The sequence below is a fragment of the Hibiscus syriacus genome, unplaced genomic scaffold, assembly GCF_006381635.1.
Source record: "Hibiscus syriacus cultivar Baekdansim isolate YM2019G1 unplaced genomic scaffold, ASM638163v2 tig00111105_pilon, whole genome shotgun sequence".
NCBI classification, from domain to species: domain Eukaryota; kingdom Viridiplantae; phylum Streptophyta; class Magnoliopsida; order Malvales; family Malvaceae; genus Hibiscus; species Hibiscus syriacus.
Window position 1 is genome coordinate 1,013,852 of NW_024062987.1, and position 131,024 is coordinate 1,144,875.

Below are 131,024 nucleotides of genomic sequence, written 5' to 3' on the forward strand. Positions count from 1 at the left end.
ATCACTAATATTTAAATAAATTTTGTTTTTTCATTAAAATTTAAAAAATAATAAATTAATCATTAATATTATCGATTTATAATAAATTAATAATCTATATTAATTGTGTGACTAAAAATTGACGTCGCTTGTTAAATGCTAATCTTATACATTTTGACGGTTATTTTGACTAATCTTTCTCTTCCATTTACATACCAGGATTTTCTTGCAGAAGACACCATTTTTCACTGGTTCCGCAAAGGAACAAACCCGAAGGGCAGGTATGCATTCAAATTATATTTGTTGTGTTATTGAAAAGTATTTTGAGGTTTGGCCTAAGCCACAAGCTAGGCAAAGGGAAGCTACTTGCTGGCGGAGAGAGCGTAAAGATAGAACTTGAAAGCCTGTCCAAATTTTTACCAACCTTAGGGGTATCATTCGGAACCGTTCCTGATACCTTAGTTGTGGCCATCACAAAGGGCTTATTTCAGCTGGTGCTTTCGTTGTCACTGTCGGCTTCAGTTGAAGTTTCTTCGACTCTTATACCGATTTCCCAATGAGTTGTTTTGATTTTGATCTCTTTGGATCTTTGTTCTTGTTGTTTTTCACGTTAGATGGAGATGAAAGGCTTCGAGTTCGAGAAGGGAACGAAGTATGAAGAGGCTTAATAGGGACCGAAAGAGGAAGCTATGACGGTTGCTGCTGTTAATTTTGATAGAATAATGAAATAAGAAGAGAAGCTGAAGGGTTATAAGAGAAGGAAAAAGACGGTGGAGGAGCAAACATCAGCCCTCCGCCTTCATGGATGATGCTCATGTTGTGAACTAGGTTTTCATTTTGTTTCGAAATAAAATTAGATCTGCTGCTATATCTCTTTAGAATATTATTCTTGTTTCGAGAAATATATTTATCAGCTGAAGATGACATGAAAATCTCATCCATAAAACAAAAAGGAGGCGATGATCCTTGAAATAATACGATCAAAACCATAAAACCCAAAACTTTGAAAATCAATAAATCACAGAAAGGAATATAAAAAGAGGGAATGCATACTTTCCCTTCGGGTTTGTTCCTTTGCGGAACCAATGAAGAATGTTGTCTTCTGCAAGAAGATCCTAGTATGGCGATGGAAGAGAATAGAGATGGATGAGAAAGATCGGTCAAAATGCTGGTCAAATGGTACCAAATCAACATTTAACAAGCTACGCCTGTTTTTCGTCACCTACATTAACAACTATTAACATAGAGTTACCAATTTATTACAAATTGATAATGTTGGTGATCAACTAATTAATTTTAAAAATTCAATGAAAAAATATTATTTAAATATTAGTGACTATTTATGTAATTTACCCTAATAATAATGGAGCATTATCTACTTTTCCTTTTCCGTTTCTTTTTTCCCCGTGTATGTACGGGGAAGGAAACCGAAGCCTTTGGCTTCATATTACGACATCAATAAATAGACTCCTATACTTTAGAATACCCTTTTTTGTATCGGTTTCATGTTCTCCTTTCCTTTGTAATTGAAAAAAAAGCATATGAATTCATAGCTTTAGGGTTTCTTGAAGTTTGTTTTCTATTTGTTTCTTTAGTGGGAAAATTAGCTTTTTTTTGGGGGTGGGGGGAAATGGGGAGAGGTAGGGTTCAGCTGAGGCGGATCGAGAACAATATTAGAAGGCAAGTAACATTTTCAAAGAGAAGAACTGGTTTGCTGAAGAAAGCTCATGAGATCTCAGTGTTATGTGATGCTGAGGTTGCTTTGATTGTTTTCTCTAACAGAGGCAAACTGTTTGAGTACTCATCCGATTCCAGGTTTTTTTTTTTTACAAATATTTCTTTCTTTCAACTAGTTTAATTTTACTCTTTTCATCTCTTGGTTTAGCTCACTGTATACTGCATGCTTTCATACACACACACACACACACATGTATATATATTCATATTTCCATTTCTAACTTTTTTTAAGTTCTGTGTCTTTGTTATTTTCCCTCTCTGTCCATTTTACGGTACTATTTATGGCTTTGCATTACACCAAAATCTTCAGCTTTCTGACATATTTGACTCGTCACTGTCTCATATAAATACAATAAAAATCTAAGGGAAAACGAAAAAAGCATAAAAATGAAAAAATAGGAATAATAGCATATGATTTTCTTTCGATGAGCCATTTCAGATGTCATTTTCTTCTTTCTGACGCATTTTCCATTTAGCAGAATATTGTTTTCTTCTTTAGTTAAACAAGACGACCATTTGTTGTGTATCTTCTTATTTGTTTCCTCCCCTTGTTTGAGGATTCCAGGAAACTTTCTGCGTAATTGATTTGTCAGATCAGAAGTGAAATATAACCCCTCTGATAATCTTCGTTAAGTCTTAATTTAGTTTTACTTTTAGTAATTAATATTTGATATGTAGTATTTGAACATTCACATAAAAGTTAAACAGGAAATTATTTGAACTGCAGATACATAATCAAATTAATGGCAGAACCCTGACCAAAAACTTATTTCAAGCAGATTAATTCAACTTTAAAGAATCAAGTTTAGTGTACATGTCTCTTCATTTAATTAAAGAAACCTCTTTCCATATTTAATTATTTGTCAAATCAGCAAAATATATGGTTGCTTAATCTTAGATCTATGGTATTTACTTTCTGTATTTATCAAAAAATAATTTACAGTCTAATATCATTATGATTATAAGGTATGGTATATGTTTACATTTTTTTAATCATTAATAATGCACATACTCTTAGATGTATTTGTTTGAACCCAAGACTTATAAGAAAAATAATACTCTCCTTAACCATTAAGATAAGTTCTACTATGTTTGTCTCTTGTATGTTCATATGTTCATAAAAGTTAACCAAGAAATAATTTAAGTGGAAGATTATGGAAAAATGTTTCTGCTGTAAGTTAAATCAAAGGACAGTAGCGTTTGGATTTTTTGGGTGGTTAAGCAATATATATATATTGTCAAAACAAGATTAATTTAGGTTTGAAGAGACACTCCCTAGAGCTTTGTGTCATTTTTAGGGCATGGTGTTATTGCACCCCTCTCTCTCTCTCATTGTTTTATTTTTCATGTCTTTTGCATTTAATTTTTAACCTAGGATATTGGAATTTGTTTTTGATTCACCAAGGAGATTGCCTCCTAATGATATTAGCTACGTCCATAGGCATTATATTTATATATGGAAAGTGAGGAAAGCAATGTAACTTTGTCGTTCACAATTTCCATGTTGATCTTTTTATAGTAGTATATATCAGCCACTGAATTAAATGTTGTTCTATAATTACAACACCATTTTGGAGTTTATATATATACTAGTATATATGTTATGTTAGTGTAGTTGTTTTGAGGTAATTCTATGGCTCAATTGTAATTAAGAAAAATATTTCAGTAGACAGTTTAGATCGATCATCGATATTATTTTTGTAATCTAGTTTTGAGATAATTAAATTCGTTAATGTTCTTAGTTAATGTTCTTAGTATAAAAGACATGAGCCCTCAATCTAATTACACACACTAGTTGTTGGCACTAGTCTCTTATAAAATGTTCCTGGCTATTATCTCCTCAAATAATTCCCACTAATTACTTAATACATGGTGTAAATACAACCTTCAAAACTCTCACTTACAAAGTTTCTCAAATAAAGTGATTTATGTGAAACAATAAAGCTCTCTCTCTCACATAATACAATGAGAGCTCTAGCTGAAACTAGACACTAGTAATCTTTAAATAGACATCATGCATTTTTTGTAGGGATTGGGGTATAATTCTTTTTTAATTTTGTTTCTTTAATTCTTGTAAAATGTCCCATGAAGTAGGTGATCAAGTATTCCTTCTCGAATAAAAAAAATTTCATACTTTTTTTACTTATCAATCAAGTAAACTTCAAAAGACACATCTGACATTATTGAACAAGTTTTCTTGGAAAATAAAGTCTTTCCATCAACAATGTTGGTGCAAAAATTATTTATGAAGACAATATCATTTTGTTTTGAATTAATCATTAGTATCTGATCTATTGATTGATTAATCTATATCGAATTTTACGTAAGTTCATTATGGAAATGACTCTCCCAATTTAGATACCAACTTAGATAATATCATATCCTTTAAGTTATCTAAATAAATGAAATTCATCCTCAATTATATAAGTAAATAACGCCAACGAGTGTTGACACAAGTGGTTAATAGTCAAGAATTTAAGTTTGTAAAGCCAAGTTTGAATCCTAGTGAGATCACTCTTGGTGAAAAATTTGTAAATTTTTATGTAAACCCCAATTGGGTCTTAGATATACTTGATCTTAGACTAGGAGAGCCACCCGGAACCTAAACTTTTTTGTATAAAAAAATACGTCAATAACATATTTTTACTAAGTGAGCGTGTTACATAAAGCAAAGGTGTGCACACTCAACACTCAAATATACTTTTACTGGTTAAAATGGAAGGTGTAACTGATGAAGCACACTTTTCAGGTTTTTTTTTTTAAATAATATTTTGAAGTTTGTGCTTTTACTTAATTTTTCTAGTTCAGCATTTTAAATTGGAAAGTTTGGTTTTAATCCCGAGCATCTATCACATTTTTAGAATAGTTACTCCTTTAGTAACAAGCGCATAAATTATAAAACCCTATTCCAACTTAGTTCGAATTTAATGAACTTGAATACTACAGAGAATCATTGAAGGGACAAATCATCTTTTTCTTTTAAAAACATTTAACAAATCATAAAGATATAACAATTAGTCCAAATAAACAGTACAATTTAAGTTTACATAAATATGAAGCTCCAAAATAATAATACAAACCAAGTATCAAATATAAGTTTTACAAAATGAAGTTACGTATGGAATATAACATAAGGTCTATGGAATACATACTCTCCAAATAAATCAAAGATGTACTCTAAAAAATCAACAATTGAAAATTTGATTTGGCGATGGTGCTCCTCAAACTACTCCTAGATGCATGTGAATGGTAACACATTTTGAACACTGAGTTACGAGCTAGTGTCACAAAAATAACTCTAATAAACTATATACATTCATAATATAAGCATACCTAATTGTATAGCCAAAGAAGCAATATTGTCAATGCCATGGTTATCTACAATCACAATATAACATCAAGGAAGAGGTTTGTATCACGTAACTTGAAGACTCATTTACAACACACAAGCAAGCATTGTTGATGTAGTTTGGGGTCACATGTGTATCACGAGACTCACACCCCCGAGTTATTCTCACGTTAAGAATGTATATTCAATGGCATTTCAATGGCCAAATACCTCGGAATAGACCTAAATCACTTATGCATTAGGAACAAACACCTGACTAGCCTACTCTTCTAGAGTATACGGATTAATCTAGGTCACAAGAGCGTTAGATCAACACCTGGCTAACACACTTTAAATGCCTCATCACGAATCTCATGATATTTGGATAACTCATTAAACACAATAGAAGATCTTCAAACACAAATAACTTGGGTGCCCTCATCGTTTCCCGAATTTCAAACAAAGACATAAGTTTTATGGAATCTTACATCATAACATTCTTATGCTTTTCACACACATAGCATTAACCATTCACATTATTACTCATTCATATATTATCGAGTTCTCATTATTAAGCTATTAGACTCTCCACTTTCCAGTCCTATTCAATATCTCAAATCTACTATCCCATTACTATTGATGATATCGATACATATACTTGGGTATTGAAACAAACCCATGGATATCAGTACTCCCCTTAAATATCGATATAAAAAATAGCCTTGAAGTCCTATTAACCTTTTGTATTAATACCATACATTGAGTATCGATGCCAACCTAAGTATATCAATACTTCCCTTGAATACAAGTACCAATTTAAGCCTCGAAGTCTCCTAAAAAAACCCTGGTATTAATATCAGACCCTCTATATCAATACCAAAGAAACATTATCAGTACCTCATGAATATGGTATTATACTTCACTTGTAAAATGCCTAGAATTTATTCTATGAAGAACAATATCGATACCAATTTATTGCATAAAGATTAGAAAGGTCATCCAACATCGAGTAGAATTCACAATGATATATCAAAGAAAAAAGACATCCTAAATGATGTACATATTGTAGAAATCTAGGTTACAACAAAAAGAATGTCCAACTCTATTAACATCATTCAACCCAAAGACCATAATATTTTCTTTGTACTTGAATGATGTATTTATACACGAGTCATATGTGCTATCAATCCTTGCATTTGCAGTAAATATTCTTCAGGTTGTGTAAATTTCCTAGTTATATGTGGAGTTCATTTCGTTGTACGTTCATGTTCATGTATGTAGGTATTTTCCTTGATTAACTTCGTGTATTGTAATTACAGCATGGAGATCATCCTAGAACGATATGAACGAAAATCATACGCAGAGAGACAGCTAGCTTCATCAGGTTCTGAATCACAGGTATGTCTTGCATCAAATCATGAAATTTATTCAAAATGCACTTTTGTCTGAGTAAATCATGTATTCTATAATACTTAATTTGTACTCCATTTGACATTTATATTTGATGAATACCTGGATATACATATACAATACAACAATAAACCTTAATAATATATTTTTAAAAAATAGGAATATTAATCAAACGTGCTCATATTCAATATCATCCTTGAATTTGGATAACTTGACAACAATAATTTTATTATTAGTTTTTTTTTATTTAAAGGAAAATGGGATCATTAAACTCTTTAACCGTTATGGAAATGCTGCACAGGCAAACTTGTCTTTGGAATGTTCCAAACTTACGTCTACTGTTGAAGCAATACAAAGGAACTTGAGGTACAAATGTAACTTTATATGTTTGAAAGCTGCAGGCATATATAATTTTGCGTAATGATAAAAAATGTTACTAACATTTAACTAAATAATTATTTTTAATTTTTAGAGTATTTTAGCTTAAAACGTTTTATTTTGAGATAAAAAGATTCTTTGTTAATAGAAATCATTAGTAATCAAACGGTCAACGCTCCAAAATAAGAGTCCTTTTGCCCTAAAATAAAATGATGGGGTTAAAATGCTCTACAAAAAATTAAAGCCTAATGTGATTATTTAATCAAATGGAATGAGGTTTTTTGCTTTAAAATAAAAGGTTAAAGGTTAAAATACTCCCAAAAAAAAACTAAAATGACTATTTAATCAAATATTAAAGATATATTTTGGTATTATGGTGATGATATTTTACACCCATGTCGAACAAATACTTGTATTAAACATTCAATACACGAGACTAAACAACATCAGCTTGGTTCTGTTAAGTGGCCTTATATATTACGTGCTTCAAGGGTTGGATTAGATATTATATTAATCAATGCAGGCAGTTCCGAGGAGAAGAGCTTGATACCTTGAGTCTGAGGAACCTGCAACTTTTGGAACAACAAATTGCTAATTCTCTGAAACGAATACGGACTAGAAAGGTAAAATGAGCTTGTTCAATCATTTCTTTGAAAATTTATTTTCGAATTCTAGTCATTCGAATGCTTTAAGTCTACTTAACCATGATTTGCTCTGACATGCAGAATAAACTCATGCACGAGTCCTTTTCATTGCTGCAGAAGAGAGTAAGATTTTGTCATATGATGAACTTTTTTTCCAGTGACTTGGGTTATATTTAGTAATCTAAAAGTAAATACGAAAAAAAAGACAAATATTTTGACATGGAATCTTATGACAGGAAAGGACATTGCAAGACCAGAACAACATGCTGGCAAAAAAGGTAAAAAAGTAACTTAATACATGCCTTTTACCATTCAACTATATATATGAAGTTTCTTGTTTCATTCTTTGACTTTGATCAACACTTTTGCCATGGATGAAGCTGAAAGAAAAGGAGCAGACGCCAACTGAACATGTACCACAAGAACTGCGAAACCTTGCCTCCTCCTCCTCTTCCTCCTCCCCCCCATCCATACAACCACCAGCAACAGTACAATTTCCTTCCTTGACCATTGGGTATATTCTCTTACAAAATTGCAATGCGATTTACTTGTAACACTCGGGCAATGACACTGATTCTCGAGCTTTTTTTTAAAAAATTAATCATGCAGAGGGAGTTACGACGAGGCCATGGAAGGAACAAACAGGAAGGCTCAGTTCAATCTCAACCTAGTACCAATACCGTGATAGCTTCCTGGATGCTTATAAACAGATCGAAAGCTGAGCCTAACACTTAACACGAGCTGTTCAAATGTCGAAAGTTTCAAACAATGTTCTATAGAGGGAGAACTTCCTGTAATAATTTAAAATGCGATGAGAGAACTTTATGTAAGTTGTTTATTTGAAAACTCGTTACTGTTTTCCAGACCGCGGTATCCTAGTAGAAAATGCTAAAGGAGGTAAAGCGCATTGCTTTACAATTATGTGAACAGGAATACATAAGCGCAAAAGAATTAGATGATATAATCAATAGGACAATGATTTGCCTATAATAATTGGAAAAATCAAATATAAAGGATATGATTAGAGGAATATTGAACAAGACAATGGAGGTTTTTTTTTTGCCCAATACCCCATGCGGGTATTATCTAGGGTATTGGACCTACTTATAAATTATTTTGAAAAATACGACATTATCTACAGAGAATATCGATATTATTTTTAAATGGTCCTCGCATTGTAGGCCCCATGTGGTCTATTATTTTATTAGATTTTAGTGACTCGTCACGTTGAGGTGACGAGTCTATTAAAAAAATATTTTTTTAAAATTTTAAAATAAAGAATTATAATTTTAAAAAAAATAGGGGAACTTATCACGTCGAGGTGACGAGTTCCTTCAAATTCAAAAATACTAGTCGTTGGCCAACGAGAAGTCGGACAACAACGGGCAACAACGGTCACCTGGAACTCGTCACCTCAAGGTCAGGAGTTCGGCTGGATATTTCAAATTTCTAGTTGTTTGAAAGTAAGGTTATAAATAGGGTTTGGGATTTTGATTTTTCACCAAACCCTAAATTCAAAAAAAATTACAAAAATTCATATGTTCTCAAAAAAAATTACAAAAATTCATATGTTCTGTCAAAATCTCAAAAAATGACAACCCGAAAATATATGTTGTGGCTGGATAACTCCCATTTTTCGTTGATCCAACGCGGGCCAGACAACGATGAATGGAGTATTCGTAGTCAGGGGATGACAACCAAAGAGCCGTATCTACGGATGATGACATATCTACATCAATCTAGTCTATTTTCGACCTTATTTTTACGTGGCTTCAATGTGTACCCGGTGTTGATCGAGACTCTGATCGAACATTGGCGGCCCGAGACGCACACGTTCCATTTCTTGAGTGGAGAAGTGACGATTACTCTGGAAGATTTCGTTTACCAACTCGGTGTTCCGGTGAATGGAGCCCCCGTCGTGAGCCAAAACATTTACAACCCCGCGATGTTGATCTACCAAGTTTTGGGGAAATGACCATAATCCGACGTTATCGAGGGTTATTGGGGTACTGATTATGTGGTTGGAATCCGAATTTCAAGTCACGGACGACTCTACCAAGGCAAAGGTTGTTTTTACGTCCCGAGTATTTCTTCTCCAAGTGATCGGAGGAATATTATTACCGGACAAATCTAGTAATTTTGTGTACATGCAGTATCTACGATATTTGGAAGACTTTGTTGTGTGTCGTAATACCAATTGGGGCTCAGCGATTTTGGCATTTTTTTACCGGGAGCTTTGCAAGGCCGCACTTGTCCAACCGAGTCGAAAATCATTTGCATACTCGTGACTAGAGAGACTTGTACGGTAGTTTTGATTTATGTTAGATGCATCAATTCCTCGTTTTTTTTCCTTTTCTTCTTTTGCTTTATGGATGTAATACCTCTGTTTTATTCACATGATTTTTTTTGGGGGGTGGGGGTGGGGGATGGAGATAAGAAAAAGCGTAAAACCAGAAGGTTTATTTAGCCGCAGTAATGTCGTGAGAAGTCAGTAGCATATATTCTCTGAGAACTTTGAGCGTAAGGGTCTCCAATTCATGATTCAATCCAGTTTTCATGTTTGAAGTTTAGTCACTGGCAGTAGTAGAATTCTCGATCTATTTTATATTCTTGATCTATTTCAGCACTAAATGAAATGCTACTATTATTAGCACTCTATTATGGCATTTCATGTTATCTTAATGGGATACATGCTTAGGTGGAGGAAAGTGAATATAGACAGGGGCGGACCTTATAGTTGCCCTCAAAATTGGGATAGGCAATTGACAACAGATTAGATTGAAGATTTGAAGGCTATGAAAACTAAAAACCTCGATTGAAGATTAAAAGGGTAACCCCAAATTTTATATGCAACCCCTTAATTTTTGTATTGGGTACGCCTCTGAATATAGATTTACCATTTGGCAGCTGTTGATCTGGCACAAGTTCTTATTTTTTATGTCATATTTTGAGATGTATTTCTGAACTAAAAGCCTGCTGTACTTGTAGCAACAATTCTTACTTTACTTTCAATGATGACTTCTACTTCTAAGGTTTGTATTTGGTCACTTTCTCTCAGGAAAATCATTTGGGATGGAGATTGCTACTACAAGGTAGGATTTCGTGATTATTATATTAGTCGTGAGGATAAATGCTTTGTCTCAAAGTTACTCTGCAAGTTTAGCTAATATCTTCTCAGTTAAAGACGGTACTGGTTGATATGCTTTTCATGCCACAGTGAAAGCAGTATTGCAAATTGTCTCTGATTTTTTACCTACCCAGGGTTTTTTGTGTCCGTTTTTTTGTTGAGAACTGTTATGCTTAGCAACATTACTACTACTTTATTTCTGAATTCCTCCATTCTATATATGATCCTTAACAATTTATCCCTTCTCATTATCATGCCTGCCTTGGGTTGTGATTTTTTCAGGTGTTGTCTTGACAAGCAAGTCTCATGGTTTTCGTCGAACCTGAGAGCATTGAACGGGGGAAATGCCCCAGGATTTCCTTATAATTTGACTGACTGGAAATTAAAGACTAATAATAAAAGGCTGGCTTATTTGACTATAGATTCTGCTAGAAAGTGACGCCAAATAGAATAGTGATTATCCTGTAGGCTAGCTCCGACAGACGATTCACAAGAGAAAATTCGCCCAAAAACCAGAGAAAAAAAGTCTCTAGGGTTTAATAAAATATTATAAAATCAATAATCTCCAAAGAACAGTCCACAAGCCGGACTGTTATAGCAAAAAAATCGTCTTTATTCGAATTTTGCCAAAATAGCAAAATCCCGAAAATTACTCTAAATTGAAATTCGAAATAAAATAAGCAATCTCCCAAAAATCCGGCCTAAATCGGATTTAAATTAACTTCCTAATTAACAATAGAAATATTACCATAAATAGTAAAAAATAACTAAATCTAGTGATTTGGAGGGGAAAACGGCAGAATTTGAGGTTGAAAAAAGGCCACATGGAGCGTAGCTCACTGTAGAGAGCGTGCGCGTCGAAAAGAGCTTTCCGGATTGGGGCCTTATGCGCGATTCTGACACCTGTAGCCAAAGTTATGGCCAAAAGACTGAAACATACTCAAAACGACCCCAATGAGGAACATGTTACAATCAATTCCCGCCTTTACGCTGATCTGCCAACTCATGGTATCTCAGCGCGTGCAATTTGACAGCTCAGCATAATCTGTCTCGGATCCCCTGCATCAGAAAGAAACATAAAAGCCCTATTGTCTGCAAGACACATACCATGCCCGTTGGTTTGGAGGAATCCTCATCTCTACAGTCAGATCCTTTTAGTGAAGATGAGCATGCTTCTGAAGATTCACCTGAGCAAACTCTTGCTAAACCACTAAGCAATGACGAGGTGAACTTACATGAAATAAGTTTCTTTTTTTATTTGTAAATACACCATTTTTTCTGTTCTGAAACAATGAACACATTCCAATTTTGGACTGGGTGGCTGAATAATTGAGCAAAACGGAAAGGAGAAATAAAATGCAAGTTACGGGCGCAGAAGATATTAACTTTGTTTCCATAATCTACAGACTGGCAAATCACCCTAAAAACGACAGGGTTTTTTGACCTATTTGTTTGCATTTGCTGATATTATTTTGGGCTCTGTTGATCCGGAGGGGGCCACTGTAGAAATCTGTTGGAGATCACGATGCTTGCTGCTTTGCTAGATGAAAGAAACTTCTAGAAGCTTCTTGCGTGGAGGAAATGCTTTCTCCTGGTAGGAGACCATTCTTGTGTTACTGTTGAAGAGACGCATCTAACACCAAAAGGGCGGCGACTGAAGGTTTCTCACAGAAACAACATGGGTTATTGGGTTGTTAGCTAAGTGGACTTGTATCAGTTAATAGTTTGGGTCAATTTGTGTCTCGTTTTGTTGGGTTTAGGTATTGTAATTAGTTTAGGTAAATGTGTCTTTTGGTATATGGGAGTGTAAATGGATTATGGCATTTTGTTTGGATCAGGAATGAACGTCCTAAGGATTTTGGACTTTTTAATGGATCAAAAAAAAACTGTTAATGGGGAGATTAAGTTATTATCAGATATGGCAACGGATTAGAGAAGAAACCAGGGACAGTGCTTATTTGTTCTCTCAATGGTAAAAAACGTTTATGTTACTGTCTTGAAGAGAGTTCTGCTCATTTAAATGTAAATAGGAAGAGATGAATTCAGCAATAAATGTTACGAAGGAAATTGCTAAAGGATAAATTGATGCCATAATCTACAGCCTGCAACCCAGGTTTTTGTCTTTCTAAACAAGGAGGTCAGGCCTAGAAATTCATAGTTTACACGAAATTGGTTTTAAAGTGTAAACTACTAGCATTAACAGAGTCAACTTTACCTCTCTAAATGAACTGTCTGTACCCTCTACAGTTACATGAAACGGAAGATGCGCTACTGAATTTCAAAAGTGAACTTGCAGTCATGGAACTGGAAATTCAGGTTAATATTCACTTCGGTTACTTTTTTTTTTATAATATATATATGTCAATTGCTAAAACAAACTTATTGAAAGACTATTGTTTCCGGGGCTGGTTTTAAATGTATTTTTATATGCTTTCCAGCAAACCAAATCATCCCATACTTTGAAAATTGGTCCTTTACAAAATTCCTTATGCAAAAGGTATCCCTTTACTGGAGTGGTGATGCTTTAGATTGAGCTTCTTTTTTCCTTTTTGTATACCACCCCTTTGGTAATATGGAGAACAATTTCCCTTGGCTCTGACATAGACACACATCCAACTGGTAAAGTCATCTAATTACTTTTCTAGGCCAAAACCCCTTAAAGTTAAAGCTTCTCTAATTATTTTTCATTTACAGGCGTTAGTCTCATTGGCAGAAGAAATATCTAAAGCTGGCGTTCCAGAAGGTTCTAGAAAAATCAGTGGGAGATACATTCAGTCTCATCTTCATGCTCGCTTAGAAGGTAATGATTCTCTTCTGAGTTTTGGCCGACAAAGTTGTTCTTTCTCATCTAAATTGAGATGTTTTAACAAATGGGCAAATGTTCATGGCCCAAGGTAACTTTCAATTTCTAGTTTTATTCCCCTGCTAAAACGAAAATTTTGACAAGTTTGGCAATAATGCACTATCGAGATTCGGGCTTCACTGTGTTAGCTTGAAAACTTGATTTCCCATTACAGTAATAGAGAGAGAATTGGCTTTTGCATGTATCTAATGACCCGTAAGAATTTTCAAGTTTGTGACAGCCTATGAGTTCCTTTTCTAAAGAATCTCTTCTTTTTCTTTCGTGTATAGCTGTACTCGAGAAATTGAAGGAACAAATAAAGGATGTAGATGCTGCACGGTAGAAGGAAGTTCCATTGTTCTGGTGTGGCATGGCAGAAAGTGTACAAGTTATGCGGTCATTTGATGGTTGGAGTCAAGGGGAACACTTATCACCAGAATACACCGGTTCATTCACCAAGTTCTCCACCACATTATTACCGAGACCTGGAAGGTATGATTGATCCCCGCGGACTTTCTATGCATCGGCCGGCCGTTAAATGTTGTTCTGACATTCAGTTTTGACATTTGACGAAGGTCTGAAATCAAGTTCTTGGTGGACGGAGAGTGGCACCTATCACCAGAATACCCAACCATTGGTGAGGGATTAATGGAAAATAACTTGCTCGTTGCTATGATACCTGGACTCAAGACTTGTGTGTGTTGAATGTGGGTATGTTTCAGTCCGCTATTTAGAAAATAAAAGCTTTTTTCATATGGTCTGATGTTCGTATTTTTCCTACTCGTATGGTTCAAATATGTGTTGAATAAAAGTACCAAATGGCCGACATTTTCTAGGGAAATGAAGGGAAAAGATATTATAGTCTGCAGCAACAAATTTTTAATTGTAATGATTATGAGCTTTACAATTTGTAAAAGATTTTAGAATCTTAAAGGGATCCTTTTCATTTTTCTAATAAATAAATGGAAAGAAAGAGAGGAGGATATTGGTTTGAAGATGAGTGCAAGAATGGGTTATACTCGACTCATTGAGAAGGGATATATTTTAAGTAGTGATTGTTGAAAAGCAGTAGCACTTATTTTTGTGAACTCAAAAGAAGCTTAAAGGGCCCCAAATGTTCCTCCAAAGAGATTAATGGTGACTTGATCATTCAATGGTTAAGATTCGAGGGATGAAAGTGTATTTATAATAATCATGTTCCTTTTCATTCGTTTTACAAAAGAAAAGTTATAGATGCGTATAAGGTGTCGGTGTAATCCATCAAAAATAAATGGAACCACAATTCTAGCCCCCAACACCATACAAGTGTTGGCTGAGATTATTAATTAAGATGATAATGAAGGGACTGTCTCTGTTAAATCAGATTCATTAATAAGATGTTTCAGGGGAAAAAAAGATTAATTAATAAAAATAACCGGAAAACAGAGATTATGAAAATGAGAGCATAGTGTAAAAGCTTTAAATTGCATATGCTTTGCCATGTCAACCTCCATAACTCAGCTGTCTCCATTTAGATTTAGAGGATGAATGTCCATTCCAATCATATTAAGTGTAGAATTAAAAGCTTATAAGATTGTCGGCTCCTACAGCACTAATATCCCACTAACAATAGGGTGCAAGATTTCATTATTCCAGCTGCCAAGACTGTTCAACTCTCTGTTGCTCACCTCTTTATTGATATGAGATGATTACAAATTAACATCTGATTAAAAAGATTTAACCAATTAATAATGTTACAAAATGAATGTAAATACGTTTGCAGGCGTAATTATTTAAAAAATTTAAAGAAAATAATTTTCTCTTTGTCATTGTCAAACACTTGGGAAGTTCATGCATAATTTTTTAAAAAAAGACCAGTAACAAAGGCCTACGACCCTACGTACAAGTGTGCTATGGTTGTTAAAGTTTTGATGACATTATATTAGCAAGAGAAGCTTATTTTATATAGGCAACTAATATCAACATGAATCAAGAATTGACGCATTCGACACTATAAATTAATTGCTCATTTAAACGTTTGGTTAATCAATAATAAATGCCCCACAGATAAAGAAAAGGTTAACCCTTTTGAATTAACTTTTTCAAGATTTGGTGGCTCTCCCACTTCCTTTATAGTAATGAAACTAAATTGACAAATATATATATGTTAAAAATGTTAATTAAAATACATAAAAAAAAGTGTATAATACGATACAAAATGTACGTAGCATACAATAATATATATATATATATATATATATATATATATAATATATATATAATAGGGTGAATTCACGAGATAATGTTCTCGATTTTTTTTTTCACGATATGGTGCACATCCCAGATTAATTGCTGGGATGGGGGTGAATTCTACAGTGATGCCATAGGACGCCATGCAATCCAGGCGATCTTGTAGGACGCCATGCAATCCAGGCGACATACGGGAACGTACGAGCCAATGCCAATGGTTCTGGTTCTCCCCATGCATACGAGCCATACGAGTGCGAGCCATGCGAGGTGGCCATGCAGTGGAATAGAGAGGTCGTTTCCCCATGCGAGGTCCCCATGCTACGAGCCATACGAGTGCGAGCCATGCGAGGTGGCCATGCAGTGGAATAGATGCATACGAGCCATACGAGTGCGAGCCATGCGAGGTGGCCATGCAGTGGAATAGAGAGGTCGTTCTCCCATGCGAGTCCCATGCATACGAGCCATACGAGTGCGAGCCATGCGAGGTGGCATGCAGTGGATGTGGCCATGCAGTGGAATAGGAGAGAGGTCGCCATGCAGCCTAGGCGACCTTGTAGGTCGAAAAGTAAAGAATTCGAAAGGGAGATAAGGTAAATTTTTGTATTTAAATTAGTTATTATTATAATGTTTAATTTGTTAGTTTAGGGTTTAGGGTAAAACAAAAGGCAGCTAATAGTTTGTTAGTTAGGGTTATGATTGTTAGTTTAAGTTATAGTATACATAAATTAAAAAATATTTAATTAGTATATGTTTGATAGTTATATAGTTAAAAAATAATTAATAGTTTGTATTGTTAATAGTTAGTTATATAAAAAAATTATTTAATTAGTGTGTTAGTTAAATAGTTAAGTTATATTTGTTTGTTGAATTTATATTATATAAAAAATTAGGTAGTAAGTTTTAGTAGATATTATAATGAAAAAATAGTTTATTAGTTAGTTTAGTTATATAGAAGAATATTTTATAGTTTAAGGTTTAGCGTTTACGTTTAACTTATATTTTAAAAAGTTTAGTTTGTTAGTTATTAGTTATATTATAAGCTATTATATTAAAGTTTAGTGTTGTAAATTAGTTAGTTAGTTTATATTAGATTATATTAAATGATTTTTTTAAATATTGTTGTTTAATTTTTTTTTACAGATTCATTCCAATGGCTGACCAAATTCCACTGTTGAGGCTTGACAATGAACATATTTCAAGTCATTTGGGAATAATGGTGAATAAAATATTTGTTTAATAAAACATTTGACAATGAACAAACTAATAATTTATACTAACAAACTAATTAACTAGATTTTAGTTTTAAGTTGCACCCGAAACTAACAAACTAATAATTTCATATAATAAACTAAATTAACAAAAAAATTACTCAACTATGTTTGAGCCTTTATCTTCTTTTCTTCTTCTTCCTTTTATTTCTCTCGGCAAAATTTATATGTGCTGGTTCTGCTTGTGCTTCTACCCTATACCCCATATCCTTTATATAAAACAACTGAGCGTTAACTATTGAGCATTGAAAGGCTCACAGCTAAATTAACGCTGCAATAACGTAATTATAGATGCAACACATACAGGTACGGGTGCAGGAATCTCTGAGCTATGAGCTATGATGCAACGCATGCATGCAAGCTATGAGCTATGATGCAACGCATGCATGCAGCAGGACCTTGGTCGCCGAGACTCCATGGCGACCACCGTGACCATCCTCCCATTCCCACCCCATGCATTCCCACGCCAATGCACCATCCCCTCCCCCCCATGCATTCCCACCCATGCATTCCCACGTCCCATGCATCCCCTCCCCATGCATTCCCATCCCATGTTGATCCTCCCCCATGCATTCCACCCCATGCATCCCCTCCCCCATGCATTCCCACGTCCCATGTTGATTGCTGCATCCCCTCCCCCATGCACGTCCCCATGTTGATTGCATGTCCATGTTGATTGCATGGCCCTATTCTGTAATACACACAGGTCGCCCGGATGCCATGGCGACCTCCAAGGTCGCCCGGATGCCATGGCGACCTCCAAGGTCGCCCGGATGCCATGGCGACCTCCAAGACCACTGTAGAATTCACCCCATCCCAGCAATTAATCTGGGATGTGCACCATATCGTGAAAAAAAAAATCGAGAACATTATCTCGTGAATTCACCCTATATAATAAAGGAAAAAGGAAAGAAGAATAGTTTGATCTTCCTGTACAGTAACTTTGCACATCTGAAACAGTGAAAACCGATAGGCTAGAGGCTAAATGTTTAAAAGTTGGTGATGGGATGGATAAACCTTATCCTTTTTGGTGTGGTGTATGTGTCCCCATGGCCATGGCCATCTTCATTATTGAATCAAACATAATAACCTTAACACTAACTTTTCACTTTTTTTTTTCCAACCTATCTAATAATATCTATCTGTGTAGGACTAGGTTCAATGTTTTTTCTTTTGGGACAAATCTTCCCAATTTCATTTATTTTCATGCTTTTATTGCCAATCCTACTAAATTTTGCGTTGTGTTAATCCATCTACTCGCTCTCGCTTGCCTCTAATCAATAATTCACTTCCCCAACATTGTATACCTCAGATCTTAATTAATGTCTCCTTTTCATTCCAACCCAACTTCTCTTGAGTTGCTTATAAGATAAACCCTAAACTGGTTTTCTACAAAGAAAAATTGTTACAAGGAAAGAGATTGGGATAGAATGCAGTTCCAAGATGTATTGAGAAGTAAACATTTTCACCAACAACAAATAAAAGCATGCATATAATATTAGCTTAAAAGCCAGCTATCTGCCAATGATTGCGTCTAACCTACTAAATCACTAATATAACACTGATTTATCTTGTATGAGTTATTGTTCATAAAGGTTTAAAATTCAAATCTGAATTATTAAAATGAATTATCATCAAATATTTTATTATTATTTTTCAATTTTATAGTTGTGTATGTCATAGAATATCAAGTTCTGATTTCCCTGGGGAACATGGGGCATACAAATCCAAAATATGCAGAGGGCAGAGCAAATTCAGAAAATGTGCAACTGTTTCATGTTGAGAATCATGCCATTGATATGCTGTACCCAAACCAATAATAAACAACAAAGGATATCTGCCTTCCCATTAGATCCAACCTTGAAAATTACAAAACGATGGAGGAAAAAAATTACACCCTATTTTCAAAAAAAAAAAAAAGAGTAGTAGAATTGCACACTTGGACTTCTTTTTAATTTACCCTCATCTTTCATTCACTCGTACACTCTCTGCAACTCGGTTAAAATACACACCCCACTTCTCCTTTCAACGATTCCTGAGTCGACTCATTTCCCTGACTCCGTTGTGGCGAGTCGCCAAGCCGAGGTGGCGATAAGTGGCTTTGTATGCCACCCAAGCATTAGGCACCCGTTGCTCTCCTCCACTCTATACCCATCACCGCCGGCAAAGAGGGCCAACAACATGCTAGCTTGTTTATATGCATTAGAACCCAAGTGAACGGGGCTGAACCCGGCCGTTTCCATCCGAGTCCTCCACTGACTCAACGTCTCGTGTCGTTCAACTCGGTCCATCCCTTCACAAGCTACCACGTTGCAAATCTGTCTTCCCAGATACAACTCGGACATAGCCAGGTCTTGACTCGGTGGCGCCACCCCTGAGCCTTCCAACGAGTCAAAAAGACTTGAGTAATAATGTAGAGCCTCCGAAAACCTGTCTAAGAAAAACGGACCGTTGTGATTAGCTTCTTGTTCTACAACCGTAAAAATTTTGGGCTTCATTGTTTTGATGAAGAATTAACCGCCACTACCTCCACCTCAGGAGGGCGTAAATGGAGCATTTCAGGCTCGAGATCTGCCAAACTATTGGCCACAAAACCCCTAAACTCGAATTCGATACCAATAGTTTCCGCCAATTGAGCTAATTTCCAGCCTACTTGCTGCAAAGCATCGGTGTTATCCGGCTGAGGCGGGCCGATTCCGGTCAATCGAAAAGCCGGAGGCCCACCGGGCCTTAGTGCAAGTGCTTGCATTAGAGCCGGCCATTGCATCCCCTGTTTTAACCCGAAATCGATAACGTGAACCCTGTTAGCCGTGGCGAAAGCTTCCAGGATAGCTTGATTGGCTGTAAAATGAGCGAATTTCAAATATGGGCAAGTTTCATAGAAATGCATCTGCAGAATATCAGTGTACGATGGATCGAGAGAATCTTGCGGGTGCGAGCTAAGCTTCAGCAAAATAAGTAGCAACTTTCTCATCGCACCAGTTTGAGAAGCGGCTAGTAAGCCTATGCTTCACTAGTGCACGGCGAGCTTGAGATTATCTTGCTGGACAGCTTCCGCACAAGCCATCAAGGTGTGAACGAGTCGAACCCCGGTTTCCTGCGAGTCAACCAAGACGACGGGACGAGTTGACGACTCGGTTACAGCACCGGGAATTCCATTGTCTTGAGGTGACGAAAAAGATGAGCCTGACCCATATCCATCGGATCCAGATGATCTCATCGAAGTTTTGACCCGTTTCCGGGTACTTTCGGATCCGGGTCTGATTTCGGAGGTGGATAAGCAGCAACCCCCGGGATTGCCCTGAGATCGTACTCGGAATCATCGTTGAAAACCCGAAATTGATTAGGTTGATGGTGCTGTGGGTTTGAAGAATTGGAATCGGAATTCGCCAAAACGGGATTGAGATTCGATTTGGTGGACCGTTTAACTCAGTCAACATGCTTTGAACCCAACCAGAAAGATCTGACGGATTGTAGTGAACGTTGTCGGAAGAAAGATGAGAAACCCCATCTTCTTGAGCGGTTCCCATAACCATCTCCAACATTTCCAATTTCTGAGCCACATCGGCCATGTCGGAAGACCGAACTTTGTAACCCAAAACCGCCAACAGCTCGTCCATTCCGCCGGCGTCTTGATCTTCTTCCCATAATTTTCCTTTGACGGAATTACCAATGCTTGAACTGTCGACCCTAGAGCCACTCCCACTGCTATAGTCAGTGGCTCCGGAGATTTCCCGGTGATCTCTCTTCATTTTGTGTGTGCTGGCGGTGAAGGCGAATGATAAGGAATCGAAACCAAGGTTAGAAATTGGTCATGGAAGGAAGCAAAGTGATTAGGGAATTGGGGTTTGGTTTTTGATGGAATTTAGAGTCAAAGTTTTTTTTTTTTAAAAAAAAAGAGGTGGAAGGAGAGAGAAGGAAGCGGGGATATTGGTGGGAGGTCTAATGGAGGAAACAGAAGTGCTAGGATTGAAGAAGAGATAAGGAATAACGGAGGCCATAATAATGAGATTGTTTTTGTTTTTTCATTAATATTTTTTTATTAATTTAATGTAAATATAATGTAATATTTGTTTAAATATTATAATTAATTATTTGATATTAAACATTCACATTCTTAGTATTTTTAGTGTTTGAACTTAGGAATTTGATAAATAATAATAATTCTTTTACCACTATGGTCACTCGATTCGTATTATATACATTTTTTTTATTTTTTAAGAAATATTTATTCTTAATATTTTTGGTATACATATAAGTGATTGTTTTATGATTTTGTAAAAAAAATTATAATTTATAAAAAATATTTTTAATGTTATTATTTTAAAATTTGAGTTTAGTTTATACTACCTCCATCCCATTAAATTCTTTTATTGATATTTTAAAAGTTAAATTTTTTAAATTTTAACCACAATCATTTTAAATATTTTAAAAAGATAAATTTTGTTAAATATATACTTCGAAATTATATGATTAAGATATTTCTAAAATATATTTTTCATATTTTTATCAAAAATAAATTTTAAATAATAATAAGTCAAAATTAAAAAAATTTGACTTAAAAAAGTCAATAAAGGACATTTTAAATGGGTTTAAACTTTAATCACGATATTTTAAATATTTTCAAAGATAAATTTTATTAAATATATATTTTGAAACTATATGATTAAAGATTTCTAAAATAATATTTTTTTCATATTATTTATGATAAAAATATCAAAGACTTACTTGTATCTTTGTAAATTATTTTTTCATTAAGTTTTTTTGTCCTTGTATTTTCAAAGCTTTGTCTTAATCAATCCAAACCGATTCACGTCACATATCTAATTTTAATAGGTGAGTCTCTCGATGGATTTTCTGCATACAAAAGAACTCGAACTCGTGATCTTACTTAAACGATATCATTGTTTACCACTTGAATCAGCTCCATTAATTTTTTCATTAATTTTTTATTTAACGTGTCAAATATTTGAAAGAAAAATATTTTTAACATATTATTGTGATTTAGTTCTTCTTTCAAATCTAAATTAACTAAGAAAAATAATAAACTGATTAATAAATAACTTACAGAAAAATATCTATAAGTTATTTTATAGATATGTTTTTTTTTTACATTAATCAATGTATTTTACTTGAATCTAACATCAAAAAGTAAAAAAAATATTTTACCTAAAACAAACGCACCCCAAAATTTTAACAACTATTTAAAATGTTTATTAGTAAAAGTTGGTAAAATGACTGAGATAATGTAAGTGGATTTTTTTAAATTCTCAATATATTTTATTTTGGGAATTATTTCTTAATTAGGGTAAATTGAACAGTACAATCTAAAGACGTCAGGTAATCTATACGTCTTCAAGTTAATATAAAGACTTCACGATTGCATAATGTCTTCAGACAAATGAAAAAGACTCAACGAATACATAACATCTTCAAACCAATTGAATAGACCCCAAGAGTGTACGCATATTTAGACTAATAATAAATCCTAATTTAATAAATAAAACGATGGATACCTTATATAAAAATATTATTTTTTCTACAACTCACCCGCCGGTAAAAGTAAGTTACGATTCGGCCGTCCTTAAAAGAACAAGAAAGATTCCACTCGTTTGTTCCCCAACTCACCCTTTCTTCGCCGTCTTATACACGCTCTCCCCCCCCCCCCCCCCCAAAAAAAGTTATTTTCTTCGAAATAATTAAAAATAAGATATAATAATTAAAAATTGTCAAAAGAGTATAATAATAATTTTTAAGTTTTAAAATCAGACCAAAACTCTAGAAGATTAAAACCATAAAATTGTATACGAATATGAAAATGTATTGAGATTTAATATGGCATCAAATTGAAAATTGTACATATGCATGATTTTTTTATATATAAAAATATATTGAGGTTTATAGAGGTTGATTAAGTGGTAAACAATTTGATATCGCTTAAGCAATGTCTCGAGTTTGAGTCCTTGTATATATATAAAATATATGCTGGGAGACTCACCCGTTAAAGTCAGATGTGCGACGCGAGTTAATCCGAATTAGTCAAGACAAAACCTTAAAACCGAAATGGCAACAAAAAAAATGTCACAAGTAAACTTACAAACACAACCTTACATTAATAAGAAAACTCTATTTGATTATTTAAAATGAATAATCAAATTCTGAATATTTATAATTATATTAATTTGATCATGATCAAAAAAATTGTATATAATATCTATATGTATTCAAAATGAAGAATCAAATTATTGATTATTTATTTTAAGATAATTTCACTCTATTAAAAACTCTCAAACTCTTGGTAGTAAAGAGGATATACTTTTTAATAAATTTAAAATAATTAAAATACGTAGATTAAAATAAGTTTATTGAAAAAAAATTAAAATAATAATACATTTAATTCTAAATATTTATAATTATATATAAACATTGATGTGCAGTTTGATACATAAGAGTAATATAAGAAAAAGTTATTTATTATGCACATTTTAAGATAATTTGTGAATATTATTCAACATAAGGAAAATGGCAAGACTCGGCTATTTTAATTTTTAAAGATGATAATCAAAAATAATATTTTTAGGGTAAACTACGCCAATGATCACTCATGTTTGGGGTAGTATTTGTTTTCACCGCTGATGTTTAAAAAGTCACAAACCGATCACTAACGTTATTGTTTGTTACAAAATGATCAGTTGACGTTAACAACCGTTAATAGCATACGAAAAACAGCTGGACCGTTATATGCAGACATGGATTGTTGACTGCCACAGCTAGACCATTTTAATTGGAAATTCTTCTTCCTCTGCCCAAACCCATCTTCTTCTTATTTCTTTCTCTTCACTTTTCTCTTCCCAATCAAACAAATTTACAATTAACCCAAGATGACAGCACTAAAATCAATTAAGATATGCTAAAAGTTGCTCACTGTCCATAAGATAGAAACTATTTTTATCAAACACTACCCCAAACTTAAGTGACTATTGGCGTAGTTTACCTTAATTTTTAACGATGACGGGATGGTGCAGTGCACGCTCGCTTCGCTGGAGTGAGCAACTAATTTGAACTCACCGCTAGCTCACATGAAAGAAAAGTGTCAACTTTTGCTCCAAAAACATAAACTGCGAGTGTATTACACGCCCCCAATAAACGATGCATTAGCGTTCTTGAAGCGAATTACTTTAGCGCGTGACGAAACTACACTAAGAGAAGGTGTTGTGGGTCCCATCTAAACGGAGAAAGAGATCAATGGAGAAGGGATTCAGATGTCAACATCGATTTTTGGACCATCCACTCATAGGGACCCACTTCAACACATCATCGTTATTTTAACGGCGTTTAAGTGCCATTTATGGGGTTTTTTATTTTTTATTTTTTGAGAAGCCATTTATGGTTTTTCCTTCATTCTTAATATATGTTTTGTTCATTGTATTATAATGAAAATTTCACATTTGGTCGTGTTATTATTTTCTTCATAACGTGATTCATTTATTTTTCTTATCCTTAATATTTGTTTTGTCCCATTACTCTAAATTTTTTGCTTTTATTATCTTTGTATAATTTAATTCAATTCAATTATTTTCATATTTGTTGACGATAAACTGAGACTGTGACGATTTTAAGTGGTTTATCTTTTTTAATTTAGACAAAGAGTCATTACTAGTGATTCAAATGAGCTAAATAAGATGATTTACGATCTAAGATCATAATAGTTATCCGTAAGATGACAAAACAAATATATGATTGACGAATAGTAAATTTGATTTCTAATAAATCATGTGTGCTCAGTGATCATGTTGAGAGGTCGTGATTTTTCGAAGAATATAGAACTCCAAAGATATCCAAAAACAATAGAAGAGTTCACTCCAGATACTCCAATAAACGGAGGACTGATAATGACGGTGTGGTTTAAGCAAAATATCAAGAAAAAATATAACCATTTATAAAATTGTAAAAAAAAAGCGCACACACCTCTTAAAACTCTTAGAAAACTTTGAAAAAGTATTTCACATTTCATTTTCAGAATTTTCTAATTTGTACATATTTTTTTCGCATTTTAAATGATTTAATAGTCTTTTGATTTTAAAAATAAATTAAACGTAACTATAATTTTTAAAAATACAACTTCTAATTTTTTTAAAATATATTTTTAGGATAAATCACGTGTTTAATACCTAAACGAATTAATTGATCATAATATAACACCTTTTTAGTAAAGATGTGTTATGTAGGTCACTCTTTTAAAGAGATACGCTTTTGTTGACGTAGATATGTTTATATTTTTCAAGATTAAAATGGAAGAAATAAGAAAATGGGGTTAAAATGTTAAAAATTTGTACGAATTTTATTCAAAAAGAATAAATGTGCACAATATATATAGAGACACTTTGGATACGAGATTCCTTGAATCTCATATTGTTTAGATATGAGATTTTTTAAATGTTTTAATATAACATTTTAAACATGTACTTATTGAGTGATTGAAGATAATATTTATATACAAATATCGTTATTGTTGTTGTTCGACTCGGGTCATACTCGTGCAAATATGTGTTGGAACTGTGTCCATTTCTTTTCTTTCTTTTTAATAAAACCTGTAAACTTTTCTCTTTTCTTTAATTTTTGGTATTAAGTAGTGCGAACATAGGAAATTCCATTTGAATTCTCAACCACATCAACAAAGCGTGTCATATCATATAAAAATAAGAGTCTAAAGTATGCATCGAAAAACTTAATTTATTTACAAAAATAACCCAATTTTTTTATTGAAATTATAAAAACCCTTAAAAACTATAATTTCTCATTTCATCCCATTATCAACCATCACAAACTATTTCATGTCATCATCGTCATTGCTAAACGATTGAGTTTTGATCGAAATTGTACGGTGGTTCGAATGGTGGCGGCGGTGTGGCTTATGAACGTCAAAATCGATCAGAATCGACGAATAACAATGGCAGTGGCTTAAAATTCGATGAACCTTTGAACGCTTCTACACGGCAAACGATGGCAGATTACGATGAAAGACTATCAGGGTTTGATCAGTGGTTGAAGTTAGTACTGATGACAACGGCGGTGACAATAACGACTGGCTAACTGACGGCGACTGGAAGGGGAAGAGGGGGGAGGGAGAAGGGAGGAAACACGCTACTGTTTTAAAAAAATATTGTTTTAAATTTTTTTTAAATAAATTCTCAAAATTACCAAAACTTGACACATGTCACTTGACAGCGATTTTTAACAGCTGTTAACGTCCAAGCACCTAAAAGTGTAACGTTGAAAATATTAGACACCTATTTTTAACAAAAAAAAATTAGGCACTAAAATATTTTTCGAAGCTTAGTTTGGACACTTATTTTGTATTAAGCCAATAATCATTCTCAGATGTTATTTACGTAAATAATTGATATAATTTGTTATTCATGTAAAAAAATTATCTTCATCTGCCTTTTAAAATTTTCTCTTTTTATAAGTTTAAATAGACTTAAACTAAAAAAAATTCCTAAATTATGTCACTAAACTATTTTTTAACCAAAATAAGTCCTTAAACTATTTTTTGCTCGACAAATTTATTTTAATAAAGACTTGAAGAGAAAACCCAAGACCAAAGTTATGTGCCTCATTAAAAACCTCCCTACAACCAATTGGAGGAAAAAAACACAACACAACTAGGAAATAAATATGTAACACCCTAATCAAGTTTTACTCAAAGATCCATGGATTATAATGTTACACGAGACTACCGAAATAATGACCAAAAAATTTTCTTTTAAAACTGTTTATAATCACTGAAAAAGATCCATCCATAGTGATAAAAATAAAACTTGATAATCCGGGTTTACAAAATAATAGGTAGCTCCCAAAATACATCCAAAAGTAATACAAATATTGAGTATCAAATAGAGTTATGACTGAATACATAAATGGTCCATAATAGTACATGCCCTCTAAAGATGACTCAAGACGTACTCTGATGGTCTCTGCTGGTTTGAACTGCTGTACTGGAATGGCTGGCGACGATAACTCCCTAAGATCTGCCCCTAAGAACCTGCGCACGAAAACATATTCCAAACGATGAGCTTACGAGCTCAGTGCCTTACTAATAACTATATTATACTACATGCATGCATTAAATGAAATGGATAGTGGCACAGGTCTGAACCTATTGAATATTGAACTACTAGTTTATGGCAAGCATCATGGTGCAACTGAGGGGCTACATCTCGGAGCTCACGCACCCCTCTAGCCTACCAGAGTCCTCGGGTGCCTAAGTGAGACCTGGAGTTGCATTAGAATCATACATCGACCCCTTGGATAAAATGGAGTGAGATACAGAGCTGCATCAGAAACGTACATTCCACAGACTTACTCCGTCGAGTCTTGGGGCATCTGCGCCCAGTCGGTTGATGTAGTGCCTTGGATATCCATTGACTGTCGTATTTCTGCGAAGAGGAACTCGAGTGTCCTGGCTGTTTCTCGAGCGTCAAATAGGGCTAGTTTTATGTAATCCTAGTTGTTACTGTTTCTACTGTTATGATATTAATTATTGTTATCACTTGAAGTCTTATTTATGGTTATTCAGAGTATGTGGGGTACCTCGGGTCAAATCCATTAACCCTTGGATTATTTATCCAAATCTGCTAGTGGGTTCCGATACTAACCCTTCAGTATCGGTACCAGACCTTCGGTATCAATACCCTCAAACTGACGTGATTATTTGATTAAAGCAGTAATGATATCCTAGAAGGAGTATCAATACTATGACTCTGGGGTATCGATACTTGACTGAGTATCAATAACAAATTTTGGTTCGATGTTAAAAACACCCTAGTATCGATACCCCTATGGAGTGTATCGATACTCCTGCCCTGGTATCGATGCTCAATGAAGGAGTATCGATACTACCCTTATAAAACTACTTAATTTGTGTCTGACTGAAGCACAATATCGATATTGTTCTTACATTATCGATACTGTCGCTACTGTTCTTACATTATCGATACTGTCGCTACTGGGTGCCTTGTTTTTGGCATGAAAATCTTATATTTCTACCCCTAAATACCCTATTGGGGTCCCCAACTGATGTTTAAATGCTTTATTTGATATTAAAGGTCATAAATAGGTCTTAGAACATACTGAAACACCCACGTTATGAATCTACCATGAAAAATGCTTCAAGCTCATGCAACCTATCAATTTCATCTAAATGACCTACACATGGTATAGATGAGTTAGAAATGAGTTACCTGATGATGCAAAGCTGCTAAGGGTGCCCAAAGGTCAACCCAAGGTGAGTTTCTCTTTCCCCTTACTTGAGAGTTTTCCCCAACTTCTCTCTCACTGGACAAAATCAAGCATATAAATTACTAACGTTGTTGGGATGATTAGAGGAGAATTTAAAATGTTCCAAGAGGCCTAATTCTTCCCAAAATAAACTAGAAATACTTGGGTTTTCAAAAAACCCACTAAACTCGTTTTTGGCGAACTTGGTAGAATGGAGAGGTTGAGGGATTAATTTGAAGCTGGGGTGATGAGGATTATGAATCTTACCTTAGTTTCCTTGGACAATTCTTAGAAATCTTAAAGCCTGTACCTTTTTTCTTTCAAGAGGAATGAAGATTGAGTTGAGGAGAAGAGAAGAAGACAATAGATATATGGAAAAGAGGGACATATGTTCAGACGTGAGATCATTATTCTTAATTGGTTTTCAGGCTTTATTTTGAACAATGGTAAAATCACTTCCTTGGTCCCTCTAATTCTGGTTATAAACTGAAAACATCCCTTTTATATCTTGTTGGGCCTAAACAAGCCCAAATCTTCCTATGCTTGTGCCAAGGTTTCCTAAAAGTTAAAGAATTAATTCAAGGCCCATCTCGAGTTAGCCCAAAACTCCTAACCCGGGATCTAGGGCGTTACAAGATACAACTCGACAACAGAATTAACATACTGTTACTAATTAACAAACGCCTATACGATACCAAAAAAATTCAGCATATCGCAATTACAACCACGAATTTCGCTTATGAAAATCCCTTACAACCGTGCTTTAAAAGCTCACTCCTACCCACCCCTTTTAAGTCCTTAAACTATTATATGTAACCATTTTATGTTCTACAACTTTTTTAGTTATAAAATTTTATATGTTCTACATATAATAGTCTAAAGACTTATTTTAACTAAAATAATCTATGGACTTGAAGAAAAAAAGAAACATAGTATACGATTTTTTTTAATTTAAGCAAATTAAATATATATGTTGAATGGAAGAAGGGGCAAGGAAAGGCCACACTCCAAAGTTGACACATCAAGTTTGATATTGGTCCAATTCCGACCACCCTATGATTTTGCCAAGTTGCCCTAATGTCGCCCTCGTGATAGCCTTACATTTTTATTTTGTGGAATTTTATTTAATTTTATGTGAGAATTTTCATACCTAATACAATAACGAATTTGAGTTTTTTTCTTTAAATAATACATTTGAATTTGAGTTATTCGACCTCAACCTCGTCTGATCGTATAATTTTGAGTGTGTTTAATGTCAAGTTGACAGTGCAGAAGTATATGAACTGATTACGTCTCCTTCAGAAAACTCTTACTCCCTTTCGTTCGTTCGCGCAATTGCTCGATTTAACTCGAAGCCTTAGATTGTAGACTTTGTTCTTATCAGATATGAAACAAAATCCGCCAACGATTCTCTTGCCAAACTGCCAGCAAACTCCAATGGCTTAACTCGCATCTTTCCCGGAAGCTATTCTCTTATTTGTTATCACACTCTCTAGAGATCTTGGGTGGCCATTTGAGATAACTTATCCCTGTAATGTAAAGGCCTAGCCTCTTTCCTACTTAAAAAAATTAAATTACATGTCTTGAATTATGGTTTAATTAAAAAAATAAATTACATGTCTTGAATTATGGTTTAATTAAAAAAGTACTAGATGAATATTTGATATTTCCCCAACCCCCAAGAAATCTTTTTGCAATTTATATGTGTATTGAACACTCATATGTTGGTGATTTCTAATAATAATTATTAATTTAATGGTTACTGAACTTTCATTATTTTTAAATTCCTCTAACATTGAAAATGCTATGTCTACTCGGAAACAATGTTCAACGTACGTTATTATTTTTTAAAAGAATTACTAATAATCTGAAAAAAAGTTGTGTTGAAGGAGTCAAATTGCAACTCACGCAAGATCTTTTTCTTGATCCTCATTGTCGTCCTATTAAATTTAATAACTTATTATATGATATGGAATATGATAAAGTGTTATATATATAATAAAGAAGAAAATAATATATATGATAAACGCAATAAAATTATGAACTCAATACATGTATTAAACGTTATATATTTATATGAATACATTAAAATTAGCAAATATATATCCAATAAAACTTGAGATGAATGCAACACTGATCACATAGCAACACCCTAGGCCTAAGTTAATATTAATTTTGTCACTTTGCATGTTCATGCAGAAAAGCATTCCTCGTGGAAATAACAAGTCAATAAGATTCCTTAAATTGAAAATTAAACATCCTACTTGTAAACCATGTTGGCTCATTGCGTAAATCCCCACAAATTATTTGAAAATGATTTCTGCATTTGATTATTAATCTCGGTGCTTAGAGCCCTTAATTATTAATTAATCGCCAATGATTTATTAGATTATTGCCTTTTAAAGTATCCATGCCGGCGATAAACGATACAAACAAAGTACATACAGACAGTTGATTAATGATTAAATAATCGGTTCTTTAAATCTAAGCTTTCTTTCTTTCGTTTTTAATTAGGTCTAGTCGGTAGTTAGACATTGACATAATTGATTTTTAAATAATGGTTATAAAATAATTATAAAGAGATTGATGAGATCGCTTTCAAAATTAAAAAAGAAGAAAAGAAAAAGAGAGTCACCCTCAACCTCCGAGACTTAAAAAAGTGGAGTTAGAGAGTAATGAAAGGTTACTTTTTTATGCACTAGTCTTATTAATTAATTAACTTCAACTGATTAATGAAATGAATTTTTAAAATTAGATATGTTTTTGTAACTATTACTAAAATGGAGTTGTATATATATATATATATATATATGAGTAACAAAGGTGATCTTTTATGAAAGAAGTATACAATTTACATAATTAAGTTATTAGGATAAAATTAAGTTTTGAAATCTGAAAATTAATTGATCAAGTGAAGAAATTTGGTAAATGATTTTTATGTCATTTATCTTAGGTGTCATAATTAAAGCACTTTGTTAAATAATTTTGTATGTGCCATTTACCTTGTGTGTTTATAGATATAAATATTCTTATAAGCAATGCCTATCAGGTAAATATGCACATATGGAAAAGCAATGTGAAAATTGAATATGATAATAATAAGAAACAAAATCAAAAGTGCCCGAAAAAATGGAAAGCAACAAATTATGAAGAAGAAGAAGAAAAACCATAGGCTTCTTTATAGCCAAGGACTTCTTCACATGCACTGATGCGTTTCCATGGATCTACTTGGCTACTAAGAAAAACAAAGTAAAAGCGAAAAAGTGAAATTCTATCACTAGTCCATGTAATACATATAAGTTCTTGATCTGGTCCCTATATTCTAATGCATTCAATTGTAGTCCATGTACTTTTCGATTTAAAACTTCAGTCTTGACCCAAATAGTATGAGGGCAATATAACTTAATTACTTGATCAAACTGGAGAAAATAAACTAGACATACAACTTATGCACAAGAACTAATATAGCATAATTTAGTTTAACATATTTCGATGATTACTATTTATGCAATGACCGAAATTTTAAAAATTAAAGAGTGTGAAGATTAAAAAGCGTCAAATTAAAACATAAGGACTAAATTTGTAACTTAAATATACTATAAGGATTGATAGCAAAAATCTACCCAAAAAAAGGAAAAAAAAATCTAATCTATTCTCTGAGTTAACATCTCTCCCTTCCTTCTAAACCTGTTATTGTACACTTTCATAATTATTGTTTCCGTTATTTTACAATGCCTAACAAGACATAATAGTTAGGATAAAACATTAAAAAATAACCAAAGAAGATTAATACTATCATTTTTAAGATTCGAACTTGATTTTCTCTTTAAAAATACGATAAATCTTATTATTATAACTCATACTTTTTAATTAAAAGTATAATGAGTTAATATATTGATAATAAATTGAAATCGCCTATGAAGGAAAAACTCAAAAATCATGTGATTATTTAGTTAATATTAATCCAAATTCATCGGAAATAGTCTGTAGATGTAATGGAAATCCAAATCTAAAAATGGTCCCAATGGTTTAGGAGCCCCTCATCATGGGGCACAGCGCAGAGGGTGTGGGGCAGCCATGCATGTGATCATCAGCTTCTGTTGCCATGCATAAAAAAACATTACCCCAAGAATGGACATTATTGTTTTTTTCTTTCTTTTTTTCCCCTTTGTGGTTGATTCTTCATTTTTATATCTATCTAACTATCTAAGAATAGTGGGAATCCAATGCACCCATTTTTTATTTTTTTATTTTTTAAAAATTTAAATGAAATAGTTGATATTTGCATTTCTAGCCTTTTAGGTTTCCATGCATTTCTGATTTATTCGTTTTTTTAATATTTCTTTTAATAACATCATTAACATTTAATTTATTGATCAATCAGTTCGAAACGATTTTTTCACATATGTATTATAAATTAATAATTTCAATAGAAGATTTTTCTCCTTCCTATAATAAAATGCATTAAGTTATGTGCACCAAACATGGACTGAAATGTCATCCATCTCCCAAACATGGACTAGTCCCATTTGTAATTGTACAATGTTTTTGGTAGGACCCTTGGGGGAGACATCCAACATTATCTCTCCCGTGTGCACTATGTTTCATCAAATACATTGTCTAATTATAGGCATCTCTTCAAATTGCAAAATATCATTGCCCCCATAACCCCCATTTCTCTTTCGATTTGACATGTCATATTTTTCTTTTCGAGATTTAAACCCTAGACTTTCAAGATAAAATTTTTGATTTTATTGATTGTGATACCCTTAGCTAGGTTTAAACTCGAACTTTTTTTTAAATGACTTTATTGGGTCATTTGGGGTTCCTACATTTGGAGGCCATCCACCATCTTGTAGAGAAAGGGGAAACTAAGGGCGATTTTGTTGCTTATCCCCAAAACAGCTGCCCGCATGGAGTTCCTGTGGGATTTTGGGCATTTGAGGTCCCAAGTTTTAGGGGGTTGGACATAATGGAACTATGGGCCATTCAATTTAAACTTTGAAATAGTTGAACTCTACGACTTCACCTCGAGAAGGAAAAAACATTACTTACCCCCCCCCCCCCCCCCACAAATGGTCCCCTTATGAAAGTTCAATGAACCCAAGTGGGGTTTGCTCTGCATATGAATTTATTGGTTTGATATTCAAATGCATGCAGGAAAGAGCGAAATCTTTGTTTGAAAACCTCGTACAAAAGTTGACATTCAATGTGCACTACTTATCCAAGGTTACATAATTATGAACCGTTATTAATTAATTACTATAATTATGGTAAGTGATGACGATATGCTTGCTTTATATGAATTATTTGAAATAAAACTTTCTCCCTTGAATGATCCCAAAACAGCAATGTTTAGGGATGGCAAACGGGTACGGTTTCGTGGATTCCGCACCGTATCCGTTCCAATTGGAGCGGGGATGGGTATAATTTTAGTGGGTAGTGGGCGGGTGTGGATTTATAAAGTGGTACCCGTCGTGGGTGGTGGGCGGGTAATGGGTTTGAGACATTACCCGCCCCGCATCCGCCCGCCCCGCATCCGCCCACCCAGCTAAATATCTATTAAATTTTGGACCATTATGAATTTAGGTGTAATTTTAGAGACTAATTTATAAATTTTAATATTATATAATATATAACATATAATTTAACTAAATATTAAGGATATTTAGTCTTTAATCTGGTATTTAATTAGGAAAATATTCGGCTCTTTGATTAAACCCATAATCCCACTAACCACGTCACTTTCCATGTTCTTTAGCCCATGCTGCCCATCCAAACACAAATTAGCCGTACTATAAGTATTAACATCAAAAGCAGCAGTTTTCATGTTCTTTAGCCCCTCAAAACCCATATTAGGCGCACTATGAGCATTAACATCGAAAGCAACACAACAATCCAGCTTTGCGACTACATGCTCCCTATAATCTGTCTCCATAACATTCGTAGAGCCACTCCTCTGACAAATTGAAGCATGTGCTGCTACCCTATCACGAACTGTCTGGGAACTAACTCCAACATCTCATTAGTTTGTTGTCAGGCGGGTCTAGATGGGTATGTCGCTAGTGGGTAGTGGGTGTGGGGATGGATTTAAAAATGTACTCTCGTGGGCGGGTGTGGATTTGAAAATTTGTACCCATCATGGGTGGTGGGCGGGTGGTGGATTGAAAAATAGTAGGTGGGTATGGGGATGGGGGATGGGGTATCCGCACCCGACCCGCTCGTTTGCCATCCCTAGCAATGTTGGGTTTTTAATCTATTACTAACTTACATTCAATTACTCGATCAATAAAGCAGATATTGGTGATACTACAAAATATAAATACACTAAATAATTGGTCAGAGATTAGTGTATTTTAACTTTAATATGGGTTATATATATGTGTGTGTATATATAAAAATAGAAAATGCACTAAAATAAATACAGAAGTGTATAGATGGGCCAAGTATAGATGATGTATGCTAGGGAAAAAGGGCAAGAAAGCCTGATTTAAACCCATGTATTTGGGCTTTAGCAGCTTGATCTAAAAGATCGATATTGTACATACATGAAAACTTAGTAATATTTAATTTTAGGGTAAACTACACAAATGACCTCCCAACTATGGGTTTGGTCTTGAAATGAATACCATTTTTAAATTTACATCAATTTTACCACTGAACTATTTAAATGGTTTCAATATAACTAGGGGTGTTTAAAAATACCCGACCCGACGAGCCAAAATAAAAAACCCGAGTTTTTTTTAAAAAAAATTGAAGTTACAGGTCGGGTACCCGGCCCGACATTTCTCAGGTTGGGCCCGGGTCACAAAATTAGATTTTTCCGGGTACTTTTTTATATATATATTTATCGATTTGAATTATGTATTTGTTTTTGTTTTTGGTTCTCTCCATTTACAACAGAAAATAATATACAAGTAAACAAATAAAGGTAATCTAAAATGGAATTATCATTGATTTGAATGGCTGTTATAAGCTCTTATTGTCATAGAAAAATGGCAAGGGCACCGATTTGAATGCTCTGTATTTTCCCACATTGTTTAAATGCTCATTCTCCAACCTGTTCAGTTAATTAAACCCCAAATAAGAAACTCTGATTTGTTCGAATCCCATGTTTCGGTATTCGAATTCGAACACATACGACACTCGAACTCGTACCCATTACCTGAAGAAATTCCAAATGCCTCGACGAATGATCTCCAAGCTAGCCACTACTGCAACCAAGGCTGTCTTACGCAGGAGCGATACTGTTTGAATGCCCAACACTTGCTGCATCCAAACCAGTCTCAATACACAGTTCAATACCTGCAAATGTACACCCGAACTCGGTATAAAACAGAATCGGAGTTTGTGAATAAACCAAGGATTGCAGATTCAAGACTCGAATTCCGAACCGAATGCCAAGTCCTAAGTGTGACTGCATGAACCAACTAGTTCAGGGGTATGCATGGATGACCCTAAACGAATGTATTTCGAACTTTTAAATTCTCTGTTTGGATGTTGGACTACGTAATTTGAACATTTAAATTTGTGTATGTTTTTTTTTAAATTAATATTTTCAAAATTGAAAAAAAGAACCGGGTACCCGTAAAATTCGAGTACCCGCAACATCCAAATCGGGACACGGGCCGAAAACGAGCTGAAAAATCTAATACTCGAAGACCTGGGTACCCAAATTTGAACACTCCTAAATATAGCCAACTGTCGTTAACATATAACGGAGGTGTTTACGTAGCAGTTAACAAAATTAGTATAATTAGGGCTTAAGTCCTTGTAAAGTTACCTATTTGCGGCACTGTATTTTTTTTTCATTTTGCCCACTACTTGTATATGATTTGTTTCCTTAGATTTTCATTTAATGCAATTTGATCCTAATTCTGTTTTTAATTTATCTAATGCCTTCATTTGAGCATTAACTTTAAAATATTTTATTCTTTTAATTAATTTGAACACCGAGATTAACTTTCATTCTTAATTTTTAATTAAGTCATAATTTCAATTTAATTTAATAAATTTATTTCTCCAATCAAGTTGTGACACATGTTACATTTCTTCATTTTTAATTAGGTCTTAACTTTTGGTGATGTGTAATACCTCGAATCACGAGTCAGTAGTTTCGGTTAACCCGAAACCCGTTAGTTGAGCCTATTAGACCGTCCAAGTCATTTTAGACCAATTCTTAAGAGTATTGGACCTAAGGTCGGTCCAAGAGTTTAGTTAGTGATGGTTTTAAGTTAGGGTAATAAGGAGGGACCAAGTTAATAATTTACTCATAGCTAGTTTTAATAGATAAAACCCCACTTTATCTTCTAGAATTTACATGAAATCAACCCCCCAAAATATCTTCTCCTACTTCTTCCTTTTCTCTCCCAAAGCCAAGCCAAAATTAGAAGCTTTTGAGATTTTCAAACTTAGTTCGAAGAAACTAAAGTAAGAAATCTAACCTCTATTCCTTAAGCTTCCATTAGCTTTTAATTTTAAGCTTTTTTTAAAAAAATCAAAAATGAATTTTTAAAGGAATCAAGGGTTTAAGTTAATTTTAGTGAATTTCAGTTATTTAGAGTGTTCTTATCTATATTTTAATCCTTAGATAAGTTAATAAACTCTTTTTCTTCCTTTTGATTAGTTAAAGAAGTTGAGAAAGTTCAAAAATAAGAGAGAAGAAAAAGGTGACCCCAAGCTAAATTTGAAAAAGATTTTAGCAACTCAACCAAGAAGGTAACACAGTTATAACTTTCTCATACCAGTTGTAGAATCATTAGAAAGAAATTTAGCTAGAAATTTTAGTTTAAGCATGTTTAGTAGATTTTCATAGTAGATTTTATGTTTAATGTTTTTAGCATGTTTCTAAGCCTTGTGTAACCTCCCTTAATTTCTTATAAGACTTAATAACAAGTGGAAAATATCATAGTAGAGAATTTGGGAGGTTTGAGTGTCATTTTCGAGTCTAAATAGGGTATTTTCGAGCAGGGTATCGATACTGTATGAGTCAATATCGATATTGTTCTTCAGCAGAATAGAAAATTTACTTAAGTATCAGGAGAGTATCGATACTCATATAGGAGTATTGATACTACAGGGTCCAAGTACTAATACTCCCCATCAGAGTACCAATAATGGAATTACTTTCAAAATATCGAAGTCAAATTTAATATTGATACCTGATTTAGTATCGATATCCTAGCTTAAAAGTATCGATACTACAAGGTGAGTATCCAACCCATCTTAATACCAATATTGATACCCAATGGTCAATACTGATACTGAAATGTTAGTATAGGTACCAGTGTATATTTTCAATTAGTGAATTTCAGGGGATTTTAAGATGAGTCTAGGTTTTCCACAAGCTTCTAATTTCATGTAATGAATATCAAAATTTTCTTTTATCCTTTATATTTGTATACTTTTATTCATCAAATTAAAAAAAAACTTAAGTTTTGATTACTTATATTATTATTTTATTAAATTTTAGCCACTTACACGTTAAATGACATTAGTTTGATGAAATAACACGTTAATGAAAATGTTTTATTTTTATTTTATCCCTCAAACTTTAGATAAAATGTTAATTATGAATCTTTATATAAACTCAAAATAGTTTAGAAAGAAAATTAATTAACCTATCTTTTGAATATATTTTCTTCCCAACCCGAGCTTTCCCTCTTATCTCGATGTGCTCTAGCCATGTCGATAGGCAATCCTACAAAAGATGTTGTGAAACCAACTTCATTTACGGACAACCATTTACAATTATTTTCTGTATAAACCAAGTTCTGAAAATAAGCTTCCGATTCCAATTACAGCTAATCAAGCCTCTTAGATTACAGTAATGGGTTAATATTTGGTATACGGCGGCCCGTTGGCATCGTTCATTCTAAAACCAAAAAAGAAAAACTCCGAACAATTGATGTAAGATCTGTACTCGGTCATGGATTTCGATACTCCAATAACCGATCACCTCAACCATCTGACATGAAACGAGAACATTGTGCTCTGAAAACAGTGAACTTCAGACAACAACCAAATCAAGGTGATCCAGTCACGCCGGGAAAGAGTTCTGATATTTTGTTGAATACATCCATAACCTGAAATGCAAATATATATATATATATAATGAATCATATCAACAATACGTCGTATCAAGAAATCAACTTTAAAATTCATATAAGCTATGATCAAGAGCAAGGAAGTGGAAGCAAAGATGAAATCTTCAACAATTATTTGCAGCGCTCATTGAAACAGTAAAAGCAACACATTTGCATGTAAGTAAACATGTAGGTTAAAAGGGTAGATATAGTGATGATATTGGCAAATGAATAAAAATTTAAATATTAAACATTAAATGTGGACGGAAGGCCTACATTACCTCCTTGTCATTTTGGTATTTTGCAATGCTCAGTGGATTTTGTGAACACTGCAAAATCAGCAAATAGAACAGAAAACCAATGCTAATTATTTAGTTTTTGTGCATGACATCAAGAGAGAAAATTAACAGTTCATAAATAAACCAGATAAAACATACATCCATGATAGCTGCTTGAACTCTTGGGTTTTGGAATGCCATGGCAACTTCAGGATTGGCCATTATTTTGGATATCACTTCTTCAGGTGTAAGCCCAATCTGGTCTGCAAATGGGAAAGGAAGATATTAAAACCCTATTCAGGCAATAAACTATATTCAACCATGAGAGAATTTGACCATCTAATAACTACGTATATCACATATAGAGTGTAAAAAAAGTTATAATATGCAAGCAATCGATATCTTATTCCAAGCATTTGAAAACCTCAAATAGAAGGTTTGAACTTACCGAATTGCTGCTTTACCTCAGGACTGTTGAGATCAAAATTTTTCAAGGAATCCATCATCCTATTGTCCCATTCAGAACTTCCACCCATATTATTTCTGAAAATAATTATCAACGCGTACATATAAGTATTTGAATTGACCATAACTCAATTAATTCTAAATAACAAGAAAATTAATAGTAACCTTAACTCGTTTAATAGGAGAAAATAAAGAGAACCATCAATTCACATCAAGTTAATAAGTTTCATTCCTAGATCTTACTCTTCAAGCACATTATAGGCATTTGGGGAAAAATTAATGAGAACTCTATGATTGTCATTCCTAATTCTTACTCTTCAAGCACATTATAGGCATTTTGGAAAAAAATTAATGAGAACTCGATAACATTTTAAAATTGTACCAAAACAGTATCATTCCGGCTCTACCTATCTGAACTTATAATTTTTACAAACATGAACAGGAATAATGCTGCTTAAAACTCATCAAAAGAAAGACAGGCTCAGAAAAAGCTTACAGCATGTCTTGTAGTTGTTGGCGGTATTGAGGATTTTGTAGCATCCCTGTAACAAATATGTGCAAAAGGAAGACCATTGATATATATTAAAAGCCATCCATAAAGTTTAAGCAAGCTTATATATTAAATGAAAAAATCACCTTTTTAGAAAAACAAATAACTCTTTATTCAGGGAAATAAAACAAGTATTCCGGGATTCGGAAACCTGGGGAAATTATTTAGAACCGACTCTAGGCATAACAAGTATACTGGCACCAAATCCCTTGGCATAAAAAAATACGGTTTGGCAAAAACTGGAAAACCTGATATCAAATTAATCAGACAAGAGACAGAACACGAATCTGTGCTCTGTTCCCACCCACCCACCCATCCTCCTCGTCCAGAAAGAAAATGAACAGAGAAATGAAGAAGGAAAGTGGTTAAGCATGGACTCACATTTAAATGTCTCGGGGTTCCTCATTTCCTCAGGCAAATACCTTTATGAATAAATAAAAGATTAAATTTCATTTGAGCAATAAATAGGTTAATTCAGTTAGAAAAAGAACTACTTGTGCAACAGGATGAAGTATATGCATAAAGACTTATCAAAACACGGAGAAAGATTTTAATTGGAGGAATTATACTTTAGAGGTGCGGTAGTAAAGTGGAATATATCATTTCCCATCCACACACACCCTCCCTACCCCTTCCCTCTCTTCATGGTTATATCCACCTTAAAAAACAACCAGACAGACAGCTTCTAATACTTGGGGTTAAATTTTCTCCAGAAGTAGAGTGGCAAATGACTTTCAGACATGAAAATCAATCAAGGAAGCAAAGGAAAAGTTAGGTTTGCTTATCTTCTACGTTTTAGATCTTACAAGCTTTTGAGAGATTTTTCGGTAGACTTATTACTATATCTTATCAAGGTCGGTCCAAGTACTCAAAATGTTAATGAAAGTCTACTACCTTTAAAATACTGACAATTTAAAGCTGTAGCTTAGCTCCATGTTCATTCATCACAACATTTGAGATACCAAGCCTAAAAATTTTATATGTAGGAACGACATAACATTGACCAAGTTTTTTTTTTACTTCTGTAATTAATCCAAAGAATAGGAATGAAAGAATGGGCATTGGACAAGCGTAAACTTACACTACACCTCAGGTACACCAAGATGACATCAATAAGAAAATAAGAAAAAATAAAACGATCGAGGAAAAGGATTTTTATTACGGATAAACCATCTGCTGCACTGTTGGATCATCCATCATTTTCTCCAAAGCATCCACAGATAAGCCAGTACCTGCTTTTCCTGCAAATGTAATAGAATGCTTTATTAAATGTTACAGAGAGAGCAAAAAGAAACTAAAAGCATGCCCAAATGCATACATGCAAGATTAAATTGTTGGCCATACAGGGGTACAACAGTACAAGTATAGCTTTGGAAAAGAAGCACAATGTATAATTCAATCATAACGAAAACAAAGGGCCACATAAGAGAGCAGCAGAAATGCATCTGTATCAATTAGGTAATAGAACCATCCATTTAATCACCATTTCGCTATGTCAATAGATGCGTCAGAAAATGTCTTTAAAAAGAGCTAACATTGAACTAAATAGCATTAATTACTACGAAAATTATATGCATATTGACATGAAAAATATATAATTTTAAGCACTTCCTTATTCTTACTCCACTTAGTGCCTCCTATTAGTGTTCCTTTATTTTAACATATGTAGCATAACTCAATTTATTAAATCCCTCATTGTCATGAGGTTTATCGATCTCTAACATGTTTGAAAAAACACATTCCTTTTCTTTAGGTTTTAGACATCAAGTAATTACCTCCTGTAGTCTAGTAAACTTTAAACCAATGGGAAAACAATCGAGTTTGCAGTTAACACAAAACTCTCAATGATTTCTTATCCTTTTCTTCAAACAGTTATTACAGCGAATACAGACCAAAATGCACCACACATTCATTTCAAATAATCATTAATGTCGGTTACAACTGGCTCTTTACATACCAGCTGACTGATAACTGCCAAAAGCACCGGCGTCCTGCTTTGATGCAGCTCCATTATCAGAAACCTTCAGACATCATTCAAAATTTTAATTTTCCAGAATAGATGTATTGAAATTACAGAACTCAGTCCATACAACCAGCCTCCAAGAAAAAGCTTAAACAACTCACATCCTTGTGGATCCGAGCATTATCTGATGAACTTAGCTCTGCCACATCTTCAAAAGCACTCTTCGACACACTTTCTTCTGGAGAAACATCCACAAAAGCTGCAAATAGAACTTTGAATCAGTCTTAAAGAAACAATCTTAAGAACAACCCCTGCAACTGGAATGGATTTAGTTGTTTAAAGAATCTAAAACCATCATTCAAAGTAGAAAATTCCGTTGATACTAGACCTCAGTTTTATACTTCCATTAAGCACACACATTATTCTAGGGAAAGAAAGAAAAGAGATTTGTTAGTTTTACCAATGTTTCATGTACTTGAATGGGAGCCATATAATGTTATATTTTACCTCAGAAAAGGAAGAGTTGCACATTATACATCACATGGCAGCAGTAAAAGTTATATTTTACCATATTTCTTTGATTTTGCAGTTTCTGTTTCACTTTTTCCTTTGGTTGCTGGATCAGTCACAGGGGCTGCTTCGACTTTCGTTGCAGGTACATCAATTGTAACTCTGTTTTGAGGGGGAGCTGGAGAAGGGGATGTGACAGGCCCTTGTGACGGGGGTGTTGGGAAAGGAAATGGGGATCCCGAAGGAAAAGCAGCATTGCCAAATTGGTTATTTTGAGTGTTCATCTGGCCCATCATGGTTTTGAAAGCTTGCTGCATTGCATGTTTCTGAATAATGGAAAGGAGGATATCATAAATCAATGAAATAACAGAGCTATTCAGCGACCTCCACCTATTGTCAATTTAAGCCATATGCATTATCTTAAGCACATGAAGGAAGTTAATCATGCAATGAAAAAATGTAGATACTAAGGCACAACTCTAACAACTCAAAGGCTATGAAAGAGAGATATATATCTAATAAACCACAACAGGGTTCTGATATGACAACCAAGAAACTTACTGTAGCACAAAATATATCATACCATTTTTATCTTTATACAAGTACTTGTGCCATAACACAGAAGGGCATAGAGTCATGCCATTGTAAAGATTATGTCAAGGCAAGCTGCCACCATGAGGTCAGCTTCCCACCACATTCAATTGAGATACGACGGATATTTAGAAGGCACAGATTATACAACTAGCTCTTACTTACTGGAGTGGATTCTACATCTTGGATTATAAATTCCACTAGAAACAACTTTATTGACAACAAGAACCATCTGGCCCCGGCCCATGGCTCCCAGGCAGGGGTCATACTTTGAGGATGCGTGAAGTGAAAGTTTTACAAATATCAAAATACAATTTTGCAGGATAAATTGGGGCCCTCTAAGCAAAATATATCTTGTTGTGAACTATCACTATCTATTATAGCCTTGATTATTGGATTTCAACGAATGTACAGTAATTAGAGTCAATTCCACAACCAAATAATTCGTTCAAATCTGGACTGCTGCATATCCATCCCAACAACAACAAATCTTCATTGAAGGCACCTTCAAAAAGAAGTGTAATCTAGACTTTCAATTTGCAGAGACCATCCAAACCAGGCAGACTAAATAAATTTTTACCCATTACTAATTTCATTGCTTCACTGAAGCGCCCAATTCTACTTCCAAAACTACTACATAAGATTCAATTATACAACTTACAGGTGAAACAATACAACCATACCTCATAGGAAAGAAACCCTCACCTTTAAGCTCGAAGATACCTGTCATTCCAATCAACTTCATTAAGATATATACAGAAAAAGAAACAATTACCAATCAATAGAAATATCATTAAATATCACTCAAAAAGACACAAGAAAAATAGATGCTTTGTGCTCTCACCCATGTAAAAAGTGCTGAGAGCCCAACACCTACTCCAATCCAGAAAAGCGGCGACCCTCTGGGAAATATAAACAGGTAAACAACTAAAAGAATAAATAACTGTTCACAAAATATACGCACACCAGAAAAATATAAAATCGGAACATCCGTCTAGTCATTACTTTCTCTCTAGTTTATCTTTCACTAACCCACAACTGCAATAAAGTAAAAGTAAACAAATAAAAACTACCATTATATCATTAAAAATTGGGTAAATTACTAAAGTTAGATATCAATTCATATATGGTTGTTTCATATACAACAAAAATAAAACAGCGTTTCATTATATATGAAAAACATGGCTCTGTTTGATAACCGCGCTTGCTTTTTGCTCATTACAAAGTAATCAAGAAGAAGAAGAAAGAGTAAGACTAGATAAATGACTAAAATGCAACATTAGTTCTAATATAGACTATTACTTTCTAATTCAGCGTTAAAGTAACATCAAATGATTTGTTAAAAAAAGTTAGTTCATTTTCCTCCAAATCCAAAAGCAGAAATTAGAAACCAAAGATAATAGAAGGAAAACAATGGATTGAATTACATTTGAGAGGACGGCGGTGGCACAGTTGGATAAGGGTTGACTCCAACGGAAGAAGTTTGTTGATTACTTGAAGAAGAAATGCTGGCAAACCTTTCATCTCCAGATTTTCCGAAAACTACACTAACAAGAACAACAAAAGATCAAATTATGAACTTTTAAAATAAGAAACGAGAGAGAGAAATAGAGAGAGAGAGAGCGAGAGAGAGAGAGAGAGAGAGAGAGAGAGAAAATACCAATTTGGGAGAGACGTCGTGGACGAGTAGGGTGGGCGGAGCAGGAGACTCTGGAACGACGAGGGGCACTATTGGGTGTCGGAAAAGTTAAGATTTCGGTGGGGGTTTTCAGAGTATAAATAGGATTATTTGTGTGTCCTAAGAGATAAAACTTTGGGGGCGGGGAAGAAGATGAAACCAACGCCATATTCATATTTTCCATGGAATTTTACAATCCCTCAGCCGAAGTGAGGAGGAAGAGTGTGAGCTATAGTGAGTCTGAGAGAAATGAAGAACACAATGGGAATGGGATCAACGACGCGGTATTGGTATATTTTTTTATAATTGATACTCATATTAATACCTAAACTAAATTGCGTGTTACTTTTGGAGGTGTTTGTTTCTTTGTATAGTTGTATTCCAATTGTGGGTTCTTCTTAACGTGATAAGCCTTCTTAATGGATTATTATTATTATTATTATTATTTAGAATATTATATTCAAGATTCAGGAATTCTTTTTATTAATTATTTAAGATTAAATAGTTATAGAAATTATTTTGTATCCAAGATTTGAACAGCATTATTCAAAACACTATCATTTTGTTCAGGTTTGTGCCAAGCCAACAGGGCTATAAATTATAACCCCTCATGCAGCTCAACCAGCATTTCACCGTATCTTCTAGTTCCATGTTCAACAAAAATTCTATGTATTCCTTCCTTCAAATACGAAGTTCTAAAATTAAAAAAAAAATAGACCGCAAATATGTCACTAACTAAGCAACTACTGATCCTCAATTTCTGTAAGAAAAGTAAGTAAATGAAAGCCATTAAACATCAAAATACGGTTTCATCCCTACCATATGATTCAGCCCTATGACAAAAATTCTGAAAGACAAGCTCTCTCTCCAACTGTTTTGTTTTAAGAACTCTTCCACGAAATCCTTCGAAATCTAGACCCGCAAATGACTACCAGAAAAAAATTAAAGCTCATATGTTGTAACCATCGTTGATTGATTAGATTAAAATCCCAAATTCCAACATCGTTGCCACTTGCCAGAACTTTGTCCTCTCAGTCGCGTTTTTTCTGATTGGTTTTTAAACCTGTATGCTGTCTAAGTACTGTAGCGTAGTTATGGTGCCGGATAAGCAGGATCAATATGAAAACATTAGCAGCCAGGAAAAGTAGGCCTGCCACCCAGAGCTGTAGGAAGACATTCATGCCTTTAAACTCGAGCAAGTAACCCCACAACAACCATTGGGTTTGAGCTCCAATCCAAAAAAGAATGCAACAAAGGCCTTTCCATTTAAGCTTCATATTGGTCCATGGCAAAATAAGAGGCAAGAGGCAAAAGAACCATACAAAGTACTGTGCTGTTATTACCTGTCCAAGAAGTAAATCAAGAATAAATACAAAATCGTAGATTTTTATGTTTACCATAATATGTCAAGGCGAATAAAGTGAGGCTACGAATGTTAAATCTGCATACCTTATTGAATGCTACAAATGCCACTGTCTGTACAAAGAAGCAGAACACAAGATCCTTTGCAAAGCAGAAAATAAGAACCAGCTGCACTATAAATTGAGGCAAAAACGAGATGAGCTTTTCCAGAACTGAAAGATCTCGTTCATAGTTAAGATAGATATGGTAGAAATAGATGGAAAAATTATGTCTTGGATCCGTGCGTGTAAGATGATAGAGCAATGCCTCGTGTAGGAATTCCCATCCATATACTCGGAAGAAAAAACCAGTACAAAGGAGGAAAACACTGCCTGAAATGAGACCAAACAAAATTCTTGACCTTGTTAATATGTTTTTAATTGCAGTCCATGCATCAAACTGATCAGTCACTTGCGAATTAATTTGATGAGTCTTCCGTTGATCAGAGGTCCAATCACATACTAATGGCTTCACACCAGATTGAAAAATGCGTGGATCAAGAAAAATGATGATGGGAAGGGCATAGATTATAGGATAAATTCTGAAGTGAACAATAAGACCATACCAACATGCAGCTTGTATAACATTACCTATCAAGAAGAAAGAAGGAAATCAAAAGAGCCAACCAAAATAAATCAAGCTAAATTGGATAACAACAAAACTCCTCTTAACGTGGCGTCCAATGCCCCAAGCGTCGACAGAAGAAACGTAAGACTTATATTAGATATGTAACATGTGAAAAACTACTGTAATGAAAGTTTTCCCATTCAGTTCCTAACTCGATACTTTCTGAATATTAATATTGAAATCAAGTAGGCAATCCAGTATCAATGCTATCACAGTAAATCCTTCCCACTAAGCCAGTAGTGCAAGTCTTCTACTCTCTAAAAAGATAACTGGATCATTAAAAGTAAAATCATAGAGTGAGTTGCATTAGAGACATATAATTCAAATAACAATATCATCCTTTATAAACACCAAACTTCCCAAGGAGCTGCTCATGCAGTTAAGACTCTCCCTTACAGGGACCAATATTCTAATTACTAACAACTTTATAAATTTTCTCATATCAGCTGAAAAATAAAGGTGGATTTAAGCTTTTAAGTTGTTTTATTTGGCAGGTTAAAATGGCTAGAAGCTGGATTAGTCCAGACTGACTGACTGCAGAAATCCCAACGTAATAAGAAGCTAATCAAGAAGAACCTAGACAGACCTGCAAATGGAAGGGATCTCTCGGCGCTCTCGTGTTCCCTCAAGATGGATTTAACATAGAGTCAGATCCAGCGTTTCCAGCTGAGTGATAATTATATCAGAAAGCCAAGCACCCAAGAATTAATTGGCACTAAGCTCAACCTTGAAAACCACATCTTAAATACAAAAAATATATAGAAGCCTTTACCTAAGAGCTATTCTTTCAGAACCCAATTTTTAGAGGCATCTATAGGACACTAATACATAAGAGAACAAAAGGGAAGCATATCAGAGTATAAGCAGGCTGACATGGCTTGATGATCAACACGGGTTAAAGTCAACAACAAAGTTAGTTAGTTATTATTCAGCAACTTTTCAGTATCTTTGTTAGCCTTTCAATTTCGACGTTAGCATTTTCAGTTATCATTTTCTGTTTCTTATCAGAGCTAGAATCAGCTGTATATAAATAAATAATGTTTACAATGAATGTAGTAGTATGTAGTGTTGATCTCTTTGATGGATCACCACGTATCAGAGTTCTCTCAAGTATTTCTCTCTTAAACATTTTGTTGTACACCTAGTAGTCATTTGTTTCATCTTCTTCGTCTCGTATACACTCACATCAAAGCATATATATTTAACCTGAAGGGGAATAACAAATCTGCATACCTTTAATAAGACATATAATAATCCACAAAATCATGGCACAAACAATAGGTTCACAGTTTCCCCGAGTTCCAATTGTGAAGGTGAATGGGTTGAAAAGCCATATCAACATGGAATACGTTATACGTGCATAGATGATCAGGCACCTTACGCTGCTTCAATATGATACGGATAAACAACCCAACAAATAAATATGCAAAACGAGGATCAGAACAAAACGCACAATGAAATTCACACATGGGTTTTATCTAAAGAAAAGGCAGAATCTTAACAAGTTCCCAAAGTGCAAAAGCAAGAAACTTAATTCTAAAATGTGTAAATTTTGATTTACTACAATTGATGGTGGAAGCTGAAAATACCTGAAGCTGAGAAGAGAAACTTTCCCCAAGAACTGGAAATAAAAGAGTTGGGAATCAACAGAAATGCAAGTAAAGGTGAATAACGGTAAGTGGTTCGTTTATAGGGAGACTGACCAGAAGCCATTAAAGAAGCAGCATCAGAAAAAACACCGTAATCCACATCTGTGTATCTAACTTCCATATGGGCATCTTGCCATTCACCATACAGGATTAGACCCAAACGGAAAATGGCTGATATGAGGAAAATCGAACGGGGTTTAAGTGAATTCATGGCCGAAGATGGTGATTCTGAAGAAACAAAATTAGACCCAACTTAAAGCCTTTTCGCAATCTGATGAAAAGAAAAGGGAGTAGACAAACTATGAATCTACAGAGATGAATGGACAAGAAATGAGAGAAAAAAATGCTTAAATTAAATGGTTATTAAAGTGCAGAGTAAATTTCTTCATTAATGTTTTAAAAATAATAAAATAGTCACAATAACAAATCGATCACTATATCATTAACAACCATTGCTTTAGTAATATAAGATTGATGTGCCACGTTAAGCATTTAGGTTTATTTTTGTCACCCCATCATCATCGCCGTCTTAAATTTTTACAGCATTCATATGTTACGCATTCGATTGGAGAACAACTTTCTCTTTTTAAACTGGACAAACAATAATAAACCATTTGCTGAGAGAAGATTTTGATGGCATAAGTTTTCGATAGAAGTTAGAAGCCACTCCAAGATTTATTATTCCATAACACAATTTCAATGAATTGATATGAAAATGCAACAATCGATAGAATATTTCTTATTAAGTAATATTTTGTTCAACAAAAGTTAATCATAGAATGTATCATATGAATAATTTATTTATAGTTCAAACATGGACAGAACTAAGATTTCAATTCAAGAGGAACAAAATATAATTAATTATAGAAATCGAAGGGGTAAAACATAATTAACTGTAAAAAATGAGATGACAAAATTAAAATAAACTAAAACTAATACCTCTAATTTAAAATTTATCCATTTATCATTTTTATTTTTGATTGAATATCTATCATTTTTAATAATAAAAAATAGAGGAGAGTGGCACGAGGCATAACTTTATCCCTGCAATTAAATAAAGTAATAAATTAATATTAACGTAAATGTTAATATCTTTAATTATGTGACTCGAAATCAACCTTAAAAGGGTATAGAATTGAATTTGATTAAAGCATATATGTTTTGCAACGAAAGGGGAAGCTCCTCCATCAACATGAAACTCACCAAACAATGCAGCAATGTTTCCTTGAAAACCAACCCCAACTAATTCTTTGGTGTGTTTAGCATTCGATTTCACATTTCTTTGGTCCTTTTAGAAAGAAAGTAATGCTGCCTTTAGTACCAAGTTTTGTTTACAAGGTAAATTTAACTATTTGTACTGTCTTGGGGAACTATAATTGTGAAAGGAACTTGACCTCTCATTCGACAGCCTAATTGAATACGAAAAGGGTGTAATTGTTGAAAAGTTTGGTCAAAAGGGAAATCACTTGGATTTGCAGCAATTAATGTCTTATTGTGAATCCATAAAAGGGTGATTTCTTGTGAAGGAGGTCAAAGTATTTTAGATCACACTGAAAATTGTCCAGTTTTCAATGGGGGATGGATTAGGAAGATGTTGCTTAGCAAACTTGGATATGGAATGATGGGAAGAAGAGCAAAAGTAGGCAATACGTGTGTCAAAAACTCAAAATAATTATTATTCATTTATTCTAATGAAAAAACATGAACAAATATTCATAAATTAAATCTAAATGTTGTGTCCTTCGAAATTTTAATATAATTTCAATCATGGGTCTAATTAATTATTTTTTTTTTATAAATTCTAAATCTAAATCTAATTCTACTTAGAGGGAAGGGAGAAGTGAGACTTTAGAAGAATAAAGAGAGTGCTCCTATTCAATCACAAATTCATGACCTAAATGAATATAAAGAAAAAAAGATGAACATCTGACCAACTGAAAACAAAGATGAACGGTTTGGATCAACCAAAGTTGTGCATTTAATTTGATGGAACACTTTCACGTTCATTTTTTTTATCCCATGTATGCACCATAGCTATAAACAGGAACATCAAAACTTTATTATAGAAGTGTAAATTTAGAACCTTATATTAAAATTTAGGGATGTGAAATTATAAAATTTAAAGAGTAAAATTATATTATTATTATAAAATATAAAGAAAATACATAAACTATATAGAAATTTAAAATTTCCCGAAATATGATCGTGCATCTCAATCCATTATTGGCTTAATTAATGACGTGAGACAAGTTGTCAAACTGCGTGGTAATTATGATTATGAGCTAATCAATTGTCCTTAATTAATAGTCTTAAACTAAACATTGAACGAGTTACGTAAGATAGGAACCATAATGGAATATAGGTAATTTGAAGTAAGCTATATATAATCAATAGCCCTAGTATTAGTAAAGTCCAAGAAAGCATCTCTTTAGAAAATGAGGGACAAAATCAGTACTTTGCTTAAAACATCCTCATTTTCCTTGTCCTAATCCAAGCACTGTGGAACTCAAATCGGTTACTGCTATAAATACAACTCTTCAATTATCCTCCATTACACTTCACCTCAAAAAACCAGTAGCCGAAAACAAAAGCAAGACAGATCAAACTTTACATGAGCCATGCAAGCAACTCGACGGCGTCGGCTACCGCGGCTGGATACCGGCACTGGAACTCGGCCCTGTTTGGCGGCGTGGCAATAGTTCTAGGACTGGTTGTCATGGCATTAGTTATTATAGCTTGTTCATGCAAAAAGTCTCCACCCAACTCCAACTACAATGGTGAAGCAGCTGCGGAGAGGATAGAAACGGAAATGGAGACGAAGATTGTTGTGATCATGGCCGGTGATGAAAACCCTACGTACCTTGCCAATCCCTTGCCTTCCACTCGCCATTGCTAACCATTTTAACAATTTTAGAGTAAATCTTTTATTTCATCTTTCTACCTTTCTTTCGATCATGTATGTTTTATTTCAAATGGATATAGGTGACTTTCTATCAAATATAATTGTGAGGCTGCGAAACTGTATCAGAATTCAGACTAATTATAACTTTTGTTTCCATTAATTAGGAATAGGTCATGCCTCCAATGATTAGGGGTGATAAAGTTTTACTCGATTTTAAAAATCAATTTTTTAATTTAATTCGACGTTAAAAAATTAACTTGCCTTGATCCAATTCATAATTTCATAAACTTGATTCGATTTTAATAATTTTAAATTCAAGTCGAGTTATAAAATAGAATTTGAATTTTTTTTTTGTGAACATGAAATTGGTTTTTAAATTTGAGTCGAGTCTCTCAACTCTACATGATATATGTATATTGCATATATTCCTTCCCCTTTCCCCATAGCCATAAAAATAGAGTGAAAAAATAGTTGTGTGATGAATGATGCAATTCACCCATAAAAAAGGTGTCACTAGGATCGTATACGGGCAGGGCAAGTGCGAATATCCCTTCCCCTTTCCCCATAGCCACCTAATATTTTCGTATCCACCACTTACCCACCACCCATGAAAGCTAAAATTTTTAAATTCACTTTCCCACACCTACTACCCAACAAGATATCCATCCTGAGTCTTGTACCGGTCTATATCTACCCATACCTTCAATTTGAGATAGGAGAAAATGAAGATCTTTAATTCTAAAAATGTTTATACCATAATATTTGGTTAAATTACAAGTCATATCCTATAAAATCTTAAGATTTATAGAATAGTCTCTAAAATTATACCTAAATTCATAATAGTCCAAAATTTATATGATGAGTAGTTAGTAGGCGGACAGATGCAAGGCAGGGTAAGGTCTCAAACCCACCACCTACCCACGACGGGTATGATTTTTTTTCAATCTACACCTGCTCACTACCCACTAAACTTATACCCATTCCCACCCCAATTGGAGCGGGTACTATATGAAATCCACGTAATTGTACTGTCTGTTATCCTTAGATGTTACATACAACTGCGTCATTAATTTTTAACATCGAGGTATTAAAACAAAACAAAAAATAAATATTATGTATGATTTTGAAACAAATAAAAATTTAGATACAAAATTAAAACAAAACTGATAATTTAAGTATTAAATGTGTAGTTTAGCTTATTTTTAAAACGGTGATATAAAGGTGGTTTTTATTTTGGCCAAATCTACTTACTTTTTGTCACTGTTTTGTTCATTAAATAAACATTATAAAATATGTTTAATTTTGAGTGATTATAAGATATATATGTTTAGAAATTTTATACAACTATTTAAATTAATTTTTTTTGAAAAATAATATTTCTTTTTATCACTTAAATTATTCAATATATTTAATTTTAAATTACCAAATATGTTTAGAAATTTTATTATTAAAATATTAGGTTTTAACAATCTAAATTACAAATGGATAAATTATATCATTCATCACTGAACTTTATTCTCTTTTCTATTTTATTCACTATACTTTTAATTTTTTTAATTTACTCACTGAACTTACTACTCATGTTTTGATCATCATGGATTATTTTATTATTATTTTTGTATGACACGATATTTATTATTTTTATTATTAAATCTAAAAATAATTTAAAATAAATAATAAAATAATAATTTATTATTATTAAATTTAAAAGGACTTAAAATAATCATTGTCCACCGTCGATCATCGTCGACCACCGTCAAGATTTGAAATTATTTTTATATTAAATAATAATAAAAAGTGTCACATCATATGAAAATGATAATAAAATAATTCAAAGTGATTAAAATACAAGTAATTAAAAAATTTACTGAGTAAATTAAAAAAATTAAAAATATAGTAAGTAAAATATGAAAGAGAATAAAGTTCGACGAGAAATGTTATATTTTACTCATTTCAAGTTTTATAAAAAAAATACACATATTTCATCTAAATTCTAATTGTTTGAGGCATCAGTCTCGTAAGTTGCACCTGAATTGTATTGAAAATAATTTAAAAATATATTATAAAATTATATTTTTGAAATACCGTACAAGAATTTATTATATATATATTGATACAAAATAGCTAGTTTTAATAAAAATAAAAATACTATTCAAAATTACAATGAATATTTACGAGTATAACTGTAAACGTAAACTAAATTATAATTAGGATTTTTTTTATAATCATTGACACAAAAATTAGCTACCTAGATCACACAAAGACCATAAAAGGGAAAAAATTAAAAAACCTAACCACTGTTCGAACAAAATAAAGATATGAACAAATCTAATTGCATCGACAAATGAACCACAAAAAGGAATAAAACTAATGAAAATGCAACGACAAATCTAAAATCAGAGTCAAACGACGTGAAAAAACTATTCATTATCGCAAAACGCGTATCCAAATCAATCTGAGGGTCAAAAGCAGAGAATATCAACATGATAATAAATAAGCATCATCTTGATCAGTCGTAGAGATACAAATCTAACCCTGAGAAAAAAAAATAAACGAAAACAACGGCCAAACTACCGAAAATTACCAAGAGGCATAGAAAAGTGTGCTACAAAAGTATAGATAAAATATGCCATAAAAGTAGATATAAACATATTAAAAAGAAAAAATTATTCTTATTAAAAACCTAAAAAATTAAAAAATATAACTTGTCAATAATCTATATCAAAACCGATGCCGTTATTAGTTAAATAAAATAAAATAAAAAAAGTTGATTTGATTTATAGAAATGGACATAAATTGTAAAAGAAAATGGATGAGGAGAGAAGGGAGAAAGAAAGAGCGACTAGGGTTTAGGAATGATTGATAAATTACGTTAAAAATTAAACTATATATATAATTATATTAATGGGAAAAGGTTATAACATTATATATATATATATATATATTGTTTTCATGGAAATTGGCATCCGAAGGAAACTCCAAGAGTCGTCCTTTTAGCTGTAAAGGCATTATAGTGGTATAAAGTTTTTAAAATTTTGACATCACTATCTTTGTACCTTTTCAACAATAAACTCATCATCTTCCACCGACAGAGAGACATGGGAATGGGGGCAGCAAATACAACAGTGAGCATCAAACTCAGCGCAGCAGCGCTACTTGTCTATTACCTTACCTCTTTGGTCTTAATTCTGATAGCAACTGCATTGCTTCTTCTGGCTTGTTCCTATATCAAATCATATCCCTCAAGCAGGAAATGGTGACGGCTCGAGTTGTCGATTCGGAGCCGAAAATCGTAGTCATCATGGCCGGAGATGACAACCCTACCTTCTTTGCTAAACCACTCTCTTCTTCACCGGTCAAGTCTGAGAAGCCCAAACACAATCTCTCTCTCTCGTCCCACACCCTCACTTTTGTTTTTCTTTTTGTCTTCAAATATACCAGCGGCACGTGTCAAGTTCTCGAAAATTAACATTTTATAAGAAATCAGAGTTCAATTCACAGGAAAACTTTTTTATGTGTTTCCTTCATATAATTTTGTATTGGCTTATATTTTAACACAGGTTGAAATTTATATGGAATAAATAACCTAATTAATAATTTAAGGTTCCATGGTTTAGGAATAATCATTTGTGATTGATGGCTTATGAGCTTGGAATCTAAGTACCATTATGCTTTTGGAGTGAGATTTTTATACGGAAGTACGTCGTGCCATATATACTTTTAGAAGATGTGTCACGTTCAATCGTGTCTTCCAAAAAAAATTATTAGATATATATGATATAATTTCAATGTAACACTGTAAAGATTGGAAGGATATATTTGAGTATCATTTTTTTTACAAGAAAATTCTATAAAAAAACATAATACGGGTAAAAGACATGTGTTAACGAAAATAAAAATTCAAACCGAATGTGGTAACCCACATGTACGAGTCTTCTTTTTAATCACTCAATATGTACATGTTCAAAATGTTATATTTAGACACTTAAAAACTAAGATTTAATCAATGGAAGGCTGGTAACATAAATCTTACATTTGTCAGATATTGATTTTTTCTTTTTCAAATGCTTAAATTTGATATTTTTAAACATACACTCGTTAAACGAACTAAGACAAGGCTTATGTACACTATTACTATTTGACTTGACTTGTGCTAAGATGCGTGTTCAACACATATTACATGTGTCTCTTCATTTTGATATTTATTTAGTTTATGTTTTGTTAATTTTTATTTATTTCATGTTGGTTTATGATAATGTTAACTTGGTCGTGTACTTCTTAAAATCCAATAAAAGAACACTTTACGAGTTGTACCTTCTTATAAAAGCAAAAATATATTCAATTAATTATGCCTTTCTATTTTTTTATGGCACATATAAAATTAAACTCATTTAGTCGTATTGCTTCGAAACTTCATTAAAATAACGTTGATTTAATAAATAATTAAAAATAAATGTCATTATGATATTTAAAAACAACATGTTAAGTAAATTAGCCTTAAGATTTTAATTTAAGAACAATTTTTAACAGACAACTTAGTTTATTACACTGAAATATTCAGTATTTAGAAGTTTGTATTCGTTATTTTTTATTACTTATATATCTGTAATTATATTTTAATTTAAACAATTGAGTTTAGATTCTTTTTATTTGGATTTGAATTTGAATAAGTATTTGGATGTCTTGAGTTTGAGTTTAGGTAATATATTTGGATATGATTTTGAATTTACATATTTAAGACTAGATAGTTTCATTTTACCCTCTTATTCAATTATTCGGGCATTTTATATGAACCCTTGTTAGTATGATTTAGTTATTAATGTGGCACTGGGCTAATTAGCTCAGCGTTTGAAATTTGTTTCTTTACGCATATTAGGTGAAGATTTATAGAGGAACAGTTTGACTAGAAGAATCTAAACCAGGCAAAAGATCATATTACATCTCGAAATTTAAAGGGCATGTATATTCGAAGTATTTATTTTGTAAATCCAAGTCGTAAATTGTTTTAAACATTTGGCCTATATATTTTGATCTTTATATCTGTGGAAGCTCCCGACTATAAATTGTTTTGTATGAGTTTTATTATCTATTTTATTAAAGTTATTCACCTATGAATCTTTAGTTTATCTAAGCATGTTAAAAATAAAGAAAAATTATTGGTTATCCACTTCATATTGGTCAACTGTGTGTCGTACTGGTGTAGTGTGTTACATCACCTTTGCTCATGTAGTAGATTAAATTTATCATTTTCATCCATATCGTATTTACGTATTAATTTAGCCCTCAAAATTGTTTAATTGCATCATTCTATGCCCTTCTCATAACTTAAAATCCTAAATTATAAACACTAAGTTAGTGTTTAGAGGTAATAGGGTTATAATTTAGGGTTTAGAGATGATAATTTAGGATTTTAAGTTAGGGGTAGGGTTATAGAATGATGCGATTAAACAATTTCGATGGCTAAATTGATGCGAAAATACAATAGGGGCGAATGTGAAAAATTAGATCAACTACATGAGCAAAAGTTACCTTTTACCTTATTTTTATTGTATATAATTTATTATAGTAATTTTAATTTTAATATAATTTAAGTCGCTACATACATGAATTATACATATTGTATTCAATATTTTAACATAATTTTGTAAGGTCAACAAGGACACATTCTTTATCAAATTCTTTCATATAGATTTATATTTTGTTTAGATGAAATAAAAGAGGAATTTTATTTAATAAAAAAAACTGGATTTTATGCGTAAATATTCGGATTACCAACAACAAAATGGAGACACGAATATTTTGTAAAGATTTTCTTTATCCGCTCGCTCCCAGAAAAGGAAAAGCAATTATAACTTCCATGGATTGCTTATGGAATTGTTTAAAAAGTGAAAAAATTATAACCTGAGAGCCTTAAAAGGTCCCAAAAAAAAAATTCACTGAAAGGAATTGGATTCTTTTTCCAAATAAAATCTGGGATTTTAAAAGAACAGCTGCAACTCAAACATCAATCGAAATATTTGATCTTGTTGAATTCTTACCCATTTCATAAGTCGGTAAAAAGGGGAATTGGCAAGGTTAACGAACCTGGGTTTTATTCCCCTCCACGTTTTCCGTGTTCTGCTACTAGATTGCATGTCCAAGGTACTCATAGCTTTTTCCTTTTACATTTTTTTCCATGGAAGTTTCATTTAGGATAGCTAGACTGCTTTTTTACTCAGATTTGTTTTATATGACACGATTAGCTTTGTTTTGGAAAGAAATGCTAAGGGCAATCTTGATTATTTTGAGTAATGTGGATTTTATTTTTATAGTTGTTGCTGTAGTTTATAGAGCATTCGATTTTGGAAACTGTATTATTTTCCGTCTTACTACTTAAGTTTCAATATGATCTAAGGGCGCAAATTTAATAGCTAAATGTGGAAATGTGAAAAACATGGATTATGGATACTCAAACTTAATTAAGAAAGTTGTAAACGATTTAAAATATTTGTCTACTTAACTATAAAGTTGGAGAACAAAGGTTTCGAAACTTATTTGCTTACCTTGTGTTATTAAGGAATTCAATTTACCAAGAAATATGATTATTTCTATTTGGTTAGTTGGATGGGAATGATGCAAAGATGATTAGGAGTTCCTGTAGTTGTTTTAAATGTTAAGGGATTATAAGCACCACAAATGCGGCATTGTGAACATTTCACATACAAATAATTGGTTTTGGGGTAGGTAGACCATTTTAGAATAATTGGAAGTCATAGAATTTTACTTCCACATTTTCAGACGTGCGAGTGGATACTGTTTTTGGGATGGGTAAAACCCTTATTGTCTTCAGAACCGTGTTTGTCTTCTCTTTCGTAGAGCATTTGCCCGCTATTGGTGTATTCTTTGTAAACCATGATTATCTGCTCTTTCAGTGATCACCATGAAATCTTTAATGATAATGTTTGGTAGTTGCTTCCTTATGGAATGAATTTATTATACATGAAAATATCATTGTGATAACTGAATGAAATCAAATCAAGCTGTTCATGGTTTCCATAGCTGACCCTTTTATTCTATTAATATAATACTGGGAGGGCATTATAATTTGCGGTGTCTTGATTCATATTATTTTCTATAGAAAATCGAGCTATATTAAAGGTATCTTGACTCCGGTTGTATAGTTGAACGCCACACACTAAAATTTGAACTTGACTAAACTCTTCAACTTAGAAATAAAACTGGGCTAATGATAAATGATATTAAACTCTATTTTTTCATTAATACAATCGTAGTTTTCTCATTTTGATCTATGGATTGCAATTATCACTGTATATTTTTGCTGTATGTCTCATACTCTCACTTTCCACAACTAATCATATTCTTTGCCATATTTATTTTAGGACAAGCCCTCCCTGTTGATGGATTACCTGAAATAAAGGATTCTTCACTTGTGGTTTGTTTTGGGGAAATGCTGATAGATTTTGTCCCAACTATCAGTGGGCTTTCATTGGCAGATGCCCCTGCGTTTAAGGAGGCTCCTGGAGGTGCACCTGCTAATGTCGCTGTTGGCATAGCTCGTCTCAGTGGCTCATCAGTTTTTATTGGGAAGGTACTTTTCTAAATGTATTTTCTTTTTTGTTTGTTATTTAGGTTATGAAATTTGTGATGGTGCTCAGGTCTGTCTGTTGGATTTTCAGTTCTATAACTTAACTTTTTCTCTAATGAATCTCCATCGTTGGTATTCTAGGTGTCTGTTCAAAAATCTTTGGTCTTTGCGTAAAATATCTCCAATATATGTATTGTTCTTGTTTCTTGAGCATGATATTAACATACCTCATTCATGCATACATTTTCCTAGTTTAGTGTCAAATCTTCTCATAGTATCCTCAGCTTATTAATATTACTTCTGTAGTTCTGTGCTATGAAATTTGGCTGCTCTACTTTGATAAAAAAAAAATCTCTGTTTTAAGTGATATTATTCAAGTTAGCCCCCTTTTACCAATTGGTTTAAGGTTGGATGCTTAACATAGTACCAAAGTTGCGGTTGGAATTTTTTCTTTTGATGTTTTGATTTATATAGATTCTTAGCTTCAATGTATTATGTGATGTGGACAGGTTGGTGAGGATGAATTTGGATACATGCTTGCTAACATATTAAAGGAAAATAATGTCAACAGTGAAGGGATGCGTTTTGATCCTGGTGCACGAACTGCTTTAGCAATTGTAACACTGAGGAGTGACGGGGAACGTGAGTTCATGTTTTATCGTAATCCTAGTGCTGATATGTTGCTCCAAGAAAACGAACTTGATTTTGATTTGATAACAAAGGTATGATGCCTCTATAACTGTTGATTAGATAACAGTAAAATCACTGAAAATATATATGTAAGAAGATAGATTAGTACCAATGATCCTCCAGGTATAATAGTTATAGAGTGAAAGATTGCATATATAATGCTGTTTGGAGTCACGTAGTGATTTTCACGTCGTTTTGTATAGTAATTCAGATAAACAAACATCCAAAAGGATACTCAATTCTGAACCTTTTTATTATGATAGATCAGTTGATAAGTTTTTTTTTTTTTATGTAAATACTTTTACATCTCATCATTTTTTAGCTTTAATATTCACCATGTTGAGCTCTTATTTTTTTCCCCCAAGGCACTGCTTCACTGGCAAAGTGTTGGTTCTTGTATAATTGCTGTATATTTCTCATTGTTATTATCGATTTTGTTTCTGTTTTCATGACTTCTGATTTATATGGTTTGAATTATATATCTTCATCTATTGGCAGTCAACAAATTTTCATCATGGTTCTGTAAGTCTTATTACCGAACCATGCAAGTCAGCTCACGTTGCTGCAGCAAAAGCTGCAAAGGATATCTCTAGATATGTTTCTATGACATTTTTTCCCTTTCTGCATGCGAGTTATTTGGATGGATGGACTCTTCAGAGCTGTGATGACTGGAATTGCCCCTTTCGATGCTTACTCCGTACATGCTTGGATATCTTTAGTCTGATGTTGCAGAGTCTTGGAAGTTTGAGCACCTTGAAAATGAGTTTGATGATCAAGCACTCTTCATCTGATAATTTAATATCTTACAAAGAGATTTAATCATTACGTTAGTCTCAATGAATACTTGTTCGAACGCTTTTCCGAATCTGGTTCTGAAGCTTAAAAGACATGATAACTGTAATAAGAAATGAATAACATTTTCCAGGAATTCAGTGGGATAGTCAAGGGCTTGGCGGTAGAAGGGTAGACATCACTGGTGCCGGGGATGCTTTTGTAGCCGGAACATTATCACAACTAGCTTCGGATCTTTCCTTGCTTCAGGTATTGACCTTTGGATTTTATAATAGTTCCATTTTATTTCCATTCGTATTGTTCCCTGAACTATTCATGAGTACAAGAGTTTATACATTGTGAACAAGAATTCAGTCAATCTCTCCTCAATAATGCAGTACAAAATGTTAAATCAAGTTGTAAGGGACTGTTTAATCTTGCAGGATGAGGATCGATTGAGGGATGCTCTGTTGTTTTCTAACGCTTGTGGTGCATTGACCGTTGCGGAAAGAGGTGCAATTCCTGCCTTGCCAACAAGAGAAGCTGTTCGTGATGCTATTGTAAAAAATGTAGCCAAGTTTTCTTCTGTAATTAGGTGACTTCCAATTTCAAGTTCCGTGCCTACATCTTTATCAACGACCAGGACTCAATCGGCATGAAACGATCCGCATATGCCTTAGTAATATTTTATCGTCAGCGTTACCTTCATTCGGTAAACTTATAGCAGTTCCGATCTTCCACATGGTGAAAAGTCTCATAATAATGGAAAGCGTCTTGCCTTTTGATTTTGTACTCTCTTTCCTAGCATATATTATATATTATATATATATATATATATATATATAAATATATATAAATGATGCTTTAAATTCGTTTAGCGAACGAATGACCAACTGGTTTTTCTGCTCTCCACTGTGGACACAGCAAATTCCTTGAATCTTCACATTTGAGCTTTAGCAGTGAATAAAGAATATATTTTAACAAATTTTGAATGGCAGTGATTTTTATTTTGTTTCATTTTTATGGCAATAGGTTATATTATAACCATAAATTTGTTTAATTTTTTTTTATGTAACTAGCAACAATGGGGAGCTGAATATTTTGGATTAAAGCACAAGGGGCAAGCCAAAAAGATAAAGGGTAAAGTACAAAAACGGTCCCTTGATTATGGGATAATGCTTTATTGAGTTCCTTGACTATTAAAAATTACAAAATGATCCCTCAATTATAGGAAGTTATTTCGTTGAGTCCCTTGACTAAAAAGTTACAAAATAGTCGCCTAATTATTAATTATGTTCAAAACTTGTTCTTTTCTATTAAAATTTTGACGTCAATCTAAGATGTACGTTAACCTACTGATTGAGATATGATAAAAATTTGATTTATAATCTCAAATGACTATTATATCTTAGTCAACATGTTAACGTCTAACTCAGATGATCCTTAAATTTTTAACAGAAAATGACGAGTTTGGAACGTAATGAATAGTCGAGTGATCATTTTGTAACTTTTAATTGTCAAAGGACTCAACAAAACGACTCCCTATAGTCGAGGGGCTCAACAAAACAACTTCCTATAATCAAGGGATCATTTTGTAAGTTTAATATTTAAGAGACTTAATAAAGTGTTATCCTATACTAGGGGACCATTTGGGTACTTTGCCCAAAGATAAAAAATAAATTTTTGCCCAAAGATAAAAAATAAATTTTCGAGAAGAATAAATTTAATGGTTAAACAAATAAATTATCAAATCTAAGTTTATAATTTTGTTTTCAAAGAATTTTTTAAATATATATGGTTTTTTATTTAAAATTTAATATTATCATCAGTTGAATATCCAAATTTATTATTATTTTTTAAATAAAGTTTTGCATGGTTTTATTAAGTGAAAAAAAAATCATCGATACAAATAATTCGAACACGAATCATAGCCAATATGATACCTCCAGAAACAAAAACATTACAATTTAACCATACAGACGTAACATAAAATTGACTACACGATGCTGGAAAAACCAAGAAGTTAACCGCACTAGAACAAACCAACCCTTTCCATACTCTGCAATAACGAAAACCAGACTACCCGTGTGCTGCAACAAGAAATATTTATGGCAAGCCAAGCCGGATCTACGACCATCCTGTTGGAAGCGTAGATGGACTCACGATAATTTATAACTCGAACTTTTATTTATACGAAACAAAATATTTTACAACGACACTCTCAATATTACAATACTGCAATACTAGCTGCGGCTAGTTTACAAACACAACATCACTATTTTAAGCTTTGCTAAGCTCTCTCAATTCTCTCTATTTTTCTCTCGTATATTTTTCTTTTTCTCACTACTCACACCACACTTTGCTACAAATTACACACATATATATAGGAGTAATAAACCAACTTAACTTGCTTCTATATTATTCTAGCCGGCGTGATTGAATTCCTCAAAGATTTCAAGACTTTTCTAGACATTGATTTTTTTAATTGCAACTTTGGATTTTCTTGCCTACATGCACATGTGATTGTTTTGTTTGCTGCCACCTTTCAATTCTTCAAAATATCTTTGCCATTTTTTATTACTCAATAATTGAGTTTGATATCCAACACTCCACCTCAAACTCGATTTTCTATTCCAAACTTTTCTTTGAGTCGGTTGAATATATCTGCTATCAATGGCTTTGTGAAAATGTCTGCTATTTGATCTTCAGTTCTGCAGTAAATTAGCTCCACATTTTTGTTCTTCACCTGCTCTCGTATAAAGTGATACTTTGTATCAATATGCTTGATTCGGCTATGAGAGATTGGATTCTTAGCAAGAGAAATTGTAGACTTGTTGTCGACATAGATTGTAATTGGTTCTTCTTGTGCCAAATTTAGCTCGTGCAAAATATTCTTTAACCACATTGCTTGGCAAGTGCACGCTGCTATGGCTATGTATTCTGCTTCACATGTTGAAAGAGCTACCGTTTGTTGCTTCTTTGATGACCATGAAAATACTGCAGAACCGATATGAAATAGATATCCAGTTGTGTTTTTCTGATCGTCTAAGTCTCCCCCATAATCACTATCAGAATAACCAACCAGCTTCAAATTTTCTGATCGCGTGTAGAATAAGCCATGATCTGTTGTACCTTTGACATATCTAAGGATTCTTTTTGCTGCAATCCAATGATCTTGTTTCGGATTCTCCATGAATCTGCTTACCAATCCCACAACGTATGTTATGTCTGGTCGTGTGATAGTCAGATATCTTATACTTCCAACGATGCTTTTAAACAACGTCAGATTCACTTGCTCTCTTGTTGAATTCAAACTTAATTTGACTCCTGGTTCTGCTGGAGTGGCTACCGGCTTGCAATCTTCCATTCTGAATTTTCTTAAAATTTCTTCTGCATACTTATTTTGTGATATAAATATTTCTTCTTGCATTTGCTTCACTTCAACTCCAAGGAAGTATGACATTTCTCCAATATTTGTCATTTCAAATTCTTTAGTCATAGCTTTCTTAAAATCATTGAACATACATGGATTATTTCCTGTGAAAATCATGTCATCCACATATAAGCACACAATCATGATATCACCGTCTTCATTTTTCTTTGTGTATAAGACATGCTCGTATGGACTCTTCATGAACCCGTTTCTCTGGAAATATTCATCAATTCTCGTGTTCCATGCTCTCGGGGCTTGCTTCAGACCATATAGAGCTTTCTTCAATCGATAAACTTTATCTTCATGTCCCTTTTTAATGTATCCAGATGACTGCTCAATATAAACTTCTTCTTCTAGGTAGTCATTTAGAAACGTTGACTTCACATCCATTTGATAAATTTTCCATCCTTTTTGTGCTGCGACTGTTGTGAGAAGTCTGATGGTCTCGATCCTTGCTACTGGAGCAAATACTTTATCATAGTCTATTCCTTGTCTTTGCTTATAGCCTTTGACAACTAGCCTCACTTTGTGCTTCTCGACCTTTCCTTCTTTATTGGTCTTTGTCTTGTAAACCCATTTTACTCCAATTGGGTTATGGCCTTCTGGTTGTCTTGTTAGCTCCCATGTATCATTTCTTTCTATTGATGCAATTTCTTCATCTATTGCATTCCTCCATTTGTCATCTTCAACCGCTTCTTCGTATGTTATTGGATCACTGTTCACAAGTAAGCAGAAAAGTGAAACATTATTTAGTTCATAATCGTTGTACCTTTCTGGCATTCTTCTCTCTCTTGTGGATCTTTGAACTTCTATGGGAGGTGCTTCAGGATCTTTTATTATGTTACTGGCATCGTTGCTGCTGCTTGACGACGATGGTACATTTTGTTGAGGACCTTGATCATCAGCTTGTTCATCTTGATTGATAAGATCATCATCTTTAAAAAATAGTCCTTCAACTTTCTTTTTCTCTTTGCTCCACCTCCAATAGTCAACTTCATTGAACTCGACATCTCTTGAAATTTTTATCTTCTTTGTAAGAGGATTATATAATCTGTAAGGTTTTCTCCTTTCATCATAGCCAATGAAAATACATTTTTCTCCTCTGTCATCAAGCTTCTTTATGGTCTGTTCAGGAACGTGGGCATATGCGATGCATCCAAAAATCTTGATGTGTCCAACTCCTGGTTTCTGTCCATTCCATGCTTCGTTTGGCGTCATATACTTCACGCTTTTTGTTGGACATCTGTTCAATAGGTAAACTGCACATCGAACTGCTTCAGCCCAGAAATTTCTCGGTAGTTGCTTGCCTTTTATCATGCTTCTTGCCATGTCCAGGATTGTGCGGTTCTTTCTTTCTGCAACTCCATTTTGTTGTGGCGTGTATCTGGCTGTCAGTTGATGGATGATGCCATGCTCTTTGCAGAATTCTTCAAATAACTTTGATGTATATTCGCCTCCTCTATCTGATCTGAGTATCTTCAAATATTGACCGCTTTGTTTTTCCGCCATTGCTTTGAATTCTTTCAATTTTTCCAGCGCTTCTGACTTTTCTTTCAAGATGTAAATCCAACATTTCCTACTAAAATCATCAATAAAAGTTAGGTAGTACCTGTTACCGCCAAGCGATGGTATGTCAAAAGGACCGGCTATATCTGTGTGTACTATCTCCAGTGGTCTTCGGGCACGCCAGGATCTACCAACTTCAAAGCTTTGTTTATGTTGCTTTCCTTTGATGCAAGCCTCGCATAATTGATTTGGAGGGTTGATCTCTGGTAGTCCTTTCACCATGCTTGTTTTTTATAACAACTTCAAACCAAAAAATCCAAGATGTCCATATCTTAGATGCCATAGCCATGAATCATCTTTGATCGCGGTCTTCATGCACTTGACTTCTCCCGACTCGATATCAATTGTAAAGAGACGATTTTGAGTCATATCAGCTTGGGCTATCAGTTCTCCTTCTTTATTTTTTATGGAAAGCGAGCGGTTCTTCATCTGCACTTCATATCCTTTTTTCAGGACTTGACCAAGACTGATGATATTACTTTTCAAAGCAGGTACATAATAAACATATGAAATATATTTCTTTTCTTCATTTCTCTGAGTAATCATGACTTCGCCTTTTCCTTTTATTTCTGCGTGCGAGTCATCTCCGAATGTTACTCGCCCATGGACTGTTTCATCTAATTTCACAAACAGTTCCCTTTGACCACACATATGGTTGCTGGCACAATTATCAAGATACCAAATATTTTTCTTGAATTCCTCATTTCCTTTATAAGTGAGGAATACGTGAGATTTTTCAATTTTCTCTTCTTCAGCTGTTGCTACGTTATTTCTTTCTTCTTGTTTAGGAGTAGATTTACACTCATAACTATAATGACCATACTTATTGCAATTATAACATTGTACCTGGAATTTACTTCCTTGTTGATATATGCCCCTATCTCGGTCTCTGAATCCTCGTCCACGGCCTGATGTTGGATTGCTTTCACTTATTTGAACAGTTCTATATGATCGGCCACCACGTCCACGAGTTCCTCGTCATCCTCTGTATCTTCCACGATAACCACCACGATTTCCTCAACCTCATGTGTAGCTGCTGCTAGTTTCCCATTCGTTGACATTCATCTTGCTTTGTAGAGCTTGCTCTAAATTTTCTGAATCTTCATTTTGTTTTATTTTTTGCTCATGGGCTTGAAGTGAACACACAAGCTCATCAATCGAAATTTGGGATAAATCTTTTGATTCTTTGATTGCCACAACCACGTAATCAAATTTTCTTATTAATGACCGCAAAATTTTTTTCCATCATTCTAACATCGTCGAGTGATTCACCATTTTTTTCATTTCATTTACGACCACTTTCACACGGCTAATATAATCATCGATGTTTTCTGTATTTTTCATTTTTAACATCTCAAACTCAGCTCAGAGAGTTTGTAAGCGTACCTTTTTTGCTTTTTCGGCACCTTGTAGAGATTTTTGCAGAATCTCCCACGCTTGTTTTGCGGTCTTTGCATCAGAAATTTTTTCAAAGGTAAATTTGTCTACTCCTTGAAAAATAAAGAACAACGCTCTTTTATCTTTTTTCCAGGATTCCTTCAATATATTCTTTTCTTCATTGGCTAGGGATGCTTCTGCTGCTGTATTTTCAGGCTCGGTGTAACCATCCTCGATGATATCCCAACAATCTTGGGAACCTAGTAACGCCTTCATTTGAATGCTCCAATTTCCGTACGTCTTTGTCAATCTCGGAATTTGTGGTTGAATCATGTTGGCCATCTTCTCCACCACGTTAAACTCAAACCAAGCTCTGATACCACTTGTTGGAAGCGTAGATGGACTCACGATAATTTATAACTCGAACTTTTATTTATACGAAACAAAATATTTTACAACGACACTCTCAATATTACAATACTGCAATACTAGCTGCGGCTAGTTTACAAACACAACCTCACTATTTTAAGCTTTGCTAAGCTCTCTTAATTCTCTATATTTTTCTCTCGTATGTTTTTCTTTTTCTCACTACTCACACCACACTTTGCTACAAATTACACACATATATATAGGAGTAATAAACTGACTTAACTTGCTTCTATATTATTCTAGCCGGCGTGATTGAATTCCTCAAAGATTTCAAGACTTTTCTAGACATTGATTTTTTAATTGCAACTTTGGATTTTCTTGCCTACATGCACATGTGATTGTTTTGTTTGTTGTCACCTTTCAATTCTTCAAAATATCTTTGCCATTTTTTATTACTCAATAATTGAGTTTGATATCCAACACATCCCTCCTCTTGATATCTTCAGGAAATATAATTACCACTTCCAAAGCTTGCACCAACGTTTCCATGCTTCCAAATCGCTTCACAGTGACACAATAGTTGATTTATTGTAGAGTCCAGCCCGAATATACCGCGCTTCGACAGCTCAGTAAGGGATGGAATGCTCTGAAGAATAGCCTTACAAGCGAAAGGTTTCACTTTCGGTGGAGCTAAGTTTTCCCACACCAATTTTCACACGTTGTCCTCAATCTCCCCTTCACAAGACGCCAACAAAATGAAATTCTTTGCCGAATAATGATCAACCGGCGACCCCAACCAATGTACTCTATCTACACAGTCGACACTACTTTGGCCTCTGTTTAGGACATTTAGAATTTCGTTCCAATGACTAACTTCCGAATCCGAAAGATGTCTTCTGATCTCAATATTCAATTCCCATCTTCCATTTCTCCTTTGGCCAAAATCTTTAACTTTTCCAGTTTTGCGAATAGCCACTCCATAAATTCTGGGAAACGCAACTCTCAGGGAAGGGACTTCTCTCCAGTGATCTTCCCAAAAATTCTATTTTACTCCCATCATCAAGCACACAAAAACAGTTAGACATGAAGGAAACATCTTCACTTGACAAAGGAGACGTGATGTTTCTCCAAAACCATAACGACTTCCGCCTCTCGTCGTTGCTAGAAAATAGCGCCTCTTGATCGAGACCGTACTTTGCAACAATCACCTTCTTCTAAAGATTGTGGGAAACGAATCCCAGCTGCATCTAATGTTCGCTGCACATTCTTTCACACAATTGATGTCAATATTAACTCCATATAAGGTTTAATCCTCATAAACATATATACTAAATCTAAAGTACTGTAAATTTAAATAATAAATATCCAAAAATTCTATTTATAAATACTTTAAATGTAAATTAAATAGTAATTTTAACATACAAAATTATAGAAAACAGATCGAATATCAAAATAAGAATCTTAAATGCATTTGAGTAGTCTGAGCCTAGCATGTTTCATTACAATGTTGTCTCAAGCTCTTCTTTAACAATGTGAAAATTTTCTGTATTTTATATGCCATGCCAAATGAGAGGTGCAATAGTGTAGAATGCTCAATTTTGCATATGTTTAATGAAGTGTTTACCTTTTATTTGAGAATAGAATATTTTATTTTTTTTAAGAATTTAATTTAATTTTTTTATTGTATGTGATTATTTGAAACATAATATGAATACGATAAAAATAATACTATTAGGAGATATAACATGTTTAATATCTTGACCTATCCAACAATTTATGTTGTCTTTAATTGACTGGGTCTCTTGGTTACATTTTATCCTTCCACAAGTTCCATTTCCATAATTACCTAACATCTAAATATGTCTTCCATATTTTACCTTAATTTGAGTAAAAACGGTTGGATGTTACCAACAATTTTACAGGTAATCTGTTCATAATGCAAGATTCCCTGTTTTCTTTAACAACACATCGACTTTAACTTTTACATGTTAAAAATTCGCCATTTAGAAAACCAATGGATGATGAAGAGAAGACCAGCTTCGATCACATCTTCTAGAAGTTCGACACAAATGGGGACTGCAGAATATCGGCATCGGAGCTTGGAGATGCGTTGCAGACGCTCGGGTGCGTCACGGGGGAAGGAGTTAGGCCGACAATGTCTGAGATCGATACCGACGGAGACCGCTAGATTTCATATGAGGAGTACATCGATTTCACAACTGCCAACCGTGGGATAATGAAAGATCTCGCTAAAATATTTTAATTCCTTATTTTATTTGATTGATAGAAGTTGTTGGTAGTTAAATTGTAAACCGTGTTTTAATTACTTTGGATGTATGGTATTTTCTTTTTGCTTGGGATTTGAATTATATTGTATTTATTGTGATTATGAAGGTAATTAAACATTAATTTTTAAATTCAGCCAAATAATGTGCGTTGTCGACATGAAATTGTGTTTAATGCCAACGAAAAATAGCTTCCATTCGGTCTGCTGGAGAGTGCATCTTTCTAACCGTCAAGTATTAGAACATGGTGGAACCAAATAAGGGCATGTTTGTTTCTTTGTAATTGATTTTCTTAAAAATGTTTTCCCCATTTTTCAGTGTTTGATTGACGGAAAACAGATGATCAATGTAATTTATTTTCTTGGTCCGAATTTCTTTTGTATTTTTTAGAAAATGACTTATCGTCTGATTTTCCGTAAATCATTTTACCAACTTTTCATTTCAAACTATAAACACTCAAAATATTATTATTATTTTATTAACAAATCATTATTATTTTATATATGTAATATTAATATATTATTTTAATATAATTTTAATAAAAATATTAATTATTAAATTATATTTATAGATAATTTTAATAATCTAATATTATATTTTACTGTTATAATTATATTATTATAATATATGATATTACACTTTTATTTTAATAATATATAATAAATTATTAATAATTTTAATATTATTTAATAATTTTATTAAAAAATATTATTGAATTGTTTAATATTTTAGATATTATTCACATTTTAATAAATAATTAATATACTTTATAATAATCGTAATATTTTTTATTTATAAAATTCTAGATATAATATTTTAATTATAGTATTGACATAAATGATATTAAATAAATTATTCTAATATTTTAAGAATAATATTATTATTTTGTTAATAAATAATATTACTCATTGTATTTGATGTTTATAATAAAAAAATTTAATAAATTTATCAACCAATAGAAAATGAATTACACAATATCATCCAAACACTGTAAAATGATTTTCAGAAAATAATTTTCAAAAAACGTAATTCATTTTACGAAATTCATTTTCTAAAACATGTTTTCCATGAAACAAACTACCCTAAAATTAATTCACCTTTCATGCAATTATTATGAGTTCTGCAAAATTGATACTTATACACCAAATATCATTAATATCACGCAATAAAGTATTTGCAAATTTTAACTATTTTTCTTTAGAATTAACTCGGATAATTTAGAATTAAATCTTTGAAGTCACTAAATTTTACCTATGCATGCCTAACTACTGTTACTATTCGACATAGTTGCTTTACTTGACCTACTGGACAGTAATTTTTTATGGGGTGATTTTAATGAGTTACCTACCGAATCGTATTTTTTTTATGGGGTGATTTTAACAAGTTTATGTTCTGTGATAAACAATTTATTTATTTTTTTGATTTAAATGAATAGTTTTTATCAATTGTTTTCTAGTCGGTGTCGATATCTAATTCTTTTTACGATGTATTAGAAATGATGAACGATCATTGAACTCTATACCTAAGCAGAGGTGGTGTCCAAAATTAGAGCCATTCCCCTGCAGTTGTTTCTGAAGTATGGATTGAGTAGGTTCATGAAAGGGGTTCGAAATCCTAATCTTAACGTTTACTCCATTATTGATTAATGTATTGTATGAGACAATTATATGGCATTGATGTAAATTGCTTCCATGATTTACTTAATTAATCTTTTAGCTGATTCTTGTGGGTGATATTCAAAGGACGGTTTGAAATTCATGGTATAAGTACAGCAAACAATTCTCCTAAAAACATGGAGTTGCTCCGCCCCCCCCCCCCACCCCATCCCCCAAGGGCCAGCTTTGCGTTTCTGCATCTTCACTAGACCATCCAACAAAACACGTGGAGGATGATTTTCATTGGGTTCCCAAAAGATTTAACTCATTAATAACCGATACAGTTAGATTATCCTTCTTGCATCTCATGAACTGCAATAAATGCACCATATGTTTCTGTTGTATTCTAATAGTTAAAAGCTCCCCTTAATTACCGTTAGCCTTTTAATTTTCTTTCCCTATCCTTTTTAAACAACATAGTAGCCTAATAGGCAAGATTGCAAATTTATTTGATACTCGTAGTGGCCTAAATAAATCAAATTTAAATTAATAAAGCTATGTTCGATTATTTATTTATTTTTAAAAATGTTTATGCTTAATTTATTTAGCTTGGCGCTAATTTATGTGTTCGGAAAAGGGGTAAAATTATTCAACTAATACTTAATCTCTTTAAATTTTATAGTTTAAATTTCAAAGTTTATTTTGTGTTCAAATTAGTCTCTATCTTCAGTAATATTTAAAATGTAAAAAAAAGGAGAACCAAGTAAACTGACTTATTTCCTATATAAAAAAAAGTAAACTGACTTATAAACAAGTCTATAAATAAGCTTATGAGCAAGCTTGTTCGTGAACCTAAATGAATTGAACACACTTTTGTTCATGTTCATTCGTTTATTAAATGAACATAAAAATTTTATTCATACTTGTAAATATAGTTTAATAAGCGAGCGTCATATGAACAGTTCATCGAACGCTATATTCATTTATACAGCTAGATACACGAACCCGATCAATGCCAAATAATCAATGAAAGTGGCAACTGCTAGGAATTGCCAATGGTTCCTTCCATGATTGACTTACGAGGCAGCATGAACCATGAAAAGAGTAGAAAACTCACATGCACAAGTAGAAGGGAAAGAACGTGGGAAGCAGCGTCAAACTTTTCTTCATACAATGTGTGAAGTAAACTGCATAACAAAATATGGGAATCTGAGAGTCGTGGGGATGGAGAAAAATCTGCCGACCGTTATGCTGCTTTCACCATTCTTTTTTTCTTCTCTCTCATTGTTTTCCTTTTAATCTTCTTCGATCAACCCTCCGCCAGCTAACAATCACTATGCAATCATTAATATATATACAATTGCTAGTTCATTACATCTATGCAATAGCACCAATATTTAATATGCAGTTTTCTTGTTCCGATAAGGAAAACAAATAAACAAAGTATTTTCAATCTCATCTTTAGTTGTAATTTAATATTTAATCTGTAGTTACAATCTCTACACATATATATAGGGCTTGTAGGGAAGTTGTCTTTCATGTTCAACCCCAATGGCGCTTGCAAAGGACCCTATCTGCTCACTTCAATCCTCTGAGCCTTACAAATTTGATGGAGTTGACTTGGAAAAGCCAGGTGGGACTGTCAAGAATTTTCCGATGAATAGTTCTTCGTCGTTTTCGTCTCCGGGCAGTGTCGATTTCGACAGTTTCATGTTCCAGCCTCCCGGGGAAGTTCATTCTTTGATAAACTTCAAAGGTTCAGTGTGTGATGGCTTCGTTAATGGGACTAATTATGGATCTCTGCTTAGCTTTGAGCAAAATGAGAAGGCTCTGCAAAGTACATACTCAAAAGCCAGTGGTCATAAAGAAGATTACTCGATGTGGGAGGGCGGTTTGAATCAGAATTACGAATGGAGTCCGATGAATACGAAGACCGGTGTCAACCCTCGCTCGGTGGAAGACTTTGGCTGCTTTGAAACTGCTAGCAATTTTAGTTCCATAACGAAAGAAAACAATGGAGATTGGTTGTACTCTGAGGTAGCAGTCGTTGCAGATAGCTTCACGGAGTTACGATCACCCAATGCAGCCGGCGTCAAGCGTCCGAATACGGTACCGTCCTTTTCCGTTCAATCCTAGTAAATAAAAGTCAATTCATATAACATAGCCACTGATTTTACTGCTGATTTAACTGTTGTATAGGGAGACAGCAATCAAGCTTTGAAGAAACAATGCAGCAACGAAGCTAAGAAGGCGAAAACTAAGTCCGGTCCATCAAAGGACCCCCAAAGTATTGCAGCTAGGAATCGACGCGAGAGGATCAGTGAGCGGTTGAAGATACTACAAGAACTGGTACCTAATGGCTCCAAGGTAAGCAATTATTCATTACTACTGAAACTGATATATGCAATTTGCATTTTCGGTAAAAAGCTGGGAATTATATGCATCTTAATGTTGATTTGACAGGTTGATCTGGTAACCATGCTGGAGAAAGCAATTAGCTACGTGAAATTTCTTCAGTTGCAAGTGAAGGTGTTGGCAACAGATGAATTTTGGCCGGTTCAAGGTGGGAAAGCTCCTGATACTTCCCAAGTTAGGGAAGCCATTGATGCTATACTCTCATCTCAGAAAGACAGAAATTCAAGCTCTATGTAATGGGTTGAATGTTGAAGACACTTAAATTTTAGAATAATGTTAGTATAATTCAAGGACAACACCCAAGCATTAAAAAGGATTTTGTTTGGGTGTTGATGGTGATTTTATCATTAAAAAAATAACAAAAAGAAAAGGAGAATCTGAGTAGATAGCATAGTATTCCCTTTCTATGGAAGATATTGTAATAGATATTTCTTTTCTTTAACTAATTTCAACAAAGGTTCCCAACTTAATCTTAGTTTCATTTCTTTATCTATCTACTTTTGTTTTTATTACCTTTACACATCAGCCATATTAACTCCTAGATATAAATAAATCTGACAATTTGAGTACCTGATTTTCTGTCCTTATTACAACAGGGAGGACCTCCATGGTGTCCGGGGTATCCGGGGCTACCCCTCATTTAAGGGCGGACCTCCATAGTGCTTGGGGTATCCCAAGTAATCCCTCCACAAGTGCCACCTTAATACAAGTGCCACCCTAATATAAGTGCCACCCCTGGGGCTCTTGCAACCTTGAATTTTTGTCCTAGATCCACCTCTGATTACAACTTGCAAGTATATATATTATATATGGACATCACAAGTTATTACATTGATGTCAATAGTAAATGTATTTTTAAAACGAAATTAATGTTGTAATTTATTAAATTTAATTTAATTAATATTATTTTTGGTGCAACATACATGAAGATGTATGATTGATTAACAATCAAGTATGGTGATCCAAAAAACACCACATACACATGATATTATATTGTAATTTAATTTCCGTATATGATGATATTATAGTATGCGAGACAAACATGAAATATATAAATAACAAATAGTTCAAATACTTGTAATTTATTAGGAAAATTCTACAACGCTCGACGAGTATCGATGAACACAACTAAAATGAACACCATTAATTTAATTTATAAAATTTAAAATTCTAAAGGGCTCAACGTATAATTATAAATTAGTTAAAAAATTTAAAGGTAAATTATTTAAAATAAAGGGTAAACTATAACAGTGATCACCTAACTATTGTCCATTTTCATTTTGACCATTTTTTTTTGAAATTTTGTCAATCGTCACTCAACTATTTAAATGCATTCAATTAAGCCACTTGTCATTAATATTTAACGGAGAAGCTGATGTGACAGTTTAAATATTTGGTAAAATTACACAGTTGGTCACTTTTACTTATATATTCTATCAATTTGGTCATAATTTTAATAAATTAAAATAAACTTAAAGCTAGTAATAACAACAAACAAATTACAAGCCAATTTGACTATGAAAAACGTGACCTTTTCACCCACCATTCAATTCAACCCAATGCCAACAACCAGCTCCTATTGATTTCAATGAACAAAAAACTAATTGTATATTTGAATTTCAAAAGTTTCCTGAGGTAGCATTTGAGAATTCGGATTTCAAATTTTGGATTACAAATTTAAAAATAATGCAAATTGTTTGATAAAAATAATGCAATTATAATATTCAAGATTATTTCTCAAGTTCATGGATTTGTTAGATAACTATTAAGTATAGAATTTGAAACTCTTATACTATTTATGAGTTTGACAATATGTATATATCTTTGAGTCTCAACTAATTCATTCATAATTTATGCATACCAAGTACCCCAAACATAACATAATATGAAAACAGAAAATCAACGAGCTCAAAGAAAGCAAAGGGAAAAAGAACGGAAAAAACGCTTACCTTGCTCGAATTGATCTCATGCTAGTTGGTTCATATACTGTATATGAATGCGTACTATACTCAAAATTCGAGTCCGGTCCACCTGAGCAATAAACACAAATATTCCCTACAATTGCAATCAGGGTTTTAAATCACGGTCCGAAAACGTGATAGCGCCCGTAAAATAGCGATTTCGCTTCCGTCCGAGTTATCCGCTACACTCGCAATAACGCCCAATAACGCCCTTGACGGCCGCAATAACGCTGGTGACGCCCAGTAGCTCAAATAATTGATGAGTGTGGTCCAATTTGAAGACAAAATAAGCTTACATTAATTAAAGCTGTTTTTTCTTGTTTATTAAACTTTGGAACATGGAAAACAGCTAGCACGGGGGATAAATATTCAAGGGTTCAAATATAAGGTGTCATGTGGGAATTTTGACTTGAATTATGTTAAACGCACACTGGGTTTCATCATTTAATTCCTCAACAAACTATCTGACTTCATAAATATAAAAATGCCCAAGACAATAATTAGCTAAGCCTTTGAATTCCCATTTATTGTATTTAAATGCATTCGTATATAGTATAAAAATGCCTAGAATTTGATCAGCCTACACCACTTGATGCCGCCATGCCAAAGTTGGCTCACTACAAAAGCTTTTTTTTTAATATAATATTATATCATTAAAATAATTTTCTTGAAAAATTAAATTAAAATATTATGGTAGATGTGGTTACCTAGTTTTTAACTAAATAAATAATCTATACTTAATAAAAATAATTATTTTTTCTAATTTAAATTATTATAAAAATTAAAACATAATACAGATACGAAATAAATATAAATTATCATCTATATTGAATCATTATTACATATATGAAATTGACACATTCATTGAAATAGTTAATTTAATCTGAAAATATCAAAGGCAAGTTACTTTAAACACAAGGTAGCTTAGTTATTCTGATATATCAAAGTTCCCTTAATATTGAAAACCTTTTATTGCAAGTTAAGTGATCTGAAGAATGTTTGGGTTGCTAATATGCAGTTAGAGAGGAGTTTGAAGGTACTTAATGTTTACGATACTGCAGGGAACAACTTAAATTATATTTTAATTTAGATTTAATAATAAAAATATAGATTTTGGTATAATTTTTAATGTTGTAATGAACAAGTAAAGCTTTAATTAGTTTAAAACTCGACCAGAAATGAGTTCCTGTATAATGACAACTTTTGCCGCTTGCTTTAATAGAAATTTAATGTTACTATGGTCTTAAAATAAGAAGCATGATAATATTAAAATTTCGTTTATTTTAACTATCATTACATGGAATAATAACTAATAATACTTGTACAATTCTGTAACATTTTGCCGGAGTAAATAGGCAAAGGAATGTAATATTAATTCAGGGTAATTCCAGTTGCTCTAGTGGGTGTTGGTAGGTGTTCGTTTACTGTTATGTGGCTTGTACCTGGGTGCACTTTCGTCTGAAATGTCATCCTTCGTTGTATATTGTGGTTCCGATTTAGACTACCGGTTGAATGTACTCTTTTTCTCTATTTAGGTTTAGGGAGGTTTTTAAAGAGATGTTTTTCCCGGTTAATTATTAATAAAACGACCTCTTGTTGAGCAAAAAAAAATTAAGATAACAAATTCAATTAATAGTTGTGTTAATCATTTAAAATTTATTTTGAGAATCGAAGCAGGTGACTGGGGGGCTTTACCAGCTGCCCTAGTATTGAGAAGGAAATCACATTGCCTATCCCATTAAACCCGGTTTACACTATCCAGAGGATAACTTTTTTTTTTGTTCTTAGAGTTCACATATTCGAACACCAGTTGTAGTAGAGTAATTAAAATGTTCATTATCAAATGGTTGATAGTATTTAGAATGGATACTACTTTGTAATCACTTTAACTTAATCCAAAGATAACTTGAATATTGAAGTAAGACCAAAATAGTGTTTGTTCCTATGTTAAGTGCGAAACCCAAAATAGGCTGTGGTGTGTATATTATTTCCATTTGTCTTGAAAATACTTACAATATCTCCTAATTGAACACATTGCTTTCATAAGCTTTTTTTTTTTCATTTGGCCAATGCCAATGATTGATTTCCAGTCTTTCATACCATAAAATTGTAGCCCAAAATAATTCTCAACTATCAACTTGAAAAAAAAAAGTCAACTATAATAATTGCAGTTCAATTTATCATTATTTATTTCAATTTGAGATTTTGGGTTAATTTTCTCCAACTACGTTTCTTAGTCATTAACACAAATGGAAACAACAGTAAGCTATATATCCAAAACAATATTGTATTATTGTAACCCTAGACCGATGCGGGTAGCCCGATCCGATCCGGGAAGTCACATTAGGGCCACTGGAGCGACCCACTGTAAAAATAGCGGAAAATTTAAAACTTTTATTGAAACGTGTAACTTATAAAATCAGTTTTCACTATTTAAAAATAAAACATATTTCCAGACTCGTATATAAATCAAAATACAATTACATGTCCCCCTAATCACATGTACCATACTCTGCAAGCGACGCCGGATGAACTTCCTTACAGAAGTCGATAGATGCACTGGTACAATTGTTTTGAACCTGAAAAGGTGAGTAATAGAGTGAGCTTCGAAAAGCTCAGTAATACAGAACTACCAGATGATGCTGATGAACGTGCAGATACAGATAAATATATATTTCCTTATTGTTTCCGAACATTTACAGATTTTTATACTGAGCAGAGATCATACTGATATTTCAGGTGGTAACAGACAATGAGCTTTCAGTTCAGAGAAATATTTAGGATGACTGAGTTCATGAGATCATAATAGGTTTTCTAGTGTGTTCCCAAAAACCATGTAACTTTTCAGAACTTTTTAAAACATATATATATATATACACATATACCCCCATCCCAACACAACATAATGTGTAGGTTCACCGGAACCATACACCCAACCCAACACAACATATAAGGCCCTGAGCACAAAGCCGAGGAACCTGCGAAAATTCTTCCTTCAACAATACCCCCCAATTAAAACATTTTTCCGTCATTAAACGGAGATATCAGAAATCAAAACAGAATTCAGAACAGATATTAGAACATAATCCATATCAGAAATCAGAACAGAATTCATATCAGAAATCCGAACAGAATTCAGGTCATATATCAGAACAGAATTCAAGTCGAAAATCAGATAAAATAATTATATGATTAGGGAACACACCAGAGTTTACAATTATTATTCGAAGGTACTGGATAATCTTATCGGGCAGAGAAACGCAAATCTTCAGTTTACCAATAGAATGCCGGAAATTAGAATCACTATTAGAAGAGTTTGTTAACTGACAAAATTATCGGTTATTCAGGATATGATTCATCGGGATCATCTTATTCGTACACTTTTCTGAAGCTCTACGAAATTTGAAGGTATTCAGAATCTTTACAATCTATGACGATTAATCCGATTATCGAACAACTCCAGATGAATAGCTTCTAGAACCAATACTTACCAACTTGTCAATTCATTAACCTTTCAGGGTATTTACTCTTTAATACCAAATATTCTTATCCACAAATCATCATCTGAGTTATCACTGAATAGATCTTAAGGAGACAAGCAAATATTCTAATGGTCTTTATTTTATTTCCATGTTTCAACTATACCATGAAATGCTGACGTACTTGATTTGTGGTTCATAATCCATAGGGATGATACATCATATAAGTTCATCCGAGTTTCCAAACTTATTCTAATCTCTTACTTAATCCTCAGTCATTGAGGTTACTTAGTTCATTTAATATTCAAGTCCAATCCAGTTACTTCGGGATTTTCCAGAATAATTTAAACATTCCTGAATTTCAGATACATGTTGTACTTCTATTCCATTCAATTTGGTCTTCGTGGTTGATTTGTCGAACAAACGTCCAATTCTTAGTACTGAATACGATCTAGATCTTAGCTGAACTGAATACTTCCAAAATTTGTCATCGAGCCAAACTTGAGAAGACGAACACATATTCCAGTAATATCTATGCCATTCAGGTATTGACATAGCTTTAGGGTTGATCTACTCACTTAAATTATTTTTCATTACCTTTAAAGGTAGTCCAATACCTATGCTTACTTGGATTCCTTAATTAATCCAAGACATTTACTAAATTTAGGCCATAAGGGTATTTTGGTAATTTTGATGTTCAGTTTTATTCCATTCATTTCAGAGCTCGAGGATATTCAATCATTCCTGAGCTTGGTGATATTCTTGGGTCATTTCCATTACAGGGGTATTTTGGTCATTTTACAGATATACAGTATTTCAATCTTTTCCTTCCATCCGATCTTATTATTTAATTCAATCTTATCATTTACTTCAGTCCTTTCGAACAATTCTGACAGCAGAATACCCCCGATAAATTACTCTTCAAGTATTTACTCATTATTCGAATATTTTCAGGTCAAGTGTCTTCTCAGACTTTATAAACGGAATATCAGGAATTTTCCTGTACTAAGTCGGGATCTTAACAATTAAATTCGTACTTAATCGAGTTAAGTACGAGTCCTCTAAGTATTTTCTCATTCAAAGTCATCTCAGACTATTCTACCTCTTAAGGGCATTTCCGTAATTTCTTAACCAGATAAGTTCGATATTAGCTCTTAACGAAAATAATATAATTTAGAGATCCTATGATTAATTGCTTTCTTGAACACTCTCTGATCTTGAAATAATTCCCTTAACACACTTCTAGTATCTTGCATAAACCCTCTTGGGGTTAAAAACCATAATTTCTAAGTATAACTATCATTTCTTATGCACATCAATATTTTTATCGTATCAATATGTCTTTTCAGATTTATTAATCCACTTCCAGTGACAATTCTTATCATTTTCCAATATAAGGGTAATTTCGTATTTTTACCATACCGAAGTATTCTCATAATTTCTCATCCAAGTACCTTTAACATTTAACATTTGATGATATAAAATATAATTTACAAATCCATGTCTGATTTCTTTATCACTATTCACAAACTTGTAATTTAATTCTAACAATCTTTCAATCTCTTATATTAGTCATTCGATCTGTATTCAGTTACAGAATTTCTACTACATTCATATCGAGTGAATAAATTATTCAACTCCACAAAAGTGACCAACATTATCTTATTCATGTATTTACCAATATCAACATGTTCCATAAAGCATAAAGAGGTAGTAAAGTATTACCTCGATTTTCGTGCAATACTGATCGACCATAAAAATTCCATTCGAACGCCTTTGATCTTCAATTCAACTTCCAATAATTCCTCAGATATATATATCAACATAAATTATATCAGAAACAGAGCTTAATTACGATAAACGGATCGAATCGGGTGATAAATCAGTGAAAGATGGCTTACCGGGTTCGAATTTGGCGAAACGGACTTCGGATTCGGATTCAGGACGTCGAAAGCATAAAATATGACTTTTCGGAAATTTGGAATTTTCGGTCAAAATCAAAGTCAACGGGTTTGACTGTAAATTTCGAGGCCTTCGGGTCCGAATTTCGAGAAACGGACTGCGGAATCGGATTTGGAACGTCGAAAAATGTCAGGATAAGTATACGGTCAAAAACAAAGGTCGTTTAATGCTCGGTCAAAGCCAGTCAAAGTTTTGGTCAACAGTGGTCAACGCCGGTCAACGGGTCGGGTAAACTCAACGGGTCGGGTAAACGGGTCGGGTCGGGTCGGGTTGTGACCGGTCAAACCGGTCAAAATAGTTCCAAAACTGGTCAAATCGGTCACTTTTTCCTTCCCCACGGCAGTGGCGGCGCGTGGGGACGCGTGAACAGTGCTAAAATCCCGAAAAATTTTCTAAAAATTATTTTGAGCGATTTCGAGATACTTACAAAGCTCGGTTCACAATTTTGAACGGCGGAGAGCTCGATTTCAACAAATCGGAAACTTTGACCGCTTCACCTCCTCACGTGCCGCCGTCGACGGAGACCAAGGATGACACCGAAAAAACTCGTAACGATGCAACGAACACGATGGTGCGGGAGGTGTCGTAAACGGATAACCCGATCATCGTGAATCGATGAAAAACCAACTAAAACCGAGTTATTACCGACGATACTTCCGACTGAAATTCACGACGAACGACGATGATTCACGACGAAAGGTTTGAGGGGTTTTATTCCTCGATTGAGAACAAACACGATGGTGGTTTCGACTCGTCGTTTGGAGGTCGGACGGCGAGTAGATCGGAGTTGGAAGTTGGATTGTTGGAGAGGGAAAACTGGAAAATTTTATGTTTCTGCGTACGGGGAGAGTTTATAATTCTCTCCTATAGTAAATTGGTTAAACCAAAAGTTTAGTCACTGAACTTCCTGTACTTCATAAAAAGGTCTATCAACTTTAAAAATTTACAATTTAATCCCCTGTTTCTTTTAAAATGTCAAATTAAATCCACCACTTTATAATTTCTTAATTTTAGCCCCTAAATTGGGGTGTTACAATTATGGCCTAAATCCATAAATATAAAGATAAGAATGGAGACATAGGAATATTACAGTATGGTGCTCTTGTCCGCTTCAAATTGCTCACAGTAAGAGATTTCATTTATATAAATGGAAGAAGGTGGTGAGCATTAATTAGGCATGTGATTTTAGCAAAAGGCAGGGCGGATTCAATATATATTGCTCACTGAAGTTATATTATAATGAAGCGAGATTAATTACTGGCTTCGCACTTTGAGATTTTATATAAACGTTACGAGCATGCATATGCTTGCATGCGTATGTAGGTTCACCACGTGCAAGATAGAGTTGCCTTTAATGGAAGTCTTTCTAGTTTTTTTAATATATATTTTTTTATTTTTTATACCCTATCCAATTAATTGTTAATCATGAAGTAAATGACACTTTAAAATTCCAACTTATTTGGTTCGCATAACTATTTTAAAGCTTTGAAATTTATTATATTCATCCATAGGGACAGTTTATCGACAATTCTTACTTGAGGTGTCCATTAAGTTAAAGGTTATATTACACTGTATGTCATTCAATTATTAGTTAAGTTATTATGTCCATTAAGATGGCATGCATTGACAGAATCAAAGAAATCTGTGTGTGGTGGACATGATTCAGGCCAAGCACACTCACACCAGAAAGCAATTCTTTCCACTGCCAACTTGAAAATGTGATCTGCACCAAAGCATTTGTTGTTGAACAACGTCTCGTTTCTGCTCAACCATATCGACCAGATAAATCCGAAAAAAAAAAGCCATATTCCACATTTTCGTATTTGGCTTAGAAACTGGAATTTCAGTACAAACCAACAAAAATGAACTAACATTTATACGTTTGTCTATTATATTAATTAATTCAAATGAAGTACTCTTGTGTCAACGAAGATATTCGAGTAGGGACGATGATGAACAAAAAATTTAAGAGTAGAACAAGTATTAAATTGATAGAATTTTTAAATATGAAAGGTTAAATATATTGAATTATTTCGAATTAAGACTAAATTAATGAAATGTATAAGTTTTGATGAGTCAAAATATTAATATATTAGACCACTGAACAATTTATAACTTAACTAATAATTGAATGACATGGAATGTAGTTTACCCAACTTGTGATTGGACTGAGTTAAAACTGAGACTTGGACATCTCATTTAGGCTTGATCGGTGATTGGGCTTTGATCATTAAATTGGGATTGTTGATAGAACATACCGAGCATGGCTAATATGCAGGGATTTTAATGAAACCCTATGTGAAGAAGAAAAAACAAGGCAGGTGCCAACAAGTCTTCATCTGATCAAAAATGTTTTAAGGTAAAAATTTACCTGAAACCCTTGTACTTTTCAAGAAAAACTAATGTGGTCTTTGAATTATTTTTGCACTCAATGTGACTTTTATTTATATAAATCTAAACATGTTTATTTTTTTTACAATTTTTTTTTATATATTTAACTTTAATTATCTTAAACTCCAAATGTATTTTCAATTCTATTTCATTATTTTTTTTTATAAAATTGAACCAAATAAAAATTATAAGTTCTTATAAAAAATTAAAATTTAAAATTTAAAAGTTATAAAATTAAAATTTATTTATAAATTATCATCCAACTATATGATTAAAAAATATTAAAAACTAATTATACAATTAGGAATAATATTTTAGTGAATATAACATGATAGAGGGGAGTAAAATTCACCTAAGCTTGATCAAAAAAAATTAATAGGAAAATTGACCTATACCACCAAGTTCTATTAGATACAACTCTATAAAATCATATTAAATTTTGGGGGGAAATATATTTTTAATTTTTTAGTAATTTAATTTTTAATTTTAGTATTTTTATATTTAAGTTTTTTTTTTAAATATTTTTATATTTTAAATTTAAAATATTTTTATTTTTTAAAAAATTAAATAAGTCCTTAAACTTTCATATAAATCAATTTGGCCCTTGAACTCGACAAAAAAGGATTTAGCCTATTTGTTACGTCATCAACCATTGTAGCGCACCACGTTAGTACCATGAAGTGTCACATCATTAACATAATGGTTAACCATGAAAATTATTGGCCAAAGGGCTAAACCGAATTCACTTTCTAAGTTTGAGGATCACATTGAATGTAACAATAGGTTGAGTGCCACATTATTTTTTTTTATTGAAAAGTACCTTTTTGTCATGTTTTAACAAACTACTGACAATAGCAATGTCCATGACCTATGATAGAATGCTCGCAAATGTAATAGCCCTCCAAACTGAAACTTTGCTTGCCCAAAGGGCAAACAAACGACTCTTTTTAAAGGAGAAATATTGACTTGAGAGATCAATAGTCCAATGGCTTCAAGGAGGAGATAGAAACATGGGTTGAAATGGACGAAATTTGCAACTGGAAAGATGGGAAATAGGATTCTGATAATCTGTATGCTTTTAATTTAGCACTTGTGGAAAAGCAAGGGTGCAGATTGTTCCAGAATACAAATGCGTCTTTGTCACAAAGTAGTAGAGGTAGGGGTGCAAATGAGACGAGATAGATCGTGAGTTACTCAAGATCGATTTGGTCAAAGCTCGGTCGACTCGAGTTTTTAACGAGTCAAAACGAGCTACTTGATACTTGACTCGAAAGGCTCGCAAGCAACTCTAAAATATAATATATTAAAATTTTATTTTTAAAAATCAAATTATTATTAATAATATTAATATTTGTGTTGGTTTTTTTAAAATATAATATAAGGTTTTCATATATTTAAGGTTCATATTTGAGTTTGAGTCAAGTGTCAATTCATGGGTTCGAGTCGATTTTGAAAATTTTAGGCTCACGAGTTTTCGAGTCGGGCTCTATTTTAGAATTTTCAAGTCGACTTGAACTCAACAACAATACTTAAACTCGTTTATAGCTCTAATTACAGGCCAACTACTTTCTGAATTACATTTTTTTCCTTGAAGTGCAAATGAGATATAACCTATCAAGCTACACTTAGGGCGTGTTTGGTTCACGAAATGTAAGATTACATTTGGAATAGGATTACTGTGAATGTTGTATTTTGTGTTTGGTTGGTTTAGCAGGAATGCATTATTACAATGTTTGGTTAGAGAAATAAAAGATTATTCGAATGTGTATTTTAACAATTTGTCCTTATTATATATTTGTTTTTTTAACAAGTTGAATTCTACTATAATATTATTATAATTAATTTATATATTTTCTTTAAAAAAATTTAAATTCATAAAATTTATATATATATTTTTTACAAAATTGAAAAAATAAATAGGTTTAATGAAAGGGTAAAATTTTATTTTAACCCCTAAACTTCATATAAAATTTTAATTATGGACTTTTTTTTATAAATCTAAAATAGTTTAAGGATAAATTTGTAATTTAACCTTTGTAGAATTTTTTTTATTCAACGACAAAAGAATGATATTTTTGAAAAAAAAGACATTTTAGTCCAAAACGCCGGGAATGTGACAATACATAAGGGAAAGGGTATTCACATTCCCGGTAATATACCCCAAAATATTACTGTTGGAAATTACTTATTATCGAGTGTTGAGAATGTTTGCCAAACAAACGGAGGAATGACATTCCATTTCCCGATAATGTGAGATGCCTGTACCAAACACCCCCTTACATGAAGAAACATTTGTAATGGAAAGGCAGTTCTGAAACATTTGGAATGGAAAGGCAGTTCTGAAACATTTGAATGTGGATATTAAAGAAACTTATTGGCTTTCGTGTAATTACATTATGAGAGTTACATCTCCCTCAACTGATTTCCCAACGAATTATGCAAGAAGAAGTTAAATCCAACAGCGGCCTCATCTTCCTTCAATAAAAAATTTGTCCCAATTACATTAAGAAATTGTGTAGTCGAGAAAACCCGGATGGCCATTGGAAAAGGAAAAGAAAAACACCCAAAACTGTGTTCCACATGGGAATGGGGAGGACCTACAGACACAGAAAAGAATGTAGCCAACGCTACCACACATTGATGCAATCATTATTTAGTAGATCTGAGATCTCCCCCATCACCACCTGAATAAATTATTTCAAAAAAAAAAAGGAAAAGAAAAGCGGTCCCGTCTGCTGGGTTATGGCCGCACAGCTTGGGCAATACTTTTTTTTCTTCATATGATTCTGTGGATCACACATCATTTTAACGCTAAGGAGTTTTATTTTCAAACACACTCTTCATACATCATTTTGATACTTCGTTTACGGTAAGCTTAGGTAATTAGGCCCCTCCCACATATTATCTACTTTTATTTTTTGTTAAATATAATTATTTATCTACTTTACTGATTCTTCTTCTTAATGTGAGATAATCTAATTCATTGCTATGTTCATGTGCATATTGAACATTAGACTCCATAATTACTATAGAGTGACTGTGGGGTTTGTGTTGGCTTAATCCTTGATATGTGCATTCATCCCTATTTTGATTCATTGTTTTATATTTCTATTTCTTCTTAGAAATTCATCTATATTATCAATTGCTTTTTTAGGGGGCAAAAATAGATCTCAATTAATACCACATGAAATCTATGTATAATGACATAATTTGTTGACATTATTTATCAAAAATTGACAGAAAGGTTGGGTTTGAATATTTTAAAAGATTATTGGAATAAAAAAAAACAAAATTTGCTCAAAAATACAATGATGAGACTTCCAACATGTTTTGTGTCGCCTTCTTGAAGGAAAAAAAACGTCTTCATTAAACGTCTTCATTGATAAGAACTACATGTAGAAAAATTTAAATTAGTTTGAGGTAATTATAAAGTAATATTTATTCATAACTTATATAGATAATTGACAACAAACACCCATCCACCCTGATAACACATTTACTCGGACTTAAAATCTTTAAGAAGAATAATACTCTTTATGATCACCGTTTAATATGTTTGAATTAAAAATGTTATATAGAGTATGTTCGTATACAAACGAATTTATGTATAGAAATAGAGATTAGGTGAATTAAAATAAAATGGTAGCCATAATTGGTTGAAGTACAAGTTAACTCTTCCTACAATCAATTTTATGAAACAATGGCAACATAACCGTGTCTATTATTTCAGAGACGACTCCATTTAAACTAATTTTTATAAATGATTTCTGAAAACGAAAAACATGCAGCATTGATCAAGCATTTGTCAAAAAAAAAAAGACTTTTAATTGCTTAAGAATTATAATTGTCTGTCAACATAATTAGATTGACTCGTTTTTTATTTTTAAAAATTAAATTATCTATTTATAATTTTACTAATAATTGGATGGCTCGTTTGTAATCTTACGGATAAGTGGATAACTTGTGTAATTTGACCCAATTATAAGAAAACCATTAAAAATGCTTCCTAACTGAGCCTCCTAATGACTAATAAAATTTTAATGACTCAATGATCGTTGATGACAATCGATTATTTGAATGATTAGTTTATATATTTTTTAAATTAAGTTACTCATTTATTATCTTTCTAGCAATTGAATGACTTGTGTAGCCATTTATTCTATTCGAAAATTAACATTCATAGGCATTGAAAATGGTGTCAATTAATTGTCCCCAAATATAAAGGAAATAAAATTGGAAAACGTGACTTTTAAAGACTCCCCTAACAGAAGATGAAGTTGTTTTCGGGAACATGTGTTTTAATTTCCTCCATTTCTTTTTATTTTTAATTTCTTTTTCCCCCTTCTTTATTATATTTTCGTCATTGGGCCGACAATGATAGGAAACAAAAATGATTAAATCAATTTAAATTTGAAATCTTAAAAAAAATTAGCTGATCCTTTTTTTTCATATGTAATAGAGTAAGGGGAGGTAGGATAGTAGACTGCCCTCAACACCAGTTTGGGAGCAGCTTCCGTGGGCGACCTCCAAATTATGAATTGCCTACCATGAGACTCGATCTCACGACCCCAATGTTAAGAGCCTTGTGCTCTACCAACTGAACTGGACGAGAAATTCAAAATTTGAAATCTTCATTTCATGAATTTGAACTTAATTGGCACAGCAAAAATAATAATTTGAAATCAAAATAATTTCTTTTTATGAATAAACAAACAGATAAAGGAAACTTTAACTCAAAGATCGATAATTTTGAATTTAAAACTATTGATTTTTGAGATTTAAACAAAATTAATTAGAGTTTTATTTATGAAAATTAGTTAGAGTGTATTTCTAAGAATTTTCCGTCCAGTTCAGTTGGTAGAGCGCAAGACTTTTAACTTTGTGGTCGTAGGATCGAGTCCTACGGTAGACAATTTATAATTTTGACTGCCGGAGGTCTTCCATGAAAGCTGCTCTCAACCCGTTGGGGGCATCCTACTACCTTACCTCTCCTCACCCCATTATATATAGGAATAGGATCAATTAATTTTATAGTTAGAGTGTATTTCTAAAAAGAGTTAAGAGGGTTAAATACAAAGGATTCAATTTTAAGATAATTATCATGTCAAATCCAAGTGATTGTGAAAATATATTATTAGCGTCCTATTCACTGAAATAATGTTCATTCAACATTTTATTAAAATATTTAAAATAATATCATATTTATTTTTTGGGTTTATTTCTTTTCTCTTGTATCAATCAACTCCTTTATCACTAAAAATTGAAATAAGAAAATAAAAAATTATCCTTGCATACATATCAAGTGACAATAATTACCTAGTAACGACTACTTTGAACAATTTTATATCAACATAAATTTATCTATGTCGTCTATTTAATTATAAAATGTGATATAATTAGAATTTGAAACATAAGCTTATAATTTAAAATAGAGAAAATAACTTCAGTGACCAAAAATCCTAGATAATATACGATTTTGACCAATTTTATAATTAAAATATATAACATTTAGTAATGTATCATCTAGATGACTAGATCTTTTCTAATCATTAGATCTCGTACATATATAACTGGATATTGTTTAAGTAAAGTCTCAGGTTTGAATTGTTGTGTATGTAAAAAATTCACTCATCCACTAAAGCCAATACAACTCGAGTCGGTACAGATTAATCAAGACGAAACATTGGAACTGGAAGGTAATAAAAAATAATGAAATAATAATATAAATGTATTTTTTATATAAAAATAAAAAATATTATATATATATATATATATATATGTTTAATCTCACATCTTTTTGTATATTATACCGATAGGATAACAAGTGTAGATGTGTAACACAAGGGTAATAAATTTTTGGCCTATTTATTTGTATATTTCAGCCGCTGCATGTGGTTTAAACTGTTGCTTGACGCCACCTCTTTCAAAAAAAGTAATAAAATAATACAACCATTTAATTTTGCTCTCTTTACCTGTTACCACTTAGATTTTTTTCCTCTTCTTCTCTATTAAGCCACCGACTCTTCTTCTTCTTCTTCCGATGGACACCTCAGCTGAAAATCAGAGCCCTTCTTCGTCAGACGTGGATGTCACGCCGCGTGGAGCATCCTCATCCGTCCTTCGGGCCCTGCAGTTAATCCAATACGACGACGACGATTCCAAGCTTCAAGCCGCCAAGGAAATCCGCCGTCTCACCAAAACTTCCCAGAGGTGTCGGCGGCTTCTCTCCGACGCTGTCATCCCACTCGTTTCTATGCTCCGAGTTGATTCACCTGAGTCCCACCACGAGTCCGCCCTTCTCGCCCTCCTCAACCTTGCCGTTAAAGACGAAAAGTACGTTCACACTTATTAATCTCCACAATTAACTTTGTTTATTATGAATAAAATTTCCTAACTCGCCAGTTTCAAATTACGTTTTTCTTGATTCGGACGTTCGACAATTAGTTTAATGATTTGGGGTAGTTTTTCTTGGGATTTGGAGCTCGTAAAAGATTGATTTTTCACGTTGATTATTCTTCACTTTAAATGTTTCTATTTTCTTTTTTAACATGAGAAAGAGTAATAACAATTTATAAAAATATATATTTCCTGATTGGCTATTCAGAAAAGCTGCATAGCAGAGCATCAAAATATGATTTCTTCTTTTCTTTTTTTTCCCCAGATGATTTTGACCGTACAATTTAATAAAATATAATCCTTAAGAATAATAAAAATAGGTTTTATAAATAAAATAATTGGAGAAGGTGGTATCGATGAATCACGCTATTTACCTTTCTTTTCATTTATGGTTCAAACTTTAAAGCGAAGATGGATTCAATTCTGGGATTATTCTTGTTCATCGCGGGATTGTTCCTTTACAAAGAATTAGGTGCTTCTTTTCCTCTCCGTTTTTGGTTGAAGGGTGTATATGTTTTCTTTATTCATTTGATTAAAAAGTGTGGTTATTCTTCTTTTTTTAAACTCTCTTATCTTCTAGTTGAAGGTATCATTTTGACATCATGATTTGTTTGGTGGTGTAGATATATATCTACTCCTCTCCAAAGAGGAGAATTTAAATCCTTCTGTTGTTTACCTTTAGGGTCTATTTTTTTTTTCTTATCAATATAAGTATTCCTTTTGCTTCCTTAGAAATGAAGCAACCCAATTGAAACTTCTATGATCTTGTAATTGTCACAATTTGGTGTTTTGAGTTTGAATGAAGAGAAAATGTTATTAATTTGCATCAAATTGTGCAGGAACAAGATGAGCATTGTGGAAGCAGGTGCATTGGAGGCAGTTATTAGATTCCTTCAAAGTGATAACTTAAACCTACAGGGCACTGCAACAGCAGCTTTGCTCACTCTCTCTGCTTCTGTCAACAACAAGCCGATCATCGGCGCATCCGGTGCCATTCCTCTGCTTGTACATATCCTTGGACATGGAACCACACAGGCTAAGGTTGATGCTGTGATGGCTCTATCCAATCTCTCGACGCATACAGACAATCTTACCGTCATTAAACAAAGCAGTTCCATCCCTGCCATTGTTAGTTTACTGAAAGCCTCGAAAAAGTCTTCGAAAACAGCGGAAAAATGCTGTTCCGTGATAGAATCCTTGGTGGGTTTCGATGAAGGAAGAACAGCTTTGGCGGCTGAAGATGGCGGAATATTAGCAGTCATCGAGGTGCTCGAAAACGGCACTGTCCAGGCTAGGGAACATGCCGTTGGGGCACTGCTGACTATATGCGAGAGCGACCGATGTAAATACCGGGAACCGATTCTTAGAGAAGGTGTGATCCCGGGAGTACTGGAGCTAACAGTGCAAGGAACACCAAAATCTCAGACAAAAGCCAAGACCCTTTTGAGGTTACTGAGGGAGAGTCCATATCCGAGATCGGAGCTCGAACCGGACACACTAGAGAACATTGTTTGCAACATAATCTCTCAGATCGATGGGGACGAGCAGTCTAGTAAAGCAAAGAAGATGCTGGCAGAGATGGTGCAAGTCAGTATGGAGCAGAGCTTGAGACATTTACAGCAAAGAGCTCTGGTTTGCACGCCAACTGATTTGTGACTGTTTTGGTGGGGTTTAATACGTAAAGTTTCATAAGCATATATAGTGAAAAATGCCGGTCCAGGCCGCATGTGGTGGTTCGGGTGACTGGTAAAAGATGTGAATAAACTGGGAATTATGTGTTTCTAGTTTGCTTGTGTACAAGCAATCAAGGTCTTTCTTCAATTTTGCATTTGGAACACGGAAAATAGGTCAGCTAAAGTTGCTATGAATTGTTATAGGAGATGGGGGGCAGCTTTGCTTTCCATTGAATTGAATAAAGTTGTTTAAAGTTCATCCACATTTGATAACTTTGCCACTATTTTAACTCATCTTTATCTTCTCATTTTCCAAAGTGGGTTCATTTTCCTGCAAATTTAATCAGCATCACCATTATGGTATTGGTAGCATCCAATGGTTTTCATATTCCAAAAAAGTAAGGCAGTTGAATACTGGGTTAATTTAACACACCACTGCAGTGCATTCGTATATTTCAATATTTACAATAAGTCTCTATTCAAAATTAAATAAATTATTTAAAAGAAAACTAGTCAGGGGGCTGATGCCGACTTGCTACAACTGATCTGCCAAACCAATTTCACCCTCTCCTCGTTGAATAAAGCTCACTCGCCTCTGTTCATTCCAAATCATAGAAATAATTTATATTAAAAAATATATATAAACCATTTAATTAGATTTAAGTAACCTTCGAATATTTCTATATGTTTAACCAAGAAAAAAATGTACACATGTTATGGTGCAAAGACGAAATATTCTTCAAAACTTTGGGTGCTAAAATTTGACCAATAAAACATTGAATTATATTCTATATTCGTCTAGAATTACATTTCAACATAATTTAAACTATTTATGTATAAAATATTTTAAATTGTTTGTTAGGAACAATTTTTTTGTTATTATAAAACTAAAAAATATTAACTAAAAAATCTAATGAAAAATATTTTATTCAATTCAAAGGTTTCCCTAACTCATTTTTTATATATATTGCAAGTTAGAGATAGATTATAAATAAATTAACTCATCAATCAACCTCAATGGATAAAGGAAGTGTTATTTTCCTTAGAGGTATTGAGTTCGAGTAGTTACATCAACAAAATGTATGTGTTATCAATAGCTAAGATATTATATGGATAGATACTAACTTGTAGTCATCTCAAGTATTTAAAAACTAAATAAATTCCTTCACAAATTTTGAGTTTTGATAGGTTTAATTCACATATTATATCAAAGCATATAAATCATATTTAAATTTAAATTTTAAGTTTAATATGTTTAGACACTTATCTCATATGTATAATTATATGATTAAGAGGCATGAATCAAGTTATCTTAATACTTAAAGGGATAGTTGTTGTCTTTAGAGGTTTCGAGTTTGAGTAACGCCTCTGTAAATGTCAGAGGTAAAGAAACTATATGATTAATAAAGGGACCATAGAACACGGTTCATATCTAGAATTGATGACCTTTAACTATCTATTTTTTTATCCTTTAACAACTATTGAATATATTAAAATATAACAAGAAACAAGTGGTCTCGATGGTAAAGAAACTATTGTTATTCCTTGAAGTCTCAGGTTTAAGTGCCAGAAATGTCAGAGGCGTGAATGTTAAATGTCAAATGATTGAGAGTTATTTTTGAACAAATACTACATTATACTTACCTTAGATTAATCATATAATATTAAACTTTGAAAATGAGAAAAAGATTAATTACTCTTTTCGTTTGACATTTTTATTTTGACTTTCAAATTAAATTAACTTTCTCATAAATAATGTCAACGTGAAATTAAAATTCAAACAAGGAGGAAATTTTCTAACACCTTAACTTACGTTTATGAGAGGGAAAAAATAACCTTCAAGATTATATATGGTTTTAAATGGTTAGGCTATTTTCTCTATAAATACCACATTCATTGTAAAAACGACATTTTTAATCAATTTAGTTCATTTATAATGGTAATATTTTCTAATTAATCTGGACATATGTTCTAAAGGTTCCTAATCATTTGATAAATATTTAAATCCTAAATGTTATTCAAGAGACCTAACATTTGATCTTATCATATAAATTAATAGCTCTAAAAAAATTAAATGTTAAATAAAAACTCAATAGAACCATAATCACAAATCATAGCAATTTGAAGGACCAATTATCAGGACTACATATTTACAAGTCATGCTTATTCGAGATAAATCATGAACAAGTAAAGTTTCATTCAGATTGACTCGATTCAAAGTAAAAGTTTTAACACTAAAATTAACTATTTTTCAGCTTCGGTTATAAAGACATTAATATAAATACGTCTTAAGCAATTTCATTAATTTGAAATAGCTAAAAAAAGGGTTATTTAGGCATTTCAAAGAAATTTTAAGAGCGCAGGCCAAGAGGGTGATGAAAACATGTGTTCATGACTTATGAGTGATAGATTTGTGAAGAAGGGGAAAAAGGGGTATAAGATCAACTTCACTAATTATTCAATTGATACCTAAATTGAGAAGAATATTGTAGATTTTGGTAAAGTGAGACTATCCGATTGGTGAGTTCATGTATTGCAGATCTCTGAAGTTGACCCATCTTCTTGGCTAGCTACCAAAACAACCTTTGCATCACTCACCAAACCATTTTATCTATTTTAAACAGCCATTTTAGCAATTAATCACTCCATTTATTACAAATTAACATGTAGGCCCAAAAAAAGCATTTGAAATTCAGTTGTTAGCTTTACTTAACATGTGAATTCCTTTATTTTTACAGTAAGTTCACCTAATTTCCAGGATTCTCTTTGTTTGATATTGATTGAAGTAAATTATAGAACATTAAAAAAAAGGTAGGAAAAAAGAGACCATACCTCACGTTTGGCCTTAAAGTTTTCTCCAATGCTACCAAGGCCGGACTTCCACGGCGCTGCTTCACGGTGGATTTGATTATCGGCACCATCGCCGAGTTTTTCAATATAAAGATCGAGGATCTTATCGGCCACCTCGACGCCATCTCTGCTCTCTTCCACCAACTTGGCCATTTGAGACTTGGGCAGCCTCATTTTGACGGTCATCAATCCCCCGGACCCTGCAGGTCCGACCCCATCAGCCCCTAGGCTCGACGATGCTCGAACCATGGACACGTCGGAGACCGTTCTTCTCGACAACATCAGGCACTCTAATCTATCTTTAGCGCTCATATGAATCCCTCCCGAACGGACTCTCCTGGGTGCTTTGTCTTCTTGTGGAAACCTCGGCAGCTCCACCAGGAAGTAGATTTTCTTAGGCTTCAAATCCTGTTGTGGCTCTAGTGGCTTAGCACGAATCCCGTAATGCTTGACGGCCTCCGATTCCAACAAAACATGGCCTGGGTAATCCTTCACTACGTCCCAAGCTCGAATTGGTGTCTTTAACTTGATAGTTTCGCCATCGATTTTCATCACCTTCGCCTTCTTTCTTCCTCCTATGCTGTTCCCCATTCTCCTTGATGGCGTAAAAGAAGTGGTTTTGATTTGGGAAATTTGTAGTGTGCTACTGTTTGGAAGGGTTCAAATTAAACAGTGGTGTGAATTGGAGAAATTTCAGAAAAGATTCCGAATTTGTTTAAGATTTGATGATAGACTTTTTTGGGAGATTAAGGTGTGAAAACTCAATTGTGACTGCGCTTGTAGGAGACAAAAGAGAAGGGGGTGCGGGTGGTAATTGAATTGATTTTGCCAAACAAACTTTGAAATGGCAATCGCACTTTATTAAGCTGAAATAGTGGGTGGGGACATCATGAAATGCAGGGGGAAGGATAACCTTTGAAACCAGGATAAGGATGAATCCAAGTTTAACGCGACGGCTATGCCCATTCACTTTTCCTATCTATATGACTTGACCTATTAATATCATGTCATAATGTGGTTTAGGCTCAATATTTTACCATCCTTGCCATGTTTACTTATTCTCATCTCCTTCAAATCTTTTTCATTAATTGTATCCCCGTTATTATTCTTTATTTATCAAAAGAGTTCTATATCCTCGATTTCAATCTCTTGGCCTATGCATTTGTTATCACTCTTTTGTTTATTGAACGATTCACATAGCTTCAGATCAAATATAATCTCTTAATATTTTCATTGGTAAAATTCACGTAATTTGCAAGAACTAAACTCATTATTTGATAACATATGTGTTTGTCTTGTCTATCCATGGATAATTATCACGACTTTAGATCTGACATCAATACTAAAAGTCAGTAACTCAATATATAAATCACCATTTACGATTGGTGACAACCCCATGATCATATTCTCTAACTTATAAATCTACTTATTACGACTCTATTCAAATGGAAAAAATGAAACCCGATAACAACCCGACTTCTCCTACCAACACACTTCATAACGCCTAAATCTTAAAATCATTGACTTTTAGAATTTAAAATTTAATTCAAGTCATCTCTCCCTACTTAAATAACAAGCAAAGGGGACAAAGGCCCCGAATCCTGCATTTATTTTAATCCCTTGTATGTACATGGAGACTTTACATATACGTGTACGATATTTTTATATAGGAAACATCCGACAGTATTATACACTGTTGGAGAACATGCCATATGCTCTTCTATTTTAAGGCTTTTTCATTCAATAAATAGACTAGTTTTGGACGTTTCTATTTTAACGTTTTGCATGAGAATGTTTATCGGTAGCTACATTTTTCGTTCATATTTCAAGCTACCTAATTAAGTACCACATCTTATTGTTCACATTACTGCGTACTTAATGATTGATTCGTTACCGATTAATTTGAACAACGAAGTGTATGATTGGGTTCCTGTACCTTTGAATATTGCACGAATGGCTAATCTAAATTTGCTTATACAACTCAAGGCATATGTTTATTTAAATTTAAATTAATTTACCGAAAGTGAATTCATTGAGTGACCTTAGGTAATAAAATAGGATATTATTATCTTTAAAAGTCCCAAATTAGATCAACTGCATATACATGATATGTATGCATTCATTATCAATTGATTAAGATAGTAAATGAGTGTTATCTTATAATCACTTAATCACTGTTTACTAAATGAAAAATTAATTTACTGAGAATATAGTCGTTGACGCCAATAACATTTTGTAGGGCGGGGTGGAACATTGCAATCCGTTATACGTCAACGTAAAATGAGAAACATTAAAATGTACCTTTAATTCCTTCTTATTTTAAGGATATATAAACTGTTTAAAAGAAAGGAAGCATGCTTAACTCTCAATTTTACGATACTATTCCCATCATTGCAAGTTCGCTCAAGATGAGGATCCATCCCTTTATTATTATTATTATTTTGAACCGACCCCTTTATTAATTTAAATTCATTATAACTTAGATATATTTTTAATTAAATTGGTTCGAATAAATTAAAAAAAATATTAAATAGTTCATAGAAATCAAAACTTCGGTTCATATTTGGAAATTGATGAACAAATATAATGTTTGATTATAATACTCAGTTGAGGTATTTATTAAATTTCCAAATTTTGCAAGTTTGAACTATCAAACACTTGATGGGATTCCTTCCATGAGTGTGTGGGGGTGTCAAGTTTCAACAATTTAAATATGAAATAAAATCATAGTAAATATTGCACCATGAATGGTTCACATGCATGGACCAACCATCCGATCCTAAATTAAAAATATAATCAGATCGGTGATGCCGCCGGCTTGATTTCTTTTGGTTGATTTGACTTTCTCGATTTTATAGTTTCATGTCCGCTTAAACATAAGTATATGTTTTCGCATTTTTGTTTACTGTTTTGTCCACCCTCTGATGGTTAAGTTTAGCTGCATTATCTATGAATCTGGATGAGAATCAGAGAACCTTTAGGTAATTGATTTTGGTTAAACTACATCATTAGTCATTAATTTAGTACTTTTTTAATTTTAGTCAGAAAATTATTCTTTTTAAACAAAATTATCACTAATGTTACATTTTTTATTTGGATTATCAAACGTTAAAACTTTAATAGAGACGTTGACATGATTTTTTTTCATTTTTAACATTATTCTCTTTCTCCTCATCAATAATTTATTTTATTTAGATAAAAAAAGTCCTAAACTCTAATATCATCGCCTCATAATTATTTTAAAAAATAACACGTGGGACGCTAATGAAGAGAAATAGAATGACACGAGAAATTAAAAAAAGTCAAAAATATATATCAATATCACCCTTAATTTTTAACGACATGATACTAAAATAGAAAAAAACATAATGTTAGTGATGATTTTGTAAAGATAATTAATTCAGTGATCCAATGAAAAGACAATAATAGATTAGTGACTAATGATATAGTTTACCCTTAAGTTTATCATCATAATAATTAATTAAGATAACAGGAATATTAATTAGGGAATGCAGATCATCATTGATTTTGTCATGATTCAATCCAAATGCCACCAATAGGATTAGGCCAAGCGCCTCTATAACTTGGAAAGAGTAGTTGGGTCAAGACGCATTCCTCTTGAAAAGCTCGATCACATGACGCAGAATCATTAACAGTAAGCTCGTGACAGAGTTGAAGTACATAATTTTGTTTAGGAGTTAGAGGTAAACTTAAGAAAAAAATGACAGCTATTAAAGTAAAATCATTAACATTTTAATTTACTTGGGTATTCTTACACTTTTATAATAGAGTATAAAAATGTCATGCACCTATCATTTGAATGTCATATCATGTTGTCATATAAGAAAACGAATGCATCATATTTACGAATCATGGAACACTTCATAATTTAGAAGGTATTAACCATAGTCTAATGAGTTTGGTATTACTGGTATTAAATATGAACTGTTAGTCGTTTTAATGAAGACGCGTAATCCTAATTACAACACAACTCTTAAATTAATTGTCCTCAACATCAAAAATAACTCATTGATTATTAATTAATAATTTAAGGGACTCGATTGAAAAAAATGAAAGTTGCGGCACATGTGGCGGCCGTGGTCGTTTCGGTCACTACAATGGGTGCTGAAGAAGCCGTCCAATCAGCTGCCAGGCCTGGGCCTCACTGTTGACCCAGTGGAGAACTGGTTTGGGCCAGGCTCGAGCTGGAGCCCCAATTGTAGTTACTGGGTCCATGGGAGTTGGCTTATTACAGGTTAGGGTTTTGCGTGTAAAATTGGATCGATCTGAATTCATGAGTTTAGGGTTTGATGAAACAGCTGTTTTTTAAAAATGTCAACAAGAGGAAGGAGGTCCGAAAGAGATGGAAGCTTCTAGTTCTTCCCTTTGGGTTAGGTTTGCCCCTGCTAAGAAACTGCTTGATTTACGGAGAGCATGCACATGGGGGAGTTGGATAAAGACATTCGCCAACCTTGGATTTATGATGGATCCTGCTGTTTTTGTCGCCTCATCAGGACAAGGATTTGGTATGTTGGATGAGATTCCATCCAACTTGCACATTGTGTATTGTATCCATTAGCCTGCACCACCACCACAGTTCATCTCCTATTTTTAACAAAATATTATCATACTCTTCATCATATAATATTATTTTCCAGTGAAACGATAAACTCGACAACTCTTAATGAGATCGTTTCTCAAAAGGATATTAACAAGTAATTTTAATACTATTAAACCAAAATTTTCAAGTATTTATATTGAAAATATTACGAGTAATTGGATCTCTCTTTGCCGTAAATTAAACAACATTTCTAACAACTTTCAACTCTTTGAAAATTGATGATGTAATAGAACATTTGTCATCTCTACAATTGTCGGCTCAATGTAGTTTCTCGACAATATATGTTACGATTGTCCCTAAAATTTCAATCCAGATTTAACCTAAAATAATAAAAATTCTTTGAAAAACTGCACTGGACAAAAATTACATAATACCTAATGCAAAAATGTACATTTAACAATCCCTTTCCCCAACAGATAAATCAGCAAAGCAGTAAAAGAAAAGTAAAAAAGAGGTTTAAAACAGTAAAAGAGGACCTTTCCACTTCCATGATAAAGTAAAAATGTAGAATGTAAGGCCATCTATTAGTTTTCACATGAGAGCGCTTCCATCGTTGAATTCACCTTGCACATCCCTGCTAAAATAATGTGGACTCCATCCCGACGATACCGGAGTGATGTCGGCGGTGTTAGTGAAGCTAGAGGTGATGCTGAAACTGTCCGGTCCCGGGGTTGAAGCCCAGATGAATGCCGGTTTGAAAGGTGGGACATGGGGCACAGCCATGGACCCTGATAGAATCTGAAGGATTGCCTGCGTTTTAGGCCTTTCACTTGCAATAGGATGCGAACATGCAAGACCGAGTAACAACAATTTCTCAGCTTCTTCAACTACATAGTCACTGCCTAGCCGCACATCCACTGCCTCCAGTATCCTCCCTTCTCTATGCAGCCACCAAACCCAATCCACCAAAAGCAGGAATTCGCCTATTTTAGTCCACGGACGTTGCCCGCACACCACTTCTAGCAAAACAGCACCGAATCCGTAAACATCGGACTCCCTGGTGGCCTTTGCGGTGTGGAAACACTCGGGGGCAATGTACCCCATGGTGCCCGGCACACCTTCGAGCTCTGCATAAGATGTTTTCTCGTTTTCTATGGCTCGAGCCAGCCCGAAATCTCCTAACCGGGCGTTGAAGTAGGAATCCAGCATGATGTTGCTAGCCTTAAGATCCCGGTGCACCACTTTTTGGTCGTATTCGTTGTGAAGATAGTGCAGAGCCGATGCCACTCCCGACACGATTTTGTACCTTAAATTCCAATTAAGTGTCGTCTTCTCCGGGCCACAAAATATATGAGCGTCCAAGCTCCCGTTCGGCATGTAATCGTATACTAATAGCAGCATACCATTCTTGTGACACCATCCTGCAAGTTCGTTTAAAATTGCAATAAACTATATATATCACTTGTCTTCGGATTCTTAAAACTGCACCTGCCTAACTCTTGCACGTTACCATGTGATGTTTCATTGGAGAATACGAATGACAATGTTTTTCCAACGAACATAAGTTTCTCATGTTTGGAAATAATTAGTATTTTAACAAAGAGGGACAGAGGAAGAAGAAAAGCAACGGCTAATTATCATGTCAAGTTTTATAAATGGCCTAACTTGACTAAATCTTGAAAATGGAGACAAGGGGATGGAAATATAGGTTACCTAGCAAGGGGACAAGATGCTTGTGGCGCAACCGGTTGATGATGGTAAGTTCAGCCAAGAAATCATCTTTGCCCTTAATGTCACCGGAGAATTTCTTCACGGCGATCTCGAGGTTCTCCTTCGGCAGCAACCCTTTATAGACAACCCCGAATCCGCCTTGACCGAGCTTGTGCTTATCATCAAAGTTATTGGTGGCCTTTTTCAGATCCCTAAACTTGAATTCCCTGGGAGTACCCGGAAGACTCTTGAGTGCTCCCAGTATGTTAGGATCAGATCTGGCCTTCCATTTCCCGTACCAATAACAAGTTAACCCTCCGATTGCCAGCAGGAAAAGAACCACTACTGGTACTCCAACTCCAATCCCAATCTTGATCGAATTCCAACCTTTGCTTTCACCCGGAAGTATTTCGATACTCAAGTTCCATCTGAGAACACAGTTGAGCTGAACATGGCTGCCTGTTGATCCTGAAAAACCAAAATATGTGTTCTGGTTGACAATGCTGCTGAGATCAAGATCAGAGCTGAGAACTGGCTTGGCGGGTTTGGAAGGCGTTGGGGATGAAACCTGCTCCTGCTCGGTCATGAAAACTTGTATCGACTTGTTTTGGCCATTATATTCGATCCATACCACGTAAAACTTGGTGCCATTGGGAGCGATTTGGATGCCGAAATCTGACAAAGACACGGTTTTTTTAGAGCGAACACTATTGATGTTTAGACCAATATGGTTGTCGTCCGGATCAAAATCCTGTTTAAAAGTATCAAGCTCGATGGCAACAAGGCTGTTTGAGGAAAGACCATCGGTGGACGAGTTCGTCAGTCCCAGATACTTTCCTGAACTGCCGGGAGGCAGGGCGGTGTCGGAGGCAATCAGGAAAGTCACACCTTCCCCGGGAACTGAGTTATTCACTCGAAAAACATTGATAAGAAAAGATGTATTAAATGAAGCTACCTTGCGAACTGCATTGTTTTTGGAATCTCCATCCCAGAGCTTGAATGTTTGATTGAAGAAGATTCTGCCGGACCTGTCGTTGAGGCTGAAGTTACCGACGGAATCAGGGGTGATTTGAAGGGCGTCGTTGCTGATTGTAGCCGGCTTTATAACCGCAAAACTATCGTAATAAGAACTGTCAAATGGCCCAAATGGGTACGTTTTTGTTTTCAGATTCTGGGTTTCTGCCATAGCTACCGCCATTAAAAGTAGAATCAAGAACCCAGGAACAAGACCCTTCATTTTTCAAAGATAAGGCTTCTGAAACTTGACAAGGAAGGTGATGGAAGACATGGAGCATCATCAATCTATAGACTCTTTTTTCTTTGAGTGTCTCATTATTTTAATTATTTATTTTATACGAGGCTCCATCCAGGAAAGAAGTTTGACATAAAAAAAAAATCAATTTGGAATTTATTTTTATGACGACAACTTTGCTTACTTTGTGCATTCATAATTTTAGTGTCTGCTTTTGTAGAAAACTACTTTATTCATGCATGTTACCGTCCAGCTGCTGAGATTTTCTCTTTCTCCCTCTCTTTTTAAATTCCTTTCCCTTTACTTTTCTTCCCATTAAAAAAGAAAATGCCACCAATGGATATTGAAAGATTGTGATTTATTTTTAAAAGGAATTGTTGAATGGCATCAGCTCATTTATAAAGTTGTAATATTTCAAGGCTGTTTAAATTTTATTGGAGAACTAAAAATAGGTTAACTGTTGCTATAAGAAAACCTGGTTGCTTTATTTTTTCTTTTTGGTCTACCTCTTTATAATTTATGTCAATTTTATTGGTTAATCCAATTTTTTCTTCTTTAATTTTGTTTAACCGGCGACGATATCGGTATTGATCCTGGTTGTCAACCATCGATTATCTTTATTTTTTAATAAAAATAATTATGTCTTTGTAATATGTTCTCTGTCTTTATGGTAAATTTATCTCTATTTTTGTAGCACGTTTTTCTCTGTCTTTTGATAGCTTACGGTTTTTTACCGTTGTTTTTTGTTTTTCTTTTTTTCTCATGGTTGGATTTGACATCGCCACCACTGATCGAGATGGCGTTTATTTGTTATCATGATGATCTTCCATGCTTTGAACCTCATATTGATTTGGATACGCGTTTTGCGCTCGTTGATAGTTTTCCCACATCACTTGATTCTGATTTACGATTTGTCGGTGACCTTCAGTAGTTTTATCCCTTTTTGTGATTCATTTGCCGATGCAGTCAGATTTATTTGTATCTTTGTTTTATTTGAGCTTTGGTTAGGTTTTTTTAACATTTTCTTTTATGGTCCTTGTGTGATCTAGGTGGCTAGCTTTTATGTCAATTGTTATAAGAAAATGTCCTAATTGTAATTTAGTTTTTGTTTATGATTATATTCATAAATATTTATCGTAATTCTGAATGTTTTCTATTTTCAATAAAACTAACCGCTTTTTATAAAAAAAAAAGTATTGGAGAACTGGCGTGAAGGAGACAATGTAAGATTTGGTAAAACTTTGCATTAGATAATATAGAAAAAATATACAACATGCATGTCCATCAATTAAATATCATTTACAAGTTAATTATATGAAAAACATTATTGTTTTATGGATATATGAGTCAAGTGAAACTTATATTAAATAATATAAAATGAATTAAAAACATTTAAAATAGTTGATTCATACATATATGAATTAATTATTTTTATTTAAAATTAAAATAATAAATTTGAATCTCAATAATTATTTTTGAATGAGCTTCTATCAGCGCTTCTATTGTTCTCTCTAAGGATGTGTTTGATTTCTTTCAATGAGCTTTTACATTCATGGATGATGATTCTTATTTGTGGGTCTTTTGAATCTTCATCCTTCAGGGCATCCATACTAGTTTTGATGTAATATTGACAAATTATTAATTTAACTAGGTGATTAAATATTTAAACACGCGTGTAAGAGATCTTCGCTTTAAATTGTTCTTTACAATAATATTTTACTTTTATGGTGGCGAAAATGTTTAATGGTTGAACAAATGGATAGTCTAAGGTAATATATTGTCCACTGTCATTTCTCCGGAACCAATATGTTAGTTTTTCCATCCACGGTGGATTTAGAAATTTGAGAACGAGATTCGAAATTTTAATGTTTTTTTTAAATAATGAGTATGCAAGAAGTTTTATTTTTTAACATACTAAATTAAGTTTTACATTTTTTTCTTAAATATGGGAATGCACTTGACTTAGTGCATCCACCCCTTATTACCACGCTTGACATGGTTAGAGACTATAATAAATTTTCTACTTAGTTTATGAGCGTCGGAGCTTTAAGGGTTCTATTCCCCTCTAAACAACACTACTTTATTGATTGAATGAAATCAATAAAATGGCAGATGAATCGGAGAAAATGACATAAAATTAAGATAAATAAATAAATTTATATCAGGATAACCATTAATTTGTAACTGTAAGCGACTAAAAGAAAAAAAAACATGATATTAATGATAATTGTATTAAGAAATTAATTTAATTCTTTTATGGTACACTAAAAGTTTAGGTCAATGGTAGCTCCCTCAGTTCAGGGTCAGGCATACCTAAGACTTAATTTAAATTTATATAGGAATTTACATAGAAATTAATTAAATAATTAAAGTAGAAAAGTGATAATAATTTAATGGCTAATAATATAATTTACGCAATAAAGTTCCAAGTAAGTGAATCAAACGCGGAATTCAAAACTATTTTTAGAGCACACGTAGGTGAAACATTCTTTCAATCATATCCACAAAGCAACTCATGTTCTAGCAATAAATTATGTTCATACCCACTGGTTCAATGAAATTAGGGGTTAAAGGCATGGTTCAATCACAAATATTTTTATTAGATTAATACTCAAGTTTTTAAAGCTTTTGAAATATATTTACTTCAAAAAAAAAGATTTTAATATCTATAAATTTATTTGAGACGTTCTTAACAACACGACCTGAAATCTCTAAAATAACCTTCTTGTGGTCAATCACATTTGCACCATCCTATACATATATCACACACGGTCTCAAACCCTATACGTGTACCCTTGCAACATCATATGTGTACTTAAAGCATTTCAATTGTCTTTCACTCTGTTCCAATCATTTAAATAATGTCAAAAAAAAAATCTCTAAAAGCATATGATATGTATCGCATTAGGTGGGGCAAATTAAAAAAATAATTGAGATAAATATATGTAAACAAATAATGCAAGGAATTTGTAGTTTAATTAACTAAATTGTTGCTAATCATGTTTATTCGCACAACAGTACTTTTTTTTAAACACTCCCACCGTCCATGCCTTTTTCAGAGTTTGAATCTGATTCCCTTTTCTACATGTACGAATTGTTATTATTTCTGTACACTGTCGAATAAATTTCTTTAATGTTTTTGGTTGTGAATTACAAATGAAATTGAAATTTCTTATATGTCGTATTCTTTATTTGTTGGGATAAATCACATTTTAGCCCTTGAGTTAATTTTCTATATATAGTCAAAAAAAATTATTTGATTAAAGATTAAATAATTGATCAAATATTTTATTATAGATTCCAGTGCTTTTAGTTGTGTAAATTTATTCAGCTTTTGGTTATGCTACTGTGCAATGTAGGTTGTTGAGAATGAGTATTATGGTTGATCCCCTCTGCATTTTGTGTGTTGTTGGTTTGGAGTTCAGGAGTCATTTGTTCTTTCTGTTGTATCATAAATATGTTAATATTTTATATTAAAATCCAACTCAAACCCATTAATATTAACTATTAGACCATTTTAAAAAGAAAAAACCAAATTAAATAGGGTAAATTTTCATATTAGCCACTAAATTTTAAGGTTAATTTTATTTTGACTACTAAATAAAAAATTTCTCAATTAGATTGTTACATTTTCATTTTGATTTCAACCAAGCTAATTGTTAAATCGATAAAGACGAGGGGTAGTTTTAAAATTTGAACAATATCACATTTAATCATTTGTATCTGTACATCCAATCAATTTAGTCTTTATTTAAATTAATTTGATAAATTTAACCCTCAATATTTTTAAAAACTTTTGATTGAGTCTTCATTTTATTTTAAATAATTTAATAAATTTAATTCTCTAATAAGATACGAATATGTAAATAAAACTTGAATAGGTTTAAAGAGGTTGAATACGGGACCTAAATATAAAATAGGATATCTCCAAACACGGATAGAGGGGATGAACAGTTCTGGGAATACGAGGTTTTACGATTTCCTCTTCCAATCACTCTTTATGTCTTATTTCCTCTTTTCTTTTCTAAATCCCTAATAAAAAACTTTCCCAATTCCCATCCCTTTGATTGTTAAGCCATTCCAACATTCGGACTGCAATTGCCCGAGGTCAAATTTCTCTCTTCGATTATCGCTTTTGATGAATTTCTGTTTTAAATTATGCCTTCTTAATGATCAAAAACCGTTTCAATTTCGTGGGTTGTATATGTTCCTGCAGTATGTATGCCGTTGTAGCTGAAGATTTAGGGCAAAATGAACTTCTCTCGAGTCTTTTTTTTTTATTTAAGGATATTCGTTTTTTAATTAGGTATAATGTTAATTCCTGTTTCTAAGCAACGTGTCGTTTTATTTATTTGAAATTAAACGGGGTCTGTTTTGTTCTAAACGGTGCTGGTTATGAAGAGCGGATGGTTAGGTTTTGTTCGTTGTAGTTGGGGAATTTGTAAATTGGGGTTTGCAGGCTTATTATCAGTGTTTACTCGATGATTTGAGCGGTTGTAAGGTTCTTTTTGTAATAGATTAAATCGGTCTGTTTAGGTATGGTTCCTTAACAATGTTTTCTAGTTTCCCTAAATTTGAACCTAATTCATATTGGTTTTTAACTGTTCCGAATTCCCCCTTGGAGACTATGATATGTTTGAATCATCGTTAAACCTCGAAAGTATGGGGTCGTTAGTAGGAAGATGAGACGATTTAACTTCGATCATGTCTTGGTTATTGGTAGATGGGAAATGAGATTTAGATACGAGTTGGATAATCATGTGAATATTGCATAAACTTATGTGCTTGTATATATGATTCTCAGCAGCTATACAGAAATTTTTTATGTGCTTATTCTCTAATCCTTGTGTTGTTTCCAGAAGTGAGAATGCAAGATCCAAGGATGGCACCATCAGAGGGAGATTTGAATCCTAAGACACGGAAAAAGAAAAGCTCCGCTAACAAAGGACCCATGTTTCCGTCAGAATGAAACGAGACTAAGGGGGCTCAACAGGTACAGGGATCCCTAACATTAAGAAAGGGGAAGAAAACATCGAAAAGGAACGTGAAGAATGAAATGTCTCCGATATTTCAGCAACCCGAGAGATCTAACTCAGATTCATTACCAGACTCTTCTACATCTGGAAATGAGTACCGTGCACTGAGGCACAAGTATTTGTTATTGGAGGAAGAAAGCTTTACGTTGGATAAAGAGCTTAAAGAAGTTGAAGATGAGGTCAAGGTTCTTGAAGATGAGAAGCATACCCTACTGGATCAGCTTGTTGTGTTAGAAGGTCTAATAGATCCTTCAGAAATGCAATCTCAGGGTGCATAGTACTATATATATATATTAACTTCATGCTAATCTATATAATTCGTGTGCTTGTCGATTTTTATGGAAGACAAGTGCTGAAGTAATCTGTAGCAGTGGAGGAAGTTAAATGTTTGACCTACAGTCAGTCTTCTTTTAACATTTCAGGCGAAAAATGTTGTAAACATACTTGGAACTTCTGAGATGTTGCCTTGGACTATACACATGAGTAGGGGTGAGCATTCGATCGAGTTGAGTCGAGTAAAAAAATTTCAAATTATTCGAGTTAACGAGTCATATTTCACAATTCAAACTTAACTTGAATTTTTTTCGAATCGAGTTGAGTTTAAGAAATTTGAGTCTAGTTATTCGAGTTTTTATACTAATTTTATTATAATTATTTATAGTAATTTTTTAACTTTGTCTATATATATATATATATATATATATATATATATTCTTTTCACATTATAATGTTATTTAATATATCAAATACAATCTAAAACTATAAAATATATTCATGATATTATATTTTAAAAAAGTATTTTGAGGGTAAGATATTGATGATAGTATAGAGAAATTAAAGAATTGATGAGAAAAAAGAATTTGCAAACGACTGTAGTCGAAAGAATAAATTGAGTAAAATGTAAAGTTAATGGATTAAATAAAAGAAAATTTTAGTAAAATAAAGTAAGAATAGAAGTTACATAGGTATTTACTATGGTATATAAACATGTGGTTCAAATTTAGTAAATAAATGATGAATTGAAGAAATAAGGAATATATGAAGAGTTAAGGAAATTAAATTGAAAAAATAGAAAATTTATTATTAAAAAGAGGAATTGAAAATATACACATTTTATGACGATTTAGGAATATGTTGTTTAAATTTGGTAAAAAAAGGATCAAAATAAAGGATGAATGGAAAATATAAGGAATATATGAAAAGTTGAGAGACTAAATTGAAAAATAATTAATTTTTAATTAATTTTAATTTTTATTATATAAAAGAAATAAGTTTAAGAAATTATTGAAAAGTTTTTTTTACATTGTGCTAGATTATTTAAATTCATCATTACTTTTAAATTAAAAGATATTATATTATATTAATAATATCAACCGAGCTAAATTAAAAGATATTGGATATTATATTATATTAATTATAGTAAGAGAAGGAGGAAATGACATCTCTTTGGGCGCACATTAGCTGGCCTAATGGGTCTCCAGATTTTCTTCTTCGCTTCTGATCTTCCTCTTCGATTTGCTATTCTCAGTTTTCTAGTTTTGTTCTTTGTTCTTTTTCATGGGTTCGGAGTCGCGGAGTTTAGATTGGCGGAAACTGTTTGTGGGTTCAAAAGAGCAGGCTCTAGAGTTTTTCCCCCTGATCTTCAGGATGGCGTTGCTACCGTCAAGCCCCCTTCTAACGTGATAGAGGAAGGCATAGTTGATTGGAATCTCGCTTTAGTGGGGCAGTTCATTGATTTGGCACCCAATTTCAGTTCGCTGCAACGAATCATCGAATCGATTTAGGGAAATTCTTCGCAGGTTAAGGTTAGTTTAGTTGGCCATAATCTTTATGTTTTTCTTTCTTGAATCTTGATCTGAGGGAATGGGTCTTGGATAACGGCCCCTGGCATATTCAGAACAAACCCCTAATTTTAAGAAAATGGGAGCCAGGTCTTCAGAATCTTAGTTTTGATTTGTCTTGTATGCCGGTTTGGGTTCAGCTCATAATGTTCCTTTGGAGCTCTATATTCGCAAGGGCCTCAGTTACATAGCTAGTACGATAGGACTCCCCTGTATATGGATTCCATAACTGCTGCTAGGACGAAGCTGGAATATGCCAAGGTGTGTGTTGAGCTTGAAGTTGGTGGGGTTATTCTGAATTGATTCATGTGCTTTTGAATGGGTCTTCTGTTAGAATCAGATTTCATGTTCCTTGGTTACCTAAGAGCTGTGTTAAATGCAAAGTGTTTGGCCACCATGTCAGTTCATGTATGGAGGCTGGACACTCTCTGAAGCCTAGAGATGTTAAAGTTTGGAGGAAAAATGACTTTTCTAATTCTTCTGCTGATTCTGTATCTATCTTAGCTGCTCATGTTTCTGACCCAAATATGTTTGTGCCTGATCCTAGCTGCAAGGTTGTTCTTGGCAGTTCAAGTGGCGAGGCTGCTCTTGAGAGTAACTGTAATTCCAAGATTGACATGGGGCTGAGTGTGGGGAATGCCATTGAGACCTCTGTGGAATATTTACAGGAGGTTAATGTTGATAGAATGAATTATGCCGATATGATTAATGGTTTTCCTGGTTTGAATAAATCTGTTGCTTTGACTGCTTCTACTGGTGTGCAGGAGCATGTCTTTAGCCAGTGTGGTACTGGTCTTTCAACTAAGGATGTTGGGTTTACTGCCTCCCAGGTTGGTGATTTCCCTCCTCTTCAAGATTCAATTAAAAAGAAGGTTAGGGGTAATAAAAAGAAGGTTAGGGTATGAAAAAGGAAGCTGCTTATGATAAGGTTGATAACTTGGCAGAGGGTTCTAAGAAGGTTCATGTAGCTTCTTTGGGGTTGGCTGTTCTACTCAATGAGATAAAATCTAAGAAAAAGGATCATTCTGACAAAGTCAAAGGTAATGGGGTGAGCTTTGGCTCTGTTAGTGGTGCTCCTTCTGCTCTTCCCTGTTGATTGTTGGATTTTGGAATGTTAGGGGGCTAATAACCCCCTAAAGCAGATGAAGGTTTTGAGGAGACTGATTTCTTTTGATGTTGATGTTATGTGCTTTATGGAATCTCGGATCAGGAGAGATAGCTCTGCCAAGTTTATCTCCTCCTTGTCTAGTGATTGGTATTTGGCTGAGAATTATGATTATGTTGAAGGAGGCAGACTTTGGGTCTTATGGAGGAGGAATCTTTCACTTTCTGTGTTGAGGAATGTGATCAGGCCATTACTATTTCTGGCACTGTCGATGGTCATAGAATTGGTATTACTGCCATCTATGGTAGCAATAATGGGGTTGTTAGGAGAGGTCTTTGGGACCATCTGAAGTCTGTAGAGAATGTTTTGGGTCCTTCCTCTTAGGTGATTGGGGGCGACTTCAACATTATGCTAGCCCAGAGGAAAGTTCTGACTTTGAAATTATAGGAGTGCACTATACTCCTAATATGAGGGAATTTCAGGAATGCTTGGATGATCTTGAACTCATGGATCATCCTTTTCTAGGTCCTTTGTTTACTTGGTCTAACAGACAAGAAGACTCTTTTTTGGCCAGGAAGCTTGATAGGATACTGGTCAACCCTCATTGGATGCTGGATTTCCCTGAGTCCTTTGTTGAATTTAAGGCTCAAGGTGTGTCTGATCACTGCCTGGGTCTGCTTTGGTCACATAAAAGGGTCATGGTTAAGAAGCCTAGGCCTTTCAAGTTTTTTAATTGTTGGACTAGCCATGAGCAATTTCTGAGCACTGTTGTGAATTCCTGGCTGGGCTATTGTGATGGGAACCTATGCAGTGTTTGTTCAGGAAATTGAAGAGGCTTAAGTCTTGTCTTAAGGATTTTAACAAGGAATTCTTCTCTGATATATCTGGTAGAGTTAAGTCCAAGAGATCCGATCTTGAGCAGTTACAGCTTTTCAACTTGTCCCATGTTGGTCAGAGGAGGATGAATGATGAAAGAATTCTCAAAGCTGAGTTGGTTGACCTGGAAATTGCTGAGTCAGAGTTCTACAGGCAGAGAGCTAAAATGCACTGGTTAAAGGATGGTGATTTAAATACCAAGTTTTTTCATCAGAAGGTTGAGTCCAATAAAAAGAAGAACACTATCAGAGTTATTATGAGTGAAGAGGGTCAGTGCTATGAGTCGTTTGATGAGATGGCTGCAGAGTTAGTTAGGTTCTTCACTGATCTTATTGGATTTACTGATCCCATGGTTAGTGGTTGTTCTGTGGAGAACCTTAAGGATCTGTTACCTTACTCCTTGCCTAATGATGCTGCAGTGTCTCTCACTAAGAGGTGGATGGTTTGGAGATTAAAAAGGCCATGTTCAAGCAAGGTAAGGACAAAAGTCCAGGCCCAGATGGATACATTTTTGGTTTCTTCAAAGCTGCCTGGGACATTGTTGGGGCAATTTTATTGTTGCTGTGAGGTACTTCTTTCAATCTTCTGTTATGTTGCAAGCTTTAAACTCTACTGCCTTAGTTTTGGTCCCTAAAACCCCTAATGCTTGTTTAGCTAGAGATTTTAGGCCAATATCTTGTTGTTTTGTGGTGTACAATACTATTACTAGAATTCCGGTGGATAGATTAATGCCTTTCTTCCTGCCATGATTTCTCAGAGTCAGTCTGCCTTTGTTAGGGGTAGGAACATAGTTGATAACACCTTGTTAGCTCAGGAAATTGTTAAGGGCTATTCAAGGAAAAGTCTTTCCCCTAGGTGTGCCATAAAAATTGATTTACAAAAAGCTTTTGACTCTGTTAATTGGGGATTCTTACTTTCTGTTCTTGAGGCTTTGGGGCTCCCTCCTATTTTTGTAATTGGGTCAAAGCATGTATTACCACTCCTATGTTCTCTGTTTCTCTAAATGGGAGCCTAGTGGGTTTTTTCAAGGGTGCTAGGGGAATTAGGCAAGGAGACCCTCTATCCTTACCTTTTTGTCATTGCTATGAATGTGTTGTCTTCCCTTTTGGACGTTGCTGCTAAGCAGAGAATTTTTAAGTTCCACCCTAAATATAAAAGAGTTCCTCTCACTCATCTTTGCTTCGCGATGATTTGCTTGTATTTTTCCATGGTTCCCTGGATTCTGTTTTGGAGTATTGAGCACCTTAGAGAAGTTTTATGAGTTATCTGGACTCAAGTTGAATGCCCAAAAAACAGAATTCTTTGCTTGTGGTTTGTGTTCTCATGTTCTGGATCAGATTTGTACTGCTTCTGGTTTTAGACTGGGCATCTTCCTGTTAGGTACCTTGGTGTACCTCTTGTGACTAGAAAGCTCACAGGTAAGGACTGTGCAGCTCTGTTGGCCAGGATCAAGCACAAGCTCAGCCAATGGTCCAATAGAAACCTTAGCTTTGGGGGCAGACTGCAGTTAAACAAAACTGTCTTGTTTGGTATCTTCAACTACTGGAGTAGACATCTCATCCTTCCTAAAGGGATTATCAGGTATGTTGAAAGGCTTTGTATGCACTTCTTTTGGAAGGGCATTGACACCCCAGCTTGGGGCGCCCGTGTTGGTTGGAACCAGGTCTGTTCCTTAAAATCGGAGGGTTGTCTGGGGCTTTGAAACCTTGTGGTTTGGAGTAGAGCTTGCTGCCTGCTGCTTGTCAGAAACATTTTGGCTAGGGAGGGCTCGCCTTGGATTGCATGGATCAAGGAATATTGCTTTAAATCTTTGAGTTTCTGGGAGGTTGAGTGCAAATCTCACTTTAGTTGGATCTTAACTAAACTGCTGAAGTTGAGGGGTGAGGCTAGGGGGCTGTTCTTCCCCTATGCTAATTGGAGTTTATTCAATGGTAAGTGGATTTGGGATAACATCCGTGGCAGTAGAGATAAAGTTACTGGCACAGGTTAATATGGTTTCCTGGCCATATTCCCAAATTCTCTTTAATCTCTTGGATGGTCATTCTCGATAGGCTGCCTACCAAGGATAGGCTTGCTCGGTTCAGCTTGCTTGTTGACAATGTCTGTGACTTGTGTGGTGCTGGAATGGAGTCCCATGACCACCTTTTTGCTGACTGTTCTTTTGCTAGGGGCGTTTGGGGAGCTGTGTTGAACGCTCATGGTCTCTCATTTATGGCTCGCGCCTGGGACGAGCAGCTTCACTGGTTACTGTCAAACCTCAGGGGAAAAACCCTTCGAGTTCATGCCCTTAAGCTGTTGTGAACTGACTTTTCTATCTTATCTGGAAGGAGCGTAACCATCGATATCATAGGAATTTGATTCGTTCGATTGATGTCATTGTAAATAGGCTTTTGGAGGAGGTAAATATCAAGCTGTATAGGCATGGTTTATTGATTTGAGGTTGTAATTTGTTGCTTGTTCATAATTGTTTGTAACGTTTTGTAGCAGCTTTGGCTGTTTCTTTTTGGATGGAAATATAACTTATCCAAAAAAAAAATAAATTGAATCATGAGATAAATAAAAATCTTAAGCATACTTTTAAAAATGTTTTAAAATGAAATAAATCAACTGAACAGAGTATTTTAGTTTAGATTTGATTTGCATTGAAATGAACAACCGAGACCAAGTTGGGCCCTTCTTCCCCGTATAGATGGTGTAACAAATTTCCTACTTAAAAAAGCCCCATCTATAAATACCCGTGTCCTTGTTCTCAATCTCATTCATAGACTGTTGTTTTCTTTGATTTTGGCTGGGTTTACAGTGATGAAGCCATGGCTGTCGTGTTATGCTCTTACAGCAATTCTGTGCATTGCAAAAGCCGCAAGGCAGCACCGAAATGTGAGATAGTGAGCGATATCGGAGGATTTAGAAGGTAGAACTTCCCCAAGGGATTTGTATTCGGAACTGCTACTTCTGCTTATCAAGTTGACGGCATGACTGATAAGGGCGGCCGAGGGCCTTGCATCTGGGATGCTTATATAAAAACACCTGGTTATACTATTACTCATCACTATACCATCTTTATAATTACTCTTTTTTTTTTGTCATTTGTGTTTTGAATCGATTCTAATTCAACTTTGATGCTTACCGGTTTTCTATTTCATGGTCAAGGATCTTTCCTGGTATTGCACCATTGGCTCGATTGTTTTGATTACTCTTTCATTTTATTTTTTTTAATTATTGTTGTTTAATTAACTCTTTGATTTATTTATATTTTTGTAGAGGGAGTTGGAAGAGTAAACTGGGAGGGAGTTGCTTTTTACAATAGATTTTGATTTGCATTGATTACAGAATGAAATCTGTGCTTTTGTACCTTTCAAATGTTCCATGAAATGCTTTGCACAGTGGTTATGTCCAGGGTTTCAAACAGCGGAACGTAAACGCTATAGCGATCGTTATTTCGTGGTAGCGTTGTCGTCCGAAATTGATATTGCCCGAAATAGCGATGTGAACACGAAATCACATCAATAGTGGCCTACAGCGACCGCAACTTAACAGGTAATAGCCGATCGCGCGACGTTAATGGTCCGCTATTCCCGTTATTTTCTGTTACACCAAATCAATCGAACACAACAAAAAAGGGATGATTTGAAACAAAAAAAATGAAAAAAAGAAAGATAAGAGAACTCACCTTCATCGTTGGTAATCGGAAGCTTGAGGGTCAACAGAATCCAAATTAATGAAAGGTAATTTCTTAGATATAAGGTTTGTTGTTTGATTTTAGGAAAAATGAGTTTTAGACTTAGTTTGGGGGAACGAGACGAGTCTTCTAAGACTCTTGGACCATCCCGGGCCACCATGGTTGGCCATTGTCGGTGTCCATGACCGATGGACTACACGGTCGAGGGAGGCTCTTTTAGAGCATGTGGATTTTCTTTGGCCTTGAGCAAAATGAAGAAATGAAATGTGGGTTTCAAAACCCAACGTTTGGGTTATAAATAACCATATGTGCGATGCCGTTTTTAGGGGTTCATGAATTCGACGCATGGGCAAATCGCTCGATGAGACCATTTGCATTTGTAAATTTTTTTCTTAGTCATCAAATGAAAACTTCATCTTTTCATTTCAAGCTTATAATTTTGTTTTAGTTTCAGTTCAGCCCCCTGATTGAGACTTTTATGTATTTAATTTGGTCTCCAATTTTTATGTGTGTTGCAATTTAGTCACTTTTTGAGACTTTGTTGATCTTCTGATTTGGATCTTTTATTTTACACATGTTCATTTTAGTAAGTTATAAATGTTGGTTTTCGTAATTGAATCATAATGGGTAATTTATTTTTATCCATTTTAAAATTTTTAGAGTTTTTTTATGTTGATAGTCTTATTTATTTAAATAATAACGACTCTTTAAAAGTATAACTATAATTATTATATTTTAGAATAAGTTGTGCGAATTTAAAAAAAATCACGACCACTACTCAATTGAAGACACCACAAGGATTGAGTATTTCAATGATTACATGACTCAATTGAAGAAAGGCATGGATGACGGAGCAAAGTGACCGGCTATTTCGCATGGTCATTGGTGTATAACTTTGAATGGTTATTAGGTTATACGTCGAGGTTCGGCATTGTTTATGTCGATCGCAGCAACCTCCAGAGGTACCCCAATATGTCTCCCTATTGGTTCAAGAAAGTACTTGAAAAGAAGCAATGAGCATTGTCCTTGCCAAGAGAAAAAAATGGTTCATTGAAGGGGTGCCAAAATGAGTGGCAAAGTTCCCTTTGCAGAGAGCAAAGGAAGAAATGTGATGCAGAGTGGTCCTTCATTTTGGGACACTTATTTTTCATCCAAATAATTAGTTTGTATCTTTAGGTTAGCTATTTTAGATTTGAAGAATAATAATGATATGAAAGAGTCGGCCTTTTTTTGTTTGAAAATTAAGTTCTATAAAGCACCTTTCTTTTTCGTGTTCACCTAATGCATTATTTTATTCGTCGAGCCCAAGAAATAAACCCAGGGGACTCCACTCTTACTACTGGGACTAACCTGTATCAGAGAAAAAGACACTTTCGAGTGGTATATTTAGGTTTTATGTCCTTTATGTTTTATAAATTTTAAATTAATTAATTATACTTTTTTTAGTAACCGCTTTTATCTTATTTTATAATATTATCTCTTATTTTTTTTATAGAAAGAAGGCTTTAATTTTCCATTTGATACATTAAGATTATTTATTTTTTCTTTTTCTTTATTCTTTTTCTTTCGAAAAGAATAACACTAAACGAGTTTTACTTCTTTATTTTGAGTTTATAAATTTAAAAAGGTTTATATTAACTTTGAGATAATATATATTTTTAAGATTATATTAATTTGAATAAAATTATTTTTAAAACAATAATCTACACGATTCAATAATTTAAACTATCAATATTTTCATCCATATCCTTTTAAATGTTCCACATATACAAATACAAAAAGATAGTAATAGGAAAAAAAAACAAATACAAAAAGTTGATATCACTAGGTACTAAAAATTTAAAATTATAATATATTTTAGATTTTATCAATATATTTTTAATTGAAAATTTGTTTTTATCCATTTAAAATTTTATAAGTTCAAGTTCACCCCTAATATAAAATATTACACCCGTCTTTGCATTTTTGCCAAAAAAAAAAAATAGAAAAAGAATGAAAAACAATAGAGCGTATCCCGTGAACAAACCAAGGTTAAAAGTAGAAAAGAATAATTGTTTATAAAGTGTTCTAAAATTCAAAAGAAATGGGAAGGAATATATAATTGCAGGAAAGAGGCAGGATTGTACGATGCTAAAACCACATCTCATTGCATGTTCCAACACTACCATAGAAAAAAAATAAGCTGATCTTATTTCATATGTAATTAGGTAAGAGGGATGTAGGGTAGTAGGTTGTCCCCAACACTATCATAAAATTAGATAAAATTCACTAAGTTCCAACATCCCTCGTAATCCCATTGCCACCCTACTTCATTATAACCTATTTTCTATATAATTTAAGGTAAAATATATTAGAATTTATTGACTTATATCAATAGTAAAAAAATATTACTTTTCAAAGAAAATTTAAATTCAAATAGTTGCATTATAAAGTGTGTGCAATGTCAATTAATTAAGAAAATTTAAAATATATACTAATATCTAATAACCATTTTGGACTACTCAAAAAAAAAAGATAAGTATATTTGAATAATCATTTTAATTATTAAAATTTTAAAACTTATAATATAAATATTAAATTATAAAATTATCAGTTATAATAATTATAAAATTTTAATAAATTTAAGAATTACTTTTAATAATTTAATAAAATTTAATAATTATGAGAAAAATACTAATAAAGTTGGTGGAAATCAATCTTCACCAATCCCAACCCAAAAGGACAAATATTTATATAATTGTGGTGCCACAATTATTTAGGGTACGATATCAACTTTTTCTAAACATATTAAGTCAAACCGCTACCTATTATTTTAAATAATCCACCACACTAAAATTTATCATAAATAAATCTCACTACCCATTAAATAAAACCTCGTGATATTTAGAATTTCACATGAAACATAATATTTAAATTTAAAAAACATAAAATAATATTTAACAGTTAATCTGATAAAATATGAATACTTATTGATTTTCAAGTGATTTTAGTCTTTAAATTTGTGTGTGTTTTTTAATTTAATAATTTAAAGAAAAAAATTTGGGTATCGGGGTACCCGCAAAATTTAGGTAGCCGGAACATTCGGGTCGGGACACGGACCAAGAAATCACCGACCCGGATTTGCACACCCCTATCGCACATTGGTTTGAGCTTGGCGTGCGTAATTCCATCTCATCCATTGATTTTTGGCCATCGTGTTATTAACCGTTAGATGATATGACTAATGTTAGAATATAAAAGTGACATTGCATCTGCATGAGAAGACACATATGTTAGTCGTAAGGAAGAGTTAAATATTAATAACAAAAAATATCTTCGACATTTTTATATATTTTGAGTTAAATCAGAAAAATATGAATTGAGAATATATATATTAAAATAATAAAAAAATAGTAGGTTCTGATTTGTTTAAATTATATCAATTTCAATTTTATTTTATTTTTTGTTACATATTAATTTTATTTTTCTTTGAATTTCAGGTATCACAAATATTTTTAATCAAACAAATTTATAACAGATATGAGACTTTTGATCGAATAACACCCAACCCGTGTGTTACACATTAACATAACCCATTTGCCCATTTTTATTTCTTTGTCACCCATACACCCTACACATTTATTAAAATATAATAAAGAAATAAAAATGATGCCCTCTCTCTCCTTTTCTATTATTCTATTAAAAGAATTGGTATGTTTAGTAAAAGATTTGGTACATTTAGACACACCCATTATTTATTGGGAAATTGATAAGTGGATTATTCGATCTTTTTTCTTAATAAAAACCTTGGGAACTATGTCAAAAATGGTCTTTAAGAGAAGCTTCACCGAAGATTATATCAAATCTACAAGAAAAGGATGGTGCTGCGCTTTAATTTTTTCCAATAAACTTCTTTATAGTGACCCTCACATGCTTATCGGCCGAAGTAATGATGGTTAAATTTTATAATACTAATTCTAAATCCCCACTATATAATTATATGGTTATATTGAAGACCAAAAGCTTGTATTAATTCTGTTGTCTTTTGCATTAAATATAATATTTTATTTAAGATAAGATCATACCTAATTGGTGTTGCTATTTGAAAATTTATAACTACCACTAATTGAATAAATAATATTTGTATATACGTCATTCCATTAGATTTTTAAAGCCAAAATTTAGGGAGATGTCGTTGAAATTGTGAAAGCTATGCTTGCCATTAGGGCAGTCGATTTTTGTTTTTCTTGTTTCTTTTTAGGTTTCTGTATAGCTTCTGTTTATAATGCTTTAACCATTTAAACTTAACATTTCTTTAAGAATTTTAGAGGTTACACGAATATAAATTTTATGATGGTTTAATTTATTTTATTGCCAAATATATAATTATATTCAATACATGACTTTTTGTTTAGAAATTTAAGCACGTATTAAGATTGTAATTATTGTCATCTTCAAAATCTAAATTCGACGTTATTGTATAATATCTTATTATTGATTTTTTACTCACCTTTTAATATTTTGAAATATATTGAAATCACTCGGAAGTATATATTATAGGTAAGATTTTTTGCTTTCTTGTAAATCTTTTTAGTTTTATATTTTTTGGAGTTGGATGAGTGAAAATAGACGATTTAAATTATCTTATTGTGTTTCCTTTAAATATCTTTTCATTTCATACTATTAATCTCAACCGTTTATTTTCACTCATTCAATAACCCTAAAAATGTGTATAATTAGAAGTTTTATACTATTTATGAACGGATCCTGACTAAAATATTAGGATCTACTTACGAATGGTATAATTGAATTATATATCAACTTTTGTCTGAATTGATCTCAAAGTAGAAATAGTTAATACATATTTTGTGAAAATCCAAACTTCAAACAAATTGTAGAGGTGCAACGCCGGGATTAGGACGTTGGAGGCCCTATACACGTGTATAGGTAAAACTTTCACTCATAAAATTACAATTCCATCCATATATAAAAGTAAACACGTGTATGTAATTATTATATGCAAATTGAAGGAACATGACAATATATTGTGTTTGGCATTGTATAGGTAAAAAAGATGCTGAAAACAGTCCACCACCACCCGTTTGAGGTGGGGAGCAAGAATCATATGCTTCACTACCCTCCATCTTCAAAATAGCTCATTTTCTTCCATTATTACTCTTTTTATTATTATTTTATTTCCCTTTAATTTTCCATCAATGGAAGGAAAAAAATATTTTCCATCTCTCCCTTTGATTTTTTATCCATTCAATTTTATTTCTATGCAAAGCCTTGGTTCCATATGGCCATGTGTAATCCCTGTGCTTTTCAAATTTTAAACACTTTGAGCATGATCCAAATAACAATTGTTAAATTATGCTACTAAGTGTATTAGTAAGTTGTAGATTTGATTCTTATTCTCCAATTTGACCATTTTGAGTTAAGAATTCAATCATATTGTTCTTATACTATTTGTGCCAAGACTACAAATTTAAAATTATATTTATATATATAATGAAATGAATGAGAGAATTTGACCATAACCAAATTATGTCAAACTTAAGCGGAGGGACCAAAAACCAGAAATAGACCAAGTTAATTTATTTAAAAGAGGTTTAACTAATATATTTCCCAATGAACCGAAACTGTTACAGAATATAAACAGCACACGGTCGTCAAAAATCCACCAATTTCACCCTACATGATGAAACACGCATGAACGTTATCGTCGCTGAAGAAGGTGGCGAACTTCTCTTCGGGGGCGTTGGAAGAAGTGTCGGGTATGCTTGCGCCACGTTCCGAACAAATCCCGCAGGTGCCCTTTTGTCATACGCCCCCGTCGCATACGGATATAAGGCCACATGCTGTGGGATATACGGCCAGAACTCCGCCCTCTTCCCCGTGCTCTTCACCCTCTTCAACACCCTGTTCGGATCCACGTTCCCGTTCACTATCACCCGGTTTTGTTTCCGGATTACTTCGACAGTTTTTACGCCTGTTAACAGATACAACTAATGCGAAGTAAGTATGGAGATGTTAACGATGCTATGAAAAAGTGGGGGTCGGATTAATTGGACCTTTCATGTTGGTGACAGCATTTCTGACTCTTCTTTCACAGCCATCACAGTCCATTTTAACCTTGATTTCAACTGTCTGGGAAATTTTGAAAGAGTTAGTAGGAAAGTGGAGTATTGCAGGTGATATATTGAATGTTGATTCAAAGAAGAAGAAGAAAAAAGGTACCTGCAATGGCTTGCGTTTGCTCCTCCTTTCGGAGACAGTGCAAAAGTTTGAAATATAATCGAGAGCCCCCATGTTTGTTGCAGAAAGCTAGAAGATACACAAAACAGAGAGTTGAGAGAGGAAAAGAAAACCAAAGGAATGTGGACAGTGGACGTGGTAATGAGAATTTGAAACTTGCTATTTATACAGAAAAGAGATCGGAAATAGAATAAAGGAAACAGTAGATACTTAAGACCCTTCATCTCATCTCATATGCCTACGTTTGAAAAAGATTAGGTCCAGAAGATAATGCCGGTTAGCATGAAAAGTAATATATATATAAAAGGAACAAAAGGTAATCCCACAAACCATACTTTACAAAATTTTGGTTTGGGTTTGAATAATAATTAAAATAGCAATAATAATGTCATCTGGTTGATTCCATATTAATATTTTTGCTTCAAATTCAAAAGGGGAATTGGACTCAATCATTGGTGGGTGAAATTGATTTATTCATAATTGTGTCTGTTCAGCAAATCGCGTCTGTGGGAGATTAAATCGAATCATGCTCCAAAACTTCTGGAGATCTCTTCTAAACACAAATCACAACCCAGAGAATGCAACAAATCTTGGATTACAATAAATAATCTCTTTTGAGGAAGTAAATAGGGGATTTGCAGATCAAAAGAAGTAAACCAATTATTTGGGTGGTGATAGAGAAAAAGAGAAAGTGAAGACTTTATAAGATGCCCGAAGCCTAACAATGTTGAAGAATAAGAGAATCAGTGATGGTCTCTGTCACCCTATCCCATCTTCCATTCAACTTCATATTTGCTTAAATATGAAGCTCAATGTGCCCTTCCTTAATATAATATGCTTAAAATTAATAGCGGTGGGTTGCATATTCCTTGGTAAATTTTGGTGTATTTGGCATAGGTTGATTTGATGGGCAAATGCTTTAATTTGGCCCACACTTTCCCAACGTGCTCATGTCCAAACCACATAATTTAATATCATCGTTCAGTTCCGGGAAGGAAAAAATTTAGAAAAAATGATATGATTAAAATATCAATGAGTGAATTAAGCTTAAATTAGATATAGCGAGTGCTATCGTCCAAATTCTTTTCATTTTCTCTCTTTACATTCCTTTCAACCCAAGTAACCAAAACAAAAAGGAATCAAGGAAAGAAAGAAATACCAAATTTTCTTTCCATTTCATTGAAGATTCCTGTAGAAAGCAACAATACATACGTGTGTTCTTATCTTCTTGTGTTATATTTTTCATCTAAATCTTGAGAGAGTTGTATATTATCTACACTGACAAGTATGAAAACTGTACAACAGGCTGAGGAATTTCATCACTTGTATACCAGATGTGTATATTGAGTGATACAAGGGAATATTGTTCTCCCTAGAAGATTCGATTCAAGTAGTAGCGTCTATAGGGTGTAAACACAATGTTGAAAATTTTTAACATATACTACATTATAATCATCACAGTTATTAAAAAAATACTTGGAGCATATAACCCGATACATTTTATCTAATTTAAAATGTAGGTTTCGAGTTCGCTTAAATGTTTCAACAAAAAAAGAAAGAAAGAAAAACTGAGGAATTTGCTTGAAAGAACCGTTTTATGTATGAATGAAATGAAGACAAAATGGCTCCTCAGTTATAGTATCTTCAGTTTCTGACCACGTAAACCATTCCAAAAGGCTGCTGCAGTTGTCACCTTCTTACCAGGAAGTTGAACCTCCAATACCTGTTTCAGGACCAGTAAATCAATAAGAAACTAAAACATAAGATAAAAAAGCATTCGTTCTTCTCGGTTGTAGGATACGGTTTAAGCTTTTGGAAAGGTTTCTTGGTAAATAAAACATAGCCAACAATACCAATAAACATCCATTGGAAACACGGGATTTTCGCATACCTCAAGAGTAGTACGTCCTTCACGGGGAAACACCAATGCATCATCGACAGAAGTAATGTCATTTACATCATTGCCCTGAATTTCATCATCAGGCCCTACTCTTGTAGTGATGATTTTAAGTTCCAGGGTGTTACGGTCGCTATTTTTGACGTCAACAACTAAAACTTTAGCTCGGGTTCCTGGCCAACCTGCAAATGCACGGACCTAAACAAGTTGCATGTCATGACTTCTGAGATTCAGAGAAAATGGAAGAGAAGCCAACCATACTATATAGAACTACAGCTTCTTCATCAAAGGATAGCCAAGATTCTTCCGGACTTATCTGCTTATATTAGAAAAAAAAATTAAGCAAAACTATGTACTCATAGAGTCACCAAATGCACGATGGAACAAATTGTTTAACATTGTTTACTCATGAACAAGAAGCAAAACCAGTTAAACTTTAACATAGCAAACCATAGGCCCCATCGTGCAGACTGTAGCCATTACAAGGTATCAAAGTTTTAATTTAGTTTTACATGAAAAAACTGAAGATGCAGAGAATGTAATAAATAGTACCAAATATTTGGAAGCACACCGATATTTTTTAATAATTGCATACCGAAATTTATGAACATACATAAACTACACATGCCATTAGCGAGTAGCAATCATGTGGAAATATATAATGTAGATGCACCAAAGAGGCAACAATATTCAAATAATTCATATGAATGACACTTGGAGAATAGATAAAGAAATTAAAGAGAATGGAACCCTTGCCTTTGGAGCCAAGGTAACTTTAGAATCATCTTGAGGTTCTGCATTCACTTTCGGAGATCCATCAAATATGGAAGGAAGTTTGTGTACAAGAAGTTTAGACCTTGAATACTATAAAGATGAGAGATTTCTCCCCACGAGGAAATTAAATATAACAGGTAAAGGAAGGTAACTGCACTAAATAGTCTATTAGATTATATGCACCAAATATAGTTTCTATACAGGACAAAGAATCTATTAGAATTATGATTCAGTACAAGAAAGCAGGTCTTATAGTTTTATCATTTAGGTGTCAGGAACTCATTCCTGAGACTAATCACTATTATATGCTCGCAAAATTATATGAGCATGGCAAATGAAAGCAGTCTACGTCCTAAGAACAACACAATTTATGTGGAAAAATATATAGCATATCTGTTAAGGGATTTGTATGAGCTCTTTTAAAAATAAAAATAGATCGAAGAGTTAGACTGATTCATAAATCTTAATGATACTATCTACAACCAATAAGTTTCATCCAAGCTGTTTGAGGGATGTAGATAAACTGCAAGAGTTTTTTTTTTCTCGTCACAACTGCAAGATTGTTTTGGGTATGAAGCAGAACAAGATATGAAAAATTTAGGGAAGACAATAGAAGCACCTTCAGAAAATAGTAATGCTAGAAGATCTGGTGCCTGCATGTAAATCATATAATCATTTATCAAATTAATTAATTTATGAGGTTATATATTGTAAATAGTGCAGGATGCAAAATGTTAATTTTGTAATCTAAAACTGAAAAATATGGCAGGAGCAAGAAAAGGTCAAACAGGGGGAAAAGGTAAATAAGCATTATAGATGAAAGAAAACTCCATTTATAATGGTAAAACTTGATCATATGCATATTGTTCACAGCACCTTGTTCTGGAGCAATTTAAAATTTTACTAAGGTAAATATTAATTAACTGACCATTTAATGACAGACCGAATCTGCGATTACTGATTGAGGAATTAGTTTGGAAAAATAAATACCCTTACTTTAATTTTGTCATCAACTTCGACTTTCTCCCGGTCAATGACAGGTCCAGCATCTAAGGCACGTACAGTAAAAGCTAATGAGACTCCTGTCTCTTTGACACCATCCTAATGAAAAAACTGAATGGTTGTATATCACAGGAGAATTGTCAAAGCAGTCATAATTAAAATGAAATTGATAGCAAGGAACCTGACGTTCTCTTTGTACAGGAGCAGCACCACGGTACAATGGCAGTAGACTTGGGTGTATGTTGACTGTTCTGAGAAGACAGAAGGATGCAATACAATTTCGGAATTAAGATAGCATACCCTTTATCCTTAGTAAGACCATTGTTCTTAATACCAAAAGATTTTGCAAATGCAAATATTATCCATTATATTTCTCCTAATGGGTAAGTATGCACAGTTTCAAGCCTAGAATTGATTTTTATGGAAGTAGTTCATGATAAAACGAGGGATCCTATAATAAATACACTGCATGCAAATTCTTAAGAATCGTACTTGCTAGAAAAATTGAAAAGCTGTAAGGATCAAAAAAATGAAAACTGAAAATGAATTAAAATACCTTAGGGATATTAATCCTAAGCTGTTTAACAATCTAACAACACATATAGTTGGTATAGATAAGTGTGATCACCATTTTTTTATCTTATTTATTTTACAACCAGACCCAAAAATCCAATCGGGCCCTAAACCAAACCAAACCAAACCCAACCCTTTTACAATTTAAACCCAACCCAGACTCAACTGAAAAATCCCAGACCAGGGGCCTAAAATCAGACCCGACCTGGGTCTAACCTATCGAAACGGGGTGCGGCATTGAAGCTGGACATGGAGAAGGAGTACGATCGAGTGGAATGGGTCTTTTTTCGACGTATCCTTCTCCGTCTTGGTTTTGCTCCATCCTGGGTTGAGTTGATCATGACATGTGTAACTTCTGTATCATATCGAATCCGCATTAATGGTAGCCTTTCAGCCCGTTTCCAACCTCAACGTGGCCTTCTACAGAGTGACCCGCTTTCTCCGTTTCTCTTTGTGTTATGAGCCCAAGGGTTGTCCTCTCTCCTCCACGCTGAACAGGCTGCCGGTCGTTTACAAGAGTTACGTGTTTGTCGCAGAGGCCCTCGTATTACTCACCTGTTCTATGCGGATGACTGTCTGCTTTTCCTGCGCTGCACTCCTGATGTATTTGTCCGAATGAGCGCAGTTCTTGATGCTTATGAAAGTGCCTCTGGGCAAAAGGTGAATTATGCCAAATCGAGTGTTTACTTCGGCCTCCATTCTTGGAGTCAAATATTGTTTCTGAAGCTGGTTCTTTGGGTATGCCGTTGCTCATTGGTCGTAATCATTCTACTGCGTTTGGGTTCCTTCGAGATAAGCTGTCAATGAGAGTTTCGAGGTTGGATCAAACACACTCTCTCTTACTACATTAGGGCGGTTTACATAAAATCTGTGGGAGAGGCTCTACTGACTTATGTCATGGGATGCTTTCTTTTGCCTGATAGTATTATTCATGATCATACTGCTGCTCTTCGCTCGTAATGGTGGACTGGTGATCCCTCGGATCGGGGCTGGCCGTTAGTCGCTTGGGAAAAAATATGTGTACCTAAACGTGCCGGGGGTCTTGGTTTTCATGATTTACGGCAGTTTAATTTGGCTATGGTCGGCAAACAGCTATGGCGTTGTATCCGAACTCCTACTAGCTTGGTATCACGCTTCCTTTCTGCCAGGTACTTTCCTGATGGCCAATCTCGGTTCGCGACCATCTTTTGTTGAAAGTATTAAAATGATTTTCAAGTTTGGTAACCACCTTTGAAAAAATGGTTTTCAAAGTTTGGTAAATGCTTTGAAAATGATTTTCAAAGTTTGGTAAATGTTTCTTTGAAAAATAGTTTTTCAAAGTTTGGTAGATGTTTGTTGAAAAATGATAATGGGATAATCACAATTAATCCCTAGGTTTTAGGGTATTTACAAAATTAAGTCATTAAGTTTCAACTATAAATATCCTAGCTCATTTAGTTTCAAAATCATCCTAAAAATCATTTCTTTCTCTCAATACTAGAGAGTTTTATTGTGAGTAGTGAGTGTTTTGTAAACACCTGTAAATTTTCTCTCTTAGTAAAAATCTGCAGTAGTCCGGAGACGTAAGCACAATTGGTTGAACTCCGTTATCAATTTCGGGTATTATTTTTCCGTTTTTATTTTGCATTCTCACTAATCTGGTTATAGGGAAATTACTTGTACTTGGTTTATTTCCCAACAACTAGTAATCAAGCTTTTGGGTTGTGAATTTTGTCAATTTTTTGCGAGGTTACTATTCACATGAATAGTGAATTTTGTGAATAGTGAAATTCGGTCGGCGATACGAGTTTGTCGACGGAGGTGTTCTAATACACGGCGGTTCGCAAAAATTGTCAGAAACGATCCAAACGAAGCCAAATTCGAGTGGGAGCGATGGCTGCAACGAAGGGAAGGTGAAAATTGAAAAGTTCGATGGTGCGACTTTGGATTTTGGAAGATGCAAATTGAAGATTTTCTATACTAGAAAAATCTATATCAACCCCTCTCAGGAAAACAACCAGAGGGCATGAAGAATTAAGACTGGGCTCTTCTCGACAGACAAGCCCTTGGAGTTATCCGACTGACGTTATCCCGCAATGTTGCTTTCAACATAGCAAAGGAAAAGACCACGGCAGGTCTTATGACGACCTCTCCAGTATGTATGAGAAACTATCGGTCTCAAACAAAGTTCATTTGATGAGGCGATTATTTAATTTGCGGATGACGAAAGGGGCATCGGTGGCACACCACCTAAATGAACTCAACACAATCACAACCCAGTTGAGTTCAGTGGAAATTGAATTTGATGATGAAATTCGAGCTTTAATTCTCTTATCATCTTTACCAGACAGTTGGAATGCTACTTTACAGCAGTCAGCAGTTCGTCGGGAAACAACAAATTAAAATTCGACGATGTTCGGGATCTGGTACTGAGCGAAGAAATTCGACGGAGAGAATCGGGTGAAGCATCAACCTCCTCAGCTTGCACACGGAGTCCAGAGGGAGAACTTTAGAAAGAAATTCAAATCGTGGCAGATCGAAATCCAGAAGGGGGAATCAAGAACAGGAAATAAAGATTTTACCTGTTATAATTGCGGCAAGAAGGGCCACTTCAAAAGAGATTGGCGAGCACTGAAGAAAAATACCGGCGCACAGGAATCTGCCAACATGATGGAAGAGACAGGTGATGCCATGATTTTAAGCGTCAACAGTCCGATTGAATCATGGATTTTGGATTCAGGGGCATCTTTCCACTCCACGCCATGCCAAGAAATCATGGAGAACTATGTCAGTGGTGATTTTGGGAAGGTTCATCTTGCTGATGATGAAACCTTGAAGATCGTCGGAAAAGGAGACATCCGACTAAAGCTGCCAAACCAGACCACCTGGAAGCTGACAGGAGTGAGACATATTCCTGGTCTCAAAAGAAATTTGATTTCTGTAGGACAGCTTGATGGAGAAGGATACATTACAACCTTTTCAGGTTGTGAATGGAAGATTACCAAAGGAGCACTCATCATTGCTCGTGGTAAGAAGACTGGTACTCTCTATGTAACCTCAAATTTAGAGAATATCATTGCAGTAGCAGATGTTGATGGAAAATCAAACCTATGGCACCAAAGGCTTGGCCATATGAGCGAGAAAGGGATGAAGACACTTTTGTCAAAGGGGAAGCTGCCGGATCTAAAGAATGTAGATGTCGGACTATGCGAGGATTGCATCTTTGGCAAACAAAAGAAAGTCAGCTTTGCTAAGATTGGTAAGACACCCAAGGCTGAAAAGTTAGAGTTAGTTCATACTGATGTATGGGGACCATCTCCAGTTCCATCTCTTGCAGGCTCATTATATTATGTCACCTTCATCGATGATTCTATAAGGAAGGTGTGGGTTTATTTTCTGAAGAAAAAATCAGAAGTCTTTGATACCTTCAGAAAATGGAAGGCCATGGTGGAAAATGAGAATGGTATGAAAGTCAAGCGGTTGAGGTCTGACAATGGATGAGAGTACAGAAATAGGAGATTCAGAGATTTTTTGCGCAAACAATGGGATCAAGATGGAGACAACAGTTCCCATGACACCGCAGAAGAATGGCGTAGCAGAGCGCATGAACAGAACTCTGAATGAACGTGCCAGAAGCATGAGGATACATGTCGGATTGCCCAAATTTCTATGGGCTGAAGCTATTAACACTGCAGCTTACCTGATCAACCGTGGGCCCTCGGTTCCTTTGGATGGCAGAATACTAGAGGAAGTTTTGAGCAAGAAAGAAATAAACCTTTCACACTTAAGAGTGTTTGGTTGTATTTCTTATGTACACATAGACTCTGCTGAAAGAAGTAAACTTGATGCTAAGTCCAACAAATGTGCCTTTGTTGGTTACGGCGGTGATGAGTTCGGTTACCGGTTTTGGGACTATGAAAATCGGAAGATCATTAGAAGCAGAGATGTCATTTTCAATGAGAATGTGATGTACAAAGACAGGTCAACTGTAGAATCAAGCAGCTCCAATACCAAAGCTGAAACAAAGAATTTGCTGAGTTTGAGGAGATTTCTAGAAATGATGTTCAGATCAGTCCTGAAGCAGTTCAAGAAGAACCAGGCACACCGGAACTAAGATGCTCCTCCAGAATTCCTAAACCAACCCAACGGTATTCTCATTCTTTGCACTACTTGTTGCTGACTGACAATGGTGAACCAGAGTGCTATGATGAAGCAATGCAAGTGGAGGATTCAGTCAAGTGGGAGTCTTCATGAAAGATGAGATGGACTCGCTTTTGTCAAATCAGACGTGGGAATTAGCTGAATTACCACCAGACAAGAAAGCGCTTCACAACAAGTGGATTTACAGGATCAAAGAAAAGCACGATGGGAGCAAACGCTACAAAGCGAGATTGGTTGTCAAAGGTTTTCAGCAAAAAAAATGTATTGACTACAATGAAATTTTCTCTCCAGTCGTGAAACTGTCTACAATCAGACTGGTGTTGAAAATTGTAGCTGCAGAGAATTTACATCTTGAGCAGTTAGATGTAAAGACAGCTTTCCTTCATGGTGATTTGGAGGAAGAAATCTATATGAGGCAGCCAGAAGGCTTCATAGAGGCAGACAAGAAAAACCTGGTATGCAGGTTGAAGAAGAGCTTGTATGGTTTAAAACAAGCTCCTAGACAGTGGTACAAGAAGTTCGATAGTTTCATAGTAGCAGTGGTTTTACCAGATGCCAAGCAGATCATTGTTGCTACATCAAGAGGTTCGACAATAGCTTCATTATTTTATTGTTGTACGTTGATGACATGCTCGTTGCAGGCTCAGACATGCAAGAGATTATAAACTTGAAGCAAAAATTGTCAAAGCAGTTTGCTATGAAGGATTTGGGCGTTGCAAAGCAGATTCTTAGGATGAGGATCAAGAGAGACACAAAGTCAGGGACTTTGATATTATCACAGGCTGAGTACATCAACAAAGTACTCTCCAGGTTCAACATGCAAGATGCTAAACCAGTAAGTATACCTTTAGGTGTTCATTTCAGACTCTCCAAAGAACAGTCACCAAAGACGGAGGAAGAACGTGCACACATGGTGAAGGTGCCGTACGCCTCAGCGATTGGAAGTCTGATGTATGTCATGGTTTGTACCAGACCAGATATTGCTCAAGCAGTGGGAGCTGTTAGCAGGCACATGAATAATCCGGGCAAGGTACACTGGGAAGCAGTCAAATGGATCCTCAGATATCTGCGGGGTACCACAAACAAAGCACTTTGTTTCAAAGGTGGAGATACGATACTGACAGGCTATGTAGATGCTGACTTAGCCGGAAATGTTGACATCAGAAGGAGCACTACAGGGTATGTCTATACTCTAGGAGGAACCACAGTGAGTTGGGTTTCTCAACTACAGAAGATAATTGCTCTCTCCACAACTGAAGCAGAATATGTCGCTGTTACGGAAGCTAGCAAGAAGATGGTTTGGCTCCAAAGTTTCTTGGAAGAGTTAGGCAAGAAACAAGAAAACAATGTCTTGTATTGCGACAGTCAAAGTGCTATACATCTAGCAAAAAATCCATCTTTTCATTCCAGGACAAAGCACATACAATTGCGATATCATTTTATCCGGTCTCTTCTGGAAGATGAGATTTTGAAACTTGAAAAGATCAGTGGAGCTCAAAATCCGACAGATATGTTGACAAAAACGGTGACTACAGACAAACTGAAGTTGTGTTCAACTTCAGTTGGCATGCTAGAGTAACAAGACTAGAAAAGCTCTTGCATTGATCGAGGTGTGAAGACAGATTAAAATCAATCTTCAAGTGGGAGATTGTTGAAAGTATTAAAATGGTTTTCAAGTTTGGTAACCAACTTTGAAAAAATGGTTTTCAAAGTTTGGTAAATGTTTCTTTGAAAATGGTTTTCAAAGTTTGGTAAATGTTTTTTTGAAAAATAGTTTTTCAAAGTTTGGTAGATGTTTGTTGAAAAATGATAATGTGATAATCACAATTAATCCCTAGGTTTTATGGTATTTACAAGATTAAGTATTTAAGTTTCAACTATAAATACCCTAGCTCATTTAGTTTCAAAACCATCCCAAAAATCATTTCTTTCTCCCAATACTAGAGAGTTTTCTTGTGAGTAGTGAGTGTTTTGTAAACACCTGTAAATTTTCTCTCTTAGTAAAAGATCTGCAGCAGTCCGGAGACGTAAGCACAATTGGCTGAACTCCGTTATCAATTTCGGGTATTATTTTTTCGTTTTTATTTTGTATTCTCACTAATCTGATTATAGAAAAATTACTTGTACTTGGTTTATTTCCCAACAGTACTCTATGGGAGGGTTTTGATCCTGTTAGGTTGCAAGGTTCTTACGTTGAAAGCAATAAGACGCCGATCCGGGTTGGGGAGTTTATGATCAATGGAGAACCGAGATGGAATACTGAATTAGTTCAACGGGTTTTTACCTCTACGGATGCTACTTCAATGCCCAATTGCTCCGGTTACGTCGGACTTACTGATCTGGGCAGGTCATTCCTCCGGGGTTTATACTGTCAAATCGGGATATGCTTGGCTCTTTGGTCGTCATCGATCCGTTCAGGCCCCCTCTCCGCTCTGGCTTGCTCTCTCACACTTACCTACTCTCCAGCGGATCTGACCATTTGGATGGCGAGCAGCACATGAAGCATTACCAGTCGGAGGCCGGTTATTCTTTGCAGGGATTTCTGATGGTCGCTGCTATCTCTGTGGTGCTACTGAAGAGACAGTTTTGCACGCTCTCCGTGAATGTCCTGAGGTTCGTCCG

At 33.8% G+C, this 131,024-nt stretch overlaps 9 protein-coding genes, 1 long non-coding RNA gene and 4 pseudogenes across 11 annotated transcripts; 7 read left to right on the forward strand and 7 right to left on the reverse strand.

The window, feature by feature from the left end:
- The first annotated feature begins 1,609 nt into the window (after positions 1-1,609).
- Positions 1,610-8,161, forward strand: LOC120154076 (truncated transcription factor CAULIFLOWER A-like). Its single transcript, XM_039165917.1, has 8 exons — positions 1,610-1,794; positions 6,364-6,442; positions 6,756-6,820; positions 7,356-7,455; positions 7,558-7,599; positions 7,713-7,754; positions 7,857-7,990; positions 8,086-8,161. The coding sequence occupies exons 1-8, from the start codon at positions 1,610-1,612 to the stop codon at positions 8,159-8,161; spliced, it is 723 nt and encodes a 240-aa protein (XP_039021848.1).
- Positions 8,162-10,531: 2,370 nt separating this feature from the next.
- On the forward strand, positions 10,532-11,957 carry LOC120153815. The gene is made up of 3 exons (XM_039165686.1): positions 10,532-10,568; positions 10,886-11,038; positions 11,675-11,957. Exons 1-3 carry the CDS (start codon positions 10,549-10,551, stop codon positions 11,865-11,867), a joined length of 366 nt encoding a protein of 121 aa, XP_039021617.1. The 5' UTR covers positions 10,532-10,548; the 3' UTR covers positions 11,868-11,957.
- An 869-nt stretch (positions 11,958-12,826) lies between these two features.
- On the forward strand, positions 12,827-14,291 carry LOC120154077 (annotated as a pseudogene).
- Positions 14,292-18,759: 4,468 nt separating this feature from the next.
- On the reverse strand, positions 18,760-20,899 carry LOC120154133 (annotated as a pseudogene).
- Positions 20,900-37,934: 17,035 nt separating this feature from the next.
- Positions 37,935-61,059, reverse strand: LOC120154162 (protein TIC 40, chloroplastic-like). Of its 2 annotated transcripts, XM_039165972.1 has the most exons (15): positions 61,050-61,059; positions 44,325-44,542; positions 44,092-44,206; positions 43,509-43,566; positions 43,370-43,387; positions 42,132-42,399; positions 41,725-41,822; positions 41,558-41,621; positions 40,763-40,841; positions 39,982-40,022; positions 39,547-39,592; positions 39,034-39,128; positions 38,745-38,848; positions 38,589-38,636; positions 38,248-38,307 (listed from the first exon to the last, which is right to left on the reverse strand). In XM_039165972.1, exons 2-15 carry the CDS (start codon positions 44,524-44,526, stop codon positions 38,248-38,250), a joined length of 1,296 nt encoding a protein of 431 aa, XP_039021903.1. In that variant the 5' UTR covers positions 44,527-44,542; positions 61,050-61,059. The 2 variants fall into 2 exon arrangements, with proteins under 2 accessions (XP_039021902.1, XP_039021903.1); XM_039165971.1 differs by lacking the exon at positions 61,050-61,059 and having other exon boundaries at positions 37,935-38,307; positions 44,325-44,526.
- Positions 45,100-48,305, reverse strand: LOC120154164 (annotated as a pseudogene).
- Positions 50,631-60,621, forward strand: LOC120154078 (probable fructokinase-6, chloroplastic). Its single transcript, XM_039165918.1, has 6 exons — positions 50,631-50,859; positions 58,301-58,509; positions 59,016-59,228; positions 59,695-59,989; positions 60,122-60,237; positions 60,411-60,621. Exons 1-6 carry the CDS (start codon positions 50,631-50,633, stop codon positions 60,564-60,566), a joined length of 1,218 nt encoding a protein of 405 aa, XP_039021849.1. The 3' UTR covers positions 60,567-60,621.
- Positions 61,060-72,240: 11,181 nt separating the features above from the next.
- LOC120153965 (transcription factor RHD6-like) lies at positions 72,241-73,343 on the forward strand. Its single transcript, XM_039165822.1, has 3 exons — positions 72,241-72,701; positions 72,792-72,959; positions 73,056-73,343. The coding sequence occupies exons 1-3, from the start codon at positions 72,249-72,251 to the stop codon at positions 73,242-73,244; spliced, it is 810 nt and encodes a 269-aa protein (XP_039021753.1). The 5' UTR covers positions 72,241-72,248; the 3' UTR covers positions 73,245-73,343.
- Positions 73,344-88,762: 15,419 nt separating this feature from the next.
- On the forward strand, positions 88,763-91,017 carry LOC120153653 (U-box domain-containing protein 4-like). Its single transcript, XM_039165562.1, has 2 exons — positions 88,763-89,133; positions 90,036-91,017. The coding sequence occupies exons 1-2, from the start codon at positions 88,841-88,843 to the stop codon at positions 90,850-90,852; spliced, it is 1,110 nt and encodes a 369-aa protein (XP_039021493.1). The 5' UTR covers positions 88,763-88,840; the 3' UTR covers positions 90,853-91,017.
- Positions 91,018-91,362: 345 nt separating this feature from the next.
- Positions 91,363-94,536, reverse strand: LOC120153940 (uncharacterized protein At1g66480-like). Its single transcript, XM_039165801.1, has 2 exons — positions 93,702-94,536; positions 91,363-91,464 (listed from the first exon to the last, which is right to left on the reverse strand). The coding sequence occupies exons 1-2, from the start codon at positions 94,308-94,310 to the stop codon at positions 91,405-91,407; spliced, it is 669 nt and encodes a 222-aa protein (XP_039021732.1). The 5' UTR covers positions 94,311-94,536; the 3' UTR covers positions 91,363-91,404.
- Positions 94,537-98,723: 4,187 nt separating this feature from the next.
- Positions 98,724-101,296, reverse strand: LOC120153859 (probable L-type lectin-domain containing receptor kinase S.5). Its single transcript, XM_039165728.1, has 2 exons — positions 99,994-101,296; positions 98,724-99,701 (listed from the first exon to the last, which is right to left on the reverse strand). Exons 1-2 carry the CDS (start codon positions 101,225-101,227, stop codon positions 98,872-98,874), a joined length of 2,064 nt encoding a protein of 687 aa, XP_039021659.1. The 5' UTR covers positions 101,228-101,296; the 3' UTR covers positions 98,724-98,871.
- A 3,877-nt stretch (positions 101,297-105,173) lies between these two features.
- On the forward strand, positions 105,174-106,276 carry LOC120153714. The gene is made up of 2 exons (XR_005518816.1): positions 105,174-105,349; positions 106,102-106,276. It is a non-coding gene; the product is annotated as an uncharacterized LOC120153714 (long non-coding RNA).
- Positions 106,277-119,334: 13,058 nt separating this feature from the next.
- On the reverse strand, positions 119,335-120,250 carry LOC120153828 (annotated as a pseudogene).
- Positions 120,251-121,567: 1,317 nt separating this feature from the next.
- On the reverse strand, positions 121,568-124,513 carry LOC120154079 (methionyl-tRNA formyltransferase-like). The gene is made up of 8 exons (XM_039165919.1): positions 124,479-124,513; positions 123,871-123,940; positions 123,684-123,788; positions 123,296-123,340; positions 122,670-122,777; positions 122,170-122,229; positions 121,908-122,111; positions 121,568-121,739 (listed from the first exon to the last, which is right to left on the reverse strand). Exons 1-8 carry the CDS (start codon positions 124,511-124,513, stop codon positions 121,650-121,652), a joined length of 717 nt encoding a protein of 238 aa, XP_039021850.1. The 3' UTR covers positions 121,568-121,649.
- Positions 124,514-131,024: the final 6,511 nt, after the last annotated feature.

Excerpts from the sequence above, each read along its gene's own strand:
- LOC120154162 (XM_039165971.1), bottom strand. The coding sequence starts at position 44,526 with ATGGAAAATATGAATATGGCGTTGGTTTCATCTTCTTCCCCGCCCCCA. Across the intron at positions 40,842-41,557 it reads TGGCAGTTATCAGTCAGCTG|GAAAAGCAGGTACTGGCTTA; the intron begins GTATGTAAAGAG and ends TTACATTTGCAG. Across the intron at positions 39,129-39,546 it reads CAACAACTACAAGACATGCT|AAATAATATGGGTGGAAGTT; the intron begins GTAAGCTTTTTC and ends AATTATTTTCAG.
- LOC120154079 (XM_039165919.1), bottom strand. The coding sequence starts at position 124,513 with ATGTCCAGCTTCAATGCCGCACCCCGTTTCGATAG. Across the intron at positions 123,789-123,870 it reads CTGTACAAAGAGAACGTCAG|GATGGTGTCAAAGAGACAGG; the intron begins GTTCCTTGCTAT and ends TTTTTTCATTAG. Across the intron at positions 121,740-121,907 it reads AAGGACGTACTACTCTTGAG|GTATTGGAGGTTCAACTTCC; the intron begins GTATGCGAAAAT and ends GTCCTGAAACAG.
- LOC120153815 (XM_039165686.1), top strand. The coding sequence starts at position 10,549 with ATGGAGATTGCTACTACAAG. Across the intron at positions 10,569-10,885 it reads ATGGAGATTGCTACTACAAG|GTGTTGTCTTGACAAGCAAG; the intron begins GTAGGATTTCGT and ends TGATTTTTTCAG. Across the intron at positions 11,039-11,674 it reads ACTATAGATTCTGCTAGAAA|GAAACATAAAAGCCCTATTG; the intron begins GTGACGCCAAAT and ends CTGCATCAGAAA.
- LOC120154076 (XM_039165917.1), top strand. The coding sequence starts at position 1,610 with ATGGGGAGAGGTAGGGTTCAGCTGAGGCGGATCGAGAACAATATTAGA. Across the intron at positions 7,456-7,557 it reads AACGAATACGGACTAGAAAG|AATAAACTCATGCACGAGTC; the intron begins GTAAAATGAGCT and ends TCTGACATGCAG. Across the intron at positions 7,991-8,085 it reads TTTCCTTCCTTGACCATTGG|AGGGAGTTACGACGAGGCCA; the intron begins GTATATTCTCTT and ends TTAATCATGCAG.
- LOC120153653 (XM_039165562.1), top strand. The coding sequence starts at position 88,841 with ATGGACACCTCAGCTGAAAATCAGAGCCCTTCTTCGTCAGACGTGGAT. Across the intron at positions 89,134-90,035 it reads CTTGCCGTTAAAGACGAAAA|GAACAAGATGAGCATTGTGG; the intron begins GTACGTTCACAC and ends CAAATTGTGCAG.
- LOC120153940 (XM_039165801.1), bottom strand. The coding sequence starts at position 94,310 with ATGGGGAACAGCATAGGAGGAAGAAAGAAGGCGAAGGTGATGAAAATC. Across the intron at positions 91,465-93,701 it reads ACTTTAAGGCCAAACGTGAG|AGGCGAGTGAGCTTTATTCA; the intron begins GTATGGTCTCTT and ends TGGAATGAACAG.
- LOC120153965 (XM_039165822.1), top strand. The coding sequence starts at position 72,249 with ATGAATAGTTCTTCGTCGTTTTCGTCTCCGGGCAGTGTCGATTTCGAC. Across the intron at positions 72,702-72,791 it reads GCGTCAAGCGTCCGAATACG|GGAGACAGCAATCAAGCTTT; the intron begins GTACCGTCCTTT and ends ACTGTTGTATAG. Across the intron at positions 72,960-73,055 it reads TGGTACCTAATGGCTCCAAG|GTTGATCTGGTAACCATGCT; the intron begins GTAAGCAATTAT and ends TTGATTTGACAG.
- LOC120153859 (XM_039165728.1), bottom strand. The coding sequence starts at position 101,227 with ATGAAGGGTCTTGTTCCTGGGTTCTTGATTCTACTTTTAATGGCGGTA. Across the intron at positions 99,702-99,993 it reads GCATCTTGTCCCCTTGCTAG|GATGGTGTCACAAGAATGGT; the intron begins GTAACCTATATT and ends ACGAACTTGCAG.
- LOC120154078 (XM_039165918.1), top strand. The coding sequence starts at position 50,631 with ATGAGCCATGCAAGCAACTCGACGGCGTCGGCTACCGCGGCTGGATAC. Across the intron at positions 58,510-59,015 it reads CATCAGTTTTTATTGGGAAG|GTTGGTGAGGATGAATTTGG; the intron begins GTACTTTTCTAA and ends TGATGTGGACAG. Across the intron at positions 60,238-60,410 it reads CGGATCTTTCCTTGCTTCAG|GATGAGGATCGATTGAGGGA; the intron begins GTATTGACCTTT and ends TTAATCTTGCAG.